Genomic DNA, 144,179 nt, shown 5'->3' on the forward strand with positions numbered 1-144,179 from the left:
CGGAGACTAAGGAATGAAAGGCAGAGAGAAAAAGAAAATTGTCCTCTCCCATAACAATTTTGTTGTATGATTGGATTTGGACACCCTGAATAAAAGTGGTTTTTTTTTGTTGTTGTTGTTCCATAAACCCTCATAAGAACTTACTAAAACCTAAGCTGGTAAGTTTGACAGTGTTCTGAGAAATAACAGATAATTAAAAATCCTTTAACCCACTGTTTTAGGTCCTTTGAAATTTAAATTAGTGATGCTTTACTATATCGGGGCTTGTAAACTACATGGCTAACTATGAAATATGTGTCCATGGATTAGTTTTGTATGTTCCCCTCCTCCCTGGGAACTTCACAGTATGCCAGGATTGTTGGAGCTGGAGAGGGGAACCAGGGCTGGCCGGAGCAGGAAGCAGGAAACGTAAAGGAATTGGAGTCAGATAACTGAGAACTTCTTTAAACAGTAAACTAGAGGAGCTCCATATCTCACAGATGGCACTGAAAAAGCACCATAAGACATAACTTCATGGAACACAGAAAAAGCATGGCTTAAAAGACTCGGGGGATAAATTTGACCTCTGGTACTTACTAACTTACTAGCCATGGAAAAGCATAGTAACATTTGCCCATGTTTATTGAGTACTGACTATATACCAGGCTCTGTGCTACATGTTTATAAAGAAGTGAATGTCTGTGGACCTCCAAATTTTATCTGTTGAAATTCTAACCCCATGCGATAGTACTGGGAGGTGGGGCCTTTGAGGGGTGATTGGGTCATGAGGCTGTGGTCCTTGTGAATGGGATTCATTCCCTTGTAAAAGAAAAGAGTCCCAGAAAGCTCTCTGGCTCCCTGTCTCTCCACTGTGCGGGTACAGTAAGTTGGCAGTCTGCACTCTGGAAAATGAAGAGTGCTTTCCTCAGAACTCTGACCGTGTTGGCAAGCTGATAACAGAATTCCAGCTTCCAGAATGGTGAGAAATAAATGTATTGTTTAACCCACTTGGTCTACAGTAGTTTGTTATAGTAGCCCAAACTGATAAAAGCCGGATTTTACATGTGATAACAGTGACATCGCACAACAACCCACTGAGCTAGATTCTATTATTTTCTCTACTATATAGATGAGGAAACTTAACCTCAGATAAGTTCAAGGTCACATAACCTAACATTTGTCCTAGCAGGGATTTGAATAAGTTTAAGCAAACTCTATTGCCCAGATTTAATCACCATGATATTCCAGATATTTAAGTCTGTTAGGCCCTAGTTCCCTCACTTAAAAAGACATACTGGGCTAGACAGTGTTAGACCTCTTTCCAGCTTTAAACATTATGACTCTAGCCAGGTGCGGTGGCACATGCCTGTAATCCCAGTACTTGGGAGGCGGAGACAGGAGGATCGCAAGTTTGAAATCAGTCTCAGCAACTTAGTGAGACTCTCTGCCTCTTAATGAGACCCTTATTCCAAATAAGAAATAAAATAGGCTGGGGGTATAGCCTGGAGGTAGAAGACCCCTGGGTTCCATGCTTAGTACCACAAAAAAAGCTAAATACGATTCTAATTATATGAATTATGGCTATAGTTTACATAGTATATTTACAGTTAATTTGTGTTGATGCGTAGGTCAAATTTCTGAAATATGACCGAGTTTCCTAGCCTTTGTGTTTCAGTCAAGGTGAGCTATATTATTTATGATTTCATTAATAATGCCCTTCCTTGATTGATCTCCATCTTCTCAAATTCTATCCTTCAAAAGCCAGCCAAAATGCTACCTCCTCCAATGAGCAATTGTCATTCTTTGGAGACTCTGAATGTAGATATATTAAACCATTGGAGATTAAGATTTGGGGGAAGAATCTGTGCCAATGAAGGAGAAAGAGGATAGGAAGAAAGTGTGGAGGGAAACAAGAACATGAACAGTAAGAGAATTGTCAGCGATGTTGTTGGTGACCTGCACAAAACCTTCTTTGTGACAGGCAATAACAAAGCCCCAAATTACAGTCATGGTGTCTGGCTAGTAGACAAGATGAAGACTCAATGTGAAAACATGTGCAAAAATCTAACAGTGTCTTATTTAAAGGGCAACAACATGGAAGTTCCTAATCTCATTGTCTTAATAGGAATCCTGCCCAGAGAGAGGTATGACAAGAAGAGGTAAGAAGAGACTCGGTGGGGGAGAGAGAAAGCCTGGAGGAGATAGAAGGGAACACAAAGAGAAGGTTGGGAGCCAGAGAGAGAGAAGAGAGAGAAAGGAAATGTAAGGTATTCATAGCAGGAGGAAAGGAGATAAACACAAGAAGTCAAAGAGAAAGAGAGGGAAATCTGGGGCTTGGGAAGGAAAGGTTTGGCTGTACTGAAGAGTCTGATCTGGAAGAGGTGTCTCAGGGGCAACCAGGTTCTGTGCTCCAGGTGAGAGGCCATCACATCACTCTGCTCTCAGGTCCATCCTCCTCCCCTGCTCTGGCCTGTACGCAGGGGCAAAGCCAGCTGCACTGTCACCTTGCCCATTGGCCTCTCTCTTTTCTGCCCCTGGGTGGCCTGCAGGGTGGGAGGAAGGGGGAGCCAAGGAATTTCTCCTATGGCTGCTTTGGAGGGGTCTCCAGCAGTAGCTTCACTTTCTGACTTCAGTTCCTCCTGGACACGCCTTTCATGGTTCTGGAAGCCTGTTCTCTTTGTCTCTCATGCGCCGGGGAAGGAGAGGCTTCCAGGAGTTGCTAATCTCAAGACTGCCTCACTCTGTCCTGGATGCACTACAGTTCTTTCAACGCCTTTGTAACTGATAGATTGCATTAAGTTATCACTATTGCATCACCAGGGAAGGAACACTTTACTTTCACTTGGATCCACCTGAAGTTCAAAGATGCTTTCCAAAATGGGACCATAAGCAGCACATCTGGAGAGAGAAATCCAGCCCTCCCTGGAGTAGGGGTGCGGGGTCCACCCAGAGGATGGATTAGAAGCCGTGTTTGATCAGCGACAAATCTGCAAGAGCTATTAGGACTGGAGACTCCTAGCCTAAAGAAGTATCTATTCCTTTATGATTACTCACTTTGATCACAGTGAGCCTTGGCTTAAGAAACATCTCTGTAGCATTCAGTTTTATTCTTCCAAGGGTTAAAATGCCCAGTATTGGATAGAGTGACACAGGCGGGGTGGGGAGTAGATACAGGCACGGGAAAATGGAGGGCGTGCTCAGTTTGGGGAAGTGTTTGCTTTTGGCCAGACAGCTCGGGGTTTATCAGGAGACCCCCCCCCCTTTTTTTTTCTTTGGTGGTGGTAATGGGGATGGAACCCAGGGGCCTCCTACCTCCGGGCTACACTCTCAGACCTATTTCCTATTTTATTTGTAAACAGGGTCTCTTAAGCCAGCTGAGGCTGGCTTCGAACCTGTGCGATCCTCCTGTCTCAGCCTCCCAAGCGCGGGGATTACAAGCGTGCGCCACCACGCCCGGCTCAGGAGACCCTCTTAATAGAGGCTATGGGATTTTTCCAATCCCAGCAGAGCTATAGACAGTGAGAGACAATACAGCATCACCCTCACGGCTTTCATTTCTCCGGGTTCTTCAATTAAATGGAGCCCGGTTTAAACCCGGCTCTTTTTAAGGAGTCCACAGATTATTGGGGTACAGGGTATACACACAACTGGCCTCCATGTCAGACTGAAGCCACAAGGGGAGATTCTGTTCCAGGATGCACTGAGGCGAGAGAGAAGTTGAATCTAGGGGAATTTGACAGGTGAATGGACATGTGGGGGTTTCAGGCAGAGGACAGAGCCGCATCCCAATAGAGAGCGGGAAAGGACAGAGGCCTGTGAGATGCTGTCTGTGGACAGGAGCTGCAGGGCGCTGTGGGCAGTGGAGTAAGGCGAAGTCCGGCTGCGGGGGACTCAGGCACCAGGGCGTGGGAGCTCGGGGGCGTGGGGAGTCATCGGATGTGCGCACCGGGGCGGCAAGGTCACTTCTGGGAGGGCAACCGTGGGTGCTGAGCAGAGGAAGCGAGAAGCCAGCGGCAGGGGAAGGAACTGCGAGCTCCCGCGGGCAGCGGATACAGGAAGCCTCGGCTCGGCCGTGGCCCGGTGGGGTGCGTTCACACTGGAGCCGCCGCTCCATCTCTTCCAGGGCGAGCCTCCTCCGTGGGCGTGCGCGGTGGTGGGACGGGGTGGGGGCCGGGCTGTCCCTTCTGCTGCTGGCTGCTACGAAGTCCCCAGCTGGGAAGTTTCCAGCATCTGCTGGCCGAGGTCGGGCCACTACAGGTGGGCGCCTGCACGCCGCGGGCGGCCGCGGCTCCGCGCGGTCGGGGGCCTGGGCACCACAGCGGCCGCGCGGGGCGGCGCTGGGGAGCTGCGCGGCGGCGGCCGGGGGGGGGGGGCGGCGGCGGCGGGAGGCTGTGCCCCAGTTTGCGTCCAATCAGGGCGTGCGGGCTGTGCCCCAGCCGGGCAGCAATGCGTAAACAAACCCGCGGCGAGCCCTCCGCCCCCTCGCCGCCGCCGCCGCGGGCTCCGCGGTCCCCGCACGCGCCCGGCCGGCTGCGCACCCCCGCGCCCCCCGCCCGGATCGCGGCCTCGGGCAGCGAGGTAAGGGACCCCCGCCCGCCCGCCCGCCCGCCCGGCGGCCCGGGAAGTTTCTGGGGGCGGCCGCTGCTCCTCTGGGCTCCGGGGAGGCCCCCGGACGGGCTGCAGGCGCTGCGCCCGGGTCCCAAGTTGCCGGAGCTGCCGGGGACGCGGGCCGGGGGTCCCGGGAACTTTCCCCCGCCCCCGGGGGGCGCCCGCCAGCCCCGCGGCGGCTCCGGGCTGGAGGGAGACGGTGCCCGGGTTTGCAGGAGCTGGCGCGGTGGAGACTCGCGGCTCCCGGGGGCGCGGGCGGGGGGCGTCAGCGCGGGGCCGGGGCGGGGGGGGCGGCTGCGCGCGGCGCTCGCGCCTGGATGAGCTCGGGTTATTATGTAAGATGTCACGGCGAGGAGCGGGGCGAGCGGAGGCCGGGGCGGGACCCACCTGTGCGCCGGGCGAGCGCGGAGCGGGGCCTCGGGCCGCGGCCCGGAGGTGCCATTTCCTTCCCGCCCCCTCTCCTGGGTCCACATGTTTCTGGCTCCAGGCGTTTGTACTTTGAAACATTTGTTTAATATTAAGGAAGCTGCGTGCGCGGCCGTCATAGTACGCCCCAAACGCGTGGCCCGGAGCTCCGGGGCGGAGAATGAGTCACCCGGCCCCGGCCCGGCGCGGATGATTCATGCGGGGTACAGGGCGCGCACTCGCCGTGCGCCGCGGCCCCCAGCCCCGGGCCCTCGGCCCCACGGCGCCGGGAGGGGCGGGAGAGCTAGGGGCGCGGGTGGCCTTTTGATTTCTGCCTTCCGTAATAACTCGGGGGTGTCAGGTTGCCCGCCCCGCCCTTCCCCAGCCGGGCTTGTTTCGCTGTGTTTTGGAAAGGTGACAAGATTCCACCTGGCTGCTTAAATGTCGGTGGAGAAGCGCGGATTCGCGGCAAGAGCGGGTACTGGCTCATTCAGAATTTGGCTGGCGTCAAGTGAACGAGGTATGGGACTCCGAAGGAATCTTTCTAGTAATTGCATCTACTTAAATAGCTATCAAGTGATTAGCAACATTTAAAAAGTATGCCTAGCTTAATAGAAAAATAAGTAGCACCTTAAGTACAGGGTTTTAAAGATTTGTTTTGTTGTTTTTTATAAGGGCCAAACTCCAAAGGGAGCCTCCTTAGGCCATTCATGAATACAAAATTTATCCCACTCTGATCATCCTTAACCCGTTAAGTCCCATGGCCCCAGATATGGGGCACCCATAAAAACAGAGCTGAGCAAAAACTATAGTCACTTATGGTAACTTTTTTTTTTTTTTGTACTGAGGTTTGAATCCAGACACATTCTACCACCAAGCTACACTCTCAGCCCTAGTTTATTTTGAAATGGTGTCTCCCTAAGTTGCTGAGGCTAGTCTTGAACCTGTGATTCTCCTGTCTCAGCCTCCCAAGTACTGGGATCGATTATAGGTATGTACCAGCACATCCAGCCTAATGGTACTATTTGAAATAAATGTTATGTTTTCAGAATTCTGTTCTGAAAAAAAGTAATATGTGCAAGATAAGAGTTTTGATTATATCTTATGTGTATGATTATGATTTCCAACGTATTTAATGCACCTGCGTCAATTTTGGTGAAGTATTCATAGAATTGAAAATTTGAGAGTTAATGTGTAAAACAGCAACTTGATGCCTTCCCACCCTACCCCACATTTGTAGGACTGAGCATAAAGTTTTCTTATCATTTGGGGCTTACCTCAAAGGACATTAACCCATCCAAGGCCCTCAGCTGACCAACCTCTTGAGCCCTCCTGAAACTGCCCTATGTAGCCCTTTTGATTTTCTTCATAGCATTTCATTGCTGTTTGAAAGTGTTTTATTTAGGTATTCTTTCTGTCTCATCTCTTTCTACAAGAATGTTGAGCTCCACAGGGCCGGGGTGTGGCCTCTTAGCTCCTGCTATAACCCTACCTAGCACCTAGAACAGTGCCTAGGATACATCAGGAAATCAGTATTTGTTGATCGGAGAATGAACGCACTCTCTCGTTCTGATTTCTTGGTGGCACTATCTCTGACAGCTGAAATTCAATGTTTTTGGTGGGCAAGTCGCCAAGGTGGCACTATTCTATTTTTCTTTTTAATTCTGGCTGATTTGTTTTCTCCTTTGTGCTGTAAACTTCCAGCACAAGATGAGCTTAAGCATCTGATCCGAAAATGCTCGGTATGAAGAAAGACAAGGCACCTGGAGCCTTGTCAAGATAAAGTGTGTTACTGTGTAAGTTAGCAGGTAATTAAAAACAGCATTTGTGCTACTTGAAAAAAGAGTGCAAATATTGAAGTGCAATCGGCAAATCAAAATTCTCATGATCCTGTATGTTTTCAAAGTACTGATAATTCCGTATGCCTCTCTCCCTATTTCCTGTAGAGTAGCCTCAAATTTAGCTGCAGTATGGGGAGGTCCATAGTGGGCAGCACTTAATGTGAAGTATTAGTTTAGCTCTACCAAAGAGTAGAAAGAAGGAATTGTTTAAAGACACACACACACACACACACACACACACACACACACACACACATTTGAGGAGGTTACTGAGGATTGAACCCAGGGCATTCTACCTCTAGCTACACTTTCAGCCTATTTTTTATTCATTTTTTGGAAACAAGGTCTCATTAAGTTGCAAAGAGCCTCAAAAAGTAGCTGAGGGTGGCAGAGAACCTGTGATTCTCTTGTCTCAGCCTCCCAAGTACCACACCCAGCTTAAAGTTATATTTTAAACATCTTAGCTGGGCGTGGTGGCACACACCTGTAATCCCAGCATATGGGAAGCCAAGACAGGAGGATCGAGGTTCAGGGATAGCCTCAGCTACTTAGTAAGGCTCTTTGCCACTCAGTGAGACCCTATTTCAAAATAAAGAATAAAAAATAGTGCAGAAGTGTGTAGCTTGGAGGTAGAATACCCCTGAATTTAATCCCCAGCACCACACACACACACAAAAAAATCTTAAATGAATTAGGAAAAAAGTGATATGCCAGTAATATAATGGAATAAGGATTTGAACATGGTGTTTACTACTCCTTAGGATGATTAACTTTGATAAACTTTATTATAAGTAATAAACTTTGGAGGCACATTAATCAGCTTCAATCTTGTAAGAGTGCTTTCAGAACTTACAAGAGTGGGCACCTTCCAGTTTCCTTTCCTTAGTAGAAGCTGTGATCACGCTCAGAAGCATAATCGTACTTAAGCTTAGTAAGCTCAGAGAAGATAGAATTTTAGAGCTAAAAGAGACGTTGAAACAATTTGGCATAATTCTTTCCTTTTTACCAATCCTTTTACTCTGGAACCCAAGGCTCAGCTCGATGACTTGACTGAGATTCGGGTCTGGGACTAGAACCGAGTCCTCACTTTCACTGGGGCTCATATTGTTGGAAGACCCTGAGTTGGGCAGAGTTTATAGGTGGGGAAAGTGTGTTCTACCATTAGTACATTGCATCTTGCTTGTGAACGCTCAGTAAAATTGTATTTCTTCAGCTTTGTACCCTCCCACCATTCCCTTGGACATCTAGGGACTCAACAGATACTTGTTGAGTGTGGTTGGGCAACTGAATTTCAAGTTTCAATTTAAGAAAGGAAAACCTCTCTCTTCTCCAGATTGAAGTTTCCTTACAAGTAGAATTAAAATGTGTGCAGTCAATAACCTTAGAACCAGAGAAGCTACTGTTTTTATGCTTCCAAGATTAAAAAAAAAATCTCTCAAAACCTTAAGTATGCATATTCACTTAGTTGACATAATTATTTACCGGAGAAATGTAGAATACAGGAGTCAGGACATCAGGTAGGTCTGTGTCTGTCACCAGTGTTTAGTATAAAAGACTTCTTGACAGCCTCCAATTCTTTACAGATTTGGAGCTGAAACTTAGCTTTGCCCCTAACAAGCAGTACTCCTCACAGCAAACTGCTTAACTTTTTGGGAAATTCAACCCTCTCTAAAGTATGCGTTTCTGCATGTGCTGGGGGAAGACTACCTTGAAGGATTGTGAAACTGACATAATGTGTTAAGGGCTTGACATATATAATATGCTCTTAATAAATATGTGCTATTGTTACTACTGTTTATTTATGTGAAAATGGGGGGGTCAGTTTAATGTCTCAAAGCTTCAGTTTTTTCAACTATAGACTTGGAGGTTGGTATGGGGGAAGGGGAATTAAATTATCTCTAAGGTTTTATCCAACACTGTATGGTTTGGGGAACCAATTAAGAATGTACAATTCTGTAATTTTAGTTTAAATAAAATGATTCCTATTTCCTTGATCTAAGAAGAGGAAGTGCAAAAAATGGTTAATTTCCAGGCCTTCCTAAGAATTTACTTTAACTTTGATTCTACTAAGTACACTTTACTTATTTTGTATGTTATACAATAGATACCAAGTTAAATTGAATATTCTCTCATTCAGCTTACTATATGTAAAGCAATATAAGGAGTATATGGGTTAATCAGACATAGACATCTTTTCTTTGGGAGGCTTAAAAGTCATATAAAAAGGGTAGGACAAATAACCAAAGGCTGTAGCAATAGAAGAAATTTTGCAGAAGCATAAATAAAATACTTTTTTAATTCAGAGAAGGAAAACAAATCTATTACCAGAAATGTGTAAAAGAATTAGGGAATTTTGAGCAAAGCCTTAAAGAATTGGTAGGACTTCAACCTACCAATTCAGAGATTTGGGAATCAGCCTGTACTAAGACTTGGAAAGAATGTTAAGAGCACATCCAGGAATGGTGAAGAATGTGATTGAAGCTGGAGGTTGAGGGATCTGAAGGCAGTTTAATGGGAGAGAAGAAAGAATGCATGGGAATATTAGGACCATATTGTGAAGCATCTTAAACATGAAGCTTAAGGAGCCTGTTAAGTAGGCTAAAGTTCTGAAAGTACTGCTACAAGATTGAAGCTGATATGAAGCAGATACCATCAAAGATATGCTAAGTGGAAGAAGGATATGTTAAGATTAATCTGCATCAGGATTCTTGGGTAGTTCCAGTTAGGAAACTATTAAAGTAGTCGCCAGAGGAGAAGTGATGAAAACCTAAATTAGGGCGGGGGCAGATGGATTGGGTGAGACACATTTAGAAGTAAATTCAAAAGAATTTGTTGGCTATGGGTATATCATTACAATGCACCAATAAAATTATAACAAAACACACCCCTCATACACAGTTTGTTAGCTAACTGGATGCAGGAGTTAGGGAGAAGTCGCAGACAGAAGTTGAATAAACCAGCATGGGATTGGAAGGAATCAAAGTAGGACAGTCAGGAAGGGCTGCTAGTAAGGCACCTGCAAATAGAATTTGATCAGTAAATATTTATCTAATTAATGGAGATGGTGATATATTAGGATTTATATGTTAAATATTTTGTGCCTATGAACTATCCATATGGATGTGAACTACTAAAAATAGAGAAAATAGCCAGACATGGTGGCACACACCTGTGATTTCAGTATTTGAGAGGCTGAAACAGGAAGATCACAGATTGGAGGCCAGCCTCAATAAACTAATGAGACTCTTAGTAATTTAGCAAAACTCTGCTCCAAAATTGAAAGGGCTCTGGGCCTGTTGGCCCACTCTTGTAATCCTAGCATTTGGGAGGCTTGGAGGTTGGTATAGCTTGGAGGTACAATGCCCCTGGGTTCAATCTGTAGTACCACGCACACAGAAAAAATGATTTACTACCATTTTTCTTCCTACTGAACCCACCAACAACCCTACAACTCTACTCCTCCCTTCCATGAATATGGAACTTGCAGTCAGTTTTTTAATGCCTTGCTTTTAAATACAAATAAATAGGCAATGAATAAGTGACATTTGAAGAAATCCTTCAACAACAAAAGTCAGAAATTGAAACAAATAAGAAAAAAGTCAAAATAAGAGAGAAATGCAGAAAAGAAAATGAAAATAATTAAAGCCAACATAACTATAATTAAAATGTAAAGAGGTAAGAAAATATTGTTTCCATAAGATAACACATTGTGAAAAATTTATAATAAAAAGGAAATCTTAGAAATTAAAAATAAACTGCCAAAAGTTTTTATTGAACAGGACCAGAAAATAAAATAGAAATAAAAAAGTAAGTCAATAAAAATAGAAAAGCAGAAATAGAATTAAAGGATTAGTTCATCAGATCTAATGAGAATTCTAGAGATACTACAGAGGAAAGCAAAGGGGGTAGGTGAAGTTACCAAAGAAATAACACAAGAAATTTTATAAGAACTGGATGACATTCTTTTGAGGATTAGGATTGAAAAAAAATTAAACCTCACAGAACACCAAATGTACAATACATATCATGGTCAAATTTCAATATACTAAAGAAAATTAAATTATCCTAAATTCTACAAGGAAAATAAAAACAGGTTGCATGCAAAAAAGATTGGAAAGTGGGATGGCACAAGATGTCTTAAGAGCAACACGGGATTCTTAGGAACAATGGATTTATTGCTTCAGAATTCACAGATAGTTATTTTCAATACATAATTTTAAACACAATTACACTATCAAGTAGGAGATAGAATAAAGACATTTTGAGAGCATGAAAGATCTGAGAAAAATTATTCTCCATGCATCATTTTACAGGAAGATACTGGGTTTTTGTTTGTTTGTTTGTTTTGTTTGTTTGTTTTGTTTTTTGCAGGTCTGGGGATGGAACCCAGGGGAATTCAACCTCCGAGCTACACCCCCTGCCCTATTTTATTTTTATTCTTTATTTTGAAACCGGGTCTCACTGAGTTGCAAAGGGCCTCACTAAGTAGCTGAGGCTGTCCACAAACCACGATCCTCCTATCTCAGCCTCCCGAATGCAGGGATTACAAGCATGCGCCACCATGCCTGACTGGATGGTATTTTTAAAATAAAAATGTGGGCATAGCCGGGCATGGTGGTGCACGTTTGTAATCCCTTTGCTTGGGAGGCTGAGACAGGAGGATCGTGCAGGTTCGAAGCCAGCCTCAGCTGGCTTAAGAGACCCTGTTTCCAAATAAAATATAAAATAGGTCTGAGAGTGTAGCCTGGGGGTAGAAGGCCCCTGGCTTCCATCCCCAGTACCACCACAAAAAAGAAAAAAAAAGTGGGCATAAACCAAGAAAGAATAATGCATGAAATTCCAGAAAATGGTAGTCAAACATGGTGGGTGGGTATAAAATGACAGTTTTTAAAAAAGCAAAAAACTAAACAGCAAACAAAATTAAAACAAACAAAAACAGTTGTGTAACGGCCCGCAAGAAAAGCCAGTCCAGATCAGAAAGTAGAACAGGAGGCAAGATGACTCCAGAAAAGATGAAAAGATGATTTACAGACTTTCCCTAGTAAAAACAAAACTGGTAGATGGTCTAATACATCAGACTGAGTGTAAAATATCCTTCAGAAGGATATTTTCTTATAGAACATTTGGGATGAATTATCAATTTTTTAAAAAACTTATAAATGACAGGGAGGGAATTCTGAACTTTAGAAAAATAAATGCTTGTAGAGGAAAAGAAACAGTGAAAATGGCTCAGCAGGTAACATTTACATAGGTCAGAATCTCTAGTGTGCTAGAGTGTAAGACCCCACTACTATAATAGAGACTCTCTGATTGTGACTTGAAGAACATTTATTTTTATGTCCTTCAACAGTTTAAGGTGAGCTTTTCAGGTAGGTTGATGTGTCTGCTTCACAAGGTCAGTCCATCTTGTTCCCCTGGAATCCATTGCCCTAATCTGTGTGGTCAAAACCTATCCAGTCAATGTCTAAGTTCTCACTCATGAGTGAGGGGTAAAGGGTTAAGGCTCGCCCGGGAAGTGGCACACATCACGTTTGCTTACATTCTATCACCAGCAATTTAAACTCTCAGCTACACCTAGGGGCAGTGTTCAGAATATCTAACACCTCCTAGACCAGCCACTGACAAGTCAGAACACAGGTCCGCTGCTGGGGGCAGGTCCTCAAGGCTCCCTCTGGATCAGAAGTTAATTCTTTGTTTTATAGATTGTAAGAAATGGTAGGTGAGTGGTATCCCAAAGAGGGATTGGAAGACACTTGCATAGCAGCTACTTATCAGTTTTTGTAGATGTATTTTAATGACAATTAAAATAACAAAACAATAAATTAATTAAACAATTAACATAACAATCCTAAAGCATACAGAATAAATATTTACCCTGGCTATACCAGACTGTAAGGGAGGCTGAGAAAGAAATGTTGTCATGACTCTTTGAGGTGAATGGAAGAGGATTATCCTGGGATGGTAATGGGATATCTGATACTAATTAACAAATGTCTAAAATGAATAAATCAAGAAGCATCAGAATATACATTTATTTAGGAATATGAAACTAAATACCAGAATAAAAATCTTCCTGAGACTGAGTGGAGAGGTAAAGCAGGACACTATGTTTTATTTGAAGCTTGATCGTATACTTTTGAGTTTTTAAATAATTTTCATAGAGTACTTGGATAAAAATTAAATTGTAAAAAAAAAAGTAATACAGTGGTATTAAGTGAATTATTTACCCGTATCCAGAGCTTTAAAATATGTTTATTAAGAGTGAACAAGCATCATTACTTTCAAGTTAGCATTCTCCCTCACAACCGATTCCAATACCCTCTCTGGCTCAGAATCTTTTGGGGGAGCTATTAGAAACTTCAGATGGCTCCTTGTCCCAAGAGTCTGACATATTGGGCTTTGAGTGGGCCCCAGAAAATCATTCATTTTGAAAACTCAACTGCTTTTTGATATATAGCAGGGCTAACTCCTCTGGCCCAGTACTTTCAACATCTTTGCTCCTGCTCTGTAAACATATTTTATATTCTCCCCATCCTAACCTCTCTCACTGCCTCTGTTTCAAGTAAGATCTCTGCACCTCAGATCTGAACTGGTATGGTCTCCTTCAGGTCAGAGTAGGAGGCAAGAAAGGGAGAGTTTTGAGAAAGGTCATTCAGATGACCTGTGAGTAGGGGAAATGGGTGTCAGAGAGCCAGTATTTGTTTCTTTTTGTTTTGCAGAAACTACTTAAAATGATGACCTTATATTGAATTGCCTACCGAGTGGTTTTAGGGCTCAAGTAAATTTGAACTTAAAAGCATTTCATTATAGCTTTACCTTTAGTGCTAACTCTTGGGGCTATATCAGTGGTATTCTCAGGTTGCTCTCCAATTCTTTCATCTCCCCTGGGTTTTGCCCCTGAATCTCCCAGCTGTGGTGGGCCAGGCCTTCACCAGGAGCAGCGTTTCCACTTCACAACCAGGTCACCAGCTGCTTTCATAGCTCACTAGTTTCTATGAAGAAATTCTTAGAAAGGTGATTAGCAAGCAAAAGTTGAAGGAAGAAGGAATACAAGGACTGTATGGTTTCCTAAGGTTAGAGATCTTTGCATTAGACTTTAGACTAAAGAGATTTTGTATACCTAATAGAGGAAATGCTTGTTGTATAGATATAAGTATTCTAGTTATCAGAGGAACCCCTCCCAAGGTGCTGGGGATCTAATCTCTGTAAATGCTAGGCAAGTACTCTAACCACTCTGAGCCCCTTCCCCAGCCCCAAATTTTTATTTTATATAAAAATTCTAAGTTGATTTTTTAAAAAAATCAAGTTACAAGCCAGGTGTGGTGGCACACGCTTATAATCCCAGCATTTGGGAGGCTGAGACAGGAGGATTGCGGCTAGCAGACAGCCTCAGCTACTTAGGCCCATTGCAAGTCAGTGAGACTCTGTTTCAAAATAAAGAATAAAAAATAGGGCTGTAGGTATAGCTTGGAGGTAGAATGCTTTTGGGATCTATCTCCAATACCCACCCCCCAAATCAAGTTACAGAGCTGGGTGTGGTGGCCCATATTTGTAATCCCAGTACTTAAGAGGCTGAGACATGAGGATCTGGGTCATAGCTGGCCTCAACTACTTAGTGAGGCCCTTTGCAACTTAGTGAGACCCTGTTTCAAAATAAAGAATAAAAAAGAGGGCTGGGGGTGTAGCTCAGAGGTAGAATGTCTCTGGGTTTAGTCCCAGCAAAACACACACACACACACACACACACACACACACACACATCGAGTTACAATTTACAGATAATGTTTTCTTCATACCTTTCTCCAGATCTATTGTCTGCCTCCCTAGAATCATGGATCAGGTGTGTAAATGATCTACTTGTAGCTGGTTCACATCAAGCCCAGTGCCCTGCTCTATATAGTGCTAAGACTTGCCTCTAGCATTCTGTCCATGTATAGGAGCTCTGCTAGCTGGTTTCTGGAGGATTGCTTTGCATTATATACATTTCTACAACTGGGCCAGAGCATGACCTTTAAGGTAAGGAATTGAGCCATCTCAGATCTTAGTGTTTGCTCACTTGATACAAGATTCTTCTTGCCGGTGCTTCTCACACTAGACTCTACACACAAATTGCTGGGAATGGCTTTACATCAGATTCTGATTCAGTTCTTAGGTAGGGCTTGGGAGTACGTATTTCTAACAGGTTCTCAGAGGGGGCTCTTGCTGGTCTGGTACCACAGTTAGAGAAGCAAGGTTCTGATTAGTGATTGGTTTTCAACCCAATTTGCATATTAGAATCATCTAAGAGCTTTTAAGAATTGGGACTCACTTGTAGTGATTCTGATTTAGTTGGTGTAGGGTAGAGCCTGGGCAAGATGTACAGAGAGGACCCACTGACCTATGTAGAGTTATCAGATTTCACACTAACATGGAAATAAGCTTGAGGGGCACTGTTACAAGCTTAGCACACTTTTGCTGTGACTCATAGGTAAAGACCTTCATATATAGATCTTGTAACAATCTGTGAAGCACCTTAGATAAGCCTTAGGATATGAATATAGTGACTTTGTAGATACAGTGTCCCTGGAGAAGGGATTCCTCTTGATTATCAGGTTTCTGGAGATTATATGGAGGTGGCTGTCAGGGGAACACACCTAGGAAGAGAAAAATGGTCATTTCATAAAGAACCCAAGGCAAGGAAAACAATTCTGACATAGGAAGGAGAGTTAAAGTGACGAATGAATGGAAATTTTGTGTCTCTTCATTCATGGGATCCTTCTGTTTTCTGTGTCCTTTTAGTAAGTATGGGGAAAGTATGTTATAAATAAAACTTTGATGCTTTATGTTTACTTCAGAAAAATCTATACATTTGCTTCTTTGTTAACCTATAAATATATGTACCCAAAGTTTCTGCATAGCTAGAATTATTTTCCTTGCCAATCATTTAGAAAATTTTAGAGTATTTTCCACACATGTCCTAAAAAGACAGAGCGACTTAACATCCCTATCAAAGGACTTTTGTGATTCTCAGGAGATTCTATTGCTGATGGCAGATTTTTTTTTTTTTTTGTGTGTGTGTGTGTGTGTGTGTGTGGTACTGGGGGTGGAACCCAGGGGCTTTTCTACCTCCAAGCTACACCCCCAGACCTATTTTATACTTTATTTGGAAACAGGGTCCCATTAAGTTGCTGAGGCTGTCTTTGAACCTGTGCAATCCTCTTGTCTCAGCCTCCCAAGCGCTAGCATTACAAGTGTGCACCACCATTCCTGGCTCTAATGGCAGATAATTTTATTTGCTCAAAAATCATAGATCTTAGTTCAAATGTCAGTTGTTTTATTATTATTACAAAGATTATTCTAGAAGAGGAGGAAACAATACTATGCATGATAAAATTTAGCAAGTTTGCTGGGTGCAGTGGCGTATGCTTGCAATCCCAGCGCCTGGGAGGCTAAGACAGGAGGATCACAGTTCACAGACAGCCTCAGCTACTTAGTGAGGCCCTTTGCAACTTAGTGAGACCCTGTTTCAAAATAAAGAATAAAAAATAGGGTTAGGGATGTAGCTCAGAGGTAAAATTCCCCTAGGCTCCATCCCCAGTACCCCCCCAAAAAAAATTAGCAACTTCTTGGAGGCAATAAGCTTTAAAATCAGTAGATTAAAAGGAAATATAATTGTGCTGCTAAGAAATTGGAATTCTCTCATCTACTCATTCTACCAGCAGCCTCTCTTATGGCACTATGTCTGTGGCCCCTCCTTGTCTGAGAATATGGTACAAATTACAGAGTGGCATACAGAGCCTTCTGACCTGGCCCGACTTCTCCCTGGCATTCCCGAGGTAGCAGCTCATTCATCTCTTAGCTGGGACCAAAGGTTGGGGAAGAAATATTGGAAGCTTGAAGAGAAAGGTAAAGAGGCATGAAGGAGTGATTTAGGAAAGTGGGAGAGGAGGTGGCAGTAGGGAGTGTGGTCGCTGGGCAGCAGCAGAGGTCTGCTGAGGTGGCTGGTCATGGATTTATTTATTTATTTATTTATTTATTTATTTATTTATTTATTTTTGCGGTACTGGGGTTCCTGGAAGCCCTTCTATCTCCGGGCTACACTCCCAGACCTATTATATATTTTTTTTTATTTGGAAACAGGGTCTCTTAAGCCAGGGAGGCTGGCTCCGAACCAGCGTGATCCTCCTGTCTCCGCCTCCCAAGTGCGGGGATTACAAGCGTGAGCCACCACGCCCGGCCTGGTCCTGGATTTAGCGTGTGGCTGGTCATGGATTTAGCGTGTGGCTGCAAGGGTGCAGGTGTGGAGGAGGTGGATCTTTGTGCTGGGCCAACTCCTGCCTAAGCTGCTTCGCTGCTCTTCTCTGCCTTTGCACAGGCTGGGACTCCACCTGAAATACTCGCCTTACCTTCTTTTGCCTGGCAGATCCTTCTCTTCTTTTAAGACTGGGATTGACAATTTTGGCCTCTTCTCAGATATTCTTTCTTCACCCTCATGATGTTTGGTCTTCTCCTTCTGTTCTGTCCCTACTGTTGTTTTTTTTTTTTTTAAAGCAGCTGCTTAATTCCCTGTTTATAACATGGAGTGTGGCATAGAGGAGACACGTGGATTAAATGTTGGATAAATGAATAAAAGCTTCCTCTATTAAGTGTTGAGAGTGTGCACTTCTTGGTTTGGATATTTAAAATGAATTTCACTTAGTAATATGTGACATAAAAATGATATTGCTTTAGTTTTTATTCTGATTTACCCCCGCCAAATACTAAGTTAATAAGATCTCTCAAAATATCCACATATATGCACATCCAGATAAAGGCCCTACATAAAATGGGATGGAAGTTTAAAAAATGTAAGTGTATTCATAAGTATTAAATGTCTGAGATAAGAAACTTTCTAGAGGCCTATATAATGTACATGGCTTATCTGTTATCTTTAAAATGGGCTTCTTTGGCTAGTAGGAAACCAGTTAATGCCCTGAGAAACATAAGAAGCACCATATCACATCTTTATTTTCAAGTTGCATTGAATTTATGAGTATAAAGAGCTAGTTTGAAAGGTTTTCTTTAATCATGTGGAAATATGGAGGTTTTTAACTGCTGAAACAATTTCATATGGTTTACAAATAAAAGCCAAACAGAAATTAATGTGTACCATTTTTCCTGGGGTAATGCCTTAGTCCATTTGGAATGCTGTAATAAAATGCCATAAGCTAGGTGACTTATAAATGACAAAAGTTTATTTCTCGTTTTTCTAGAAGCTGGGAAGTCCAAGGTGAAGGCAGGGGAAAACTGGTGCCTGGTGAGGGCCCGCTTCCTTGTTAGAAACATGGCAAGAAAGGGACTCTCTGGGCTTTCTCTTAGGAAGGTACCAATCTCAATGGTGCTCTCATGAGCCCTTAGACTTCCAAAACCTTTGGGGATTGGATTTCAGTGTGTAAACTCCAGAGGGGCAGAAACATTCGAACCACAACAGGTCACAGTTTCACATTATTTCTTAGGAACAAGGAGGCTTGAGTCCTGGTTGTGAAATGTTACTAATGTGGCACCAAGCAGTCTTCCCTTCCTCTCTCAGCATTAGCTTTGCCATGTATAAAACATGAGACTTGGTCTAAATTACTACCAAGGTCATTTTGAATCATCTGTGATTCTGGAAAGTTATGAAACACAGCCGGTAACCATGGTGAGGAAAGTTGATTGGTGGCTCCAAAAATAGACTTATTTTCTCCGTCTGTGTAGCATGATGCTCTCCCATTGAGGAAGTCACTCTGTGTATATAGCCTTAATAAACCAATTTTTTTATTTCTTTTATGCCAGCTGCTCAGAAGTGAATGGAAGACTGTCTTAAGAAATACCAGACAAATGAGCTCTTGTCTCTTGTTTTAAATATAGATCTGAATTATTGTGCTGTTTTTTTTATTTCTGTTGTAGGTATTCAAAAAGCAGAAGGTGGTGATTTGGTAAATTTAGAAACTTATTTCACATCAGTTCCTGTTGTCTTTTGTGTTTGTGTGAGAACCCCATTCAAAAATGCCTTATTTATTCTTTTCTTAAAATATGCTTTTCTGGCCGGGCGTGGTGGCACACGCTTGTAATCCCCGCACTTGGGAGGCAGAGACAGGAGGATCGCGCAGGTTCGAAGCCAGCCGCGCGCGCTGGCTTGTGAGACCCTGTTTCCAAATAAAAATGTAAAAAAAAATAGGTCTGGGAGTGTAGCCCAGAGGTAGAAGGGCTTCCAGGAACCCCAGTACCACCAGAAAAAATAATAATAATAAAAAATAAAAAAATAAAAAAATATGCTTTTCTTCATTTTTGCTTTTCTGCTGGCAACAAGTCCCTATCTGTGAATACTTACAGATTTTGTCCAGGTCCTTGTGTTGATAGTTATTGTTCTCTATTAACATCTAGGTAATTTAGTTAGCCACCATCATGTTTTACTGCTTAATCCCTTTCATTTCTCTGTGTGTCGAATCACAAGCTTGCCCTCTGTACATTGATGTGCTAGGTGGCCCTCTGAGAATCACTCAGGTTGCAAGGTCTGTGGCCATGCTCCTTGGGGACTGGCCCCTGTCCAGAAACCCTCTACCTGAAATGAGACATCTTGACTTGGTTGGAACACGTACAAGGCTGTGGGAAAAGTCTTGTCGTGAACATTCATGCTGAAACCAGCCCTTTGAAGCAGAGAATCAGTTCATTACGTGAACATTTCAAATGCCTAAAGAAATAGGAGAAATTTAATTTTTACTTCTTTATTCTATAATAATTTATATTCAAAGTGTCACATCCCTGACCAGCTATGTAAGATTAGACAAATTGGTTACCTTCTCTAAGCCTCAGACTCCTCCATAAAGTTTGGATTTTATGTCTAAAATGCCTCTGACTCCCTTTCTATTTTTCCTCTGTTCTTCTTCTTCTTCTTTTTTTTTTTTTTAATAGATTTGTCCTCTTATCTCTGGCCTTAACCCGGCTGGGCTTCTGTATACTCAGAGACCAGATTTTAACTCAGTGACTCCATTTTTTTTTTTTTTTTTTTTTTTTTTTTTTTTTGCTTTTATACCTGGATAGTCAAAAAATAAAAGAAATAGTGTGTGGGGGGGAGCATCCTTATTAATATTTATAATAATGTTATTAAACATTTTTTTCTCAGAAAGCCTTGATGAGAGTCTTTATTAATGAGAAGTAACTGAGTAGATAGTACTGACCACAGCTATTGGGAAATTCTAAGAGAGCAGTTCTTTGACTTTCCCTATTGTCTTCATTATCAATCAAGAATTTTTTTTTTTTTTTTTTTTTTTTTTTTTGCGGGTTTGGGTTTGGGGATGGAACCCAGGGGCATTTGACCTCCAAGCTATACCCCTGCCCTATTTTTTTATTCTTTATTTTGAAACAGGGTCTCACTAAGTTGTAGAGGGGCTCACTAAGTAGCTGAGGCTGTCCTTGAACCGTGATCCTCCAGTCTCAGCCTCCCAGGTGCTGGGATTACACCAACCTGGCTTTCTAAGTGGCATTTTCAAACTGCTGAAATTTAAGAGAAAAAAAAAAAAAACCCTATGGAAATGGAGTTAGAAAATGTTCTAAGATTAGTCATTTGCTCGTTCGAGAGTTACCTATTGAGTTGTCTACCAGGGAATCTTTGGGATATCAATGCACAAAACAAAGATCCTTGACATAATGGAATTTATTTTCTACTGGAAAAAGAAAGACAATAATCAATAAACGTAACAAGTATTTGTTATATGGCTTGTTGCAAGGTGATAAGAGCTACAGAAAAATGAAAAATAAGCTGTCATGGTATCATATGTTTCCTAGTACTTGGGAGGCTGAGACAGGAGGAACACAGGTTTGAGGCCAGCACACAGCAACTTAGCGAAACCTTGTTTCAAAAGAAAAATAAAAGGCAGGGATATAGCTCAAAGATGGAATTCCTGGGCTCATTCCCCAATACCACAAAAAAGTAAAAAAATAATAAACCAGGAGAGGCAGAATCCAAGGTGGGTGAGGTGTGTGGAACTGAGTTGCAGTATAAATACCATGGCCAGGAAAGAGGCTATGGTGGGAGGAATGACCCCCAAAGACATCCATGCCCCAATCCTTGAAACCTAAAATAGGTTAAGTTGCAGGGCTAAAGGGACTTCTTATCTTTAATTAAAGTTGCATATCTTAAAGAGATTTTGCTGGATTATTCAAGTGGCTCAATCTAATAAATGAACCTTTGAAAGTAGAGAAGTCACACTGGCCAGACTCTGAGATAGTGGCAGGAGTTGCAGTGATTCAAAACACAAGCGGGACTCCCCCTGCCAGGGCCCAGGGCACCATGTGCAAAACATAAGAAAGAAGGGGGACAGCCTTGAACAGCAATGACCAGCCTCCCACTGATGGCCAGTAGGGAACTCAGGCCTCAGTCCTACACACAGGAAAAGCTGAATCCAGCCAACAATTGGAAAGGGATTGATCCCCAGAGCTCCAAAAAGGAACTCATCCCTGCTGACACCTTGATTTTGGGCCTCTGAGACTCTAAGGACCCGGACCTCTGACCCACAGAATTGTGAGATAATGAGTGTTGTTTGGAGCTGTTTTATTGTGGTGATTTGTCATGGCAGCAGTAAAAAACTAATACAAATGGCTAGTGGCCACGCTGATGCTGAGGACAAGGTGTTCCAGACACAGAGAACAACAGTAAGACCAAGTCCTAAAGTGTGGCACAGCTGGGTGTTAGAGGTGCAGCGAGGTGGAGTGGTCAGTGTGGCTGGAGTGCAGAGAGCAAAGAGATGAGGAGATGAGGTTAGAAGGTGGAGAGTGGAGGCCATGAAGGGCTTCGGCTTTTATTCCAAGTGAACTTAGGGAGCCATTGTACATTTTGATCAGAGAAGCAATATAACTTACTTAATTTTAGAAAGGATCACATTAGGTGCTCTGTAAATAATCCTAAGGGAGATGGGGAGAAGCAGGAAGACAAAGTCAAAATAACAACAGGAATTCTGACACAAGATGGAAGTGGCTCGGACCAGTAAGAGTGGAGATGGTGAGAAGAATTCAGTCTGGATGTATTTTGAAGATAAAAGCTTATATCTTGGGGAATTAGATGTGGAAATGTGTATTTGAGAGAGAAACTAAAGATGATTCTACAGGTTCAGGCCTAAATAGCTGGGAGGATGGAATTGCTGTGAGCCAAGATGCAGAGCTGCAGGTGGAAAAACCTGTTGTGGATGGAGAATAGTAGGTGTTTGGACATAGACAGTAGGAGATCCCTGTTAGAGATCCCATTGGAAATAGAGTGTGGTAGGCAGAACAATGGCTCCCAAAGATATCCACATTCCATAACCTGGAAATATGCCATTTTAGATGGCAAGAGGAACTTTAAAGATATGATTAAGTTAACCTTGAGATGTCAGAATTATCCTGGGTTACCTGGTTGGACCCAGATTATTCACAAGAGTCCTTGGAAATAGAGAATCCTTCTCGTGGTGGCGAGAGACCAATGTGACAATGGAAGAATAGTCAGGGGAACATGGAGAAAGGAGGCCATGGGCCAAGGAATGTAGGTGGTCCCCAGAAGGTAGAAATGGCAAGCAAATAAATTCTTCCCTAAAATCTCAAGAAAGAAATGTAGCCCTGTCAACATCTTGATTTTTAGCGCAGGGAGACTCATATCTGACCTCTAGAACTATAAGAGAATAAGTTTATGTTGTCGTAAGCCACTAAGTCTTTGATAATTTTTTATGGCAGCCATAGAAAAGAAATATACAGTGCAAGGAGTTGGCTATTAGTCTGGGGATAAGAAGAGAGTTCTGGGATTTGAGAATATGGAGATGGTATTTAAGGCCACAGACTGAAAGAGATCACCAACTGCATTAGTAGAGATCGAACAGAGGCTGATCAAGGAATACCTGGTGATCAACAACAAAAAACTGAAGGAAAGGAGGAAACAGTACGGCACACCAAAATGACTAACCAGGGGGTAGGGGAGGTAAAAAGAGTGTGCTGTCCTGGGAAGCACGTGAGGAAAGCTTATCAAGGGAGTGAGGGTGATCACCTGTGAGGATGTTGCTGATAGCTCAGGTAAGATGGAAGAGTGAGGTGATGCTAAGGAAAAGCTTTGCTGCCAATAGGAGCAAAGGAAAATGGGAAGGTCAGGTTAAGAGAACTTTTATTGTTTTTATTTCCTAAGATAGAATTAAGGGTGTGCTTATATGCTGATTGGGCCTTCCCACTTGGGAGTGATGGATATATGAGAAAGGGAAGAATGTCTGGAGAAATATCCTCAAGTAAGGCAAAAGGGCTGTAGAGCAGATGTGGGGGTCACCCACTGGGAGAGGAAAAGGGACTACTGATTATGATGCCCACTGAGAAAGCAGAAAGTAAAGGGTGGGTAGCTGGAAAATGGGATGTTGGGGGTCTCTTCTGACATTTCCATTTTCTCAGGGGAATAGGAAACAGCTAAGAGTAAGAATGGGGAAAGTGGTTTGGGGAATGTTTAAAGGGAGAAAAAATAAGAAAAATCAGGGGAAATTGTTAGGCTAAAAGACTAGGGACAGCCGGGTGTGGTGGCCCACGCTTGTAATACCAGCGTTTGGGAGGCAGAGACAGGAGGATCGCACAGGTTTGAAGCCAGCATTGGCTACTTAGAAGGCTCTCAGCAACTTAGTGAGACCCTGTTTCCAAATAAATTATAAAATAGGTCTGGGGGTGTAGTCCGGAGGTAGAATGCCTCTGGGTTCCATCCCCAGATCCACAAAAACAATAATAAATAAATAATAAATAAATAAATAAATAAATAAATAATAAAAGACTAGGGAAACATGTTGTATTTCTTCATTATTTCAGAGAATGACAAATGTGCTTTATTCATGTATTCATGTGCGTATTGTCTTTTATCTTTCCACCACTGCATACCTACCTACCTAACCCCCTCCCCACTTCATAAGGGCAACTTGATGGTAGTATCCTCAGCACCAAGGGAAGAAGCCACATCTATACTTGTTCACAACATGGTTTTCATACTTCATCTTCTTTAGAAGTTTGGTTTTTCAGAGCCAGGTATGATAGCACATGCTTGTAATCCCAGCATTTGGGAGGCTGAGACAGGAGGATCCAGGTTCATGGCCAGCCTCAGCTACTTAGTGAGGCCCTTTGCAACTCAGTGAGGCCCTGTTTCAAAATAAATAATAAAAAATAAGGCTGAGGGTGTCACTCAGAGGTAGAATGCCCCTGGGTTCCATCCCCAGTACCGCCAAAAAAAAAAAAAAAAATCAGTTTTCCCCCTGCTGACTGGTTTTTGTCCCACCTAGCGAAGTCACTTACTGAATAAAGAAATTCTGAGGCACTCCAAGTCATGGGAAGGTAAAATATGATCCCACCCCTCGAGCCTCACAGTCTGACAGGGCGCTCACAGGTTCTTTTTATCCTCTGCATGATGGGGTATCAATTCTTTTTTACTTTTATTTATTTTTTGTGGTACTGGGGATTGAACACAAGGGTATTGTACATTGATCTATACCTCCCGCCTTTTCAAAGTTTGAATCCAGATCTCACTAAGTTACTGCCCTCAAGCCTGCCATCCTCCCATCTCAACCTCCCAGGTACTAGGATCACAGGTGTGTGACACTGTGTTCAGTTTCACATCTCTTTTAAAAACAAGAGAATAGCATGATATGGCTTCTGTATTCAGGAGCAGGAGTCCATGGTAATGTGCTGGTTATCTGAAGTGGAATGACAAAGCACCCAAAACCTGATGTTTCAACACAACCATAATAATTTCTTTTTTTTTTTCATAATAAATTCTTATCTCCTACAGTTTCCTACATCAGGAGTCAGGATCCAGTTGGCTGGCCTGTCTCTCTTCCCTGTTGCATGTGCAGTGGGGGCTCCATGGCTCGGGTTTGGGATCACTGGGGCTCCTTGGGAAAGTCGCTCTCTCTCTGTGTGACCCTCTCCATGATGCATTCTTTTCCAAGGATGGCCGCACCACCCTGTATCTGTGGAAAATGAAATCTGCAGGCAGAGTAATCATCACAATGAATGCTGATGATTGCTGCAGGCTTACTGTGGTCCAGGCGTTGTGCTGAGCTGTAGACTTGTATTCTAGTATTTAACCCCTTACAAATCCATGAGGTAGCCCCCATTTTTACAATGAAGCAACAGTCGCTCAGTGAGGTAAAATGACTGGTGTGAGCTCACAGAGAACTGGATTTAGCGGTGAGATGGTGAATGAGGGAGAGTGGGTGGGAGCCTTACTTCCAGAGAGGCAGCAGAATCAGGGGTCCTTTACTGTCTCTGTCAGCACCCCTCCCCACACACATTGCCTCCTTTTTTATTTTAGTATCAATGTATCTTCATTTGTATTTTTTTATTTTTATTTTTATTTTTGGTGGTACTGCAGTTCCTGGAAACTCTTCTGCCTCCGGGCTACACTCCCAGACCTATATTTTTTTATATTTTTATTTGGAAACAGGATCTCTTAAGCCAGCACGGCTGGCTTTGAACCTGTGCGATCCTCCTCTCTCTGCCTCCCAAGTGCGGGGATTACAAGCGTGCGCCACCACGCCCGGCTTGTATCTTCATTTTTAAAAAAATTATAGTTCAATGTTTTTCCTACTCTTTTCTTCTCCATTGGAAAAAATATTTATTCAGCCAGACGTGGTGGTGCACACTTGTAATCCCAGTACTTGGGAGGCTGAGACAGAAGGATCATAGGTTTACTGCCAGCCTTAACAAGTTGTGAGGCCTTCTACAACTTAGTTAGACTCTGTTTCCAAATAAAGAAGAAAAAATAGAGATGGGGGTGTAGCTCAGAGGTAGAATGCCTCTGGGTTTAATCCCCAGTACTGCAGAGAGAGAGAGAGAGAGAGAGAGAGAGAGAGAGAGAGAGAGAGAGGAAGAATAAAAAAGAGAGAGAGAACAAAAGTTAATACAAATAATTCTAGTTATGTTTTGAGTCTGAGCATTGATCTAGAAAGTGTCATAAAAAGGCAACCAAACCGATATGTGTGGGGGCGTGTAGTACTTAGGATTAAACCTAAGGGCATTCTACCTCCAAGCTACCCCCCAGCCCTATTTTATTTTATATTTGGAAACAGGGTTCAATAAGTTCCTGAAAGGTCTCGCTAAGTTGCTCAGTCTGGCCTTGAACCTGCAGTCCTCCTAACTCGGCCTCGCAAGTACTGGTGTTACACCAGGCCCAACCAAACTGATTTTTTTTAGAGGGGAGGGACAATAAACTATTGTTATGTTGAAATTTTTTTGGTAGGGAAAGGACTTATTTCCTTTTATCAGCAAGTCCCCAATTGTTTGGAACCCAAGGCACCCTTGAGATTCACCTGATGATTTTCAGAAGAAAGTGATCAACTTGATAAGGAGAGGCCAGCACAATTTGCGATTGCCCTCCCCATGGCTTTCCTTCTGCCTGAGAATGACCAGCCAATCCCACCAGAAAGGCAGTAGCTCAGAAATCTTGTCCATTTTCTTCTTCTTTTTTTTTTTTTTTTTTTTTTTGGTGGTACTGGGGTTCCTGGAAGCCCTTCTACCTCTGGGATACACTCCCACGGGCTACACTCCCAGACCTATTTTTTCTTTAACTTTTTTTTATGTAGAAACAGGGTCTCTTAAGCCAGGGAGGCAGGCTCCGAACCAGCGCGATCTTCCCGTCTCCGCCTCCCAAGCGCGGGGATTACAAGCGTGCGCCACCACACCCGGCTGATCTTGTCCATTTTCAATCTCAGTGTTGAGTCTCCTGTAAATACTGTTGTTCAATGTGTTCAATGAATGGAATCCATCAACTAGAAGCCTTCCAAACTGCTGATGCTTCTGTGGTTTTCACCAGAACCTTGCCATCCAGTTTTTAGAAATTAGAAACATATTTGGGTTTATGATGTGACTGAAAGAGACAGTAAGTATTAGTTGTTTTATCCTCCCAGCAGTGATTTAAACACAGACCTGCCAAGGATTCAGAATTATGATTCTCTGTCTGGATTCATATTGCCATTTAGGAAAGAGTTCACATTCTCAAGATGGTCAGTTGATTCATTCAGTAAATGTCAGTGATCTGCTAAGTGCCAGACACTGGGGTAATGAATCCACACCAGGGAACACAGTAGACCAAAAATATCTGCCCACACAAAGCTTGAATTCTAGTTGAGATAGTCCATAAATATATAGCATGTATAATTTACCAGATGATGAGAAATACTTTGGAGAAAAATGAATCTCACGGAGGGGAATGTGAGTGTCAGATATGTCCTTCTACACAGTTATGCTCCTCTGACTTTCTCTCTTCTCCAGGCGGAACCTCAGAGAGACCTGCGTGCTCCAGCCCCATCTCCCGGGCCTTAGTCCCCACTGCTTATTCTCAGCTACCTTGGCCTCGCTGCTGGAACCTTGGGCATCAGCATTGTCCCTGCTCATGACATTCCTTTTCTCTCTACAGAGCCACTCCTCCTTCAGAGGACTCTGAGTAACTTCCTCACCTCTTTTTGATCTTTTCTCAGATTCATCTAGCTCCAGGATGCCTTTGTAGACCAATGTATTTTCAGATTCGGTCACCCTCCTTGGGGTAACCTTCAGCTCTCTGGAGATCATAGCCCAGCAGGGGAGGCGACCAGATGCCACCACTCTTCAAGGTTGGAGAACCTGCACCCAGTCCATTTTTGTCTTTCATTACTGCTGGGGAAGTTCTCAGTGAAGACCCTGCGAAGTTGGAATCTCCCTGGTCTCTGCAGTCACATTGATTCAACCCCGAGCTTACTTAGTGGGGATTCCCAGCATAACATTTGTCCTTGTTATACCACGGGCCCATATGCTCACAGATTGGATGTAGTTTCCTGAAGCTGAGGGCCCTCCTTTAGAAGGATGATTCTACCCCATGCCTTGATCTGGGTCTGTTCAGCCCGATAGTCCGCACTCCCTCCTCAGCAAGGCCGTTCCTGTCCTCTGCTGAGATGCTTTTGTCATCACCTCTGTGGCCACCTCCTCTGTGTTCTCAGCTTTCAGTTTCACCGGCTGTGCTGACCTTTGATGTATTTCTTGTTTTGTTCAGAAACTGAAACTGCATCTCATACATAACTAGGCAGCATCTGTCTCATTCCCACTTTATTAAACCCTCAGCCTCTTTTCTCTTATCTCTCTCACTTCTTGGTCTTGTAGGATTAAAAGGAATGCTCCTGATATCACAGACAGAGTTACACAATGTGTGATTTTTGTGGCATTAATAAACAACATTTAAAATGTGCTTGTCATGGGCTCGGTTCCCAGAGGAGCAGAGTCTGTGTTCAAGAGGTTGGGGGCAGAGGCTAAGGGGCAGAGAAGTTGGGCTGTGGTGTCAGCCCAATGGGAAGCTCTAGAGCTGCAGTGGCTCTTCAGAATTGTTTTGACTTTCACTATGATGGCCAGGACTTTCTACCCAGCTTTCCTCAGTCATTATGTGTTGGCCACCTTGGGAAAAGAGCCTCTCTGCTGCTGAGGCCGCTCCTGTGGTGGCCAGCAGCACCCCTGGCCAGAGCAGCAAGAAGGCCTTACTGAAGGGGGGGCCGGGCTGTGTGTACCAGCATCTTCCACATTAACGCAGCTGAAATTCTGCTTGGGCTCCAAACATAATGTAACCGTTTCGTTGAGAAGTAGCAACTGAGGTTAGTTTCAGCTTGAGTTTGAAATTTGGTAGATTTCATTAAAACTGTGGGATGTTAGAGCCAAAGAGGCCATAGATCCTCTATGCAGCCCTCTGTTTAACAGAAGGAAAAGTGGGTGGGTGATAAAGGAGGGGGAGAAAGTCTGTGTGCTTCCCCAAGGTACAGAGCCCAAGACAAAAAAAAAAAAAATTAAGTGGTTTATTTGAGAGTTTCTCCCCCAAACTGTCAGCAGGTTAGTAGGGAAGGGTGAAGGAAAGAGAAAGAAGTCAATCAAGGGAGAATCACTTCTGAGGGCAACTGGAACTAAGTCCTTTTTAGGAACTCCAGGAACTAGTCAACACTTCAGAGTTATCCTACCCAAAGGCAGGGAATCAGGAACTTTTGCCCCAGCCACCTATACCTCCTTGACTGAGAGCTGTTTCCCAGCAACATTACCTTCCCTGAACTTTCACCTCACTCTGAGCGGCCCAGCCTGCTCCCAGAGCCAGAATAAAAATCACAGGTGTTCAAGAAAGCTTTCTTCATCATGTGGAAGTGAGCCACGGAGGAAACAGGGAAGGGGTGTGGTGGCGGCAGCATTTGCTTCAGAGGATGGACCAAAACTAGAACTCCAGCATCCTGACTACTGGCCAGGGCTCTTCACTCTGATTAGTGAACATCTCCCAACTTTGTGCTCGAACAATTCTAAGTAAAGAGGGAGAAGGTCATAGAAGAAGCAAGGATGTAGCCCGTTTTTGAGGAGTAGTGCACACCCATGTCTAGAAGAGAATCTTGGATGAGTATTTGCAGCAGCACCAGTGGATGATACTGTGTTGAAAGCTATGGGTTGCATTTTTCAGTGATGAGGCACTACTATAGAGATGTTTCTTGTTTTTTCTTTGCTTGTCCATTTACTTGTTCAAGACTAAAGAATCTGAGTCTTGAACAGAGTCTCAGTGGGAAGTTGAACATGACAGATAGGGGTGAGGGGCAGAATAGCAGATTGGTGAAGAGTTGCCTTTGAAATAGGTTGACTAGTTTTATCTCCATCACCTAGCAGTCATTGAGCAGTGGCCAAATTAAACATGAGTTTGCTCCTCTGTTGAAGGGGCCAATAACAGAGCCTAATTTACTGGGGTATTGAGAGCACTGTATGAATTAGTTAATGTAAAGAAACTTGACCTAGAGCTTGCCATGTAGGAGTTTAAGAAGCTTCAGCAGTGGTGGTGACTAGAGCTGACAGAAGGGAGTGGTAAGGGCCTGGTGAGAGAAGGACCTGCTATTCAAGAAGTTAAAGGAGAAATGATGTGAAGCTCAACTCCTGAAATGCTGGAGAAGTGAAGGGGAAGGCTTAAGAAAGCTGAGAAGGGATGCTCACTTAGGCCAGATTCTCATGGGAGATTAGCTCTCATCAAAGCAAAGCCTTATGGGGAAACCCAATATGTAAAATACTCATTTAAAAGTGGAATGGGGAACTAGGGTCCTATCTTCCCCCCTCCTCCTCCAACCTCCCACAGCCCCTGAGTGAATTCTGAGAAACCTAGGGCTGTAAGAACACAAACCATTTCTAAAGAAAAACTTAAAAAAAAACTTACCGTAGCACCTCATTTGTTCTGAATGGATTCATTTTATAGACATACATTTTTAAAAGAAACTCTTTTTGAATGAAATTTTCTTAGGAGTATTATTTTCTTTTACCTGCTTAACAAGGCTGAATGAAAACCTCTTACTCTGTTCTTGATGGTTTTTTATTGTGCTAATGAGCAGTTAGTTAGGGTTCTGAGTATTCACATCGTGCTTTCCACCCTCGGAGGTGCTGAAGAGTTAGGACAGTTGGCTTGTCCCATGAAGCTGGAATAGTTGCAGGCAGCAGAATGGTATTGGGTGAAAGTTCACGGTTTGGGAGTCGGGCTGTCCAGGCTGTGTCCAGCCCTGCCTCTGACTAGCACTGTGACCTTAGGCAAGTACACAACCTCTCTCTGCCTCTATTTCTTCTTCTGTAAATTGGGAATAGTAATCATATTTATCCAATAGGGTTATGGTAAAAATAAATAAGTTGCTGTTGTTGTTGTTGTTGTTGTTGTTGTTGTTGTTGTTGTTGTTTGGTGGTACTGGGGTTCCTGCAAACCCTTCTACCCTCTGGGCTACACTCCCAGACCTATTTTATGTTTTTATTTGGAAACAGGGTCTCTTAAGCCAGCGAGGCTGGCTTCAAACCAGCGCGATCCTCCTGTCTCCACCTCCTAAGTGTGGGGATTACAAGCGTGCGCCACCACGCCCAGCCTAATAAATAAGTTTTTGATATACTAATTACTGAAAACAACCCTGCATGCATATACAAAGTGTTTCCTGTTATTGTTGTTGTTGATGATGATGATGATTGACATATATGTTTTCCATAGCCTCCCTGCCTTCTCCATAGTAGCTAAGCCTATGAGTTTTGAAGCTAAATTACCTGGATTTGAATCCCAGCCACCACTGTGATTTTGGAAAAGTTCATTTAATTCTCTATGATTCAGTTTACTCATTTGAAAAATGAGGTTAATAATATAAACTAGTTCATAGGATTTGGGGGAAGATTAAATAGGATAAAATTCACAAAGCCCTTATTAGCACAGTGTCTGGCAAAAAAACTGATCATTGTCTAGTAGCTATCATTTGTATTAATTAGTAAGAGTCTAAGTGCAATGGGTAATACAGAGCCATGAGTTTTTATTGTATGTGACTCCTTAGAAGACTTTGAAAATTTTTCTTTTTTGTTATTTAATTTTTTCAGCTAATAGAGGTTGTTGACTTACTGACCTTAATAAGTGTTTTCAGTGTGTTTCTTAATATTGGGACATTGGGTAGGTGGGAAGAGAGAGTAACCATTTATGCTATAAGATTCAATGCTTATTATCAAACTGTGACTCAAAACTTTTAGATGTATTTATGTTGAAGGATTTAGATCATTCTTTACTGAAAAGGTCGACATGATTAGTTCATACAAGGGGATATTTTTCAAAGGAAGAAAAACAATAAGGAATGAGTTGGTGGAAATGACTAGAAGCAACCCAGGGTAGGCAGCAGATTTTCAGATACAGTAGAATAAATGCCAAATATGTGATTAAAAAATAGCAAAGAAGTAAGCAACTACCACCACCAACAATCAAAAAAGGTGACTTTGCAGCCATGTTGGAGTTAGTAAGGATGCTCTATCTACCACTGTAACCTTAGGGCAGAGCATTTGAAGGGCTAATTTAGGGCTCTAGAGCATGCAGTTATCAAGATGAGCTCATTTATGAGGGTTTTGTGGAATCATTTAAGCTTTGGGAATGAGGCATGAGGACGATTACAAGTCCTTTTTCAGTGTTGTGCTGGACTTTCAGACATACCTAGGCAAGGATTCCATAATTCTCTAGGGAAATATACTTTTGTTTAACTTACTATTGACTATTTAATTAGAACCCAGATTCTGTGAAGTTAGATATAAATTTGTAGATTGATAACTTGCAAATGATTTCTGTCTGATAGAGAAGATACACCCACACAGAGGTTATAGTTTTATTGCCCTCTGGGACAATAACTGGTTTTATGACTGGATCGGCAATCTTATTTTAGCATCCTGTCTCTCCTTGACTGTATATATTTCACAATTTCCTATACCCTATTGAACCAGATGTACCATATGCTGGCTTTCTCATTAATTAAATAAATGTTGACATATGCTCAGTATACATTGTATACAAGTCATGTTTTAAATTTCCTGAGTACTACAACCTAACAGAATAACTACCAATTGTTAGGAATTTTTTCTCAGTGCTTTCTACTTTGTCTGACACTTTTGTTTGCTTTCCATTATAATTTTTAAATTGAAATAAAACAGGTTTTTTTTTTTAAATGGAGGCATTGTGTGAACAACAAATCTAGGTAGTTAACTTTTTTACTTGATTGTTTTAGGCTGTTTTATTTTTTGTGAACCCAATGATTTCACTAAGACCCACATTTCTGACATGAGAGTTATGTCAGTGTAAGCTAACGTGGCATTTGTATGAAGTTTTAAAAATGCACTTATATAACTAGTTGTCCGTTTATTGTTGTTGACTGAGTTTGTGAAGCATGACACCACAAAACAGTAAAAACATTTCCATTCATGTAAACAGGACTACAGATGAGGTAGTGATGAAAATTAGAGTACATGCTTTTGAATATTTATTTACTTTTATAAAGATGCAACATTTTTAGAATTATTGTTGTTAAACTTAATTTGTATACATTTTATCTATTCTTTACTCTGCATAAGATATCCCTAAAAACATTGCAATAGGGAAGAGGGCCAGCTGTTAAGGACATCCTAGAAAGGACATTCTAGCATTGAATAATAAACTTAGGAGCTTTAAGGCAGTCTAGATTGTTGAAGATTTTCATGAAAACTTTATATTAGTGTCACCTCCTTTGTGAGAAGTGTGTGCTCCACTAATCATTTTAGATACTTATAACTAATGATTACCTAGCAGATTTTCTTTTATTATTTAGTTCTTCTAGGATGTAATCTCTTAGAGGACAGGACCATGTTCATCGATTCATCATGCTATCCTGGCACTGGGCATATAGCTCCTGGTAGATGGTAGGTATTCAGCAAAATAGTTCTGGGATGATTGAATGACTGTACACCACTTTTTATCCCTTTACAAAATAAAGGATGCATTTAGAACCTGATAATAGATTATTACAAATGCTGAGTGTGATTGGATCCAGGGTTTGACCAAGTTTTCAGATCACAGAGACACAGTATATACTGTAAATTCTATTATTAGTCATCTATATCAAAGTCTGTAATTCTCTACAGAATTAAATAAAAAACCTTAGCCTGTTTGTAAACTCCCAAAATAGGGAATAAGTAGATCTGAGATGATGAAGCCGTTTCTATCTTGACAACCTTTGGTTCTCAAGAGTCTTGAAAGATGAGAAACAGGATCACCCAGAAAATACAGAGAGAGGTAGTTCAGCGACAAGAAGTTATTTCTACATAGCAAAAGTCTCCCCACTGCCAATTTATTGCTGCCATGTCCTTTTTCTCTCTCCTGCTGAGTCCTTTCTACTTTTAACTACCTCAGTTTCTTTCCTGAAAATGAGTAGGTATTGATTTGATACTTTATGGATCACCAAGTTCAGGAAATGTAATAAATCCCTTTATCTGGACAGTGTTGAAAGGTTTTCTTGGTGTTCAGATTTTAGCTTTTTTTTTCTCATAAAAAACGCCTCCCCCAAATAGAGATGTTCTTAAAATTCAGAATATGTAAGCTATATTTAAATTGAAAAAATATAAACTACCCAATAAATTTGCTATCTTTATCTACATAAACAACTTTTTACAATTTGTGTGGGTAAACTATATGTAATGCAGGTTTACAGGTCTATAGTGCAATGCGATTAGATGTATAAACCACTATTTTAGTATACTTTTATTGGTGGATTGTAGTTATACATCTTAGTGCAGTTCAGTATGATACACGCATACATGCACACAGCCCTTAGTGTGATTTCCTCCAGATCCCACAACCTCCTAGTAGAAGAACTTGAAGGGAAATGGGTTTAATTAGAGAAGTAGGTACAGAGGGAACATCCAGAAAGGTGGTTGCTTCTGAGAAAACAAGCACTAGATATAAATTTAGCTCATAAGTTTATCAGCATGAGAGGAAACTTTTCTTTTATATAACTTCAAAACCACAGAGAACATTTTTAAGACCTTTAAATGAAGCTCAAAAGAGTGTGTTGAGGAGAAAGGAGTTTAGGTGTGTGTGTGTGTGTGTGTGTGTGTGTGTGTGTGTGTGTGTGTGTTTTAAAAGCATCACCTGAGATGATAGTGGAATACCAGAAGGGGATCCTGCACAGAGCCTCACTCACGGAGGGGAGCAAACTCAGCTGCATTTCTCCAAGTGTTCCCTTTTGATGAGATTGCTTAGTTAGCTTCTGGAGCCAGTGGGATGCTGGGTAGGCGGGAGGTAGCAATCAACTTGTGTGAAGAATGAGGAATTCTCAGTAATGGCCTCTAACCTCATCTGTGCTCACGCCTGTACCCTCTCTGCTTCAGCCTTTCTGCTCCAATTCTGTTTGGGGGCCTTTCTTTGTACACATGATGTCCTCTGCTGGCATGCCCTTCCCCCAGTTACCTGCATAGTTGGTCCCTCACCTCATTCAGGTCTTTGTTCAATGTCAGCTGACTACAGTCCTTCTCTAACCTCCCTGTTTTAAACAAGACTGCCCTGGATTTCCTCTTAGCTTTGTTTTCATTTATACTATTGATTACTACCTGACCTTTCATATCTGTCTATTATCTGTTTCCTCCTACTAGAATGTAAGCTCCATGGGAGCCAGAACTCTGTTAGGCTCCCTGCTCTATTTACTGTGCTGGGAACATGGCCTGGCATGTTCACCGTGAAAGAAATTAGGACGTACATTTTCAGAGAAGGGTCTTTTAGCTAGAAAGTGCTTTTTTTATTTAAACATTTTTTTTATCAAGGGGGATATTTTTAGCCTGTCATTTACTTGTATTCAGTCTCAATACCACTCTGATGTGAGAGGGATGATAGGATTCTTCTACTAGGAGGTTGTGGGATGAGGGCCATTTGTTGTTGTCTTGCTGTTCTGTCTTTCATGCCCCCCCCCCACTTCTAGCTTTTTATGTTGACAAATTCAAAGCCTACAGAAAATTTGCCAGTTTCTCAATGAAAATCCATGTATCTTTCTATAGATTCACCATTTGTTAATATGTTGCCACTTTTATGTTGTCTCTGCTCTGTCTATATACATTGTTATAATAATCACAGAGCCATTTAAGAGTTAGTTACAAATAATATTCTTTTTGCCTCTAACATTTCAGTTTGTATCACCTGAGAAAGAAGATACAATTGCCATATTCAGGAAATGTAACATTGACACTATAGTATTTATATTAAAAGCACATCTGTCTCAATGAAGTCCATCCTTTATTACAGTGGTGACAACAATGAAGTACTGATCAAGGAAATCGTCCAGGATAACACATTACATTTAGTTATCATGTTTCTTTAATCTTTCTCAATTTGTCTTTCATTATGCTAGCATTTTTGAAATGTATAGGTCATTTGTTTTGTTAAAATAGTCCTCAATGTAGCGCCGGGCATGGTGGCGCACACTTGCAATCCCCACGCTTGGGAGGCAGAGACAGGAGGATCGCCCAGGTTTGAAGCCAGCCTCGCTGGCTTAAGAGACCCTGTTTCCAAATAAAATATAAAATAGGTCTGGGAGTGTAGCCCGGAGGTAGAAGGGTTTCCAGGAACCCCAATACCACCAAAAAATAAATAAATAAATAAATAAATAAATAAATAAATAAATAAATAAATAAAAAAATAGAGAATTCTCAATGTGGGCTTGTTTTATGTTTTGTCATGAGTGGAGTTGGGTTAGACATTTTTGGCAGAGATATTATATGGGCAATATATCTTCCTGAATTCATCACTTCAATGTTGCATAATGTCAGATTGTCTCATTATTAGTGTTATTAAATTTTACCATTTGGTTTAAGTAGTGTCAGTCAGATCTCTGCACTGTAAAGGTACCTTTTCCCTTTGTAGTTAATAAGTTTATAATATGAATTACAATAAATATACAATAAATATGATAAATGAAGATACTCTTCAGTAATACCATAACCCCTGTAAATATCCTGTTTCCCATTCATCTGGTGGTTTTAGAAATCCTGGAAATTCCTGCCTGCATCAATAAATAACATGGTTGCAAAATGGCTATTTTTACAACTCTTTCACTTATTCTAGATTTATAAATTGGTAATCTGTTGTAAAGAAGAAACTCCTCTCTCCCTATTTGTTTATTGGCTTACTTGGTATAAATATGAACTTATAGATTATTTTTTCAGTGTACTAAAATCCATTTCTTTCCCTCATTTTGATGTTCAGATTATCTTAGAGTTGGCTTGTCTAATTTCATTGATCTGTAGCATCTAAGAAGAGAAATATCGAAGTATTCTCAGTTCATGTATAATACTTCCAATTTGAATTGCATCCAAATCACCCTGAGCCCCAGATTCTAACAAGTTCCCTGCTAATGTTGATGGTCCTAGGACTGCAGTTGAAGTAGCAGAGATATATGAATCTGTAGACTGATCTAGAAGCGCTAAAAACACATATTGCTCTCCTTATATTATGAGGGAAAATTTGCCTCATTATCATGGACGAGAATAACCTTTTCAAGCATGTACGAGGTCTAGAAGACATAGAATTAAGAGGTGCATCTCTCCTAATGGATTTTCAGGAATTATGATAATGAGGAATGCTATATTCCCCACATTCAAGCTTGCTTTTGTATTTCTCTGGTAATTCTGACCTTTCAGGGAAGTGGTTTGGTCCTGTTTCCTGGGATCTGAGAAAATTGTGACAATCTCAGCAGTGAAGGTATCTGTACTAACATTCTCCAATAGCCTGAATTTTATTGATTTGAAGGGAAGTTAGGTGATTTGAGTTTTCCTCACCTAAAAATAAATATTTGTTTTTCTTGGTTTGTGGAAGTATGAGATTTCTGTCATTGACAGATTTCAGGGGGTTTTGGTCAAATTCCCTCTTCACTTTAGAAATCATTTCTAGACAGATTGCTGTTAGCATTGTAGCCATTTGCAGTTGGTTTGTTACCATTAAATTCATTAAAATTTTCACATATAGTCTACTAACAGGAAGATTTCAACCAACAGAAGCAGAATATATCAGTCCTGCTGACACTGATCTCTTATCACCCAGAAAACAGGCATTCTGACAAAAGAAAGAAGCCAATGTCAATTTGAACAGAGCACAGAGAATTGAAAGGCAGCAGAAAGAAAGAAGGTAGATAAGAGATAAGAAAAGTACCATGCTCACTTCCATGCACTGGGGCTGCAGGTACCCTGGCAGAGCCATCTTGCCTCTCCATGCCAGGACTGCCAGAGACCCCCAGCAAAAAAGCCAATGACTTGAAATGAAATAAGCAGCCGCAGCTTATTAGAATTGTAAGCGGTCAGCTCCTCCTGCATGGACCCCGGCTATGACTTGCAGCACTGATGGATGAACTCATGGTGCCCTCCAGAGATTGAGAGCGGCACTCAACAACACTGTAAGTGAACCAGCCATCCCTGCAGGACTTCAACACATAGGCACGGGTAAAAACTTTCTCAACAAGACCCCAAAGGCACAAGAAACGAAAAGGTGGATCAATGTATGGGATTGCATTCAACTGAAGAGCTTCTGTACAGCAAAGAAACTATCAAGAACCTCAACAGAGAGCTGACGGAATGGGAGAACTTTTTGCCAACTATTTTTCTGAGAGAGGATTAATATCTAGAATATACAGAGAACTCAAGAAACTTAATAAAACAAGTAACCCAAATCAATAAATGGGCAAGTGAACTAAGACACTTCACAAAAGAAGTTCAAATAGTCAATAAGTGTATGAAAAAAATTTCAACATCATTAGCAATCAGAGAGATGTGAATCAACATTACCCTGAGATTTCACCTAACTTTAATTAGAACGGTAATCTCAAAATGCAAACAACAACAAATGATGACTTAGTGCAACCACTTTAGAAAACAGCGTGGAGGATCCTCAGAAGAATGGGAATGAACTTACCATATGATCTAGCAATACCACTTCTGGGTATCTACCCAAAAGAATGGAAACCAAATCTGTGTTCATAGCCATACAATTCATAATTGCCAAACTGTGGAACCAGCAACAGATGAATGGATTACAAAACTATGGGATATGTACACAATGGAATTTTACTGAGCCATAAAGAAGAACTAAATTATCCCATTTACAGGAAAATGGATGAAACTAGAAAACATTATGCTAAGTGAGATTAGTCAGTCACAAAAAGTAAAAAAAAAAAAAGATGTTCTCCCTAATACGCAGAAGCTAGAGAGAAAAAGGGTCATAGAAGGAACTCTAGATGAAGGAGAAACCATAGATGAGCAAATAAGATGACCTAAGTGAAGGGGATGGGAGATGGGAAGAGGGAAATGTCCTAATGTACATGATGTGCATTCGCAAACATATCAAAGTCAATCACTAAGCCAAACATGAGAAGGAGGGAGGAGGGACTGGGGTGGGAATTGGGTCAGTGCTAAATGAGTGATGTGTGCATGTATGTCTCTACTGTCTTGTACTCCACTAATATGTATGACTACAATGCACCAATAAAAATTTAAAAAGTAAAAAAATAAACAGCTACAGAATTTTCCAAATATACATGGTACTTTGTATCGTTTATTAACCATGTTTAATTTTTCATTTTTATTATAAGCCCTTTATTTCTTAATACAACTTTATTCACCCATCGGTCATCTCATTTTCCCTTGACTTCATTCCATTAAGAATGCATGGGCTTTTCCTTGTAGAAGAAGAGAACTTTATGAGTGAGGAGCTGCCTCTGTGGAAGTCTGAGAGGCTGCGTGAGAAGCCAGTGGACACTTGCTGATAGAACTTCTGAGTCTCCTAGTTTAGCAGCTCCGGTTGAGCACTGGGGAATTAGTGCATGCAGAGCAGATGTGTTTGCGTCGATTCAACAGGATCTGGAAGATTTCCAAGATGAAAGTTTGTGTTTATTTGTTTGTTTAATGTCTACAATTTGTGTCTTCTGCTGTTTCTGGCATTTAGATAGTTAGCTGACAATGGCATTAGACTTCTATGATGCTTGGTAAATTTTGACATACATGTGATTCAAATCTCTCTCTCTCTCTCTCTCTCTCTCTCTCTCTCTCTGTGTGTGTGTGTGTGTGTGTGTGTCTCTGTGTGTGTGTGTGTGTGTGTGTGTGTCATTCCTTGATACAGATTGAACCCAGAAGCATTTTACCCCTGAGCTACATACCCAGATCTATTTTATTTGTTACTTTGAACCGGATCTCCCTGAGTTGCTGAAGGCCTCACTAAGTTGCTGAGGCTGGCCTTGAATCTGAAATCCTCCTATCTCAGCCTCCCAAGTACTGTGGTTACAGGTGTGTGGCACCGTGCCTGGCTAATGATTCACATCTTCTCCCACTGCTCTCTGTTAGCTCCCCTTTCTTCACAGAAGGCCGGCCCTAAGGAAGGATGTTAGACATCCTTCCCTTTATTGCAAAAAAAATCTACCTGCTACTAGAGCCCCAGCCAGAATGTGCTACAGCTCTTGTAATCTGTTCCCTGGTCACAGCACGTTCTTACATGCTCATGGAGTAATGTGACATTAAGAGGAATTTTATTCTTCCTTTCTCAATAAATTACAGAAGGGTGTAGCCATACTGTGAAAACATTATCTATGAAAGCTAATCTGAAAATCTTCTAATAAGATGCCTAAGCAAGTAGGTACCTTTTTAAGTCTTCTTGGTTGGAGGATGCCACCTGAACATTCCTAGTATCCATATGTATAATTGGCGTAGTCTGACAAGAGATCATTGTCCCACTGAGGTTCAGTGGTTGCTATAGCAGCGTGAGGCCACAAACCTTGTGGTCTGTGCAGGCTACTAACACAGCATTGGGGGGCTCGGTCAGGGCTGGGTGCCAAACCCTGTGGAAGGCAGAAAGGCTATTTCAGTGCCTCTGGTGCTAGACACCTGGTACCAATTAGATCACACCTGCTTTCTGCTATTTGAGCTATACTTTTAAAAAAATCACTGAAAATCAGCAATGTTTCAGATGCTCACCCAGATCTTTATCTTTATAACCACTCAGAAGTGTGTATAACTTCTAGGAATAGTAGTAAGCAAGAAAGTATCACCTGTTCTCTCTTTCAAATGTAGAATTCCTCTTTTTTTTTTTTTTTTTGATGGTACTGGGGTTCCTGAAAACCCTTCTACCTCTGGGATACACTCCCAGACCCATTTTTACATTTTTTGTATTTGGAAACAGGGTCTCTTAAGCCAGGGAGGCTGGCTTCGAACCTGCGCGATCCTCCTGTCTCTGCCTCCCAAGAGCGGGAATTACAAGCATGTGCCACCACGCCTGGCTGAATTTCTCATTCTTTTTGACACTGGAAAAATTTCAGAGTAGCTGCTGCACACACACACACACACACACACACACACACACACACACACACACACTCAATGACTATAGCAACATTCTTCACAGTGCCCAAGACAGTGTATAACGTGCATTGGGTACTACTAGGAATACTAGGAAGTATTTGTGAAACAAATTATCCAAAGAAAAAAGCAAGGGCAACTGCATACAGTTCATTTTTGTTTCCCATCTTATCAGCTTTTTCCAATTATTATTTTGGTTCCAGAAAACTTAAATTCCTCATATTTTTAATGTTGTGTTTGAACATTCCTTGAATATTAGCCCCTAAATATGCACGCATATATATATGCCCATCCTGACATGCCATATTCAACACCAAAATCTGTACGTAGTTGTCTGATTAGCTAGGTGAAATTGGTCAACAGGTTGAAGAAAACCCTAAAAGGTTAGGTGGTTTCTTTAATTTAACCCAAAGATCTTAAGATTATTTCTTAAAGTGTCACTCCAGGACAGTGGACTGTATTAACTTTACTTACTATATTGCTAGGTTACTGTCAATTCAGCCAGCATTTATTGAGTACCTGCTAGATGTAAAGAACTACCTCTCCTTACATGCAGGTTATTTACCACAGGACCTAATCCACATAGTCACAAAAAAATCAATATTTATACAGAATTAAAATATCAGGTGCATGGGTGTCCATCAGTTCTCAGAATAGATAGATTCCTATGAGATGGAAAGGCTGAATAAAGGAACAGTTTGGGAAGACGTAGGATTGCAGCTAGTCTTAATGGATGATGGTCTTAATCGTAGGTATAGAACATCCCAAGGTAATGGTGCAGGGCATAAACAAAGGTAAGTGGGTGTTTATACCATTTGAAGGACAGTGAGAAGCTCTATCTAGTATTTGAAGTAAAGGTTTTGTGTTTCAGAGAGTGAAGTCAAATCATAAATCTCTGGCCCCAAAGAAGTACTCTGCAGCTTCAGAGAAAAGTGGTATGAAAGGTAGTCAGGCAGTACCAGGGTGGTTCTGGAGGTGCACCACCGAGGTTCATTCCTACCTTCATCCAGCAGCAGCTGTGTGATCCTAGTCACCAGGCAAAACTCAGTGCCACTGTTTCCTCATTTATAAAGTGATGAGAATGATTTTATTTATCTCACAGGAGTTTATAAAGAAATAATAGTCCTATGAAATGCTAAGCTCCCATCCTAGAGCTCATTCCATTACTAGCTCTTAGGCAAGGGAGAGGAGTGGTGTTTGCTTATTTGCTAAGTCTCTATAATGTGTGTATTTTGCTGTTTTTGGCATTTAGATAAATAGCTGATATCTTAGGTTGGTTGAAGCTCTGTGGAGTCACCTTTCACCTTGATGGAGCAAAAGACAGATTTTTTTGTGGTACTGGGGCTGGAACCCAGGGGCTTTTCTGCCTCTGGACTATACTCCCATACCTAATTTTTTATACTTTTTTTAGAAACAGGGTCTCACTAAGTTGCTGAGAGCCTCACTAAGTAGCTACGGCTGGCTTTGAACCTGTGGGATCTTCCTGTTTCAGCCTCCCAAGCACTGGGATTACAAAGCTGACTTTGATTGGTAGAATAGGTTGGTTGAAGCTCTATGGAGTCACCTTTCACCTGCATGGAGCGAAAGACAGGGTTTTAAAGGTGTCGCCATGATTTCTAGTTTCTAAGCACAAGAAGTCACAAGAGTGTACATGGGGGGTGATGTGTTGATCAACATCATTCTGCATTGTTTCAATTATATCTCCAGATCACAGATTTGAAGAATATTGGGCTTAAAAACCATTCAGAAATTATTTGGTCACAGTCAAATAATTTCTGGCGTGTCCTTTAATAGCCACAGAAAACGCTAATGCTGGTCAGCTGGAGTTAGTGGATTATTTGACCAGAAGTATAGAAGTTTTATTTATTTATTCTTAGCTAGTACTTTATATTGTATACCCAAAGCTACTGTGCTGATTAGGAGGAGGTAAAGAATTGAATCTGAATAAATCCAAGTGGAAAATAAATATGAATATTCCTAGAAGAATTGTGCATGAATTTAATAACTCATGCATGCTAATTCTGTTTGTTGTGTTCCCAGGTGGGGTAGATAAGAACATAGAATTCAACTCTCTCTATAAAAACAATAGTTCTGTTTAACTATGGTGCTTTTCTTTCTATAACTATTTTTTATTTGAAAGTAAGTTTCTTTCACCTAGTAAGAAATCTGACTTTTTTTTTACTCAGCTTGATGTGTCCTGTGTATGTGTGTGTGTGTGTCCATATATATGGAATAAGTTGCATGTCAGGCCCATCTTTTTATATATTTTTATTGGCTCAATGTAATTATACATTATAGTAGGATTTGAAGTGCTACAAACATACATGCACACATCTCTTGGTATATTTCCCACATCCCACCCTACCTGGGTACTCTCTTTTTCCCTCCATGTATATGTTAGGTTGTTTGTAGTAATGCCTTCTTATATAAACATACTTATTTGAACTGTTTCCTTCTTCAATCCTGCTTTTCCCCTCTCTCTACCTCTCTCCTATCCCTTACACTATTCTACTTGTCTCTCTCATTTATCTGAACTCTCTTTTTTCTCCCTAGCTTCTGTGGTATGCATGCCTATAATCCCAATATTTGGGAGACTGAGACAGGAGGATTGCAGACTGGAGGCCAGTTCACAGTAACTTAGATAATGTTTCTAAAAAATAGGGTTAGAGATGTAGCTTAGGAGGTGGAAGGCCTTTTTTCAATCTTCAGGACCACAAGAATTTACTAGTTCATTATAATTATGCATTATATTTATACATAATAGTGGGATAGTGGGATTCATCATTGTATACTCATATGTGCACTAATATAATTTGGTCGTTTTCATCCCCCAGTACAACCCTTTCCCTCCTCTCCCGCCCCCCTGGCTCTCTTCCTCTTCTGGACCTGGGGAAAACAGATCTTGTTTCCCTCCTATTTTCATGAGCTCCCCACCCCTTTTTTCTTTTTTCTCTCTAGCTTCCATATATGAGAGAAAACATTCAACCTTTGGCTTTCTGAGTGTGGCTTATTTCACTTAATGTAATTCTCTCAAGTTCCATCTATTTTTCCAGGTCTCTCTTCATGTCAGAAACTATGAACAATTTTATGGCATGTACATTTTGCTACATGAAGAAACAGCATCTTGCCGTGCGTGGTGGCGCACGCTTGTGATTCCCACGCTTTGGAGGTGGAGACAGGAGGATCGTGCAGGTTTGAAGCCAGCCACGCTGGCTTAGGAGACCCTGTTTCCAAATTTTTTTTTTTTTAGTTTTATTTTATTGGTGCACTGTATTCATACATCATAGTGGGATACAAACTTTTGTAGACATACATGCACACATCGCCCAGTCAGCCCCCACCCGATCCCCACCCCATTCTCTCCCCATCCCTCCTTCCCATGCTTGGCTTAGTGGTTGATATCTAGTATTATAGCAATTTATCCAAAATTAAAAATGATAATCTCACATAACAGTTTCATTTGTCTGATACCAAGTGTTTGATGATTTAAAGATAGCATTTCAATATTTCTTTTTGCTTTCTTTCTTACTAGAGCATATTTTTTTCTGTTTTTTTTAGGTGAAACTATCATATATTTATATATTTATTTTTCAGAAAAAAATCTATCCTAATATGGAATATGAATTCTAGATACCCAAAACGATCTTGAAAAAGAACAAAGCTAGCAGATATATATTTTCTGATTTCAAACCATATAAAGCTACAATAATTGAAACAGTGTAGTACTGTTCTAAAGGCAGATATATAGACCATTGGAGTTAAATACAAGCCTAGAGCTAAATTCTTCCCTATATTGTCAAGTTATTTTTGACAAGGTTTCCACGAACATTTGGTGGTGGAAATAATAATCTTTTAACTAAATATTGTTGAAAAATAATAATTACATGGAAAAGAATAAAATTAGACCTTTACCTAATCCCATATACAAGTATTAACTCAAAATAGATAAAAGACCTAAATATAAATCTTAAGACTATAAACTTTTAGGAGAAAATCTGGGTCATAAAACCTCACAACATTGAAATTGGCAGTGATTTCTTGGATATGATTTCAATGGCACAGGCAACAGAAGAATATACAAACTCCCTAAAAAATAAAAGAAAATATTGTATATCCAAAGACAATGTAAACAGAGTTAAAAGTTACTAATAGAATTGGATAAAATATTTCCAAATGCTATATCTGAAGGTATATTAATATTCCAACTAGAAATCCTAAAAATTAACAACAATAAAGGCAAACAATACAACTTAGAGATAGGTAAAAGACTAACATAAATAATGAATCTCCACAGATAACCAATCTTAGTTGACTGTTGGATGGAAAATCTTGTTTCTCTGGTTCTGGTGAGTGTTACCTATTTCTTCTTTGTAGTTAATCTCTTTGAGTATTTTCTCTAGCGCTGGTTTTGAAGACATAAATTCCTTCAGTTTCTGTTTGTCATGGAAGCTTCTTATTTCTCCATCTAATTTGATAGAAAGTTTTGCTGGATAGGAAATTTTTGGCTGGAAGTTGTTTTCTTTCAGAGTTTGGAATATGTTACTCCAAGCCCTTCTGGCTCTCATGACTTGGTTTGGGAAGTCTGGAGTGATTCTAATTGGTTTGCCTCTGAATGTCACTTGGCCCTTTGTTTTTGTTGCCTTTAAGATTCTCTGCTTGGCTTCCACATTGGTCATTTTGACAATTATATGGCGTGGGGATCCTCTTCTCCGATCCTGTCTAAAGGGAGTTCTATAAGTTTCCTGGATCTGTGTATCAACCTCTTGCTCTATAATTGGAAAATTTTCTGCTATTACTTCCTTGAAGAGATTGTTGATCCCTTTGGTATCACTTTCTTTTCCCTCCTCTATTCCAATTATTCTTAGGTTAGCTCTCTTAAGATGGGCCCATATTTCTTCAATGTCAGATTCCTGCTGTTGGATATTTTTTTCTAGATTAGAAACTATGCATTCATTTTTGGATTGCTCATCTTCTAAGAGCGAGATTCTGTTCCCCATGTGGTCTAATCGGTTGTTTGTGCTTTGAATTGAGGCCTTTACTTCATTAATTGCATCCTTTATCTCTTTTTGGCTCTCTCTGAGTTCTTTTCGAAGCACCTCTATTATTTCTACAGTTATTTTCCTGATTTGATCTTCTAGAAATCTCTGATTTTCTGTTTTATCAGGTTCTGATGTTGTGGGGTTGTGCACATTCATTACTCCAGTGTTATTCCTCTTTCCCATGATTTCGGAGGTTTGTGCCTTCTCTGGGTTCTTCCCTTGGGTCACTATGGCTTCACTTAAGGTGCTCTGGATCTCGAGTCTGTATTATCTCAGACCCCACTACTCCTTTACTGGGTTGTATCACAGAGTCTCCGACCCAGGGAGTCGATAGAGGCTGCTTTAAACTATGGGGGGTGCCAGGTTGCACGTTCTCCTATGGTGTGATATCTCTGCCACCACCACTCCCTCACTGGGTCAAGTCCCAGGAGGCCCAATACTGCGATTTCTCCTCTGTGGCCCGCAATTTGACTCACTGTTCTTGAGTACGCAGATGTAGCTGTACTGGACTTGGTGAATTCACTGCTGCTGCCGCCGCCGGTGGCAATATGGCGCCTCTGCCACGCCCTCGGCCATGAGGCTGGCGTATTTTTTCTTCTCTGGTTTTGATTTCCACTCTGAATCCCTGCAGCGTGTGCTGAGCTCAGCCACTGGGAGCTTTAAATGCTGTCTGCGCCGAAAGATCCCGCCTGGCTGTTCCGCAGCGGCTCACCTGGCTTGCTGTAGCCGTCTGTTGAGTTCGCCGCTGCCCTGGCAGTATGGCACTGCTGCCGCGTCCTCGGGCGCGTGTGTCTCCTCTGTGGCCCTGAGCTCTGTTCTCAGTCCGCTTTCTCTCTGGAGCCTGGTGGTTTTTTTTGTTTTTCTGGTGATGGTGTTTTCTGGCTATGAAAGGCGCTCTTTTTGTGGTAATGGAGATTGGTTGTTAGCGGGACTCTTAAGCCCCGCTTTTCTCGGTCGCCATCTTCCCGCCCAAATTTTAAAAAATATAAAAAATAGGTCTGGAAGTGTAGCCTAGAGGTAGAAGGGTTTCCAGGAACCCTACTACCACCAAAAAAGAAAGAAAGAAAGAAAGAGAGAGAGAAAGAAAGAAAGAAAGAAAGAAAGAAAGAAAGAAAGAAGAAAGAAAGAGAGAGAGAAAGAAAGAAAGAGAGGGAGGGAGGAAAGAAGGAAGGGCATATTAAGGAATAGTATTGTACCCACTTCTTTATCACTGCCATTTTTACTTCTTAGGTGCTACTTATTTATATTTTGATTCTGAATATTATAGATGTCTCCTCATTTGGTATAGAGAGTATCCTTACATGCAATTTAAGTGTTTTTAACAGTTTAGACCTAGAAATGCTAATAGTGAGTTTGTTATGGCATCCCAAATATGCTGATTCCTGTAGTTGTTACTGATACCAATATTTGTTTATCTGGTTTGATATTTGCACCTTTATTTGTAAAAGATAAATTTGTTAAAAGTGTTGTCATAGTATTTGAAGAAATACATCTCTGTATTTCTTTATCTGCGCAGTCTTAACAATATACTCTAGATATGTGTAGATAGATGTATGTATGCATGTATGTATCAAGTATTCTCAGTAATTATTTGTAGCACAAATTAGTTCTATGTCAGATATTATAACTATTACTATATATGAGGTTCCTTTGAACTGATCCAAAAAGAATAGAGTTAAGTACAGCATAAATTTATTTTAAAATAACAATATTCTGGTTATACGCTAGGAATTACACCAATATGAACAGCTATTAACTACTCTTTAGAAAGTATTTTTATTCTTTTTTTAGAATTTTATTGGTGCAAGCCGGGCGTGGTGGCGCATGCTTGTAATCCCCGCACTTGGGAGGCGGAGACAGGAGGATCACACAGGTTCAAAGCCAGCCACGCTGGCGTAAGAGACCCTGTTTCAAAAATATAAAATAGGTCTGGGAGTGTACACCGGAGGTAGAAGGGCTTCCAGGAACCCCAGTACCACCCAAAAAAAAAATTGAAAAAAAAAGAATTTTATTGGTGCAACACGACTACACATTGCAGTGAGATTCCAAGTGATATACTCATATCTGCACACACCATCTCTTGGTGTGGTTTCCTCCTAGCCCCATCCTGCTAACCCTGTAATCCTTGCCTGTACATGCCAATGAAGTTATTAATGCCATCATATATGGACAGAATATTATTTGGTCTCTTTTCTTCCTCAAACCTCATTTCCCCCTTCCCCTTCTACGTCCCTCTATCCTCATCCACTATTTTTCTGATCTTAATTCTTATTTTACTACAAAGTTCCTTTTCTTTCCTGTTTTCTTTCTAGCTCCCACATATGAGAGAAAACATAGAACCTGTGACTTTCTGAGACTGGCTTATTTCACTTAGCATAATATTCTCTAGTTCCATCCATTTTCCTGCAAATGACATAGTTTTGTTCCTTTTTATGGCTGAGTAACATTCAACTCAAAATGGATTAAAGGCCTAGAAACTGGATCAGAAACTTTGCAAATTCTACAAGAAAGCTTAGAACCAACTCTCCAACATATAGGCACGGACAGAGACTTCCTTAATAAGACACCTAAAGCTCAGAAAATGAAATTAAGAATCAATAAATGAAAGAGCATCAAATTAAATAGCTTCTGCACAGCAAAGGAAGTAGTCAAAAGCATGAAGGGAGAGTATACAGAATAAGAGAAAATCTTTGCCAGCTACTCTTCTGATAGAGGACTAATATCTAGACTGTATTAAGGACCAAAAAACCCTCAATATAAAAAGAGTAACCCAGTAAAAAATGGGCAATTGAACTAAAGAGAAACTTCTTAAGAAAAGAAAAAAGCCCATTCAACAAATGGTGTTGGAAAAACTGGTTAACCATATGCAGAAAAATGGAAATAAATCCTACTTTTTCACCCTGCACAAGAGTCTATTCAAAATGTATCAAAGGTTTGGAAATTAGACCAGAGACCTTCAAGCTCTTTGATGAGGGCATAGGTCCAACACTGTAACACATAGGCACAGATAAAAACTTTCTCAACAAGACCCCAAAGACACAACAAACTAAAACGTGGATCAATATGTGGGACTGCAGTACACTGGAGAGCTTCTGTACAACAAAGGAAACTATCAAGGACCTCAACTGAGAGCCAGCAGAATGGGAGAAATTTTTGCCAACTACTTCTCTGACAGAGGACTAATATCTAGAATATACAGAGAACTCGAGAAACTCAGCACTAAGAAAACAAATAACCCAAACAAAAAATGGGCAAGTGAATTAAATAGACATTTCATGAAGGAAGAAATTCAAATGGCCAATAAAATGCATGAAAAAATGTTCAACATCATTAGCAATCAGAGAGATGTAAATCAAAACAATCCTGAGATTCCACCTAACTCCATCTAGAATGGCAATCATTCAAAACACAAACAACAGATGCTGGCGAGGATGTGGAGAAGTGGAAACTCTATAAGAAACATTGTTGGTGGGATTGCAACCACTTTGGAAAACAGTATGGAGGATCTTCAGAAGAATGGGATGAACTTACCATATGATCCAGCAATATCACTTCTGAGTATCTACTCAAAAGAAAGAAAAACAAACTACCAAACTAATGCTTGCATATCTGTGTTTATAGCTGTACAATTCACCATTGCTAAACTATGGGACCAGCCAAGATGAATGGATTACAAAATTATGGGATGCTTACACAGTAGAATTTTACTCAGCCATAAAGATAAACACAATTACATCATTTACAGGGAAATGGATGGACCTGGAGGACATTAAGTGAGATTACTCAGTCACAAAAAATAAGAAATTGGATGCTCTTTCTAATATGTGAAAGCTAGGGAGAAAATGGATTATAGGATGAACTCTAGACAAAGAAGTAGATAGTATAGATGAGCAAATAAGGTGACCTAACTGAAGGGATGGGAGGTTGAAAGAGGGAAATTCTCTAATGCACACGATGTACTTTAACAAACATATCAATGTACTAAGCCAAACATGAGAAAGAGGGAGGGGGGTGGAATGGGGTGGGAATTGGGTAAGGGCTTAATGGGTGATGCATGCATGTATGTCTCCACCATCTAGTATCCCTTTAAGTTGTATAAATACAATGCACCAATAAAAAATAAAAAATACCCAGGGAAAAAAATTAAAAAAAAAAAGAAATATAGCCGGGTGTGGTGGTACGCTTATAATCTCAGCGTTCGGGAGGCTGAGACAGGAGAATCGCAGTTCGCAGAAAGCGTCAGCTACTTAGGTCCTTTTCAACTCAGTGAGACCCTGTTTCAAATTAAAGAATAAAAAATAGGTTTGGGGGTGAAGCTAGGAGGTAGAATGCCCCTGGGTTCAACCCCCAGTACCACAAAAAAAAAGAAAAGAAAAAGTACAAGTGGACATCAAATACATGAAAAAAATGCTCATCATCATCATCACCAGAAATCAGGGAAATGAAAATCCTTTCCATTTATCTCAGCAAGCCCCTCTCTGGATCAATTTCTGTCTTTGTCTCCTCCAGAACCAGTGCAGTCATCGTTAATTTTCTCCCTTTTCTTACACTAAACTTCATCTGCATTTAGCCTCTAGCCAGTCCATCCATCCATTTGTGCTTCTCCTTTTCCCATGTGGTAGTCTAAATCACTACTTCTAGAAAGTATGCTGTCAAATTCAGTTGTGTTTGCAGTGTTACACTTTGTTTTTAAATTCCTTCTCTATAAGCTGGGACAAATTCTCATTTCCCATAGCCATGACCCTAAATTTGGTAAGTTTACTTAAACTTTCTAACTCCAAGGTAGTTGGGTACCATCCCTTCTCCAGCATCTCTCCAAGGAGGTTTCCCTCCCCTACATCCTGCAGTTGTGATGCTGCCCGGCCAGTCTCTGCCTCTGTTGTCATGTGGCCATATTCTCTGTGTGCATCTATGTCTTCACATGGTGTTCTTGTTTATCTTCTGTTTGTAAACAAAATACTAGCCTTATCTAATTGAGGGGAGTGCTCAGTGGATGCTGTGTGCGTGTGTCCCTTTATCACCTTGAACTTCATCCAGATGTATGATTAACATGTACCCATAAAATAAAATTTCAAGAATAATAAGGAAAAAACCAACTGGAGTTAGAAATTTTAACTCCAGTATGATTTCATCTTAACTTGATTATACCTTCAGAGATCCTATTTCCACATAAAATCTCTTTCACGGGCATTACACCTTGGGATTTCAGCATTCCTCTATGGGGAATACAATCTAATCCATAACAGGCATTTAGAATCAATTTGTGTAATACTTAACATATAATACTTAACAGTGAATGTGGCACATTGAAGTAATGACGTTAAGGGCAAAGCATAGAGACATGAAACATTTGTATGATTGCCAAGTATAGGTATTATAAAGAGCAACTTTCAAAAGCTAAATGTATTTCTTTTCTTTTAAAGGCTAGTTTTTTATTGGTCACTTCTAAAGTAAACTGTTTTAAATTAACTGACATAAGCTGGGCGTGGTGGCACACGCTTGTAATTCCAGTACTTGGAAGGCTGAAACAGGAGGATCCCACAGGTTCAAAGCCAGACTCAGCTACTTAGTGAGGCTCTCAGAAATTTAGTGAGACCCTGTTTCCAAATCAAAAATAAATAATAAGGCCGGGAGTGGTGGCACACGCTTGTAATCCCCATGCTTGGGAGGCTGAGACAGGATCACGCAGGTTCGAAGCCAGCCTCAGCTACTTAGTGAGACCCTGTTTCCAAATAAAATATAAAAAGGGTCTGGGAGTATAGCCCGGAGGTAGAAAGCTTCTGGGTTCCACCCCTAGTACCACCAAAAATAATAATAAATAAATAAATAAATAATAGGTCTGGGAGTATAGCCCAGAGGTAGTAAGCCCCTGGGTTCCATCCCTAGTACCACGAAAAAAATTAATTAGTTAACTGACATAAAGACTGTATACAAGTGCACATGCCCATGCTTAAATGTTCAGCTTTTTATTGCAAAAGACTTTCCCTTTCTAGTAGAAATGAGTTTTCCACCTAAAACTTCAGACTTCACAGGTAAATAGTCGATAAAATACTGTAAGGAAAATGATGATTTACTAATTCATCACCATCAAGTTCCAGTTCATTTCTTTGGCAGTACTTGTGGCAAGCATCATCTTCCCAACGATTTTAGGAAGTGAAATATCATTTAAAGTTCAAATCAAGAACAACAGTTCTTGACTAACTTGCTTCTTAAAATCATAAATGAATAGAGTATGTATGCTTTCTTCTTTGAACTTTGACTATTTTCTTAATTTAGTAAATTTAAATGGCAGTATTTAAATGATCCAATATCAAAATCAGTTCTCGTGTAATCCAATAACAATCTAGGATTAAAAAATGGACCTCAGTCTTGGTGACTTGTATGCAGTGTACTTTGAAGCCCTTTCCCCTTGTTTACAGATTTTTCTTGATTTGCATATTATAGTCACCCAAAAATACTATAGAGAGACTAACATCCACAGCTTGAAATTCCTTGTTCAGGCTCATAGAAACAAAAGGGTTTCTCCTCAGGCTAATCAAGCCCAATCTGGTTCCCACAGCTGCAGTGTCCGTATTTTCAAATGTGCCCTCTCGGCGCAGCTGCTGTCCTTCAGGGGCGATGGGATGGTGGGTTCTCACCACCCTGTCCTTCAGGGCCTCCTCTCAGACAAGGACTCAGGCTGCTGAGGCTGGCCATGGTGAGGCTGGAGTGGACAGCACACTCCATCACAGCTTCCTGAGCCCAGGCCAGCTTGCAGCCCTCTGTAAGTAGGTAAGCAGATAGCTTACACCCCTCAAAGTCCTGTTTTCTCTTAGCTCTTAGGTCAGCACCCTGGAATCCCAGATAGAACAGGAAAATATATTATCTTTAAATATCACTAGGAGCCAGGCGTGGTGGTGCATGCTTGTAATCCCAGTATTCAGGAGGCTGAAACCAGAGGATCGCGATTGTGGACAGCCTCAGCTGCTTAGTGAGGCCCTCCCCAACTTAGTGAGACCCTGTTCAAAATAAAGAATAAAAAATAGGGCAGAGGGTGTAGCTTGGAGGTTGAATGCCCCTGGGTTCCATCCCCAGACCCACCACCCACAACAACAACAGCAACAACAAATATATATATCTCACTAGGACATTGTGATGTTTTGAAGTCAAAGTGTGAGGCAGGAGTAATTTTGTTTAAAATTCCTTTTCTCTTTATCCTTGGAAACACTTTCTCTATTGTAACTTAGGGAAAAGATCAAATTATTGCAAATCTTCGCAAAGCAGAATAAAAAGACAGTGTCTGACTGTCTGACCCCCTGAGCTTTTTAATGATGATGACGATGCTATCATTACTTGGTAGTTAAGCTACTACATTCTATTCATTGCCTAGAAATAAGAAATTATATAAGTCAATGAAGACATTTTAGCAAAATGTCTGATTTTAAACTGCCATCAAGAGATTAAAATTTGTCAACCCTGGAACACAGGAAACTTTCTATTACTACCATCTGTATATGTTCACAAACGATTTCTCTAGATACGGAGTTCAGCAGCTATAGCCCAGGAGTCAAATTTGAATTGCTGCCTGTTTTTTAAAATACAATTTTATTGAAACACAGCTATACTCATTTGTTTACATATTATTTGGAGCAAATTTTGCCCCACTTGGAGTTGTAACAAAAACCAGATGTCTCTCAAAGTCTAAAATATTTATTATTTGTCTCTTTACAGATAAAATTTGCCAACCTGTGCTATAAGTAATGTTTCCAAGTCACACAACTATATAATTAAAGATCTGTAAGGATCCTTAAAGACTATACAGCCAAAATCAAAGGCAGTTTTATACATGAGGGAAAATTAAGGCTTATGAATGACTTGTCAGGGATCTATTGGATGAGTGATTTTCAACATTTTAAAATAAATTTTTCTTTGTAGTAGAATAATCACAAAATATTAATTTTGTAGGTTAGGGCATTTGGTTCCAATACTTGAGTACAAGGAAAGGAAAATTAATGCTCAACAATAATTTTGTAGGCAATGGAATCAAAGCTGAAGGTAGAGGATAATAATTTTAGCCTAGCCGGGCGTGGTGGCGCACGCTTGTAATTCCTGCGCTTGGGAGGCAGAGGCAGGAGGATCGAGGCCAGCCGCGCTGGTTTAAGAGACCCTGTTTCAAAAATACAGAAAATAGGTCTGGGAGTGTAGCCCAGAGGTAGAAGGGCTTCCAGGAACCCCAGTACCACCAAAAAAAAAAAATAATAATAATAATAATTTTAGCCTAATGAAATGATCCTGGGTAGGCAATAAAACACGCCTCTCTAGTGACTATTTCTGTGTGTACCAGACTTGTCCCAAGCAGTGCTCGCTGCACACCTATGCACTGCCAAAGTCTCGCCCATCGCACTTTCCATTTTTGTGCTTCTTGTTGATTACTGTTTTTCTGTTTACATAAGCTTTTTTTCCAGACAGGATTTACTAAATCTCTATCACATTTCAGCGAGTCCTGCCTCCCTAAGACTATACCAGGTCACTCAATTGGAGTTTTGAAGATTTGTAAAACTCTTAAGATTTCTGTATATATCCCATATCTTAATTCTACTTTAAGCCATGGATTGTATATTTTATGCATTCACCTCCTGGAGAGTAACCTTATTTTCAAATTCTTGTGTGGGAGAAGGGGCACCTGAAAGAGGAATTGGGCACTTAAATGTTGCTTCTGTATATATCCTAGTATTGTATTGATAATGTACTGATTTGTACTATACCAAATTGTTTTAATGTATTGTGTGTGCCCCTCCCTCCCTATACCCTCCCCCATCTATCTCTCTATCTCTAACCCTCCTTCTTTCCCAGTTTTCATTCATATCCGTAGCTTTGGGGATTATGCCTTGACTCCATAACAGGCAGAATAGGCACAAAGGACTTAGTTCTTGATCACCCATAGGAATCCTACTGGATTGCTACTGGAGTCCTTTTCAGCTGATCATGTTCCATTTAGTACTTCATTAACAAATTTGTTATATTGCTGTATAATTGTTTCTTATAGATACGTTTCTACTCCCTGGTGTGATTTTAATTAAGAGTCCTAGAGGGGCAGGGGTTATTCCTTTAGACATCCTTTGTAAAGATCCCTCCAAGAGGAATCCCAAGAAAGAATACACAAGATCTGTCTCAAAATGTGTACGATTATTCAGTTTTCAGTTAATATTTGAATGGTTACTATTTGCTGTCCACTCTCCCAGGGATTCACAGTTAAGTGGAGGGTCCACCAGGCTTACACTCTAGTGGGGAGGTTCAGAACAGTGAGTCAGATGATCCAAGACTGAGTGGTATGGGGTTTGAGAGAATACATTGGTATGCATGTATATGGTCTGTGTCTATAGAGAACTATCTCTACAGACACAATACCTTGGAGGCGTCTAGGAAGGTGGCTTTTGAAATCAGTGGTTATCTAAGGGATGAATAAGACTTGACTGGGCTTAGCAGGGGTGGGAGAGGGTGAGGGATTAGATCAGCATGCTGATTTTGGAGAAAGACCTATCTCTCCAGCAGGAGAGTGAAGAGCTTCATTACAGCTGGCCATGAAGTTTAAGTGAGGAATTGGAGAAGTGACAGGGATGGAGAATGACCTTATTAAATGTTTGGGCTTTAGAAACAAAGGGTCATTTAAAGTTAGGGAGAAGCAAATGTGTATTTAGAAGAAGGCCATGCTGTGGAGGATGGTTTGGCAGAGAAGAGCTGTAGGGAACTTTTTTTTTGGGGGGGGGGGGTCTGGGAATGGAACCCAGAGGCATTTGATCTCCGAGCTACACCCCCTGCCCAATTTTTTTATTCTTTATTTTGAAGCAGGGTCTCGCTGAGTTGCAGAGGGCCTCACTAAGTAACTGAGGCTGTCTGTGAATCGCGATCCTCCGGTCTCAGCCTCCCAAATGCTGGGATTCCAAGCGTGCGCCACCACGCCCGGCTTGTAGGGAACTTTTGGTAGTCACTGAGTAATAGAAGGTAGAGATGATAGGGATGATCTGAACAGGGCAAGTTAAGTGAAGGGATTCAAGAGACTTTTAACTGAGAGAGTCCTTGAGAATTACTAGATTGTGGGAGAGAGGTATATAGAAAGAGAAAAAGGACATGTTTAGGGACAATTAGAAATCCTTCAGGTCTTTGTTCCTCCACTCTCTTTCCTTCATCATTGATTTTAGGCTATCACTGATTTTTAGCTATAATATTTATGGTTATAACAAATACACTTGGGCCTGTAGGCTATTATATTAAATTTTAATACTAAATAGAAAGGCTTTCATGTTATATGCTAAAGATAATCTATTTTAAAAGAGTAAACATGCTATTTAGATATGTAAAATAATTTAAGATAATGGAAAAATAGTATGTTAGTAAAAAGATATATATAATATATAATATATATATATATATATATATATATATATATATTTTTTTTTTTTTTTTTGGTGGTACTGGGGTTCCTGGAAGCCTTTCTTCCTCCGGGCTACACTCCCAGACCTATTTTTATATTTTTGAAACAGGGTCTCTTACGCCAGCACGGCTGGCTTTGAACCTGCGCGATCCTCCTGTCTCCGCCTCCCAAGCGCGGGGATTACAAGCGTGCGCCACCACGCCCGGCGTTAAAAAGATATATTATGATGATGAAAAGTCACCTTATTTAATATTTCAGGGAAATACAAATATGTAATCATACTTTTTGAAATAAGTTATGCCATTTAAAATCAGCTGATGATATGTTTATTAAGCAATAAAGAATATTAACTTTTTTATATAAAACCGCACATCCATTGCTTTGCCTCAGTGGAGATAAAATATAGACATAAAACAAAAAGTAATGAAGATATTTTTTAGATATACCTATAACTCTGAGTAGTTCCAAGGGCTATCAAGAATCAATTATGGCTCCCCGGAGTCTGGGTCAAGAATCAGAAGAACCAAGTTATCCCTTAGGGGTTATGCTTCTTTGATAAGAACCAGTGACTAGTTTACTCTTCAGTGGCATGTCTATAGATTCCCAAAGTCAGTGATCTGTTCTGGAAGCAGAGGAGGCTGGGATGATCCAGGGGTGAACTAGGAGCCTTAGGTGCAATTGGGAGGTACTGAATAAAAGTAAGGGGCCAAAGGAAGCACCCAAGGGACTGGTAAGCCAATAGACTTGGGAATCTATGAATTCTAGGCAGTTATTTTCCTCCCTCCCCTCATCTATTCTTTCCTCTTTCCCTCTCCCCCCTCTCCTCTTTCTGTCCCTTCTTCCTTTCCCTTCCCTCTACTTCTCTTCTCTGGTTTTTGTCTAAGTTAATATGTTTTTTCCCCCTCAGACCTCCTTTAAATTCTTGTACTTGAAAAGTTCTCCTGGGAGATTTAAAAAACTGATCTGAAACTTTTGCTTTGGTCTTGGCTCTATCAAAATCAGCTCTGTGATTATGAATTTGCCACTTCTTGGAATTTTTATTTCTACTTTTGTAAAATGAGGAAGCCAACATAGATTATTGATAAGGGTGTAGCCAGCTATGACTCTTTTTCCTGCCCTTTCTTTTTCTTTGTCTTGTTTGTCCAGTTGTACCAGGCCTTTCTTTGGTTGGTGCTTGAGATGAGTTTTAAGAGCCACCCCTCATCTTGAATCTTCATCTTGAGTTTATACCATGCCCTCACTGGCAGAAACAAGGGACAATAAATAGTCACTGGGCAGCAGCCCACAGCAGAGGGAGAGGCAGCCCAGCAGCTGAGTGTTCCATGATTAAACACTTAAAATCTACCAAGTTGCCCTTCTGTAACTCTCTCTCACCATAAATTTACCAAGTTGCCCTTCTGTAACTCTCTCTCACCATAAATTTGTTTGTTTTTGTGTTGTTTGTTTTTGTGTTGTGTATGGTACTGGGGATTGAACTCAAGGCTCTGAGTCATTGAACTCTGATCTACACCCGGCAGCCCTATTTTTTTTTTTTTTTGGTAGTGGTACTGGGGTTCCTGGAAGCCCTTCTACTTCCGGGCTACACTCCCAGACTTATTTTTACAATTTTATTTGGAAACAGGGTCTCCTAAGGCAGTGCGCACGGCTGGCTTCGAACCTGCGCGATCCTCCTGTCTCTACCTCCCAAGCGCAGGGATTACAAGCCTACGCCACCATGCCTGGCTTGTTTTTGTTTTTGAAACAGGGTTTTGCTAGGTTACTAAGGTGTCTCAGCTTTGCTGAGGCTGCCCTGGAACCTGCAATCCTCCTGTCTCAAGCTTCCAAGTACTGATATTATAGGCATGTGCCACCTTACATCAAAAAATATGCTCTATAACAAATGCATTTGTGACTCCTTCCTCCATTGCTAGTGTATGCCCTAATATTTACTCCCGAGTTCGTTTCCTCTGAGAATGTTGATTAACCCCATTTATTGTTGATCACCAATCACATTCATGCCCCTTGGACTTCATTAACTATTATTCTCTAAAAATACATTTTAAATAGGTTCAGACACAAAATAGAAAAAGAGCAAGTCATTTCCTGTATATATTATAGTAAATGCTATAATATCTCCCATTGCACATTTTAAATATACTAGAAATTGGGTACTGTGTATATATTGATCTGTTCAGTATCTAGATGGAAAAGATGAAGAGTAATCCTTCTGCTCTAAAGTCATTTGGCCTGACTTGTTTTCTTTTACTTACTGTGTCCTACAGAAGTTGATCCCAGCTTGAAAATTGGCATATGTAGTTTTTGCCAATTAAAAGAGGTATAAAAATGTAATCATCTAGAGCTGTTTGAAAAATTTATTGCATATATACTTTACATAAATTACAAAATGAATAGTTTAGCATTGCCTTTGTCTGTTTTTTTTTTTTTTTTTTGAAATGCCCCCTTGAACACCTGCTGGAGTACAGGACCAGTGGTTGTTGGGTTTGTTGGTTTGGTACTGGAGTCCTCTCCTCAATCCATCACTCTAGCAAAAAGTTGACTTCTGTCAATAGGAGATAAAGCAGACACTTTGCATTAACTGTCAACTCTAGCCATCCCTCTCTGACTTCTGCAAAAGAGATGACATATTTGTAATACCTTTCCCTCTTTCTGATACCAAAGATTGAAAGTTGCTTTATGCAGCTTTCCTTTTGGAATATCCTTTAAACTTTTGTTTCCTCAATGAAGACTACATTGATTCACCTCTTATCCTAAGATTACTGGATTGCAGTCTTCTAAGGTCCAATTTATATTTAGCAACCTTGTGGTTGTAGTAGAAATTCATGACTGAGTGGAATGTAGAATAGGATTGAATGATTAAGGAGTCCTTTAATGGAAGCTTCTGAACGAATGTTTCTGCAATGAATGGCCACTTGTAAATCTCAAAGTCCACTAGAACGAGTAATGGGGTTTCTGGTTTGTTCTGAATCTTGCATACAATAATAATTGTTTACCTCTTATCCCCTCTCACCCCCTACTACATTCCAGTTAACTTTAGAGGTGCGGATGATCATGATCACTGGACCCACTCTACAAATTCGTTAGTGATTTTTAAATAAAGCGCAAATTAAGGGATGCATGTCCGCCCGGCCTCCCAGGTGGGACCGACGACACAGCCGAGGGGACAGTTCTGCAGGGTGACTCAGTTTCAATCTTGACCGTTGCTTTTAAACCCGCCAGGAAAAATATACCAGTCATTGTTATGATGAAAACTGCCGGGAGGGGGAGGTGGTGGCAGCGAGGATAAGAAGAATCGAGATAAAATGTGGCTAAAGCTACCCGTCTTACAGGAGCGGCGGCGGCGGCGGGGCGGGCAAGGCAGCCACTGCACCTGCGGGGAGCTGGGCCGGGGGCGTGGCCTGCAGTGGGCGTGGCCGGCGCGGGCGTGGCCTCTGGGCGTGGCCGGCGGTGGGCGTGGCGGGCGGCGCCGGCGGTTGGAGGGGCGGAGTTGCCCTTGGAGGCGGCCCGGCGCTGAGCCCCGAGGCCCGCCGCGCCCTATCGGGCCCGAGCCGAGTGGCCCCGCGGAGCCGCGCGCTCCCGCCGGCAGGGGGAGGGCGGACGGGGCGCAGGGACCGGCCAGGCCGCGGCGGGCGCTGTTTCTCTTTCACTTTCCTGCGTTCTGAGGCGGGCGCGGAGCGGCGGCGGCGGCGGGGTAGGTACGGGCGGGCTCGGGAGGGCCGGGCGCCGCGGGCCGAGCGCTCCCCGCCCAAGTTTGCGCGGGCGGGCGCCGCGCCTTCGACACCTGCCGCGGCCCGCCCGCCCGGCGCGGGACCCGGCGGCCGCCAGGGCCGGCGCCCCGGCCGAGCCGCCCCGAGCGGCGCTGGGCCCGGGCCGCGCACCTGCCGCCGGCGGACTCGAGCCGACCGCGAGCGCGCGGAAAAGTTCCCGCCCGCGCCGCGAGGCTCGCCGCCGGGTGCCGGGCGGGCGCCGGGACCGCGGGCCCGGGGCGGGACCTGGCGTTTCCTCGCTCGGGCGCTTGCCCGCACTTGGGGGCTTCGCGGTAAGCGCGTGCGGAGGCGGGCGGGGCGCCCGGCGCAGAGGGGCGTCGCTGAGCCCCAGCGCGGTGGTAAACCTGCGCTGAAGGTCACCGAGGGCCCAGGGCCAGAGCCTGAGAGCCCCGTTCATTACACTTTCTTTCCGTCACACCCTCAGCATGATTTCTCGAGCGGATAGGATGGTTACACGCAGAATTTATTCCCTGCGCGTTTGCAATGGGTATGTGTCGATGGGATGATGTCTTTTACTTTTCGGGTTACTTTTATACTTGACTAGGAGTTAACTGCTAAGATAAGAGAGAAGTTTCTCCTTTACGGAATGGACCTAAGAAAAGCAGCACCTTCGTTCTTGTGTTTTCTGAGGGTACTTTCCCTGTAAAAAACTACAAACTTTTTTTTTTTTTTTTTTTTTTTTTTTTTTTTGCGGCTCTGGGAATGGAACCCAGGGGCATTCGACCTCCAAGCTACACCCCCTGCCCTGTTTTTTATTCTTTATTCTGAAACAGGGTCTCACTAAGTTATGGAGGGCCTCACTAAGTAACTGGGGCTGTCCACGAACCATGATCCTCTCGTCTCAGCCTCCCGTGTGCGCCACCACGCCCAGCTGAAACTACACACTTTTATATTTTTATTTGGAAACAGGGTCTCTTAAGCCAGCAAGACTGGCTGCAAATCTGCGCGATCCTATTGTCCCCGCCTCCCAAGAGTGGGGATTACAAGCGTGCACCACCACGGTGCCTGGCTACTACAAACTTTTAGAGACCAATCTGATATAGCTGGATGCAGTCAGTGGTGGGCGTCTGTAATCACAGTCCTTGGGAGGCTGAGATAGGAAGATGGAAGGTTTGAGGCTAGGCTCAGCAACTTAGCAAGACCCTAGCAATTTAACGAAACCCTATTTCAAAATAATAAGTTTTTTTAATTATTGCGAGTGTAGCTTGGAAGTAGAATGTCCTTGGGTTCATTCCCCAGTATCAAAAGAAAATAAAAATAAAAACTCATGTACAAGCCAACTATGCAAACGTTATGAAAAAAATAATGACAGTTATTCAATTTTTCCTGTGTGGCACCTCTGAGTATAATGTCCCATTTAATCCTTACCACTGTAGGAGACTGACACTCTTATTTTTATTTTACAGTTAAGCTGAGACTGAGGAAAGTAACGTTGCCTAGGCCATGTATCTACTAAATTTGACCGGTTTCTATTGAGGATTATTCAGTCTACTAGAAAAGATAAAGACAAAACTAAATCAAAATAAAAGGAAAATGTAATCGAGAAGGGCTAAAGGGGAAAGATTACACTGAGGATAGCAGCAGAGAAGGATAGGATGCAGAGAGAAGACAGCCTGTGGTGTGGATTGTCAGAGGGGAGTGATCCCTTCAGTTTGCCTGAAGAAAAGTGTTAAAAGATAAGTTAAAGTCAACCAGTGTGTGTGGGGAGGGTCATTTTATGTGATAGGCTGAGAAAGTTAAAGGTTTTCTGTTTGTAAGAAGGATGAACGTACTGATATTCTTTTTGAGAAAAACCCAAATATAGTATAGAATAAATCTGATTACAGACTGTAAGATGGACTGGAGGTAGAGAAGTAATGTGCTGTGCATGGACTGGAAAAGGACATTAACTCAATTTGACTATTGACTGGATGCAGGGTACAAATATGAAAATAGGGACATCCTAATAGGAAGAATAGTGAGTTTAGTTTTGAATCTTTTAACTTGTATTGGCAGGAACTACTAATAGAGCGGTCAGATAGTTAAAATGTATTGCTGCAGAGGAAGATAGCAAAATGGAGTTAATAGCTTTGGGTGTCATTAGTATGGAGGTGATAATTGAAACTCCAGGATAGGATGAATTTATTATTCTCAAAGCAAAACAGATTTACAAGTTAACTGTATAGTAAAGAATATGTTATATTCACCTTTTCAACTCAATTCAAACCATGTAAAATTTGTCGTTAATATAATGATATTAAGACAGTATGAGGAATTTGACACCCTTTTTCTCATCTTTTAAAATGATTTTGGAAACAGATATGGGAAAGAACTCCCCAAAGGAGTGATGATCAGCGATCTCATGATAAATCTGGATGTTAGTTCTCATGCCTCAGGACATCTTATTGGGAACAACACACCAGCTCCTGGGATCAACTTAGTCCTCCTCTTCGCCTAAACTGCTAAAGCCAATTAACCACGAATGGCTACCCAAAGGAAACATTTAGTGAAAGATTTTAATCCTTACATTACCTGCTATATCTGTAAAGGGTACCTGATCAAGCCAACTACAGTGACGGAATGTCTCCATACCTGTAAGTATTCTTTTATGTCATCCACTCATCAAAAATTATATACCTAAATTTATTCCTTTAAAACTTCTACCACATTTTGTTTGTATCTAGCTTTTGACTTTTGAAGAGTATATTAAGAATATATTCTAAAAAATATTCTAAAAACTATCTTGTCTTTGAATTAATTTTTTAAATATTTGTCATTGAGATACCAGTGGAATGAAATTTTTCTGTTACTTGAATCTCAGTACATACTTGATTTTAAAAAATCATAGGCATGTGCTGGGTGTGGTGGCGCATGCTTGTAATCCCCGTGCTTGGGAGGCTAAAACAGGAGGATCGCACAGGTTCAAAGCCAGCCTCAGCTACTTAGTGAGGCTCTCAGCAACTTAGACCCTGTTTCCAAATAAAAATATAAAATAGGTCTAGGAGTATAGCCCAGAGGTAGAAAGCCTCTTGGTTCCACCCCCAGTACCACCACCACCCCCCAAAAAATCAGAGGCATGTTATTGGTTGTAGCTTTTTTAAAAGTAAACCAGTTCAGGTTTCTTATTTTAAAAAGTTATACTGAAGAAATTAGTCTGCACAGAGGTTTTGTTAGAATATGCATATCTTGCCGGGCGTGGTGGCGCACGCTTGTAATCCCCGCGCTTGGGAGGCAGAGACAGGAGGATCGCGCAGGTTCGAAGCCAGCCGCACGTGCTGGCTTAGGAGACCCTGTTTCCAAATAAAAATGTAAAAATAGGTCTGGGAGTGTAGTCCGGAGATAGAAGGGCTTCCAGGAACCCCAGTACCACCAAAAAAAAAAAAAAAAAAAAAAAGAATATGCATATCTTAACTTACTGGTTTTCACACTGTGTGACTCTTAGACCAGCAACATCAGTATCTGCATACCCTAGTATCTTGTCAAAATGCAGATTATTGTAATCCTAGCGCTTGGGAAGCTGAGACAGGAGGATCACAGGTTTGAAGCCAGCCTCAGCTACTTAGTGAGGCTCTCAGCAACTTAGTGAGACCCTCCTTCCAAATAAAGTATAAAATAGGTCTGGTAGTATAGCCCAGAGGTAGAAAAGCCCCTGGGTTCCACCCCTCCATATCTCCCCCCAAAAATACAGATTATCAGTCCCACTCTTGGCTTTCTGTGTAAGAAACTCTGGGAATGGACCCAACAATCGTGTTTTAAAGAGCCCATCAAGTGATTTTGAAGTATGCTCAAGTTTGAGAATCACTGTTCTAGTATTATCATATCTGAGTAACTCCTCACAAATTTTGTTCTCTCCTGTCCTATCGGAAGAGGAAGAGACATTTTTATAGCCACTTATGTCAAGATTATACATACTGCTTGTGTTTTTTATGTTTCTATGAAAGTAATTCCAGTAGTCTCAAGTTTAATATCTATTAAGTGCTCCAAAGTAGATACTCTGTTGATTTCATTTTAAAGGTTTTTCTTTTGGTAAGGAAGATATACTGGCATTATTTTATATAATGTACTGACATATTTTTCTTTTGTCACATTTAAAGATTACTTTATTTCATTTTGCTTTATAATAACCTTGAAGCAGTTTGAAGAGGATCTAGGGAGACAGGCCCTATACAAACTATCTTCATTTTATTGGTATGAAATTAAGAGTTAATTAACTTCCCTGGTCACAAAGCCACTGAATGATAGACCTTAATTCAACTCCAAAGTTTATGCTCTTTCTAAAGTAGCATGGTGCTTTTTTTTTTTTTTCCAAACCTTCTCTTTCAGCTATCCTCCCTTTGCTGAATTGACATATTTTACCAGTAGTTTTACCAGTAAGGATACAAAATAGAATCACTTGGAAGTGGTAAAACTGGCAGGTTTTGTGTTATATGTATTTATACACACACACACACACACACACACACACACACACACACACACACTCTCTCTGGAGAGTTATTCAAATATACACGGGCTTAGGACCCTACCTCAGGAGTTAAAGCAGATTTTGTAGTAGGGCCTAGGTATGTGTATTCTGGAAAAGCTCACTCAGTGATGCTGATGTATTACTGCCTCATGTTGTTCAATTAGCAGTTAGCAGTTATGTTGTTACTTTGCCATCACCTTGTATCATTATTTAACTTTCCAGACTATAATTAATAATCATTGAAGACATTTGATTATCTACGATGTGTCAGGCACTTTTTTAGACATAGTAGTGCTCAAGATAGTAAAAATTCTCTGCTTGAAAAATTTAAATTCTAGTAGGGGAAACTAGTAGTAAACTCATGCCATGTTAGTGATAAATGCTATGAGGTGAACACAATAAAACTGTAGATAGGAGATACGGAGTTATATAGTGTCTCAGTGTCAGCTTCTCTGATATGATGGTATTTGAAGAGAAACCTGAAGGGATTGAGCTCTGAGAATATATGGGAAGAGCATTTTAGGCAGAGGGAAAAGCAAGAACACAGGTTTTGAGGTGAGAATATGTTTGGCCGGTTCAAGGAACAGCAAATCAGAAAGGCTATTACTCTCAGCTGAAATACTAAAGATGGTAAGATATAAGATGGAGATGGTGAAGAGTGGTTGGATTATGGATGTTACTGAGGAAGATACAATAAGATGTGGCTACTCCAGAGTGGGGACTTTAGCCAATCACCTATGCTTCCCATTGTACCAAGCACGGTACGTTTATGGTCCACAGTCTGTTTTGTTTTGCTTCTTCTAATATTTATGCATTGTTTTTACATTTGATCTCTTTAGCAAAAACTGCCAACTCTGGAAGATGAGATGAAAGCACAAATTCACCAGTTTCTGTCTATGTACTACACATTTTATGTATGTCCTTTTAAAAGAATATTTTGAAATGAAACCACAATTTAAATATCACTTTTGGGGAGTAACAACAAAAGATTCAATAAATATATACACTTAGTTTGTAAGCAGAGATTATTTTAACATTCTCAATAGCAATGCAAAGCCTAAAGAAGTACATGATCATTTAACTGCACAAGTCATTCTGACATAAAAGATTCTTTGGCTGTCATCAAGCCCCTTTATTGAGAGAATTAACATGGCAGAGTTGTGATTAAAATTCAGTGATAAATCACAAAGATGGCCTTTGTCATCAACAGATAACCCAGAATAGTAGAGTAATTGAAGGAGATTGGTACTCAATCCAATACCTGAGATCTGAAGAGTCTGTATCACTAAGCTTTATGTACTCTTGAATTCTTGGAGTTCTGTGTACTTTTTGTTTGAATTTATATTGAGGCTCATAGGCACAAATTATTCCACTTGCCAAGCATTTCCTTTTTTCTATTCATAACAAAAATAATGCCATAAAACAGTGTTGTTCAACCTTTTGTTGAGTTTTTGATATATGGTAATACTCTGGGTTCTGTCTGTTTCGCTAGGTTTATACATAGTGTAGGACAGAATGCTAGTGTGACTTAGAATGGGTATAAATAAATTGCCAATGAGAAAAGTAGGAAGTAAACATTAAGTGACATTGTACACCCTATAATATTTTTAAATCTTTTATTAAAAAGCATATCTCATTAAAAAAAACTTCTTACAACATCTATAATTGTATGGTACTATTAGGTTAAAGAATGAGTAAACACATTTTTATTGGTTTTTTTTTTAGTGTTAGAATAGCAGTCATCAAGAATACAAATAAATCCTGGAGTGGATATGGGGAAATAGGAACCCTTATAAACTGTTGGTGGGATTACAAGTTAATACAACAGCTGTGGAGATCAGTGTGGAAGTTCCTCAGAAGACTGAGAATGGACCCACCTATATCAGTCCTGGGTATCTTTCCAAAGGAATTGAAATCAGAGTATTATAGTGATACATGCATATTCATGTTTCTAGCAGCAAAATTCACAATAGCCAAATCAAGGAACCAGCTTAGGTGTCCATCAACAGATGAATGGATTACAAAACTGTGGTATATATACAATAGAATTTTATTCAGCCATAAAAAAGAACAAAATTATGTTATCTGTAGGAAAATGGATGTAACTAGAGAATATTATGCTTAATGAGATTAGCCAGTCTCAGAAAGTAAAAGTGTATATGTTTTCTTTCATATGTAGAAGCTAGAGAGAAATTGGAAAACAAAAGGGATTTCAGGTAAAGGAGGAGAAGCTCCAGTGGAGTAAAGGAGGGGTTTCTAGGAGGGGGGGGGTGGAGGAAATTTGATGAAAGAAACAGTTTAAATAATATTGTGTACAAATATAAAGTTATCGGTGCCAACCTCAATAACGTGTACAGGGAAGGGGAGGGAGTGGGGTGGAAACACACCAAATGCTATGTACATGTATGTCCCTATCAATGAACCATATTATGATGTATAATTACAATGCATCAATAAATACTTTTTAAAAAAGAATGAGTAAACACTAGTTGTTCTTATGAAAGCTTCTAAGAAAAATAAATATTTTGGTCTTACAAACAGGAATACCTAAGTAAAACTTTATTGTTCTTGAGCAAAACCAGACATAGAGTCTGTGCTCCAGACTATGTAGCCAAGTGAAGAAAGATTAATTGCATTAAGAAATTTATGAAATAAATTCAGATGCTGATAAATGCAATGAAAATAGTGAAACAAGGTTATATAATAGCAGGTATATGTCATGATATTAGAGGAGAGTGGAATACAAAGGATGAAATTAGAATGTCTCTGAAATTCCTAAAGCCACAGATGCTAGGCCTACTCAGGCATGGTCAGATGCCTGTGGACCTGGCATCCATAGAGGTGTAGAGGATTGTGTTGCACTGGAAAGCAGGAATTGTTCCTGCTCTAATATGGATAAAGTTACTTCAGTCTTCTTTAGAATTATTATGCCAACACATTTCAACTCCTTCTCCCCCTCCAACCACATAAGATTGCTGCTTCTCCATTCCTTTATAGTAAATTCTGGAGCTAACACTGCCTTATGCTCTGTGGCTGTAGAATGGAGAACCCCAAAAGAGGACAGGATGGCTTCCTAGAGCACTCCATTATAGAGAAAAGAGAAAGGGCCAAACCAAGCTTGTCAGAAAGGAGGAGGAGAGTGAGATGGCGGGAACCTATGTCCAATCTACTCAGAGAGAGATGCAATAAAGCATGAAAGCCACACTCTTAACTAGTCTCAGACTCTACCTACTAATACCACTTCCCTTTCATAGACCATGACGTTTAATACATAGATAAAATTTTAAAAAACTTTTAACAAATGAGTTTTAGCTTTAATTGTTTAATGTTAGATGAACTAAATCCATATTAAGCATGCTGAGATAATTTTAATAACCTGACCTAAGGGGAAAAAAACTTAAATAATTTTTGAATTATCAAAATAAACAGTTATATCTCAGGCACTTTTGTAGTCACTGGAGGTGGAGTGCTAAATAAGACAAAATTGGAACATACTCTCCGTACACTTCTCATAATCTGAGAAATTGTAGTACATTTAATATTTGGACATATCTTTCTTTTCTATGTAAATTCATCTACTCTAAGACTTCAACTACCATTGCTAATTTCTCCTAAATCTTTATTTCTGTCTTAGACCTTTCTTCTTGACTTCAAAGTCCTACTTAGGATGTCCTAACCCCCCTGGAACTTAATGTATCTAAAAATGATCCAATGGGACACCAACATTCAGTTGTCCAAGCTAGAAATGTGGTACATGCTTGATTCTTGTTATTCTCAATAACAAAATGAACAAAACTGTGATGTCCTTTCTGGTCTCTTTCCTCCATATTTCTTAAGTCTGCCCTTTCAGTTCCACTCCACATTACTGTTCTCTTTCATACCCTTCTCACCAGAACCACTGCAGCACATTCTTGACCTGTGTGTCAGACTGGCAGTGCTTAAAAACAGCTTATTGCCTCTAGTACTGTTGCTCTTCAGCTTACCCAAAAACTTTCTAGTGGTACTTTGTTGCCCTTAGAATAAATTGGAGCCACTTATCTGTGATTAGATTTTGTCTACGTCTTCCTCTCTCACTACTTAACACATACATATGCAGATACTTCGTTCGGCCGCTTACTCTGCTTGGCATGAACTACTTTTCTTCTGTGCCCAATTAGCAGTTATCCATCATTTAAAAACATCCTCTTCAAGATGTGCAACCCACCTGCTCCCACAGACAGATTTGGGTTAAATGTCTTCATAGTATCTGATACTAGAATGTTCAATAAAAGTTTAAGTGAATGGCTAAGAAGTTGATTGTATTTTTCCTTTCAAAGATTCAAGTTCAGTGGTAGTTAACTTGAGAGGTATGTAGAAAATATTGGTTAGCAATTAGGAATTTAGAACAGTAGTCTTCTAGAATCTACATAGGCATCTGATATGCCTTAGGTAGGTAGAAGGATAGACTCTAGACTGGGGACTAGAGATTGGTAGTCCTAGATTACTATGCTATCTCTTGCACCAGGATCCTGAGATATTTTCTGAAGCTTCAGAGAATACTTGCTGGTAGTTGTATAGGTTGTTGACTTAAAATGAAAGACTTTTCACTTAAACTAAGAACAAAGGAGCTTTGTTCCAGCAGCTCAACTGTGATAAATGCTGTGCATTGGTTCTTAACCCTTTTTTGGATAGAGGCTCCTTTAGGAAACTGATGATTTTTACTCATAAAGAAAAAAAAGACAAGCCGGGCATGGTGGCGCACGCTTGTAATCCCCGCGCTTGGGAGGCAGAGACAGGAGGATTGCGCTGGTTCGGAGCCAGCCATGCTGGCTTAAGAGACCCTGTTTCCAAATAAAAAAATATATATAATGGGTCTGGGAGTGTAGCCCGGAGGTAGAAGGGCTTCCAGAAACCCCAGTACCACCAAAAAAAAAGACAAGAAATTCTGTAATACAGGAAAGGAAAGCTTTCTGCCCTTTCAGAGATTATGGCAGTAATCCCCTACCTAAGAATGGATTTTGAAAAAACACATTGTTGCATTTTTTAATTATTTAAAGAAGAGTTCATTGATAAATGTAGTTGATATTACAGTTTAGGAGATTTAATAATTTTATGTGATAATATTTAAGAGTTAAGGAATGACTTAATATGGCAAAATTTAAGTACTACTAATCATTTATTGTTTCTGAACAAGTGTCATAAGTACACAAAATACACCTAATTAAGGTACAGAAAAGTGATGTTTTTTATATTTAATGTTTAAAAATCTTATTCTACATACACTTCCTACTCACAGTACAGTCTCTAGACTAGCAGCATCCACCCACAACAATATGACCTGGGCACATATTAGAAGTGCAGATTTGTGGGCTTTACCAAAGATCTACTGGATTGGAATCTCTTGGGAGAAGGCCAAATATTTGTAATAACAAGCCCTCCAAATGATTCTATGGTACACTAAAATTAAAGAAGCACTGTTGTGGACCAGACATTAATAATATTCGCATTGCTGGAACTAGGGCCTTTGTACTTTAAATCATATAGTAATAAAAGTGTTAATAAAATAAATGTTAATAAAAGCTTAAAATAGTAGCTACTATTTATTGAATGTTTCTCATGAGAATAAATAATATATGGTTCAGAATAAGTTAGTACTGATAACAATGTTAGATTGAGAAAAAGTATGTTACCTAAAGTACAAGAGTATTCAAATAATCATGATGAGTATTTAGGGATGTTTAAGAGTCTAGCTGAAAGGTTGAATGTAAGCATTATTAAGTAAAGTTTATCTTTGTAGAAAAAGATAATTTTCTTTTGAATACTTTGAAAACTTCACAACTACTGATTTATGTACTGTTTTTTAACAGGTTTTTAAGTATTGTGCCCAAAATTTTAAAACCAGTGAGCAAAATTTCTTTTTCAGAATACTCAACTGCTGACATTCCTTTACTGAATTAATATAATTAAGTTATCAATGTTAGATACTAGTTAATATTGACTTGACTAATCTTAACTGTCAAAAAATACCACTAGTAAACTCAGAATTTTTTCTCTTGCTTTACTTGGAAATGTAGGCTTCTTTCTGACTTGACTATGATAGTATGCTTGTAGGCCCTATGATCTTGGCTCTCTAACCCTTATCTTATCATTTATTCCATAAATTTACTGATACTTCCTCTCCCAGGTCCTATTCTGGGTAATTGGGGTATATTAGGCATCATAGTAGACAATAAGTAAATAACAGTATATATTTGAAAATGGTAGAGGCTATAGAGAAAAGGAAGTCAAACTAGACAAGGGAATTATGTAGTCAGTGAGAGACTACAGTTTAAGCCTGTGCTCAGGGTAGGCCTCATTAAGTGACATTTGAACAAACACTTGAGTCAAAGGAGTTAGCTAATCATATGGATATCTAAGGGAAGAGTGTTTTGTGTAGAGGGAATAGTAGGATTGATGATTCTAAGACAGGAGTGTGCCTGGCATGTTGAGAAATGGCCAGGAGGCCAGCAGTGGTAAAGGAGAGTTCAGAGAAGTGATGGGGATGGCCATGGGCCACAGCATAGTGCAAAGATCTTTTGTGGGCATTTTAAGGATTTTGGCTTTTATTCTAAGAAAAGGGCCTATTTCATAAGGATTTTTGGCTTTTATTCTAAGAAAAGGGCCTATTTCATAAGGATTTTTGGCTTTTATTCTAAGAAAAGGGCCTATTTCAAGTAAGATTTTGCCATCTAGTTTATGTTTAAAAGGATCACTCAGACTATTCTGTTAAAAAAAAATAGATGTTAGGCTATTGTAATAATCTAGACAAAAGAAGGTGATGGCTGGCACCAAGATGATGGTAGCAGTTTTAGTAGAAAGTTGTTAGATTCTAAATATATATTTGAAGGTAAATACATATTTGCCAGTTAAGTGTACGGGAATCATGAAAAGAGAAAGGAGTCAAGAATGGCCTCAAGACTTTTGATCTGAGAGAAAACAGAAGGATAAATAAAGATGTCATTAAGTGACATGGAAAAGCCTGAGGATGAGAGATCTGGAGGTTATTTTTTAGAAATTGAATGTACACTCTGAGATTCACAGATAGAAATATGCAGTTGGGATATGGCTTACCAGTCTGAAGATCATTAGCATGTAGGCCATATTTAAACAATGAGAGCATAAAGGGAGTGATAGAGAATAGAAGAGCACCAAGGACTGAACTTTGGGATCCTGCAGCTTAAACCCACCAGAAAGAAAAGAAGTAGTCAATGATGCAGGAGGGAAATGGAAAGAGTAGAGTCCTGGGAAGAATCCACTGTGTCATATGTGTGAGTAAGATAGTACTGAGACCACTGGATTTGGCAGTGCATAGTCTTGTCAAGAGCAATTTCAGTGGAGTAGGAGGAGTGAAAGTTTGGGTAGATGTGAAACGGCAAATTTTTAAATTTCTGGTTTTGACCATTGTGCTGTGAATATGTACGTATTTAATAAAGGTAGAGAAAGGGTAGGAAAACAGGAAAAAGAAACTAGAAAAAATAAGTGCAGGTATCTCAAAGAGTTATACTGCAAAAGAGAACCAAGAAATGGAGTGATAGCTGACATAACAGAGAGTCATCAGAAGTGCTTATTTTACACAGAGAAAGTATGTTTCCATGTTAATGAGAATCTTCAGTAGATTCCTAGGTCATGATGAGGGGGGTCTAGTGCATAGGGCAGATATTGGCTTTAGATAGGTATATGAAAGTTCTGGAAACAGGCAAGAGCACAAAGTAGAGATGATAGTAGCTGAGTATGTATGTGGTGCAAGTTTTGTTCTCTTTGATGTAGTTATTTTTTCTTTTTTCCTTTTGTTTTCAGTATAATAGAAAGTGAGGTCTTCAGTGGAATGTGAGGATGGAGGAGGATATGATGGGAGTTTGAGGAGAGAGAGAGAGAGAGAGAGAGAGAGAGAGAGAGAGAGAGAGAGAGAGAAAGTACTTACTGGCAAGGAGCATAATGGACTTGGGGCATTGAGTATAACTGCCTGGCAGATGAAAAACCTACTTCGTGAGGTTCATGGTCATGAATTTAAGGTGAGAGACCAATCAGCATGGTTGCATGTTTTTCTCCTATGACATCCAGCTATAATAATATATATACATATATATACATGTATATATTATATATATTATATATTGAGATTTGGATTTAGCCAAGATTCTAGTTTAATTGAGCAAGTGTGACCAAAGAAAAGAATATGTTTTAGTTGGGGTTTTGTTTCTATAATGAAATACCTGATACATGATACTTATGAAGAAAAGGGTTTGTTTAGCTCACAGTTTTAAAGGTTTAAAGTTCAAGATTGGGTAACCCCATTGATTTGGCCTCTGATGAGGGCTATAGATGGTATCATATTATGGCCAAAGCATAATTAGAAACAAATGGTCACATACCCTAAACCAGAAAGTAGAGAGAGAAGAGCCAGACTGCTCCTTTCATAACAGTTTTTTGTTAAAATTGTCAGGGAGTCTCTGAAGAACTTTCTTGATACCTTTCAGGGGCATTGTTCCCAGTGACCTAAGGACTTCACACTAGGCACCACCTCTTAAGAGGTCTACCACCTCCTGCATCCCATGGACCTTGGGGACAAACCATATCCTGCATAGCAGAGGGACAGGGGAGTCAAAATAGAGAAAAACAGTTAAGGGTATGTATGAAAAAGTGATTAGTATAATTAGTCATAGTATTTATCTTAGTAAGGAGACTGAGACCGTCCAATTACTCACTGAGATCTACCTGACTGGACCCAGGCCTGAGAGTCTCACCTACTTCCATAAGATAGCCTATGAAATTTGGCAGTCTTTCCTGCCGCCTTACACCTGTCAGAGTCTCCTAGGCTGTTCAGTCTACAATTCCCCAGACCATGCTTAAATCCTAGACTCTGCCCTCACCCTTGTCAAAAACCTCTACTTCAATGCCTATTTCTTTGTCCTAGGGGAAAAAAGAGGAAATGGCATTTACTCAGAAAAGAATGCTGTTCTTAGTATTCTCCATGAAATTGCAACTTGTGTAGGCTTTTGAAAGAGATATCCCATATATAACAACATAAGATAAAAATGTTCATGAGTTCCATAAATAAGTGAAAAAAGAAGATACTGTTTTATGGAATAAACTTTGAGAAATTTCTAAAAAATTAGTGTTAGTTTCACACGTAGGAAAACATAAGAGAAACAAAACTAATACCTCTTCTCTTTGCATATTACCACAGCTTTCTTATAAACTGTTAGCAGATAGTTTTCAAGGCAAAAATTATATAAAATGAATGTTATCAAGAATGGTACATAAGGGTTGGGGATATAGTTCCATCCTGTGTACTGCCTAGTGGGCAGGAGGCTCTGCATTCAATCCCTAGCACATCAACAAAATGAAACAAAAATGGCACCTAAAGACAATAAATTTCTTAAGAAAGGAAGAAGAAACATGCATCTGAGTTGACAGGTAAAACCAGCACAACCCAATGATTTTAACAGGAGATCAGCCATTGGTCATTTGTAATAAACAGCATTACTAGTGAATGACAACACCAAGATCTGAGAGAAAAGACTATTATTATTTTATTATAAGATATCAGAATTAATGCTCAGTTCTGGGGTGCTTGTTCAGTGTGATATGTAAGAAATGTGAGTGAGCCATACATCTAAGACAGCACAAATGACCTTGTACCCGTTGTGGAAATGTCCCCAAGAATTTTAAAATAGGGTGTGTGTGTGTGTGTGTGTGTGTGTGTGTGTGTGTGTGTAACTGGGGCTTGTACCCAAAGGCCTTCTATCTCTGAGCTGCATCCCCATCCCAATTTTATTTTTTGAATAATTAGAGAATTAGACATTTCATGTTCTATTAGCAAGAGTATCTGTTAAGATGCATATCAAACTAATCTATCTGATGCTTGCTATTCAGTCCTTTACATTGATTTTCCTCGTTATGACTTTCTGCTCACCAAGCAATCTAATTTGTAGTGATAGTTCATATTTATTAAGTACTTACAAGCTACTAGGCACTATAAACCAGTAAACACTGTGTGTATTATCTCATTTAATTCCCATAAGAACTCTCTTGTGCACAGAGGCACAAAATAAGTAATTTTCCTAATGACAAAAGTGGGTTTCAGATATGGGCAGTCTGCCTGAGGATTATTTGGAACAGTACTATCATTGCTTTTCATGTAAATCTTCACTGTAGGTAAATTAATCACATATTCTTAGATTATATGTTGTCCTGTGACAGTGATTTCCTAGTGGTAACAATGAAATAGCTTCTGGTTATAGTTTAGCAGAGGGTCAGATCCTGGAATAGAACAACCTTAACAAAGGAACTAGTCAGGAAAATGTTTTTATGACTAGCTCCTGGCCTCCTCTTGGCTAGTACTTCCCAGTTTTCATTTGGCTGCATACATGAGAGGGCTTTGCAGAGTTAGAGTCCTGGTATTAATCTCCAAGATATTCCAATTTCATTGGTCTAATAGAGCTTATAAATCTGTTCTTTAAAAAAGTATCATTGGTGATGGTGATGACCATCAACCTGAGAAAAACAGCTTTAACAAAGGGTACTTTTCTATAACTTATAAAAAGCCATCTTCAAATCTAAGAAATGGTAAAGTAGGGAATTGACATAGCTTTTAGAGTAGTTTAATGATATTTGTGATGAGCTAAATATAAAGATCAATTAAAGATATTAAATCTTGATGCTAGACATGAAATGTTATTCATTCTGAGATATATTGCATAATGGTTTGGATTTTAAGCCTGGAGCTTACAATCCTGGGAATAGGTGCAGTCTCTGAACATAGTGGGCATCTGTGGACAGCCTACTCAGGCTGTCCTGTACTGCATTTATGTTCCCCATTTGCCAAAGAGGGATAGTAACAGTTCATCCTATAATCCATAGAAAGCTCTGAGCCCAGAGCTTGATATTTGGTTAGTGTTCAGTAAATGTTAGCACATGTTGTTATTTAAGTGTTTTTACAACTGGGGATATCTTTGGTGAACCTAATTCCATTTCTGACTCATGTGTTTCATGTAGCTATTGACAGGTTGGTAAAAATGGAGGCTCTAGTTGTCTCCATACATAGTGTCAACCTAGACTAGGATCTTTTCAGCATCATTCTAGGACCAGCTGAATTAACCAGTTCAGCAGTTGAGCATTTAGAGAGCTTGGGATTAAATCTTTATGATATTTTTAAAACGTGTTTAACCACTAGTATAGGTTTTAAATTATAAACTAAGACTCAAAGGTCAGTTTCCAAGTGATAAGATTTTTAAGCATCTAAAAGAAACCAAATCTTTATTTTACTGTTTTCAGTTTAATTGAACTTCTCTCCTATAACTCCTCTGGTTCTAATTTACATAAGATTGTGCTCTATGTAGCAACTTCTAAAAGCCAAGTAGAAGATGTATTTTCTAGATTCTTTTAAAAAGTAACAAATAGTAAACTAATTTAAAGAAATACTTTGGTAAAATATACTAACAAAAGAGCCAGTTATACAAGTTGACTTCTATAAGGATCCCAAGTTAATGGACAAAGCATTCTTATTCTATATATTATAGGTATGTAGAAATAAAATTAGAAGCAAATTATTATACAGACATGCATTGGTTAAGAAAATGGACTGTAGATTCAAATGCTGGCTTTCATCAATTTTTGGCTTTGTGATTTTTAGATAACTTTCTGATATTCTCTGCTCATCTCATTTTTTTCATCTGTAAGAGGCCTAATGATGCTAATCATGTTATAGTGATGAAAAAATTATTAAATTGTATTGAACTAAATCTATGTTGACTAAGATTTATATACATATATGTAGAATATAGATAGTCTGGTACCTATCCCTTTTATGTATTGATGATGATGACAGCCACCACCAGACCATCTAAACAAAAAACAAAAGAGTAAAAATATTATGCTATTCAACATCTTAAATGTTTCTTTTAAAAATCTTATCTGAAAAAATTTAATGAAAACTAGTTTTGGCTTTAGCCTCTGAAAAAATATTTTTAAAGTCATATCATAAAACCTCAGTTTAAGTCTTTGTGCTGCCATTCACCTGTGTAGGCAGATGACCTAGCCTAAGGAAACATCTCCTTTTCCATCTACAAAAGTGGAATCTCCGGTGTTGGTATGAAAAATAAACTGACTATTAATGGGAATTTCTTTTCCATCTAACATAGCACTCTTCCGTAGAAATAAAATGTGAGCCACATGCATAATTAAAGTTTTTCTAGTAGCCACATTAAAAAAATAAGTGAAGTTGATTTTAATAATACATAATACATGTCTAAAATATTCTCATTTTAAAGTCACTAATATTAAAAAGATACTGAGTTTTTTAAATTAAGTATTTAAGTCTCATGTGCGTTTTATAATTATAGCACATCTCAACTTTAACCACATTTTCATTTCTCAGTAGCCATTGTGGCTGGCAGCTGCTATATTGAAGTCTATACCTAGAATGTAGATTCATATGTCCTATCACATTCTTGGGTACTGATGCTGATTTGGCCTGAAGCAATTAGCATGACCGTATTCTTTAAAATTGTGTGTACTTTTAGATGCTTGAGGCATATATCTCTTTCATCAGGAATCTATATAGTATTTTTGCCCCTGGGAGGATAGAGTCCTACCCTTACTTAGCCTTTTGGCTGACTTAAGTAGAGATTGCTCTGGGCACTACATACACTTTTCTATTTGATTGGAGGCTCAGAGGCTACTAGGAATTGCTGAATCCATTGAGTGTGATAAACCTTTGAACCAGAAGGTTCAGAGCTCCAGGTCAGGATCAGGCTTTATGAAACCCCTCCACTCCTGTTTCTTATCTTTTTTTTTTTTAACTCTTTCCCAAAGTTCAGAGGCTTATCTAGTGTCCCTGAGAAAAGAGCAAATACCAGCAGTCTCTAAAGGAATTTAACTTCTATGTCTTCCACTTCAACTTGGCTTAAGAAGACAGGCTTCTCTTAGAAACTATTTTGAGTTACGTTTAGAACCCCTTTTGGGGCCAAGAAATTTGGGGAGCAGGTACGGTACATGATACAGTAGGCTAAAATTGTACATGATAACACTAGGCTAACTTTTTGTATCTAAGCTTTTATTTTTTGCAGTACTGGGGATAGAACCCAGGGGTATTCTACCTCCAAGCTACACCCCCTGCCGTATTTTTTATTCTTTATTTTTGAAACAGGGTCTCACTAAGTTAGCTGAGGCTGTCCATGAAATATGATCCTCCAGTCGGGATTACAAGTGTGTGCCACCACGCCCAATGTTGTATCTAAACTTTTTTAAAATGTTTTTTTCTGATATTGTCTTATACCCAAATATGGGAGAATTATAGTAAAGGTAGTATTATCCTAAATAGCTATATGGAATGTAGAGAAGTAAAGAGTACAGATTTCAAGGGTACTCATACAACAAAAATCTGCCAAATTTACCTTCTTAGAAAGGTCTACCCTGATCATTCTATCTGAATACCTGACAGCCACTAGTACCCTGTCTCTACCTTTTATGGGGAGGAGGAAGGGATACTACTATCACTTATCACTAAAATTGTTTGCTTGCCTTCGAAAATAGAATACAAATTCCACAAGCATGTATATTTTGTTTTACCTCTGCACTCCTAACTCCTAGTATAATGCCATATAGCACCCAATGACCTCTCATTGAGTCAATTAATAAGCAAGTAAAAGAAATGCTAGGATGTTAACTTCTACATGCACTAAATGATTTTTAAAACTAAATACTTGATACAGTTCTTCCCTGACCATTGTTACTTTGGCCAATATATGTCACCCGTTTCCATTTTCACACCTAATATCAGTGAGGAATCCTAGAGTTTGCTCTTGACCAATCATTTAGATAAACTTTTACTTCTTTTAGGTAATGTGGAACATGAAGAGAGGAAGGGGAAGAGTAGTTTAGAATGCAGTTGTTAAAGTGGGGTGGGTAGCCAATCTATACCCAGTGAAAATTTCATGTTGTACAGGATAATAACATGGAGGAGGGGTATCAGGATAGGAAATTCAATTGAAGTTTTATAGTTCAGGTACTATAATGTATTTAAAGTTTTTGTGCAAGACAGTTGGCATAATGGATAATAGAAGCTTAGGTAAAAGATGAGAAATTTAAACTAGAGAGATTAGTATTATCAGAGGAAAATGGAGTTTTATAGGTTTATTGCCCAAACTTTACAAATCATAATTCTGTTTTCTTTGTTTAGAAACTTTACTTAAAATTTTAATTATCCCGCTTAGTTTCTCAGTCATTCTTCCAGTTTACCTCATGTGCCTTTGTACCAGCCTGTTACCACTATCCATAACTTGTGTTCCATGGAATAATGTACCTAAGAGCACAAACTCAACATATTCTGCAAGGAACAGACATTCCATTGTAACTCTCAGATTGTCCCAGAAGCACCCTAACAATAAAAATAGTACATGTTGAAAATTCAGGTTTCATTAAGAACTATATGTGTTATAGTTAGATACATTTTTAGCAAAAGTAGTAAAGGCAAACATAATATTTTTTACTTTTCCCTGTCCTTTAACTGAGATAAACCTCTTTTGTTAAATGCACTCACCAACTTTTTTTAACAGAGTATGCATAGAGTAATATTTGATTTGTAAGTATTTTTAATAAACTAGGTAAAATAGTATAGAGTTTTTATTAGTGTTATAATTTTAAAGTTTATAAAGTTTTATTAAATAATAGTATTCTACCTATAGTAACTAATTTTAAGGACTATTTTTAATTACACGGAGTTTAAATTTAAGTGATAATTCAAATGATGTATTTTATCCTGATACCTTCTTTCTTTTTAGTCTGTAAGACTTGTATTGTCCAGCATTTTGAAGATAGCAATGATTGTCCAAGGTGTGGCAACCAAGTTCATGAGACAAATCCATTAGAAATGCTGAGGTAAGGAGATGTATTTACAGTTCATCTAGTTTAAATGAATTTATAAGCTCTTAATTTCAATTATATAACAGTATGTCTTGATATCTTGAGTCAATATGTCTTAAGAATTTAGCCTCTTTCAAAGAGTTTTATCTATATTACGAAGAATTAAAATAAGACTATATTCTTTAAAAAATTAGGAAATACATTTCTAAATTAAAATAACTTTCTCTTAAGCTCTTTAGTGACTTTAGATGCTATAGGTAGAAAAAGAGCATAATGTATAACATTCTATAGAAGTTTTACACTGCTTCAGTATTTTTCATTGAAAAGAAAGTATTTTCAGCCAACAGGAAGGATAGGGAAAGGGAGAAATAGAGGGATAAGAGATGTTGTCCAAGAGAGAAGAAATGGGCAGGGGAAGTATGGTATGATTACTTTGGGCCTTAAAGACATATTTAGGTTGCTACTGTAAATCTGACAGAGTGATTGTTTTCTTGTCTATCCATGGATACACGTGAAAAATTGGTGGAAAGGTGAATTTAACTAGAACTGTGGTTGTACCAAAAAGTTTTGAGCAAGTGAGAAAGGGATAAGATAATGAGTAGTTTATGTAAGGGAGTGATTATAATGACTGGCTGTGGATCAGGTTAGTTTTTTTTTTTTTTTTTAATGGGTCTGGGGATGGAACCCAGGGGCATTCGACCTCCAAGCTATACCCATTGCCCTATTTTTTTATTCTTTATTTTGAAACTAGGTCTTACTGAGTTGCAGAGGACCTCACTAAGTAGCTGAGGCTGTCCGCGAACCGCAATCCTCTGGTCTCAGCCTCCCGAATGCTGGGATTACAAGCATGCATCACCACGCCCGGCTCAGATCAGTTTTATTTTATTTTTATTTATTTATTTATTTATTTTTGGTGGTACTGGGGTTCCTGGAAGCCCTTCTACTTCCGGGCTACACTCCCAGACCTATTTTTACATTTTCATTTTGGAAACAGGGTCTCCTAAGCCAGCGTGAGCGGCTGGCTTCGAACCTGCGCAATCCTCCTGTCTCCGCCTCCCAAGCGTGGGGATTACAAGCGTGAGCCACCACGCCCAGCTTCAGATCAGTTTTAAACAGTATTAAAACAATAAGGAATGTCTCAGAGGAACTAGAAATGAAACCTACCGATTCCCAGTCTGTGCATAGTCAAAGAGATTGTTTTTAAGAATTTGGGAGTAGGACCTAGAAAATAAAAAGGAAGCAGTTACTTTTCAAAAGCTGACTAAGGTGCATATATAATCAAAGTACAGTGTAAATATTTATTGATCTACTTATTTATTTAATTTTTCTTTTGGTGCTGGGATTAAACCCAGGGCCTCACACATGCCAATGAGCATGTGCTCTACCACTGGTGTACAACCCAACACCATGGTTATTTAATAATAACCATGTAAACACAATTATTAAAATAAACTATATTGGGTAAATATATTGGAAATAAAATTATATTAGCAGAATGGGAGACAGTTTATAATAGGAGGAAAGGGAATAACAGGATGATATAAACCTTTATCTTTCATAAAAGAAAGTCAGAAAAAACTAGAAAGCAGCAAAAGAGCATGGCTTTTAAAAAAATAGAAACATAGCTGGGCATGATGGCGCACGCTTGTAATCCCCATGCTTGGGAGGCAGAGACAGGAGGATCGCGCAGGTTCGAAGCCAGCCTCGCTGGCTCAAGATGCCCTGTTTCCAAATAAAAATATAAAAATAGGTCTGGGAGTGTAGCCCGGAGGTTGAAGGGCTTCCAAGAACCCCAGTACCACCACCAAAAAATAAATAAATAAAATAAAACTGAAACATAAAAGTAAATACTAAAAGAAAGAGATTGAATTTTAAAGTGTTTCCTCTGGGTTTGTAGAAATCAGGAACAAGGAAGATAGAATGTTACATTTTAATATAAACTTTTAAAGAAGTTTGTTCTTGAGTTAAGTGCATGTCTTTTATTTAAAGACATTAAATTAAGAGGAAAAGAGATAAAGCCAGGCATGGTGATGCATACCTATAATCCCAGTACTTGGGAGGAGGATCATAGGTTTGAGGACAGCCTTAACAGTAGTGAGACTCTTATCAACCTAGCAAGACCTTGTTTCTAAATAAAGAATAAAATATAGGGCTGAGATGTAGCTTGGAGGTAGAAGGCCCCTGGGTTCAATCCCAAGTAACACGTGCGCATGTTCATGAGCGCGCGCGCACGCGCGCACACACACACACACACACACACACACACACACACACACACGCATTTTTACCGGGTATTATAAGTAGTCTAGAGATGATGTGAGGTATATGGGGTGATGTGCATAGGTTATATGTAACTACCACATCATTTTATACCAGGAACTTGACCATCCAAACATTTTGGTATCTGTCAGGGGTGCTGGAGTTCCTGGACCAATCCCCTACCCACAATGAGGGAAAACTCCAATTGGAAAAAGAAAAGTATTTAGGAACAAAGAAAGAACAGACAGGAAAGAAAAGAAAACAGGAAAGAAAGTTTCCAGGGGGCAATGTTAAACAGCAAATGCTGTCAAAAGTGTTGCAGAAAAATATAGGAGAAATTTTTTTAATTAAGAATTTTTTAGCTTTAATTAAAAAATTAAGCCTATTTAGTAATGGATGATTTTGAGAGTTCAAGGGGGTAAAAGAAACAAAAGATAGATATGTAACAGAAATAACCTAGATTGTGCTTCCAGATTTTTTCTAGTTAGGAAAAAGATTGAAAAACAGAAAAGATAGTGAGTTAAGCAAGTACTAACAGAAAAATAAAACAAGAAAAATTTCAAGATAAATATTTGAATTTTTATCTAGGAAGATAGGACTAACTTGTATAAATTTCTCAGAAAAGAGGAATGGAAGTCATTTCTTTTATGAGAAAGAGAGTTGTGATAGAGATTTCAAGAGTGGGCATATCAGGAGAACATGGCTCTCCTCTATACAGGGTCTTATCCTCCAGGCTTATTATCATACGAGGAGGATTCTAAGAGAAAAGACAAGCAAAAACTTGTGGTGCCTCTTGAGGCTTAGACTCAGAACTAAGCCAAGTGTCATTGTGCTACATCCTCTTGATCTAAGCAAGTTTAAAGACCAACCCATATTCTCAGGGCTGGGAAATAGACACTACCCCTTCAAGAGAAAAGGTATAGATATAAGAAGATCTGGGGTCTGGGACCATTTTTTAAATCAATCTACCACTGAGGAAGGCTAAAAATGGGTATGCTTTGGGTGCAATATAAAAGGTATGCTAAAATCACCTATGTTCTGTATTCTGTAATACATATATAAATGTCAAACTGTTCACATTTTGGCTTCAGTCTCTTCATTGTTAATGTATTCTTCCCCCTCTCCCTTTGAAGGTTGGATAACACATTGGAGGAGATTATATTTAAGCTGGTACCTGGATTACGAGAACGTAAGTTGCTCTCTAGGTTCTTGAGACTTTGTGTTTTATGAAATCAGCATTTCTAGTAAAATTTCATGATTGATTTTATGGTTTTTATACTCTTCTTTTAAATTAGAAGAACTTGAGCGTGAATCTGAATTTTGGAAGAAAAATAAGCCTCAAGAAAATGGACAAGGTAATTTTTTTTTAACATCTGTATCTAACAGCATCTTTCAAATTGGTCCACTTTTTGTTGCTTTGGTAAACCAGTATTTCTTTCGAATTCAAATTTCTCTTGAATGAAATTTGTGTACCACTATATTTGCATTATTAACTCTTTTCTTCATTATATTCTAAATAAATTTATGCAAATATGGAGTACTCCAGTTGAGGGTCATTGAAAATAGAGGAAATTGGACTTTGGGACAAAAAAAGGGAGATAAAAGAAAAAACTGGATAGATGACTGGCTACTTCTCCAATAATTTCTGGAGAGAAAGAGAAAACTGAAGTAAGAAATCACAATAACTTGCAGCTAAATAGTGAGGAGATTTTTGGTTTTATTTATTTTACAAGTTTATTTTAGTAGGAGAGGGGAACTGAGATATGGCTGAGAGCCAGATCAGATTTTGTCCTGTTCTGATATTCTGGAATGAAGTTTTTATAGGTAGATTCTGTGTCTTGGAGATTTATATGCTTACTAGAACTCATCCCAACACCTATATCAGTTGTCTACCATGGTATCTTTCTTTTCTTAGCTATAAAGGGTGTCTTTTTTCTTAGGTTATAATCTGGGATTGATTAGGAGGCTGAGACAGGAGGCTTTCAAGTTTAAGGCCAACCTTAGGGACTTAGTAAAACCCTCAGCAATTAGTGAGATCCTGTTTCAAAATAAGAAAGGAAAGGAGTGGAGCTCAGAGGTGGACCCTTCTGGGTTTAATCCCCATTACGTAACGTACGTACATATACGCACGCACACACACACACACACACAAACATACACACACACACTTCTAGTTTTGACTACTGTTAGAAGCAGTCAATCTCGGAGCTATATCCCCAGCCCTAATTCATTTTTACTTGATAACAGGGTCTCACCAGGTTGATGAGAGTCTCACTGCTTGCAAGACTATCCTCAAATCTGCGATCCTCCTGTCTCAGCCTCCCAAGTACTAGATTAATAGGGTGTGCCTCCACGTTTGGCTCACATAGTTCATTTTGCCTCTCTCTTCATTTGTTTATATATGTATTTTTACTTCATCCTTGACCCTGACCACTAGGAGGGTGGAGATGATGACCCTATAGTTCCATTATTATTCCATGAGGCCTACCTAGCACAGTGTACATCTAAACACATTTTTAAAGGTATACAAAAAAATGAATGTATCAGTAAATACAATTTCATTACTTATAGGCTACAGGTATATAGTATGTTTATTATACTTGGTATAAAGTATGCCACTTATTTTTTTTTTACTTTTTTTTTTTTTTTTGGTGGTACTGGGGTTCCTGGAAGCCCTTCTACCTCCAGGCTACACTCCCAGACCTATTTTTACATTTTTATTTGGAGACAGGGTCTCCTAAGCCAGCGCGCGTGGCTGGCTTCGAACCTGCGCGATCCTCCTGTCTTTGCCTCCCAAGTGCGGGGATTACAAGCGTGCGCCACCACGCCCAGCGCCACTTATATTTTTAATGGAGTTAAACATATTACATAGTACATACATGTTAAAAACTTATTCATTTTCCACTATCTGCTTATTTACTCTTTGCATATGTAATAATTTTAAATTTTGAGAACTTAAAGATATTTTATATTGAAAAGAAAGTACTTAATTTTTAATCTAAAGCACACAAATATATTTAATTTGAAAGTAGTTTTATGTCTTATCTGCTTCCTAACTGGTCTAATCACTTATTGCAATCATTTTTGTAACCAAATATAACTATTCCAGAACCTGTCACTTGGATATTCCAAAATGAGTCTAAAGATCATAGCCTCTTAAGTCTTGGATGGTTTTTAAAAAGTGTTTTTATTCTTTAGAAAACTTAGTATATGTTTTTAAGGTTGACTTTTGTTTTGATGAGTAATGTATTATTGCTTAACTTTAAACTTTCAGTTATATCTTAGTTTGATTTAAATTATATAGATGACACATCAAAAGTTGACAAACCTAAAGCAGATGAAGAAGGTGATGAAAATCAAGATGATAAAGACTATCATAGAAGTGACCCACAAATTGCTATTTGCCTAGATTGTTTACGAAATAATGGACAATCAGGGGATAATGTAGTAAAGGTGAGTAGACAAGTACAGTATTATTGTTTAATGATCAATAATAAACCGTTGTTAATTTGTTGAAAATTTTTCTAATGCTTCCAAATATTTGCTTTACAAGTTTTGTGAGAATAACTTAATAGAATGCCATTCTTTGACAACCTACGGACAGATGGTCAAGCAATTACTTAACACCAGGCACCTATTTTTTTTTAGCCCACAACTGTCTTGGGCCTGTACCACCATCTAGTGGTTAATTCTGAGAATCACACCCCTATTTCTCTACTTCATTTTATGCTTTCATTGAAAATTCATGTGCATCATTTCCCCCCTTTTTAAAATGTGGTAACCAATTAAAACTCGGGTTATTTTATGTCAGACAGTGACTCTAACCCTTTTACTTATCATCTTTCACGTTTTACTTTTTTGTTTTTATTTGCAACTCAATAAACTTTCTGTGTCATGTCTAATATATGTTAGGAATAATATTATGATTGGTTTAGAAGTGAAATTTGATGTTTTACCATGCTATAAAATTTTAAGTCTTTGAAGGCTATCCATTGACTTTTAGAGAGTCTCCATTTCTAATTTTGTTTCCCCTCTATATCTGCTAATTGAACCTTAAAGGATTTTTTTGTTTTTCGTTTTTTTGGTGGTACTGGAGTTCCTGGAAACCCTTCTACCTCCGGGCTTCACTCCCAGACCTATTATATTTATATTTTTGGAAACAGGGTCTCATAAGCCAACGAGGCTGGCTTCAAACCTATATAATCCTCTTGTCTCCGCCTCCCACCCATGGAATTACAAGCGTGTGCCACCACACCCGGCTATGAACCTTAAAGTATCTTAAAAACACCCTACTCTTTCTAATTCTCTTTGGTTTTTAAATGATATTACTTGAATGATATTTTCTGACTTTTTTGCTATAATCAACTAATTTTCACTATAAATGTTCCATACTTTAGCTCTTAAATAGATTTTTGTCACTTTGTCCTAGCACATTTGAGCCATTGAGAATGTTGTTTTCTCTATGTTTGTGTTTTATTCAAATGCTTATATTTATTGATTATTTTCTCTAATTTCCTTTTACTTTCTCTGAAATATTAAGGTCTGTGGGTATAATTTTTAAGTAATATATTTAATAGTCTTTTCCTACTAGGAAATGAAAAACAATTTTAACACATATTAAGTTTTCTCAGCATCTAGCAAATATATATATGGCAATTCAGTGACTATTTGTTAGGAGACATGAAAAGGCCCTAAGCTTGCACCTGTAGTTAACCTTGAAACTCTGCAGAAGCAAGAAATGAAGGTGGAGTCGTCAACAACCTGCTTGATGTGGGATGTGTGCCCCAAACACTAAGTCCCTTGGCAAATACTGGGGGACTTACTGGCTCCATATGTGTAAAGAAGTCTCTGTTCAGTTGTTAGCTGACCTCTAGACACAAATGCCTATGACCACATATTTTAGTATTCTCACTGCTATGACCCATACATCTGAAACACAAGACTTAGAGGAAGAGTAAGTTTATTTGCTCACAGTTCTGGATATTTCAGGTCTTTAGGGAATCCCAGCAGGAAGCAGAGAGGAGAGGTGAGAGCTTGTCATCAGCTGGGGAGAGAGGGAAGAGAAGGTGCAGCCAGCCAAATTGGGAAAACACTGTCCCTGACCACACCACTAGGGACCCTTCCCAGGCAGGCAGGTCCCACATCTGAACATAGCTGCATAGCTTAATACATGACCTTTGGGAGGCATTTTAAATCCAAACCATGATGCCACATATGGTAAAAAATATAGACATTACAGAATTCATTTAGGAAAGTTATTAAATAACAAAAACAATGATCAAACAATAACAAACACTGAGGGTGTTATGACATTATACTACTTAAAATGCCCATTATGGCTCATTCACATGGGAAGAGGCAATCAATAGAAACTGTCCCTGAGGTTGCTCAGACATTATACTTTCTAAGCAGAATTTTAAGTCAACTATTGAGAACTAAAATTATGTTTTAAGCCAACTATTAGGAACTAAAATTATGTTTACACACCTAACTGAAAGTAAAAAATGGTTTTACCAAATATAGACTATCAATAAATAGATATTTTTAATTTTTTAATTTTTTTTATTGGTGCACTGTATTCATACATCATAATGGGATAAAAAACTTGTGTATACATACATGCACATATCACCCAGTTAGCCCCTACCCAAACCACACACCATTCCCTCCCCATCGCTCCTTCCCATGCTTGGCTTAGTGGTTGACATCTAATATTATAGCAATTTATCTAAAATTAACAATGGTAATCTCACATAACAGATTCATTTGTCTGATATCAAGCTTTTGATGACTTAGAGATAACATTTCAGTATTTCTTTTTGTTTTCTTTCTTACCAAAGGATATTTTTTTCTTTAAGGAGAAACTATCATACATCTATTTATTTATTTTTCAGAAAAAATCTTTCCTAATGTGCAATATGAACTCTAAATACCCAAAACAATCTCGAGAAAGAACAAAGTTAGAAGATGTACATTTTCTGACTTCAAACCTCATAAAGCTACAATAATTGAAACAGTGTAGTACTGCTATAAAGGCAGATATATAAACCAGTGGAGTAAAATAAAAAGCCTAGAAATAAATTCTTACATATATGTTCAAGTTATTTTTGACAAGGTTTCCAAGAATATTTGGTGAAGGAAATAATAATCCTTTCACTAAATATTGTTGAAAAATAATAATTACATGAAAAAGAATAAAATTGGACCCTTACCTAACCCCATATACAAATATTAACTCAAAATACATAAAAGACCTAAATGTAAATCTTAAGACCATAAACTTTTAGAAGAAAACCTGGGTCGTAAAACTTCACAACATTGAAATTGGCAGTGATTTCTTGGATATGATTTGAAAGGCACAGGCAACAACAGAATAAAACAAACTTCCTAAAAAATAAAAAAATTGCATATCCAAATACAATGTAAACAGAGTTAAAAGTTACTGATAAAATGGGATAAAATATTTCCAAATTCTATATCTGAAGGTATATTAATATTCCAGATGGAAATCCTAAAAATTAGCAACAATAAAAGCAAACAATACAATTTAGAAATAGGTAAAAGACTAAAATAAATAATGACTCTCCAAAGATAACCAATCTTAGTTGTCTGCTGGATGGAAAATCTAGTTTCTCTGGTTCTGGTGTGTATTACCTATTTCTTCTTTGTAGTTAATCTCTGAGTATTTTCTCTAGCGCTGGTTTTGAAGACATAAATTCCTTCAGTTTTTGTTTGTCATGGAAACTTCTTATTTCCCCATCTAATTTGATAGATAGTTTTGCTGGGTAGAAAATTTTTGGCTGGAAGTTGTTTTCTTTCAGAGTTTGGAATATGTTACTCCCCACCCTTCTGGCTTTCATGACTTGGTTTGAGAAGTCTGGAGTGATTCTAATTGGTTTGCCTCTGAATGTCACTTGGTCTTTTGTTTTTGTTGCCTTTAAGATTCTCTGCTTGGCTTCCACATTGGTCATTTTGACAATTATATGGCGTGGGGAACCTCTTCTCTGATCCTGCCTAAAGTTCTATACGTTCCCTGGACCTGTGTATCGACCTCTTGCTCTATGTAAATTTTTCTGCTATTATTTCTTTGAAAAGATTATTGATCCCTTTGGTTTCACCTTCTTTTCCTTCCTCTATTCCGATTATTCTTAGGTTAGCTCTCTTAAAATGGTCCCATATTTCTTCAATGTCAGATTCCTGCTGTCTGATTTTTTTTTCTACGTTATAAATAATGTGTTCGTTTTTTGAGTGATCTTCTTCTAGGAGCAAGATTCTATTCTCTATGTGGTCTAATCGATTGTTTATACTTTGAATTGAGGCCTTTACCTCAATGATTGCATCCTTTATCTCTTTTAGACTCTCTAAATTCTTTTCGAAGGTCCTGTATTATTTCTACAGTTATATTCCTGATTTGATCTTCTGGACATCTTTTGTGTTATCAGGTTCTGATAATATGGGATTGTGGGCATTCATTGCTCTATTGTTGTTCCTCATTCCCATGATTTCAGAATGTTGTGCCTTCCCTGGGTCACTACGACTTCACTTAGAGTGTTCTGGATCTCGAGTCTGTGGTAATCTCAGCCGCCACTACTTCTTTACTGGGTTGTATGGCAAAGTCTCAGACCCAGGGAGTTAATTGTGGCTGCGCAAGACCTTAGGGGTGCCGGGCTGGGTGTTTTCCCACAGGGAGCTGCGACTAGGTTGTAGTCTCTCTGCCACCACTACTCCTTCACTGGATTGGACTGCAAAATCTCAGACCCAAGGAGATTATCAAAGCTGCACAAGTCCCTGGGAGTGCAGTATAGGGATTTCTCCTTTAGGGGCCGCAATTTCACTCACGATTATTATAGGTGCTGATCAGGAGCTGTTGGAGGGCGTGGTGAACTTGCTGTCACTGCTGGCAATATGGCTCCAGGGCCACGCCCTCAGCCATGAGGCTGGCGCTGCTGGCAATATGGCGCCGCTGTCACGCCCTCGGCCGTGAGGCAGGCATATTTTTTTTCTGGTTTTGAGTCCCTGGAAGGCGTGATGAGCTTGGCCATTGGAAGTTTTAGACGTTCTTTGCACTGAAAGAACTGCTGAATTACACCCGAATGATCCGCAGCTGCTCACTTCAGCTCCTTGTTTACCTTTCCTCTCTGGAGCCTGGTGCTGTGAGGGAAGATGGTGCCAGTTCAGCTCTGCTGCTGCATTGCGAGCTTCATTTCTTTTCTGGTCTCTGGTTGTTCTAGTCTTTTTTTCTCTATCCCTTGTGTTTACATTTTTTTTATTTCTCTGTTGCTAGTGTTTTCTGGCTATGAAAAGCACTTATTTTGTGGCAACAGAGATCGAGTTTTAGCAGGACTCGTAAATGCTGCTTTTCTCGGTCTCCATCTTCCCAGAAGTCCACAATAAATAGATATTATTTTTAAAATATTCTGGAGTTGAAAAAAAAACCAAACTGAAGGTATAAGAGTTAGACATATATGAAGTTCAACTCCCTGTATGATAAATATAAATAAATTAATATCTAGACACATACTCAAACTTGAAAGACAAAGAAAATCTGGAAAGTAATAGGATAGGTTTGAGTCATTATGATAAGGGATCCTCAATAAGATTAATAACTGATTTTTCATCAGAAGCTATGAAAACTAGAAGGCAATAAGGTGATAATATGTACAGATCAAAATCACATTAGATCCCATTTCACACTTACAGCTGTAATTTAAAAAAGAAAAGAATAGCCAGGCACAGGGTGCATGCCTGTAATCCCATTCCTTGGGAGGCTGAAATAGGAGGATCATAGGTTTGAAACTAGCCTCAGCAATTCAGTGAGGCTTGCATCGACTTAGCAAGACACTATTTCCAAATTTAAAAAAAATAGGTCTGGGAATATAGCTCAGAAATGTATAATACCCCTGGATTCAATCCCTACCACCACAAATATAATAATAATGATGATGATGAAAATAATAATAATAAATGATAGGAAGAAGACTATGATGAAACTGGAAGCCAGAAGTGGTGGTGTACACTTGTAATCCCAGTACTTGGCAAGAGGATTTCAGGTTCACGGCCAGCTGCAGCAACTTAGACCCTCTGCAACTTAGACCCTGTTTCAAAATAAAGAATAAAATAGGGCTGGGTGTGTAACTCAGAGATAGATTGCTTCTGGGTCCAATTCCCAGTGCCACAAAAAATAATTGGAGCCCTCATATATTGGTGAAATGAATCAGCCACAGTAGAAAACAATTTAGCAGTTCCTCAAAAAGTTAAGTATACCAAGTGTTGTGTGCATCTATGTTTCTATCACTCTGAACCTCATTATGATGGATTTTTTTTTTTTTTCTGTACTGGCAATTGAACCCAGAGGCATTCTACTTCCCAGGTACACCTGCAGCCCTATTTTTTATTCTTTATTTTGAAACAGGATTTCAGTAAATTGTGGAGGGCCTCACTAAGTAATTGAGACTGGCCAAGAACCCAGATTTTCCTATCTCAGCCTCTGAAGTACTGGGATTACAAGCACACACCACCATACCCGGCTATGATGGATAATTTTAACATACCAACAAAGGTGTATTAAAAATAATAGATTTACTGTGTGACCTAACAATTCTACTCCTAAGTATATCATCGTATATGACAATTTAACATATATTATACAAAATCTGTGTGTATAAAATGTGCATTCACTACAGTATTATACATAAGAGCCAGAAAACATTCAAGTGATCAATGGATGACATCATACGGGATGAACCAATATTGTTGAGCTGTAAATTAGAATGCAATATCCATAAATGATGCTACAAACATAACTGAACCTTGAAAATATGTGCTAAGTGAAAGAAAGCCAGACATAAAAAGACACATACTGTTTTAAGTATATTTATTTGAAATACCTGGACTCAGCAACTTTGTAGAGACAGAAAGCAGACACTTAAGGAGGAAGAGGAATGGGGAGTGACTGCTTATGGATAAAAGGTTTCTTTTGGGGATGAATAAAATGTTTTAGAATTAAAAAGTAATGGTTGCACAAATTCTTGAATATCATAAAGACTACTAAACTGTATACTTTAAATGATGACTTTATGGTATTTGGATTATATTTTAACTTTTTTTTTTTGGGGGGGGGTGTGGTACTGAGGTTCCTGGAAACCCTTCTACCTCTGGGCTACACTCCCAGACACCTATTTTTTATATTTTTATTTGGAAACAGGGTCTCTTGGGCCAGTGCGGCTGGCTTCGAACCTTAGTGATCCTCCTGTCTCCTCCCAAGCACGGGGATTACAAGCATGCACCACCATTCCCGGCTATATTTTAATTTTTAACTTTTTTTTGGGGGGGGGTTTCCTAGAAGCCCTTCTACCTCCGGGCTACACTCCCAGACCTATTTTTACATTTTTATTTGGAAACAGGGTCTCCTAAGCCAGCGCACGCGGCTGGCTTCGAACCTGCGCGATCCTCCTGTCTCTGCCTCCCAAGCGCGGGGATTACAAGCGTGCGCCACCACACCTGACTAACTTTTATTTTTTAAGGATATTTTTATTGGGGCATTATAGCCTCATGTCATATGTAGTTCAGAGTGATAGGGACACACATGCACACAGCACTTGGTGAGCTTCCCCCTGGCTCTTTCCCCACTCATGCCCCTCTCCATATATGATACTGAGATTGGCATTGGTAATTTTACATATGTGCCTAACATCAGTGGAAGTGTTCCTTCATTCTCTCTCCCCACCACCCTCTGCTAGTCCACCTCTATCAATCCACAGGGGTTTTTCCTCCATAATCTAAAGTCCTTCTTGTATCCCAGTTATTTCATATGAGGCTTCCACATATTGAAGAAAATATTGACCCTTTACTTTCTGTGACTGACTAATCTCACTTAACTTAATGTTATCCAGGTTTTCCTGCAAATTACCTAATTTTGTTCTTCTGTATTGATGAGTACAGTTCCACTGTGTGTATATCTCATGCATATGTATGTTTGTAGCAGCAGAATTCACAATAGATAAAATGTGGAGCCGGGCGTGGTGGCGCACGCTTGTAATCCCTGCGCTTGGGAGGCAGAGACAGGAGGATCGCGCAGGTTCGAAGCCAGCTGCGCGCACTGGCTTAGGAGACCCTGTTTCCAAAATGAAAATGTAAAAATAGGTCTGGGAGTGTAGCCCAGAGGTAGAAGGGCTTCCAGGAACCCCAGTACCACCACCAAAAAAAAAAAAAAAAATGTGGAACCAACCTAGTTTTCATCAACAGAAGATTGGATTATATTTCTTTTTTTCTTTTTTTTTTTTTTTTTTTTTTGGTGGTACTGGGGTCCCTGGAAATCCTTCTACCTTCAGGCTACACTCCTAGACCTATTTTTATACTTTTTTTATTTGGAAACAGGGTCTCTAAAGCCAGCATGGCTGGCTTCAAACCTAAGTGATCCTCCTGTCTCTGCCTCCTAAGCACGGGGATTACAAGCATGTGCCACCACGCCCGTTTATTTTGAGCTTGTACATTGGCTGGTAGAGATACAGACCATAACATTCTGAAATTTTAAGAAAAACATCAAAAGGGGTCTAAAACACAGAAACTCAAGGATTATTATTATAAATACTTAGAATTTGTTGAATTTGCTCCTAAAAGAACTGGAAGCCCATCTAACTTGCACTAAAGACTACTATCTAATTTCAGATTTAGTCTTTTAACTCTTAAAAAAACAAAAGGATAAATGGTTTAAAAATTAAAAGCTTCTAGGACAACCAATTTAGAAGCAGAAAGGAGACTTGTTTGTTTGTTTGTTTGTTGTGGGTCTGGGGATGGAACCCAGGGGCATTCAACCTCCGAGCTATACCCCCTGCCCTATTTTTTATTCTTTATTTTGAAACCGGGTCTCACTGAGTTGCAAAGGGCCTCACTAAGTAGCTAAGGCTCTCCGTGAACCCCGATCCTCCGGTCTCAGCCTCCCAAATGCTGGGATTACAAGCGTGTGCCACCATGCCCAGCTAGAAAGGAGATGTTTTTTAATTCTTTATTTTCTAACTTGAGTTGGAAGGAATAGAATAGAAGGCAAGGATGTTGTACCATGGAAAAGGAAGGTTACATTGTTGGAACACAGAACAGTCTTTTTCCACTTTATATTTCTTAAAATATGCAATTGTTCCTAATGTTAATCACCTCTGGACACTTGAGCAGGGCTAAGATAAGCATATACCACTCCCATAACAATCTCTCTTCAACTCCAGTGGGTAGCACAAATGTTTTCGTTTTCCGTCTGTGATATAAAACAAAAATGATGGGGAAGAAGCACGGCTCTAAGTGTTTCTGGAGAGAGAAAGTGCTTAACCATTATATTTTTGTTATTTAGATACTTATACATCAACTTTTAAATAACCCAGGTTGGAATTTTGTTAGATTTATGTAAATTTATTGAATTATAATTTTTTTTTTTTTTTTGGTGGTACTGGGGTTCCTGGAAGCCCTTCTTCCTCCGGGCTACACTCCCAGACCTATTTTATATTTTTGAAACAGGGTCTCTTACGCCAGCGCCGCTGGCTTCGAACCTGCGCGATCCTCCTGTCTCCGCCTCCCAAGCGCGGGGATTACAAGCGTGCGCCACCACGCCCGGCTGAATTATAAATTTTATAAGCAAGCTTTTTCCATGTTTTAAAAATATTGCCTTAACTCTTCTGCTAGCTCTATAGTTATTAATGATTTCTGCAAGATTGATTAGTGATGTCAAAGTCATTTCTAGAGGTTCTTCTGCAGATTAAATTACATTCGAAGGGTCTGCCAGTTCCTTCATATTCTCTGACTTTACTGGGATGTGTAAAAGTGTACTAATTATTCTTTAGAAGCTGTTTAAAATGGAAAGAAAATAGACCAGAAAGCTTAGGAAAGTTGAGATGATATGAACAGATGAGAGAGAGGATGGACTTAGATTTCATCCCTTTTCTTCATGCTATCTAGAATATTAGTCTTCCCATTTGAAATAGGTAGAATACGTTTTGCTTTAGATATAACTTTTGACTTCTGGGGGTTTTTTTCTTATGTATACTTCACCATTTGAATTGTGAACAAGTGTCATTTGCCGGTTTCTTTCTGTTTTCCCCAGGAAACATATTTTGCTAGGAAATTTACATTAACTGTGAATAGTCCTACTTTTGATTTAGTGAACTTAACATTAAGATATTGTTCCAGATGTTGTCTCAATTTGCTGTACATACAAGTAGGAGTAACATATCTTTAATATTTAATTATTGTTTTTGTTTCAGTATTCAGATAGCTTTTCATATTGTGGAATTCAGTTTTATTTTATATATTGGTTCATATGTTTATCATGTTTACAACCTCATTTTGTTTCATTTTTAGTTTGTGTCCATTCTAGGTTATTCTTGTATGTTAGAGATGCTCAAGCTTAAAGAGTGGATTAGTACCACTCTCCAGATTTACAAATGAGACACATCAAGGCATACTCAACATTACTTTTCCAGTAAAGTACCACTATAGCCCATCAGAGAGGCACGGTTTTCTGCAACCCAAAATCTATACTCTGCAGCTTTTGGTTGTTGAAGCATGTTGTATCCTAACTGACTTCTCTCTGTTGTACTGTACTGATCCTCAGAGCTCCATTTGAAATCACTGCTATATCTGAAACTAAAGTTATGACATCATGCTTAGAAAATGCCCCAAATGCCCTCAGAATTGATATTGTATAAATATATTTACATGCCTTTTTTGACCTTTTTTGTTATCTTTACCTAACTCATAATGTTTTTTGTCTAAAATGCCTTAGAGATAAGCATATTATCTATTTGGCAGAATTTTGTTAGTAATGTAATGCATTCTTGAAGAATGTCATGTAAGTATACAAAAGTTAGAAACATTTTACTTGTAAGTACTAAAGAGGTATAAGGTGAAATATTCTCACAATACATTTTTCACATACTCAAATTGATAGCAAAAATGTACCTATAGTTTCATTAAAAGTAAAGTAGAATGCTTTAATTAGCTATTTTTATTTCCAGGGTCTAATGAAGAAATTCATTCGATGTTCTACACGTGTAACTGTAGGAACTATTAAAAAATTTCTTAGTTTAAAACTAAAACTTCCAAGTTCTTATGAGGTAAGTTAAATAATATCTAACCTTGCTTGGTTTGAAAATTCTAATCTGAATCAAAATTCTAAGAAAAGAACTGAAAATTAAGAATATATTCAGATTTATTTGTGTGGAAATTTCAGTTTTCATATAAAATTATTTTTAGAATATAGTATTCTGTTTATGTAATCTATATCTTATTACTTAACATATCCTGAATAATTTGCAAAACTAATGTTTTGTAATTAGAGGAGATAGTTGAAGAACTTAACATTAAGGACTCCCAAAATTAATATCCTAGCTAAATGAATTATTTTTCTTTTGACAACACACTTTAAGAATTTTATTTATCTGAGACCTTTGAAATCTATCATTACAAATTCTCTATGAACTTCTTCAGAATGTAAAATATTTTCTTTTTATCAAAGAGGATTTCACAAATAATGTTCATATAATTCCATGTATGCAGAAATCATATTGTTTAATACTAGGTAAAACCAACATAATGCATCTGCACAAATGTAATTTACCAGTTTGTTTATAAGAGAGGCAAATTGTCCTCCTCTTGATCACAGCTAGCTTATAATGTGTTCAATGTTCTATTAATTTCCTCTCTCCCTTTCTTGGATTCTAACAGTAGCAACTAAAAACGTAAAGAACAGGACTATTTTCCTGTATAAATGAACACATCAATGGAACCGTATCTTTTCTGGCTTATCTGCAATAATATTAATATCATAAAGAATCAAAAAGGGAAACACTTCAGTGTACATGATATATGTACATAAATTTATCAGCACCAATCACAAGTGTCCTGGGGAAGGGTGTACCAAGTAGTGCTGTGTGCATGTATGTCTCTAGTACTCTGAACTTCATCATGATGTATAATTACAATACACCAATGAAAAACTTTTTTTAAAAAAATGTCATCATAAGAGAAACAAATTGTGACAGGATTTTAACACAAGCATCGATAGCTATGAATTCTATATTTTGAAGAAGCCTCTGATTCTTAATTGAAAGTTTCTCTCAGAGGACTAATTAGTCGGGGTTAAATATTTTGTTATGGTTTAGTTCAATAAATATAAAAAGAAAAATTCCAGAGACATCAACCTTCATATTAGAAAAAATCATGAAAGTATCTAAGCTCAATATATTTGGTAAAGGTAAAAGATAACAATTTATAGATACAACTACAGTGGAAAACAATGAGATTGTTTTTATGATTTGGATTTTGTAATTTTTTTGCATATTAACATTTACAGGTTTATTTCCTTTTAAGTCTGATTCATTATATTTCTCTGTAGAAAAGGATAGAAGAAGAGACTCAATCCACTGATAGCTCCTTATATATTCCAATCAATGGACTTTGCCTATTGTCTTTTGGGAATATGGAATGGTCTCCCATTATTTTGGTCTCCCTATCCCAACATGTAGGGAGATAATTTAATGAAATACCTGACAGCAAAAGTTTCTATAACACATTGCTAATTGTGGCAGGATAGTTTAGTTGTTTAATGGTAACAAAGACAGTATACTTGATTAGTTATAGCATCCTATGTAAGTCTCTTAACTGTAGTACTTACGATTTTATAGGCAAGATAAAGAAAAGGAGACTACTTTGTTCTTTTAAGAGATAATAAAATGTCTAAAAATTTTTGAAGTTTATATGTCACCATAAATCATCAGATTATCAATAATTTAGTTTCATATGTCTAATATAATCAGGATTCATTTTAGACTTAAAATCCAAAACTGTAATCTCTGTCTAGCCAGACAGAATTTTTAAAAACTTATTCTTTTTCTTCCTATCCACGCTTCAAATGAAATCTTAGCAGTTCTTTCAACAGCTAGAAAACTGAGATGTTATTTTGGTTAAGGGGATCTATGATAAACATTTGTTTATGTTTTGTCAGTTGAGTGAACCATAGCTAGAGTACCTATGGATTTGCAGAGGTTCCGAAGACCTATGGCAAAAGTGAGCATTTATAATTAAAACTCTTTTTTAATATTTTACACCTGGTAAGAAGAAGATCCTATAAGCACTGGGCAAGTTACCAACCAAATAAACCAGAGATCCCTGGAGTACATAGACCTGTGCGATAGCCCCCAATGTTATATCAACGAGTTATAAGTGATTACTAGAAATTTTCAAATATCTCAAAGGCGCCATAAATAATCATATCTACATTTCTTGCCTTTTTTGAGCCTGAACTAATGAGAAGAAAATAACCCCCTTGAATCTTGGGATGTTCTCAGAGATGAATTCAGAAGCCAAAGGAGCTATGAGGGAGGATCTGTGATAGCGAGCAATACTAGAAATATGTCTAAAAGCCTCTAAGGTTACTCAGAGACTAAGAAAGTTTACATCACTCTAAAAATTTTGTGTAGGAACTTGTGATATAGGTATGTGAGATAAGAATAAATAGTTCTTTGTGTTACTACATTTATAACTGAATCTTGGAATTTTAAAAATGTATAAAATACTTATTAATTCAAAATTATTTGTTAACATATCTAATTATTCTTTTTAAAGCTGGATGTGCTGTGCAATGGTGAAATTATGGGGAAGGATCATACTATGGAATTCATCTATATGACAAGATGGCGACTAAGAGGAGAAAACGTAAATTGCTTTTATATTTACCTATGTGTATATTTAGCTATGTACACTATTATGTTATTCAACTTTAACATTACTTAGGAATTTTTTAAAATGTCTTGGGAAGGACAAGAAACTGGTTCCTCTTGTTTCTCCTAGCACTCTGAAAATTGGTTCAAGTCTTTGTTAAATGTGATTTCAGTTTTTAAGGTGAGTTTAAAATTCCATTTTACTATGCTCAGGATTCTGCTAAGCTCAAGACAGAGAAGATGGCATATATTTTTTAAAGTTTAGTAACTAATAGGAACTTCTAAGTATACAGAGTGGGAGTGGAGAAGACTTAAATTCTACCCCTACTAGTACAAAATGGCCAATAAGAGAATTTATTTTGTGTTGTGGTAGAAGGGACATATGGAGCAGAATCCAAACAATCTTTTTTCAGGTACCTCCTTTACATTCAAAGTATGAAATCAGGCCTAAGGGTAAGTGAGTTTACGATTGTTTCTGAAACCAGAATTAGATTATTGTGTATTAGGCCTTGGGCAAAATGTGAGAAATTATTCAAAGGAGAAATCCTAAGAAAACCCAAACAGAGAATTTGTATTTTGAACTGTGTCTTTGATTAGACTTAATTCTATGTTTGAGTACACTTGGGTTATAAGAAACATGAGCTATTAGGGAAATTTGAGGCACTAAGGAATATAAGGCCAATATATGGGCGTGTAGGATACTGCTGTAATGCTACCAGAAATACTCTTCATGCTTTGAGTGTATGAATAAACCTTATTTATGACTGATTAGAAAGTTGGATCAGGTAACTTCCAAGGTTGCCTTTCAGACACTTAGATTCAGTGGTGGTCATATGTACTGTAAAATTAATATGTCATACTTTTCATCTTTGAATAATATTTCTATTCTGTAAACTAGGTTTTTATTATTTTTTATAATAATGTAAATTTATTATGAAATATAACACAAACTTTAAAATGTTAAATCACCCAAGATAGGTAATGTAGAACCCAGATATATTTAGAATCAGATATAATATCATGTTTCAATAGTTAAAAAGCATACTCACAGCTGGGCATGGTGGTGCACATTTGTAACCCCAGTACTTGGGAGGCTAAATCAGGAGGATTGCAAATTCGAACCCAGCCTCATCTCTACTTAGTGAGGCGCTCTGCAACTCAGTGAGACCCTGTTTCAAAGTGAAGAATAAAAAGTAGGGCTGGAGATGTAGCTCAGAGGTAGAACGCCCCTGGGTTTCATCTCCAGTACCACAAAAATAAATGAGTAAATAAATAAATAGCATACTTACATTGAATGAAAACATCTTTGGAACTTTTATAAAAATAAACTTCAAAAATTCATTTTCAGTGCTATTCAGTGTATAAGATACTTGGCTATTTTTTCAGAAGAAATATCTTGATATGATACAATAATAAAGCATCTAGCTTTTTAAATCAGATTTTTTTTTTCTATTTGAGTTCCACATGCTATAAAGCCTTTTTTTTTTTTTTTTTTTTTTTTTTTATGAGACTGTTCTAGCCACTAGCAAAGAGTTCAAGACCAGGAAGAAAAAATTACATTTTTTTCACTAATATAAGTCACTAGCTAGTAGTGTGACTTTAAAGAACTCATCAAGCTGGGCGTGGTGGCGCACGCTTGTAATCCCCACACTTGGGAGGCAGAGACAGGAGGATCGCACAGGTTCGAAGCCAGCCGCCCTGGCTTAAGAGATCCTGTTTCCAAATAAAAATATAAAATAGGTCTGGGAGTGTAGCCTGGAGGTAGAAGGGCTTCCAGGAACCCTTGTACCACCAAAAAAATTTTAAAAATAAAAAAGTAAAGAACTCATCAAACCTCTTTAGAGTTTTTTTTTTTTCCATTTAATTGCTGTTTTATTTGGTAAACAATACTTGCCTTTCTGTGACATCTTACAGGATCTTTAAAAGGTTGTATATACATTTCTCTTATTTAATATTTACAACCCAGATGTTTTAGGTACCAGGTACAGATTGAAGAGAGAGTAAATTCTCTTAGCCAGTATTGTTGGAAAGTGAATATTATGATAGTCACTTGATATTACACATAATATTAATGTTGTATTGGATGTAATTTAAGCTCTCCTTGGTAGTTCAGTGGGCATCTCGGTGTGTTAGTGCTGATATTCATCATTACATATAGATTTGACTGAATATTAAAAGCTTTGTTAAGTGGGTATCACTATGAAACCTGTGCAAGTGCTCACCTGTCCTTCACAAGATTCCTGCCAAAAGTCACCTACACTGCCAGTTATTTTAGTGCCAAAGCATGAAAGAGCTAACTCATGGAAATTTCTTATTAATAGACTATCATTTAAATCAGTCTCTACTATAATGACATTTCTGATTACACATTTCTAAATAGCTTACATTCTTGGGCTGTTTGTGGCATGTTTTAATAAAATTCTAAAAAGTGGTTCAGTACCATGATTTATCTAAATAAAAATTCACTGCCTTTTACATTTAGTGCAACAGTAATATAATTAGCCCATTTCACATTTTTTGGCATGACAAATCCTGGGTTTTTTGTTTTGTTTTGTTTTTTGTTTTTTTTTGTTTTTTGTTGTTGTTATTCTCCTCTAAACCTGTGTCTCCCTCAGTCTTCATAACCTCTGTAGTTTTTCTGGCTCACAGTGCTACAGCCTCACGGACTCTGTGCCTGCTTGTATTGCCTTCTCACACACATGTCCATCCTACTTGCCCCTTCACACACATACACCCTCTCACTTTACTCACCTCTGACCTTCCTCAGAATGACAACCCCCCTCTTCTGTATCATTCCTAATTCCTTTACATGCCTTACCATTCTCTATAGCATTTTGTATCCAGCAGCATTTTTACAGCCATAATCTAAAGATCTGACCACATAACTTAAAGGAAAGAAAATTTATTTTCTTAGGGTTTGGGGCTCAGTCCATGTGAAGCTGGGGGACCACAGTTCTCAGAGCATGGGAAGGAGCCTGAGGGCTGTGATCTTTACATCACAGAGGATGGGAGGGGGGGAGGGAGAGAGAGAGGGAGAGGGAGAGAAGGAAGGAGGGAGAGAGAGAGAGAGTGTACGTGTACATGCAGGGACCCGTGCACACACAGAGCAAGCAAGAGAGGAGGTAGAGGAGAAACCCTTTATATAATCCCCAGGGACACACTTTCAGCCACATCCTACTGGCCAACCAGATACCACCCAGGTAAATTCATTACAATGGATTTATACACTTCTGGGATTACAACCTTCATAATGCAATTACATCAGCTCCAAACATTAAGTGAGCTCTTTAGGGGACATTTTATATATAACTATAACACATTTTATACCACCTGATCTATTGTGCCTCTTATTCATGTGATTATTACTTGTCCCCCTAGTACTTTTTTATATTAAACATTTTAGTCCATTTGGGATGGATTTATTTTCACACGCACATATTCACGACAAGGTTTCAATCTAATTTATTCTGAAGTTTTCTTAATCAGAAATACAATTTATTGAATAATATATACCTTACCTCATTATTTTTAGATGCCATCAGGTATCTGCACCTTGTGTATGTATGTGTGTGAGTATACAAGTGGGGATGTGGGGATGCGAGGAGGTATTCCTAGACATTCTTTTATTTTGAGCAGGTTTTATTCTGAACCAGCATTACACATTATATAGCTTATAAAACTCTAATCACAAAGTACCTGTCTAAACCCGTTTTAGAAAATCACTCATGTTCTTTGGGATAAATTTGGTTAGAGTTAAAACTAATATGTGTTATAAAACAATAGTTGGGCCTTCTAGATTGCTTTATGATATATATTAGTACCTTTTAGAGCAAAAGACCATGTTATTTTTTAAGTGTGTTGGCTAGTTTTACTCATTTATTCTTCCACATGAGCCTTTGAGTGGCATTGTGATTGGCATTGAGTTATATTTCTAGATTGCTTTGGCTGCACTTGGCATCTTTGTAGTTTTTTCATTCTGTTCAGTGCTGTGAGGTATCTTCTTACATTCTCTACTCTTCATCTGTGTGTCCGAGAAAATCTGTAGTTTTCTTTCCTCTTTATATAGAATACTATCTTCTAAGTCTCTTGCCTTAGTCAAGGCTACTCCATATTTAGATCACCTTTTACTTTGCCTTCTTAGCCTCCTAGAATCCCAACAAAATTAATTTTGCCTCTAGTTCTTGAGCTTCCTAGAAACCTTGGGCCCTGACCCAGACCTACTGAGTCAGAATCTATAGTTTACCTCATGTTCCTGTATCGTATAACTTCTGGGACACTGTTTTCTTTTATCCTGGAGTAGTTCTACCTCAGGCTTAGCCCCTTTTCTTTGGTCTCTGCCTTTTCTGGACTCTTATTTCTGTAGTGATGTGTTTTTGAAAATTTTTTTTTTACCTTTAGAAATCAAACATTTGCTGAAACTTAGCTAGCCTTAGAAATTTTTCAGTTCATAGCAATATTGCCACTTCAAGATGTACTCAAGGTGGTATTGATCTTCTGTTTCGTAGTGGGAAAAGTTTTTCCTTAAAAAAATAAGTAGTGCCTCTCAAGATTTAATGAAAATACAAATCATCTGGGTATCTGGGTAAATTATACATTCTGACTCAGTTGGTCTGGGTCAGGGCCCAAGGTTTCCAGGAAGCTCCCAAGAGATATCAGTACATCTGATCTTTGGAACATCCTGTGAGTAATAGAGTTTTAGGGTACAAGATCTGAAACTACTGGCCTGGCCTGTGGTTTCCACATTTATAAATTGAGGGCATGGAATTATAGTCATATTATAGTTTGGAAGGAACTCAGTCATCTAATGTCATTTTTAGTCTGATACTTGCATCCTTTTCATCAATATCCATGCCAGTTGTCATCACCATTTTTTTGAAACATGAATCATATGTATTGCTTGCAAATTCTTTTTCTCAGACAATATATCTTCTGGAAAGCAGTAAACCTTTAAATAATTATTTTTAATGTGCTGATAAAATTCATTTTGTGTGGCTGTAGCATAATTAACACAATATTTTGGTGGACATTAAGATTTATTTTCAAGCTTTTTACATTTCAAGCAATGTTATGTATATGTTCTAGCAAATTTATTTTTACATATGTTCAAGCATATACATTGTCATGATTCCTAGAAGTAGATTTACAACAAGATATATATATATATATATATATATATATATATATATATATGTTTTCAGTTGTGTATGAGAAATAATGGAAAACTCTCCTCTAAAATGGTTTGCAATTATACCGGCAATATATGAGAGTACCCATTTTTCAACATCCTCACCAACACTGCATGTTATCAAATTTTTATTTCTTCTGTGAATTTTTATATTCATTGCCTTGCTTTTTTTATCATTATTTTTGTCTTTTTCTTGTTGACTTCTAGGAACTCTGTGTATTCTATATATGAATTTTTTGTTATATATCTTGCTTCCTAGTTTTCCTTGGCTTTTTATTCTTAAAACTGAGGTAGCAATGCCTGTATTGAAAAGTTTAGTAAGAATTAATGAAATATAATACACTAAAATACTTATTAGCAAAGTACTTAAGTACCTGACTTAATAACAGTTATTCAGTAATAGTTTATATATGTCAGCTTTCATTGTGAGTGTAGTTCTTTCTTCCTTCACTTGGTTCCACCTCTGAGAACTTATTGTCAGTTTCTTTCTGTTCAGCCTCAGCCTTCTTTGTGTGCTTGTGTTCTCCCTACTCATCATTTCTTGAGTACCTGCTCTCACATCCTTATAGCCTCCTTTTCTCAGGTGCTTCTGGTTAATTTCATCTTCTCCAGCAATCTCTGCCAGTTTAGAGCCAAGTGCTATACTATACTTCCTTTACTTTATTCATGATTTTAGGAAAAGCAAACATTCCCATTTTGACTGCTATCAAAAACATAAAAGGAAAAAGAAGAACTAGTGAAATTGTCTCTTTCCACCTTAATTCTCTATTCTTGTTGAATGTTTTTGGAGGCTTACATAGTTCAGCATAATCTGATAGGCTAGAGCCTGGGAACATTGTAGAAAAGAGGTCACCAAACAATGGCACTGCTGGGCACATTTTGCAACATGTTGATGAGCACTGTATACAAAGTCAGAGACTAACTTCCAAAGAGAATAATTGATAAAATATTTTGGGGAAATAAAAAAATTCTAATCTCTCAAAGAATGTCTTTTTAAATCAATTCTGGGAAGTTAGAATTATCTTGGTTAATTTACAACTCACATTTTTCTATGTACTTAATTTTTTTCCATTTTGAAGAGTATACAGTGTTGATGTCATGTATACATAATTTTAAGTATACATGTTATATTTTTAGTCCTGTTACAGTTATATTTGTTTTTAGTAAGTATTTAGCATAATAGTTAAGAAAGTTAAGATTGGTATTGATTTCTTTAAATATAAGTGGCTAAATGTTAAAAGGTAGGGGGCTTACAAAATAATTTATTCAGTAGTTCTAAAATTTGTTAACTCATTGATTTACTCATAAAACATTTATTGAGTATTTTCTGTGTTACCAGTATTGCCCTTATCTATTAAGACTACAAATAGGAATATGAGTAGATTCAAGGAATTGAAAATCTAATGCATTAAAACAGATATGGAGACTAAGAATATAATTAGATATAAAAAATCTAATGTAAAACAAAATGAATTACTTATAGGTTGAGCAAAGTTCCCTGCTCTACTCAGAGTTGTTTCAGAGGTAGTTGAAGAGGAAACCTAGAGAGACTGATCACAGGAAGAGATGGAAGAAAGTAGGTGCCCTCATGTACCAAGAGGTGAGGGCTTTCTCAGGATTAGTATCTCAAAAGGATATAGAAAGGGAGAATAGGATTCCACATTGGTATTTTCAGAATATTAATCAAACTCAGAGCTAAATGCTAAAATTACTTCAAGCTAAATTTTACCAATTACTAGGTTATTAAATCTAATTTTTTCAAAACCAACTATCATTTTCTTAGAAAATGTTTTTAAATTCATTATGTTGACTCTTGTATTTGACGTTAAAATATTTTAAGTAATCAGTTTTAAATATGTATCCAGTTGTGGATGCCTCTTATCTGATGAGTTCATCTCCTTCGCAGTTTCGGTGTCTGAACTGCTCAGCTTCGCAAGTCTGCTCTCAGGATGGCCCTTTGTATCAGGTAAGAGGCACTCACGACGGTACATAGACCATCACGATGCCGTGGCAGTGATCTCTTTCTTCCCAAATTTGAGTTCCTGAGACACGTCACTTTGTATAACTCATGGGTTTTTGATCTTTTCAAAATTTAAATACCCAAAGCTTACTATTTTAGTTCTCCTGAATTAACCATCTAATTTTACTGAACTAAACATGAAATTATAAATGTTAAGACCATTATTTATGAGAAATTTTTTTCAGTACTGGGGATGGAACCCAGGGACATTCTACCTCTGAGCTATACCCCCAGCCCTATTGTTTATTCTTTATTTTGAAACAGGGTCTCACTGAGTTGCAAAGGGCCTCACTAGCTGAGGCTGTCCTTGAACTATGATCCTCCTGTCTCAGCTTCCCAAATGCTGAGATTACAAGCATGCAACCACCATGCCAGGCTAGAAATTTTTAATAATTACTAATTTCAGCCCTTGGGAAATCTCTGGGCCATATTGAATTGGGATGTTACCTTCTTTGTCATAACCTTTTTTTTTTTTTTTTTTTTTTTTGCTTTTTGCTTTGTGTGTGTGTGTGTGTGCGTGCGTGCGTGCGTGCGTGTGTGTGTGTGTCTGGTGCTGGGTTTGAGCCCAAGTCCTAGCACACACTAAGCAAGCACATACTCATCCCAAAGTATTTTTTTAAATGAACCTTTCATCCATAAATGAAAAATGAAATGCCAAAGTAGGTGACTCTAAAGAGCAGTAAGAGTTGAATCTAATTGTATGCTTGCTTACTGAGCCCTGCCTACTCTGAGTAGTTTTCTTGGGTTACTTCTTTTAATAATGAAATGATAGTAAGTTAATTTAGTAATGCACTGAGGAATCTTGAATATATATCTGAGGAAAGTTTATCTAATAAAAGTACATTTTTAAAATTTTGGAAAATAGAAGAGTCTATGTATAAGATAGTAAGGATCATTATTAGGCACAGAGGTGATCTATAGTCAACCTTAATCTTGTGGACTAGACATAGAATTTCACTAAAATATCTATTATTCCTTATCCCAGAAATTAGGATAGTCTTCATCCTATTTCCTTAGAGCCAAGAAAGGATAATTATTTAACAATGTAACTAGTAAGCTTCAGTGTTGCAGTGTTGATTTTGGGACAAGTGATTGTACATTGAGTATTAAAAGAACACTTCAAATCACTAATCAAAAAAATTTTAATTAGCAGTTTATCTAGAATTTCCTTTAGTCCTGTGGTCAGTTCACTGGCAGGGGAATGCCAATACTTTCATTAAAATGTGTGCTTTTGATACATACTGTAAGTTTCATAGCTGATTTGAGGATGATCTATTATAATGATATATCTGGTCCATACTATAACCCAAACATATATTACTTTTTTATTTTATTCCTGGTATCCATGTATCTTTCCTTGGAAATAAAGATGTTCTTAAACCTGCTCCTAAATATTAGAGAACAACTAGAATAAGATGAAATTCTTATCAATACAAATTTCTTTTTCTGTCTTCAATACTGCATTACAGATACTAGTTTTGTCACAAAACTAAATTTGTAGTTAATAGGATATACAATCAGACAAAAACATACAATGTCTAGGAAAATCTTTATCATTTTTATTACAAAAATGCATTATGTATGCTTTATACTATTAAATTTTTAATTTTGTGAAAATGTCCTGAAATAGACAGTTTTCTAGGAAAATATTAGTAGATCAACATTTACCAAGAGACATTAAATCACTAATTTATGAAAGACATAAAAATTAAAGAATCAACTTACCTAAGTGGTTTTATATTCCTGTTCTCCAAATTTTCGAGAAGTAGATCATTCTCATGCTCTGTAGGTTTAAGTCATTGAAAAAGATCAAAATCTTCCAAATTCATTTCACAAATGTAAAATAATCATGATAGCAAAACTGACAAAAACCCACAATTAAAAAACTAGTACCAAATCTCTTTGTTAATATAAATGAAAACATGGTAAGTAATATATTTAAATATACTAAATAATATGCTAAAATATACTAAAAGAGTAACCATCCAAGACCTAGTAGAATTTCAGAAATGCTAGAATAGTTTAATATTGTGGAGGAGATAAATATATAATACCTAGATTTACCAGGTAATATTTCATCACATTTGCTGCCTCCTCTCCCCTCTCATCTTCCCATCTCCTTTTAGTGCTGCTCTCTTTATATATCTATTGTGTTTTTGCAGAACTATTTGAAAGTAAATAAGATGTTAGGACAGTTGACCATTAAAATCAACATATATTTTCTAAGAACAAAGGTCTCTTCATATCTACTTAAAATTTCATTTCACACCTGAGAAATTTTAAGTAGTATATTAAAGATTATAGTTATCATTTATTCTCATGATTATGAAATTAAAACTAATTCCAAACAGACCTTTTCCAGATTCTTGTTTAACTTTACAAAACTGGTCATCCTAACATCAGGAAATACAAACAGATGCTTCAGTCAGTTGCATTTTTAACATGAACAATGAGGGGACAAGTTAATTGCCACATACAGAAACATAGTATCAAGCTGAAATAATTAAAAGCAATTACTAGCTTAAACATAAACATAAAAATAATGTCTCAGGGATAGACTCTATGAGTCTCTAAAGACAGTATTTCAAACTAATGGAGAAAAAAAGATTCATTTAATAAATACCTATTGAGTAGTTAGAAGTAAAAATGGACTCTCTTTTGTAACTTACACTCCAATGAATGTAACAGATAAAAAAACTAGGAGAAAGAAGGCTGAGGTTAATTAATGGAAAAGCTACATTTGAATATGTATATACATGTAAATATAACATTGTTAACCTGGACATTCAGTATTGGGTGGGAAGAAAAAGGTGAAGGGGGAGCACCAAGTACTGTGTGAATATATGCCATTGTCAACATGATCCACATTATGATGTGAGACTAAAGTGTACCAATAAAATAAAAAGAAAAACTAGTAAATTTTAATGTTAGAAGAAAATTTAAAGTAGATTAGTAGAATATTTTTATAAGATAGCCAATGGAAGGCCTCTTTGACATGGTAGGTTTTGATCAAAAGAAAGTAAAAGCAGTAGTCATAGTCATGTGACTCTCTGGTATAGAGCACTCAAGTATCTGAGCGCAGGGCCTGAGCAGTGGGTGTGTGTGGTTGTTTGAGAACTACGAGGAATCTGTTGGTGCTAGAGCAGACAGCACAGAAGAGAGGGTGGTTGGCAATTGTGCATGCAGAGATGCAGTAGTGAATGCTGGGTGCAAATCTAGTAGGACTTGTTTTCATGAATTGTACTGAGACCATGGTGGGGGAATTAGACCCATACTTTATACATCAGTGTAAGTGTCTGATCAAAGTGGTAAATGTTAAAACTAAGAAATATTACAGATAAGGAAATAGAGTTGAGTAACTGATCTCTGAGTGAGAATGGTCTTGCACATTGTACTTGTAAAAAGAAAAAAGACAAATCAAGTTAATAGTTAATATAAAAAAGTACATGGTGGAAATTTCATAAATAAGTGTATATTTTATGACAGAAGAAGTTTTAATGCCCTTAATGCAAAAAGAATTAACATAAATCTATAAGAAAAAGCCTAACTCTTCATAGAAAATGAACAAAGAATATAATCAGGCAAGTTACAGAAAAAAGGAAGTACAATTCACTAATAAGCATATGTAAATTATTAACTTATTTAGAAGTCAAGAAATGAAAAAAGAAATAAAATACAATTTTATGTTTATTAAATTGTCGAGAGAGGTAAAGGATAGTACTCATTATTGACAAGGATCTGGAGGAATGAACTTTTTAAAAGACCAGTGTAATAGTATTTGTAAAGGCACCTTTTAAAATGTGTATGCTGTTTAAGCTAGTAGTTCTACTTCTAGAAATCTATTCTGGGGGAAGCATATAAATAACTGAGTCAAGATTCATTTATAATGGTAAAAAATATAATATCAAATATGAAGCAAAAGGAGGTATACATAACTTATGATTCATTTCTTTTATAGCAAAGTAGGCAGCCATTAAAATGATCATGTAGGAATATATTAATTGTATAGAAATATATATGGAATTTTAATAAAATTATTTACCAGACAATGAATTTATCAAGATTCCAGTTTAGGAAAAAATATAGATAAGATTAAGAGGATATACGCTAAAATTATTATGGTGATTATCTTTAGATGATTAGGATTTGAATAATTTTTCTTTTTTTTTTCTTGGTTCTTTTCTGTTTTCCAAATTTACAGTAAAAACAAGTTAGTTTTATGATTTAAAAAATAATTTATTCTTTAAAGGAAAAAACATCAACCAAAGACAGTCTTATCATTTTCTAAAATTATTACACTTAAAATGTACTCGTTTAAAGTTCATTATTTTTTGTATTACATAAGACTTGAAACATAGGGTCAGTGTAATCACTTAAACACTTAGAGATAATATATGCCATATTTCACTATAGTAAATGCAGTACCATTTAACTTCAGAAAGCAAACTTAAACCCAGACTGAACTTAAAGTATATTTGAAGAATTTTCAGTGTCCTGATACATTTCAGTAAAATTATTAAACTTTCTATATGTTCATTGAACACACACAAACAATTTCTTGGAGGGAAAAACAAAACTGTCTTCAGCCAAAAAGTGAGAAAATTCCAACCACTAACAATCAGATCATGTTACTTCCCTTTCTACTTTCATCTTTAGTAGAGTTATGTATGGATACTTCTAAACATGATGATTGTGTTCTAAAACAAGTAATTTAATGATACAGATTCAACAATTAAGATATAAAACAAAGCCTGAAAGAGTATTATAGTGAATGGTAAGCTAGAGGTTCGAGTGAGAAAGAATGGGAATTGTAAAGTTAAGATAGGATGTCTATATTAATGACTCAAAAATCTGGTCAAAGCCAGGCATGGTGGCTCACGCTGTAATCCTAGCATTCCGAAGGCTGAGACCAGAGGATCTCAGTTCTAAGTAGGTCGAACCTACTTAGTGAGGCCCTTAGCAACTCAGTGAGACTCTGTTTCAAAAATAAAAAAGACCAAAAAAAAAAAAAATAGGGCTGGGAGTATAGTTTGGAGGTAGAGTGTCCCTGGGTTCCATCCCAGTACCACAAAAAAAAAAAAAGAAAAAGAAAAGAAAATCTGTCTGAGCTTCAGAAACATCTGGAGAGTTTTATAAAAATGTAAATTTCTGTGCCCTACTTCTAGATAATCTTATCCTTCAGGAGCAGAATAAGGTTTAAAACAAAAACAACTAAACACAGTTAAAACCAAAACTCTTAAGATCATTGAGAGACTTAGACTTTAGCCCTTGGAAAGCTTAGTAGTGGCATCTTTCTTCTTCAGCTGAGGGGGCAAAACCCTAGGGCATTTATTCTTCCCTCCTTTCCTATCCTGAACAGAAAGGTAAAAGACACCCCAGCATTGAGTCTTCTCAGTATGTGGTAGAGCTGTTGGTGCTGAAATGGTCATTTTCAGGATTATAGAATTCTCCATGCTGTGTTTGCATTCACCTACACTAAGATGAAGAAACATTAGTTAGTCGTCTTGTCTTAGAAGCTATTTCTTGATTCCATAAAAGTAGCTCCTCAATTTTCTTTTTTTTTTTTTTTTTTTTTTTTTTGGTGGTACTGGGGATGGAACCCAGGGGCCTTCTACCTCCAGGCTACACTCCCAGACCTATTTTATATTTTATTTGGAAACAGAGTCTTGCTAAGTTGCTGAGAGCCTCACTAAGTAGCTGAGGCTGGCTTTGAACCTGTGCGATCCTCCTGTCTCAGCCTCCCAAGCGCGGGAATTACAAGCGTGTGCCACCATGCCCAGAAAATTTCATTTTTTTTTTAAAGGAAAACCTGAAGCTTTAAAGAAAGAAGAGTCAGTGGTTCTACAGACCTTTTCTGATTTTGTGATGTTTTAGATGTTTTAGTTCTATTTGATATTGGGAAAGTAAAGATAAAAACAGATACAGAAGTGGCTTGCCATATGCTTGAATCCAGAAGCTCCTTCCTCTATAGTACACTCATAGTACTCTATGGTAGCTATATTATGATAACTTTTCTACATAGAACCACACCAAGACAATATGAACCTTTTAATTATATAATAGTCAGATCTGAACATGTAATTGTACCAACTGACTTATTGAAAGGAGGCAATGAACTAAATATTTCATGTAACAATTAGTACTTGTTTTTTAATATTTTGAAGATAATTAAAATACAAATTCTTTCAACTACCTTTATTTTTTATTTCTTTTTCAGATACATACTTTTAAACAGGGATATGTTTCATTATTCATACATTCAGGCAGTGTTGGCTTCATTAGTGTTGACAGAAACGAAACATTAAAAGTGCAAAACATCATAGGCTTAACCTGAACATACCTATATTACCTATTACTGACCAGTTTGTGTTGCCAAAAGACTTATTCCTTGACATCAAAGTGGAGCACTTAAAAATATTGCTAAAAAGCAATGTCTTTGCCACTGGTCTTTGCAGCAAATAAGGATATTTATGATTTTTAAATATTTTAAGTCCATAATTGGATTAATATCTGCACCTTCTTATGTATAAGGAGTTCATATCATTTTTGAAGATAATTAAAATAAAATGTAAATTCTAAAAGAAAAAAGTATCAAACTCGTAAAAAAAAAAAAAATGGACTTTGTGAAAACTACTCCAGGTTTCTAGATTCACAGCTGGTTCTTACTAATGATGACTCAGTGGGTTCTCGCCAGTCAGAACTCTGGGAGGATACAACCTGCAGGTTACTAATGGGATGCCTGCAAATAGGGCCTATAGTTTGTAATCCTCCATAGGCTTTACATCCCCCTAAGTAGTGCACTGGAACTGGTCACATATCTAACCCCCATCTGACATCTGTAGCCTTTGAGCCTGACCTGTGCTGCATTATTAGTAAAAACTTGACTGGTTCAAGAAAAATGATGGCAATCAAAAGAAATAGAGTTCTAATGGTAGTAGCTTACATGGCAACTTAAATATTAATTGATGTAATCAATTAAGCACTGGGAAATATTGTAAATTATGACCCCAAATTCTTAAAAATCTATATATGTTATATTGCTTTTATGTAAACACATTCTTATTCATCATCTGTTTTTATTTTATAGTCATACCCAATGGTATTGCAGTATCGACCAAGAATTGATTTCGGTTAGACCAAGGGGCCTAGATTTCACTGAAATGAATCCTGCACTATTTGTTTACTCGTCGACAGATTGCACAATGAATGGTGTGTGGACTAGAGGGACACAATCAGATTTTCAGCATGCAAATAAGGCCATTGTCTGTCTCTAAATTGTCAGTTAGTTTCATCCTGTTTCTCTTAAGAGCAAACCAAGTGCCATTTTGCTACTGAACCATCTGCATAAGGTATTTGTGCTGTCTCTCTGTGCAAGTCATGGCTGGAATCAGTTAGGTGTGCAGCCATGATTCGACCTTCTGAATATTTTGCTTGCCTGTTCCAAGATTGTTCTAATGTTTAATTATTACACTAGTAAAATGGCTCAATATTTGTGGTGTTGCAGTTTTCACATACTTACCTATTTTATTCTTGTTTAAATAGAGTACTGTACAAGAATCTAATAATTATATCTTCAAATTATTTTGTATGGAAATATATTTAGAAAAGTGGTTTCTAAGCCACTGTCCTATTCTTGGTAAGCTTTTTATGTAAAAAAAAAAAAAACTTCATTATTGAGTGTGTAAGTTCTTTCATGAAGAATTCCAATTATTCTTTAGCATTGGAGCACATCAAATTGTAGACATTCTAAGCATCTGTTTATGTAGTCTACCAGTTGCACAAAGAAGGCATGTTAGCCCTCCAGATTGAAGATATATGTGACTGCTTGGACAAGTAAAGTTAGATTCATTTGAGATGTTGGCAGCTGATCACACTCACTTCTAATAAAATTAATGTGTAAGGTAGGTTAGTCTTTCATAATGCCTTATGAAAAGTGGGTGCTGCTTCATGAAACGTCATTTTATAGCCCATTTTATGTATGTATATCATTACATTGTCGCTGTCATTTAATGAATACTTTTTTTTTAATTTGGCCTTAAGTGTGTGTCATTGTGGCATGCAGAGGGTTACACATGATGATTTTTAACTATTAGGATTTTTAGAGAAGATAACATTAGCTATTTTATGGATATAAAAAAATCTCAAAAACAGTTGTGGATTAAAACCTTTAGCTACCTATCACATTTCCAAACCATATGCATAAAATAGAATTAATGCAGTGTAGTGGATAAATAGGTTAGCCAAAATTAATGGCTTGAGGGTACTTTATTTTAGATACCGTAGTAATCAGGGGAAATGGGATTATTGTTTTATACATAGTTCATTAGAGGTCAGAACTGTGACAATGTCCTTGATTTTGCAGTTTTGTTGGGTCTTCCATTCATTTTTGGAGTAGTCTGAAAGTCAAAGTATTATTTTTTAAATTATATGAAAAATTTTATTGTAAACCTTTTAAAGTTCAGAGTTGTTTTCAAAGCACTTCTTTGGAAATTGTTTCATCAATTGCTTTGAAACAAATCAACCTTTGAAACTTGAGGGGAAAATCTTGGAAATTAGGAAAAATTACTTGTTTTAGAAATCTGACATGAGCACAATCTATGTGTTACACACGTAGTTTTTATACTGTATACATGGTAGTTGTGCTACATTTTTTCAGTAAAATGTATCACAATGCCTTCTGAACTTCAAAATTCTTGATAAAAATAAAATGTTATACAAATCTAAGAAATACACAAGATGCAGTTCAATCTTGAAGCATTTTACAATGTGAAAGGCTAAAAGTTCTTAATTATCTTTAATTTTTTCAAGTCAAAAAATACATATTAAATTTTTCTGTTGTTTTGACTTTTGTGTAGAAGGTTGCAGCAATACTTTCTTAATTGAATTTTGTGAGAGTATGTTTGTTTGTGGAAAAGTTCACAAGCAGAATTTTAAAGGTAATTTTATGAACTTTTGAAATGCTTAGAAAAGACCAAATTGTTTTGTTGTACTGTGAAACCCAGTTTCTAGATAACCTAAAGAAAGTTTTAAATTATTATAAATTTGTCACATTTAGATCAGTGATTAAAAAACATGTTTTACATATAGAAATTAATTTAACTTATCGCAAAAAAATGGAGTGCATTTTGAAAACCACATACAGGATTTAAATGTTTTGGCTTTCCAGCCAAAACTTATGGCCATAAATTAGTTTTTATATTCAAGTTCCCTTTAATTTTGGTCCTTGCCTAATCACATGTAATTTTGCTATTTTCCAAGAAAATATATAGGAAACAATTATGAAGGTGAGAATAGTTTTATATAAAATTATTTTATTTCATATTAATGCATTGACATTTTTATTGAAATGCAATGGAATATGTGCCAAAATATGTACTAACCTTATATAAAGAGGGACATCAATTGTTATTTGGGGAAAGGCACACATTTCACTGATAGTCCTGAGTCATACGGCACTGCTAGACCCACAGACTCCAGCTGACCTCTTTTAGTGTGTCAACTTTTGGAGCTCCTGAGTATGGGATACTCTCATGACTAGTAAAACACTAAATTCCCAGTTAATTATCCATTATATCAGGTTATAGAATTTGTGAGCAACCAGGTATAGAAAAATGCACAAGCACCTTTTGTAGTTAGCTTTATGAAATAAGGTGATAATAAAATAAGCTATTTATATTAATAACCTATAGGAATAATCACCTGAATCTGTAAAAATCAGAGAATCAATCTAAATTAAATTATTATTCAATGTGTTGTTTCTTAAGCAATAAACTGAAAGAACTTTACTTCCATTAAAAAATGTTACCTGTTTTATCTGCCTTAAAAATCAGATATAAAAAGGTCAAGGAATCTTAAATATAAAGAATGCCCTATGGTTTATAAATGCCATTTTAATTAAAGTAATCTCATCAGTTCATAGAGAAATCAAAATAAGACCTTTTCTCTCAAGACAGTTTTAAGAACTATGAAAAATAAACTAAAAGACTCACTGATAAGGTCATATATTCAATCTGGGATTTGGGTATGTTGGGTCCAATGTCTTTTAAGTACTATTAGAAAGTATCTTGTTTCTTTATTCATTGAATATCTATCCCGAGCTAATATGCCACATTTTATAAGTGTAGTGAGTTTGCTTAACTATATTACACACTCAAATGTTATCTAAATTTAAACTGATTCTTTAAGAAAAAAATGAGTGTTATCGAACATTGTGAACTGTTTAGCTTCACTGAATATGTAAGAGAAAGTGCCTCATTGCTAAAGTGCATTTCTGTTTTAGATTTATTGCATAAACTTTGAATTATCTGTACCTGTCTCTTATGAATGGTTTCATATTTAAATAGGCACTTGCAAGTTGATCTCTTTTTAAAGATTTTCATAAGAATATAGATATCACCAAAGATATTTTACTGTTAATTAATAACCACACTGGAGAGACAGTTTTTAACAGTTAGGAGGTTGAAAATTTTTTAGATTGCAACTTAATTTTATATAGTTAGGCAATAACCTTGATTAAATGCTAAAATGTCACCAAAGAAAGGCTTTGGTTTTGTTGGTGAGATCAGTCAAACGCAGGTCTTTCTTGCAATAATCACAGCACACTTTCTTTCAGTGTTCATTGTTTTCAGCACCATCTGACAGTCCTTAGGAAATCCTTAAAGGTGAGAAAGAAACGAACACAATTAGTATCCTCCCTTGGAATGAAAAAATGAAAGAAACACAGACTTTTAAAAGAAGATTAAATTTGATATTTTAAACTATAATTTTAGAAGCTTTTTATTCCATGGAGTCATATAAAATAAATTATACTCATTTAGCACTCAGATCCTTAGTAGTATGAGAAATGTGATTAAAAGACAGACTGGTAAAAGTGCTCACACTTAATAGTATGGAACATAGTACATTCTACTAGATTTACATAAGTGCTTTTTGTATAGTCAAAAGCAAAATTTTCATAAGGGCCTGATTTTTTTTTTTCTTCTTGTTTCTCAGTGGTTACTTTGTTGTAATTAGAATTTATCCACACAGCCAAATTCAGTAAAAATGTGTCACTGAACAGGAACATTAATGTCCATCAAGAGAGATGTACCATTATGCCATTTTTCCTTGGGAGTTCGTGCTATGCACCACCTTTAAGGCAAAATGCATGAGGTCAGTCAGATAGGTCACTGGGTTAACCATCTCAGATAGGATAAAAATGGATGTATACTCTATTACATACTCTGGTCTATTGTCAGGAATTTTCCAGCAAGCTAAGCCTTATACCAGTAAGATATTGGTTGGTTGTACTAATTTCAAAAACAAGTGCGCTTGCCATAACTTTTCTGTATTAGAAACACATACCCTTCAAATTCTAGTGTAATTATTTTAAGATACATATCACTATAGTTTGGAAAGCAATAAGGAGCATAATATGTCTGCTAGAACTGGTTGTTGAAAAATATAAAATACACTAAAGACTCAGAAGCCCTTTTTTTCAAACTAGGGATCAAACCTAGAGTGCTGCACCTGCAACGCAGAGGCTTTACCACTCTCTACACCCGGGCCCCTCAGAAGCCCTTTCAAAGCACAAAGTAACCAACTGTTTCTGGATTCACTTGAGATACTGAGTCTAATAGTATTTTGGTGGAGACCATGAGATTGAAAGTTCACTAAAATGTACTTAAATAGGATAGTTTTCATAGTTTTTTTTTTTTAAAGCAATGGTATTTTTCCAATTATTTAAAAGTGATTCTCTTCCTGTAATAATTTTCACAAATAGTGTGTTTACTTGCTGACCTTATATTTTCAAATAGAATTAAAATGCTTGAGCACTTCCTTTTCAAAAGGTTATAAAGTTAGACTTAAGAATAATTTAATTATTTTAAATGCTCATGTAAATGTGTCTGTATACTTATTATGCCCCTTTTTCTATTATTCAAAACTAAGACCTACTCTTCAGAAATGCTTTTTAATTTAATTATTTTAAAATATAGAATCAAATGAAACAGATTTATGTTAAATACTGAGTCTAGTTTTCTTCCATCTTATAGAACTTCATGGAATAAGAAACTAATGCACATGAAGAGCAAGTATTTCTGGGTATTGTAGAGATAGTAAGCAGATTAATTTATTTATCCATATACTTCACATCAGTCCACTGGAGCAGGAGTTCTACACATTAAAATATAATGGGATCAGCCTAGCCTTGTTTGGGTCAGTTTTCTTTTGCTATACTTTTTAGGTGGGGGCGGGGCCTAAGTGTCCTTATAAAGCTGTGGTCCAGGACAAGAGCCTGGGGAGAGGACCAATGTGCCGCTGCTTTCCTGCATCTGGCAACACAACAGCGATCATCAGTTTTTATTAGAGCAGCCCTCACAATAAATAAAGCTATCATAGGATATATTGTAAAGTTATGTTGCTAATTTTACTTTGAAATATGAAATATTTTAAGCTTTTTGTCAAAAGTGGTAACATCTTAATACAAATAAAACCTTTTTGTGGTTGTAAGACTTAGCTTATAAATCATTCAAATTGAAGTGAAAGAATTACCAGGTCATTGTTAATGACTTAGTCTATTAAGAATATATGTATTTTTGTAAAGAAAAAGCACTTGTAGATATTTAATCAGTACAAGATATATGTCTGTTTTGCAGAAATGCTGCTTAGAGATTCTCTTTAAATATTTTTTATTTTTGTGCTCAAATGTATTTTCTGTTGATCGATGGAATGTCCTGTACAAAGCTGTATGATTGTACTGTTGGGCTAGATACATTTTTTTAATCCAGATTTAGTCAAGTATATTTGACCATGTTAAAAAATAGTATCTTTGTTATTAAAATTTTGATTGCATAATTTATTGTTTGTCATTTATTTAATATTATTAACTATAGCTCATAACCTCTATTTAAATGTCTCCTTTAAGTAGTACTATAGCAAATATTACTGAAATCTGTTGAGTATTCAAGATTCTAAACATTTTCTAAAGAACCTTCAGCTGTTTAGTTCTAAAATAGACTTCCCTCAACCAATATTTCAGGTGTACACACACACACACACACACACACACACACAAATAATTTTTGTTTTGTTAGATTTATTCAAACTCAAAGAATCTTTAGGAAGTAACTAGAGATCATTAAAGAAAGGCTCATGTGAGTTCATGTGTGTCCTTCATTAGAGAACTCAGCCTTCTTTGTTTAGTTTGCTCCATACACTTACCTCAGGAATTCTGGGGCTGAAGGAGGTCAGTCCAGAAAGGTGGTTGTGACTCTGCCCCACTGTCAGCAGTGAGAGAGAAGGTGGCGGGAAGCCCTGGTCTTGGGTGAGGCCGGGAGAGCTCCCCGTGGAGCAGGGCTGGCTCCTTCACCTCTGCTGCACTCTGGCCAGGGCTGCCGCAGGTTAGGAGAGATGGTGCCTGGAAAGTGCTCAGAAAGGCAGCGCACGTTCCTCTCCTGTCTTGGCCAGCACAGAGTGTAGCTGTGAGGAGGGCCAGGGGACTGAGTGAAGCCATGTCCTAAACAGAAAGACAGCGGGTTTGTCACCTGCTAATCACTCTCCCACACCTCCACCCAAGAAAAGGGGTCCCAGTTACCCAGGTCTTAGAAGTGCTCTTGTCAGCACAGGCTCCCCTCTGGTCTCCACTGTGACAAAGACAGGGAGGGTCTTGCACTCAGGCTAGGCCTTAGGTGTTCAGCTTTTTACATGGCTGGGGAATTTACATGAAGTACACGAAAAATCAAGTGGAGAATCAGCCCAGAAAGGATTAATAATCAGTAACACTACCCACTGAAACACCCTGCTCCTTACTAAAAGCTCTGCTCTCGTCACAAAGCCCTACCACTCCTAGCATTCCCTGGTCTTCCTAGAAATCCCTGTTCATTTCCATAAATCCCTGCTCTTTAAAAACCCACAGTCTTCCTTACAAATCCCACTCCTCCTCTTACAAAGCCTTGCTCCTTCTCTAAACCCTATTCCTCCTACCAGGCCTGACTCCTTCCTGCAAAGCCTTTCAAAGTACAACACCTCAAACAATACGCTGTGCCTCTTACAAAAACCTCTTCTCCCTCTCTTAACCTCAGACCTTCAGTACAAAGGCCCTCTCCTCCTACAAAGCTCCATTCCACCTTTGAAGCCCTGCCAATGACAATATGGCCTTGCTACTCCTACAAAGCTACCCCTTACCAAGCCCTGTACCTCTGCCCAAAGCCACAATCCTTTGAAAACCCCACTCCACCTAAGGAAACCCAATACTTACAAAATCCTGCTCATCTTACAATACCCCTAGACTCCTTAAAAGCCCCACTCCTCCAAGCCCCCACTGGTTGTGACAGGGCCCAGCTATTCTACAGTGTCCTGCTCTGCCCTGCTCTCCCTACAAAGGAGACTACTTAAAAAGCCTAATTACTCCTCCAAAGCCTTGACCCTCCTGCAAACACCACTTCCTTGAAAAGACCTGGTTCTCTGAGGAAGCCTACAAAACCCTACACCTTAGGCCTGCCCTCCTGAGTCGTGCTCCTTCCACAGCTTTCTTCAAACAATGGCCCCTCCATCCTATAGCCCAGCTTTTCTTCTAAGCACTGCTCCTCCTTATAAAGCTCTACCCCACGGAGGAAACAGGACTCCCCTGGGAAACCCTGCTCCTAAAGAGCGGGGCACCTCCTAAAAGCCACGATGCCTTGCTTCTCGATTACAGACCCGCAGAAGTATAAAGACCTCTACAAAATCCTGCTCCTCCTGGCAGAGCCGTGTGCTATAAAGCCCTTCTCCTCATACAGCCCTGCTCCTACACCTCCCTTACTACTAACCGTTGCGGTTTGGGGGACGATGTTACAGTTTGGGGAAACTGTCCCCGAGGACCCCTATGAGGCTCCGGACACAATTTCCCTCAAACCACAAAAAAAGATAAAAAGCGTGGGTTCTTATCCTGAGCTAAGGATAAATGCCCATTAGCCCAGACTCTTGCTGAAGATTTTTAAAAGTTTATTAGAAAAGATAGAAATACAGAAAACTGTTACAGCCCCATGCATTCAAGAATGGCATGGGGGGAGGGGTGATTCGAACAAATTCACCGAAATACAAAGCACGGAACAAACTTTATACATGATGTCCTCCATCTTGTTCACATAATTCTGACATAGTGAAACGCCCCTGTAATGTATTTCCCCTTACCCTGTAAGGTGCCTCCCCTTACTTTCCCACCAAGGTGTACTTTCCCACCTAGGTCTCTTTTAAGGAAGGTCGTGGTCAAAGGTCGACCCACTCCTCCCATCCTAGCTAGATTATCCAATTATTATGTAAACCTGTCTTTAGAATGAGGATGAGGAAGTCCTAGTTCCCCTCTCCTATGGACTTGCTAATTACCTTTAGCTAGGTTAATTTACATTGGAATAGTTGCCTCCTTTTTTTTTTTGCAGAAACCAAGTCCTTTCACCAATTTTTGAAATATAATAATCAGAGCTATCTCAAATCTTCCTAGACCATTCCCAATACTGATACACTAACAACTTCTGCTTCCCTGACAGTCCTTCTCCTTAAAAAGTGCTCCTGCCACCAGGCGTGGTGGCACACTTATGTCATTCTAGCATTTGGGAGGCTGAGACCTGGAGGATCACGGTTCATGGACAGCCTCAGCTACTTAGTGAGGCCCTCTGCAACTCAGTGAGACTCGGCTTCAAAATAAAAAGAATAAAAAATAGGGCAGGGGGTGTAGCTCGGAGATCAAATGCTCCTGGGTTCCTTCCCCAGACCCGCAAAAAAAAAAAAAAAAAAAAAAAAAGTGCTCCTGTACTTCCCAACTACTATAGACAGCTATGCAGGAGGCTAAATTAAGAGGACTACTTGAGCCCAGGAATTTTAAGGCCAGCCCGGACAATGCAGTGAGATCTGTGTTAAGCAAGCAAACAACAAAATTAAAATGCCTGCACCTCACAAAGCCTTTCCTTAAAAAGCTCCGCTCTCCACCCAGGGGTGGTGGCGCAAGCTTATAATCCCCGCGCTTGGGAGGCTGAGACAGGAGGATTGCACAGGTTCGAAGCCAGCCTCAGCTACTTAGTGAGGCTCTCAGCAATTTAGTGAGACCCTGTTTCTAAATAAAGTATAAAATAGGTCTCGGAGTATAGCCCGGAGGTAGAAAGCCCCTGGGTTCCACCTCCAGTACCACACACACACACACACACACACACACACACAAACACCCCGCTCTCCCTACACAGCCCGATCCTGCTTAGAGAGCCCGGCTCCTCCTCCAGGGCCCAGTTCACAGCCTCTCCTCAGGCAGGTTGGCCCACGCTTTCTCCTCTCCCCCAACTCAGCACTTTGATCACAGCCAGTGTCACCCATGTCTCCTCAGTGGATCTGAGCTCCGACAGGGTGCTGACCTTGTCGTGCCGTACCCTCCAACTCACAAGCACACTTGCATAGTAACCGGCACCAATCAACGATAGTGGGTGGAAGCGGATTTCAGAAAGGGGCGCTGTCCAGGGGAGCCCTGTGCGCCTTCCACGGCAGGCTGCTTACCCGGCACCATCTTCATCTCCTGCCTCAGAACTTCCATACGGTCAGCAGGGAAGCTGCAAAGGTGCCAGGCACACATGTCTCCAGTTTATAAATAAACTCTCGGTTCCCTTTACGTGAGTTTCCTGTGAGGCTGTGAGGACACCATGCAGCCTCCTGTTCCCATCAGTCTCCGGGATTATCTCACACCAGAAAACACCGGATGAACACAAGGCACACCCGGCCTCGGCTGGCTCAGGATGATCTGGCCCTGGTTGGTGCTTATGGTATCATAACATCCCCACAGTCTCTTTCCCTCTCTCCTTCCCTTTTCTTCTTCTCCAGAAATTAGGTCAGTCAAGTCTTTGGTGCTGCTAGTAGTGAAGTTTGTGTGCTGTGCTGGACAGCTCCTTTTCTCCTCTGTCTGGCACTTCTTCCTCCTCTTCCCTCATCCTAGTCTCTCCATCTTACCTTCTCATTTCCTCCTCCCCCCACCCCAGCTTTTATTCAGGCCCCTCTTTTCTCTTCATTTTTGTTCCTAATTCCTTGCTGTCTTTTTCTGTGCTCCTTTAATATGACCTCCTCTTTCTCCTTTCCCTTCTCTTTCTCTTGCCGGCCTAATTCTTCTTTCCTTCTGCTCTTCAGCCTTACCCCAGGAATCCTTCCACCTTTCCCTCCCAGCCATTCAAGAATGGTTTGCTACTAGAGGACCAGCACTTGCACACCAGTGCTTGCTCGGGAAGACGCACCGTGTGTGCCACGCGGGTGGTCAACTTGTCTGTGCACCCACAACCCCAGGCCTACACCAGGCGCCGGGGATATGATGACAAGCCAAACATATTCCACCTGTACACTAACGCAGCAAACAGGATGGCAGGAGGTGGGAGACAGGAAAGGACAGACACAAACAGTGAAAACATGACTGGTTAAAAATATATATAAAAAGGCCGGGCGTGGTCGCACACGCTTATAATCCCAGCATTTGGGAGGCTGAGACTGGAGGATCACGGTTTGCAGACAGCCTCAGCTACTAAGTGAGGCCTTTTGCAACTCAGTGAGACCCAGTTTCAAAATAAAGCATAAAAAATAGGACTGGGGATGTAGCTCAGAGGTAGAATGTTTCAATACCACACACACACCAAAAAAAAAAAAAAAAAAGAGCAGAGAATATTCTGAAGCAGGTATGGGGGTCCAGACCTTTCCAAGAATGTGACCCTTGAGCTGAGGCTTGAAGGAGTAGCTGGAGCAAGCCAAGAAAAGAGCAGGGGAAGAGTTTTTCTGAGAAAAGGGGACCGCAATAAGGGATGTTCCGCAGCGCAACAACCTGCGGAAAGCCAGTGCGCCAGAGGGGAGTGGCAGGGAGGACGGCCATGGCCACGGGAGAAGATTTTAGGGAAGAAAGCAAAGTTGGGTCATGCAGGAACCTTCAAGCCAAGTTTCTTTTTTTCCTTGATGGTGCTGGGGATTGAATCCAGGGGCATTCTACCTCCTGGCTTCACCCTCATCTCTATTTTATTTTTATGTTGAAACAGGATCTCACTAGGTTGATGAGAGTCTCACTACTTGCAGAGGCTGCCCTCAAACCTGCAATCTTCCTGTCTCAGCCTCCCAATACTGGGATTACAAGCATGTGCCACCATGCCTGCTCTTTCAGGCCAAATTTAAAAGCTTGCATTTTATTTCGGGCACCATCAGACAATTTTAATCTGCAGAGTGATGTCATTTATATTTTAAAATTCTCACCCAAGAAGCTTGGTGGGGAATATACCGTTAAGAGGGGGGAGATGAGCACAGGTTGCAGACCTCATGCAGTAATCCAGGCCGGGAAACATCAAAAGGGCCCCAGGGCCACTTCCTTGGGACTCAGGTGAAGTAGGTGCAAAGGGAGAGGCGGGTCTCTGCACATCCCACCCCAGCCAGTGTGTGGCGCTGTCGTCGAGGTGACCAGGTCGCGATGGCGCTTTAGATAGAGGGCTTCTTGGCAAGGACAATTCAGATCTAGAGTGGGAAGAAAGCTGGGACTGAGGAGCAGTCACAGCCAAGCTCCCACCGCTGCCTCGGGAAACCTGGATGGGGCAGGTGGGGGCTGAGCTGGGCTCAGGTTGGAGAGCACTGGAGAAATGGATCCAGAAAACCTGGGCCAGCCAGTGCCCGGGGCTGCCAAGCACCTCGCCTTGCCCAGCCCAGAGGCTCCTTCCCAGGCGGGTCCCAGCACCTGCCCCTCTGCTCCACTCACTCCCCTTCCTTTTTGCCCTCCCAGCAGCTGTGCTGTGTCTCAGGACATCTCACACACACACTCCAACAATCTAAGTGATGTATGTAACTATTTGTTTATTATGTGTCTCATCTCACTGGAATGTAAACTATATGTAAACAAGGCCTTTATCTTTTTTTTTTCACTGTCATAGCCACCGTGATTAGAACAATGCCTGGCCCATAATAAGTGTTCTGTGTATGTGTGTATGTGTGTGTATATATATATATATATATATATATATATATATATATATATTTTTTTTTTTTTTTTTTGGTGGTACTGGGGTTCCTGGAAGCCCTTCTACCTCCGGGCTACACTCCCAGACCTATTTTTGCATTTTTTTTTTTTTTTTGGAAACAGGGTCTCCTAAGCCAGCGCGCGGGGCTAGCTTCGAACCTGCGCGATCCTCCTGTTTCTGCCTCCCAAGCGCGGGGATTACAAGCGTGCGCCACCACACCCGGCATCTGTGCATATTTTTTTAATGGGCGACAGATCTATTTTTTTAAAGAAAATTCTATTTTAACAGAATTTGACTTTCACATCCCTGTCTCCATCTCTGTATGTCCTTGTTGACGAGCTGATTGGCTTCTGAGGAATATGAAATGGTCAACCCTAAACCTTAACCCTAAATTAAGGTTGGCCTGTCCATACATTGTTGATTCTCCTGACAACTAACCTGAAAATCCACCTGGCCTCCCCACCCCCCTTTGAATGTAAGAAAAAGCCTGAAAAATTCAAAGTTATTAAGTGAGAAAGCTTTAGTCTTGATATTGATTTATAGTTAATCCATTTGAAATATAATCCTAGTACCTGAGAAATTTACAGGGGACATTGGTACTCCATCAGAAAACAAAATTTTAATTCCTGGAAGAGAAACTAGAGAAAGAAGGATTGTATTCTGTGGGAAGAGTGTTAAGATGGCAGTAAGAGGGGTGCTTAGAGAATTTTAAGCAATGTGTTGTTATAATAAAGAGGCCGCATGCAGAATAAACCAAACGTGTGATTTCAAGCCCAGACCATCATCGGAGACCAAATGTTTCTCTGCCATTGACTCTGGAGAAGTTCTCTGCTTCCTGGAGGCTGCTTCCTCATCAACTGGGTACAAGAAGTGTTGTTCGGAAGAGTCCACCTAACATGGCCAGTAAAAAAAGAGCCATCGCTTTTTAGCTTTTGTGAGCTGCCTGTGCTATGGAACGAGTGCAATAAGAAACTACAGAAAGCACACACAAATGAAAACATTTCACTATCTCTGGCCAAAATTCTGGTTTTCTTTTATGTTATTTAAGGAATGTGGTCAGTATGAACAATTCAAACACCGAATCAATACTAGTCCAGTATTGAATCTAAAGCAGTGTATTATATACACCATCCCAATGTCCACGTGAGCCCGGCTATATCCTCCAAATGTCTATGCTTTCTTCTTTCTCTCCTTGATCAGAGTTCTTCCATCCCTCCTGACTGAAATAAGGAGAAGGCTCAAAGGAGGGCTAAGCCCTCCAGACTCCCACCAGGCCATGAAAGTAGGGTGCTTGTCTGCCCAGGGTTTAATGGAATGTTCCAGTGTTAGCGCATTAAAATCCAGAAAATCCCCCAGTCCCATGCAAACTGGGTTGGGAATTGGCTCTTCCTGGGCACCTGGATATCTCTGTTGACTTCACTCCAATCCAGTGGCACTTTTCCCCTGTGGTAGAATTATTTTGCTAAAATTCCTGTGGGTCTTTTTAGATGTGATTGAAGTAAAATCTGGGCAATACGCATGGAATGGAAAGATGAATGTCTCATTACCCTCTCCCAGATCACTGGCCCAGCGTGGAGATGATTTAAGGCATTAAAGAGGTGTGTGTGTGTGTGCATGCCTCTGTGTGCTGTAGAGACATGTGCTCATATATGGGGGAGGGGGCACTACTGAAGAGACAGCAGGAAGGGAATTTGATCTAAGCAGGTGCCAATGGAGTGGAGCCATACAGTTCCTGACCCTGGCCTCCAGGGGGCGCCATTGGCTCTCAATAGTTCTGTTGCCTTGGGGGCACTGGGGAGGAAGCTGATCCATGTGCAGAAGATGAGGGGCAGGAGGAATCAATGCCTCTTCAGGTGTGGGGTATAAATGAATGAGGTTACATCTCAGATGAGAGCCAGGAAGTCTTTGTCAACCCTAGCTGAGATAAGTACCTTCACCTGTAAGATGAAAGCTCTTTTCACTTTGCTGGTCTCCTCCACTTTGGCAAGAATGAGAAACATCATCCCAGCAACCTCGAGGAGATCGGAGAACCCCGAGAGGCTGGTAAGAGCCGGGAATGAATGGTGAAGCCAGGCCTGCCTGGAACTGTGTGCTGTCCCTGTCACCCCGCTGCGTGCACAGGCTCCTGCTGCGTCTCGGTCACCTGCTTGAGTGAATAGGGAGCTGATTGCTGATTGCCACTCCATGCTCATTGATGCACATTTGTTCCATTTGAAATGTTCTGAGAAAAGAACTGTTTCTAAAAAGGAGAGCTTTGTGTGGGCACAAGGAACATTAAGGGCAAGATTCCAAAACTCCTGGGGGGTCAGCCCTCTTTCTCAGCAAGAGTGTCCCACAGAGAGGGGAAGTGGGGCTCCCAGCATCCTCTGGTAATCTAAGAACACCCGCAGGAATGCACCAACACTGCCCTTGTGTAAACCCCGCTGGTGGGAATCAAAGTGCACAGAAGCTGCCCTCAGGGCTGAGGCTTCCTGGCAAAACACAAAAGATCTGGAAATGGCAAATGGCGGAGCTGGGCTGGATGGGCCCGAGCTCCTCTCCATGTCTGGCACTTGATGAAGGCCACTAACTCACCACTGATCTAATGCTGTTTTTTAGGTATTTTGCTGTTGAGACCCCTTCACAACTCATAAAAGTACTGGGGACTCCAAGGGGCTTTCGTTTGCGTGGGCTACGGCTACCGATATTTATTGTATTAGAAGTTAAAGTCGAAAATTTGAAAACACAAGAATACTCAACTATATATTCTATTAGTTATCAGTACAGTGGTCTTAATCACACATCATGTATTGGTTGGGAAAGTCCATGGTGAGAATGAGAGTGAGCATGTAATAATATCTTGGACTTATTATGAAATAGTTTTTATTTCATAGAACTACTCTCCATAAAGGGTCTCAATGACCCCTGAAGTCCCCAAACACACCTTTGTGAGCCCTGCTGGTGTAAAAATGAACACAGCCTGAACACAGCTAATTGTCTGACAGTTGGCACCCAATCCAAGGGGGTCTATTGACCCCTTTACTTGGGAATGTTAGGGCTTGGCACTGAGCAGCCTCCCTCTAGGACTGAGGCTGGAAGTTACACACGCCCGGAGTTTGCTGGGCATGTTTCCAGTCACAGGAAGTGATCCAGTCTGCGAGGAAAAAGAAGCAACTGGAGACACCTGCACGGGGGCAGAGACGAAGGCGTGAGGCCTCGTGCACTTCGAGAGCCTGGCTGAGTTACTCCTGAGGCCCACCTGCATCCCTGCTCTTTTCTAGACTTGGTTTTTAATATTTCTTTAGAATTTGCGATCTGATCAATTCCCCTTTGAAATGGAGCTGCTGGGAGTTCCAGTTCCATCACTCATAACCATCACTCTAACCAATATGGTGTCTGAGCAGCTTCAAGTGCTCACATGAATACTAAGAAGTCAAGCAATAGCTCTGAGTTTTCACTCTCTCACTTCATGTCTTTCTTACATATTTTGGATTTTAGTAAGTGTCTTCTCTGAGTCAGTTTTGTCTTTTTTTTTTTTTTTTTTTCAGTTCTGGGGATGGAACCCAGGCGCATTCGACCTCTGAGTTACACCCCCTGCCCTATTTTTTATTCTTTATTTTGAAACTGGGTCTCACTGAGTTGCAGAGGGCTTCACTAAGTAGCTGAGGCTGTCTGTGAACTGCGATCCTCCGGTCTCAGCCTCCTGAATGCTGGGATTACAAGCGCGTGCCACCACGCCTGGCTCAGTTTTGTCTTTTTTTTTTTTTTTTTTTTTTTTGTATTTTTTATTTGGAAACAGAGTCTCTTAAGCCAGCAAGGCTGGCTTCGAATCTGTGCGATCCTCCTGTCTCCACCTCCCAAGCATGGGGATTACAAGCATGCGCCACCACACCTGGCTTCAGTTTTGTCATTTTTAAAGCAAACTTTCTATTAAATTAAAATCTACACATACACACACACTGCCCAATCATGGCTTTTTATAAAATGCACACACCTGTGTAATCAACACTGAGATCAAGAACCAGAACATGTCCAGCCACCTCCCAGTCAGTCTGCCTTCACCCCCAGTGGCCTGGCTCCCCACTTCTCACATTGGTGTGGCCTGGTTTTTATACAGAAGAAAACATATAGGATGTATGTTCTCTTCGATATATAGCTTCTTTTCCCTTGGTAAGATGCACTTGTGGTGTTGTGTGTGGTTACAATTCATTCTCATTGCTATGAAGTATCCTCAGCTTTGAACTTTAAATGATATTTTTACTTATGTAAAGTGGGCTGGGAATCAGTACTGGTGATATGGTAGAAGTAGCTATTTGTTTGCCTGCTAACACATAAACTGTGACAGTAAAAGAAAGACCTAATTCAGAGAAGCTGCCTGGACTCCTGCAGCAGATAGAAACTGGTCTTATGAAGTCAAAAGTCCTACTGAGATTATCTGTTGCTCAGCTCAAGTGAGGACACCGGCTGCTTCTGCCTCCTGATGGAGGAAAACAACAAATGGCTGCCTCTTATCCTTGCCCAGAATAGAGCTTCTGTTCTGGTTTGGATCTGGAAGGGCACCCAAAGCCTCCTGTCTTCAGGGGTGGTGTTTGGGGAAGTGATTGGATCATGAGGGCTCTGACCTCATCTGTGGATTAACCCATTGATAGCTGAAGAGAGGAGGTAGGAGCTGGTTAGAGGAAGTCAATCACTGGGGCGTGCCTTAGAAGGTTTATCTTTTCTCCGGCCCCATCCCCCTGTCCTGACTGTCATAAGCTGAGATGTCCTGCTTCACCACACCCTTCACCTCCACCTCAGGCCCAGTAATGAGGTCAACTGACTGTGGACTGACTCCTTTGAGGCTGTGAGCCAAAATAAACCTTTCCTCCTCTAAGTTGGTCTCATCAGGTATTTTGATCACAGCCATGCAAAGCTGACTAACCCAGCTCCTGAAAGGAATGCATGCCACAGCTCTCCTTAAAAGTGACCCTTGCAGAAAACCTAATCAGACTACATATTGTTTATTTCAGCAAATAGCATTCAGTGACTCTTTATAACCCCTTACTGTAATTTGTATCATAACTTCTGGAAGACACCACGGTTCTAATTTTTACCAGGCAAGCAAACAGTAATTTATCCACAGGGCTATTCTATCAGACTTTTCTTCCCCAGCCCTGAGATGGAGACTCTAAATATAATTTCCATCAATACCTGTGGCTTTTCTTCTTTATTATCCATGCAATTCCGAATGAAAATAACAAATCCAAATTCACTTGTTTAAACAATATTTCCCCCATACAAAGTAGGGTTATTTCTGTATTAAACTGTTCATAAGGGAAGGTGTGGGGAATCAGATTTACTTTTGTCCTGAGACCTGAGGAGATGGAGGCCATCCTAGGACTCACATCCAGAAATAACAACTTCCAGAAGCAAAAGGCCTTTCTCTTTCTCCTCTCTGGAAACCTTCTTTAGAATTGCATCAGGGTCTATTGGAAAAACCAACCAATAGCAGAGGGAATGGGATTATCATTTTGAACACAGATCTATAGTGTTTATGCCTCAAATGAAGAATAGAGTCTCACACCTGAGTCATTCTCCAACAAAGCAATGGCTCTAGCTGGGATATGCTTGAAAGCCCAGCACTTGGGAGGCTGAGACAGGAAAATGGAGAATCACAAGTTTAATGCCAGCCTTGGCAGTGTAGCAGGATCCTGTTTCAAAATAAAAAGGGCTGGGATTGTAGCTCAGGGGTAGAATGCTCCTGAGTTCAATCCCTAGTATGAAAACAAAACAAAACAGAAGGCTCTTGTGGCAAGGAAGAAAGAAAGATTACTGGGCTGACAACTACCCCACCATCACTTCCACTACCTGCTCCCTTGGCTTCCCATTGTCCATGTTCCATACACTGTTCAACAAGTGCTCATAATTCCATGAAATACACCTAGTATTCCACCAGTTTAAAACAACCTAAGTCTCATCAAGAAGAAACAAGATAATCCAGTTTTAGAACTCCCATTCAGAAAAGTGACTGCCCTAATTGGTCTACACCACATGTTGCTTCCTGCAGGATAGGGACAGCAAATACTATTCCCACAGTGCGAGAATGGCATGCATTTCTCTGCCAGCCCTCCAGCCATCCCCTGTTCTTTTACCCTGAATCTTTTCTTGCCCACTGTCCCCCATGGTTACTTCTGGGGTGAGCACTGGAGAAGACACTATCCTAGATGCTGCAGAGTTAGCAAACTGCTTCCTGCAGGGACAAATTCAATGGCCTCACCCACATCTCAGGATTTGAATGGTCCAGACTTTTGTCAGTTTTAATCTCACTTCTGGTTGATTCCAACAACCAGTAATGGCCAACACTTGTCTGACTGTGATCCCTGAGTCCCCAAATCCCTGTCTCTCCCCCATGTGCTCATGAACTTCTTATCTTCAAGGCTAAAGTTTAATGGCCTCCCTCTAAGGCAACTGATAGAAATAGCCACACGGTGGAGAGTAAAAGAAGCAGAGGAGCCCAGCCTTCTCAGGAGTGTTCTCAGCTAGATTGTATCTCTCATCTTATGAAAAAATGTTTGACAAGAGATAAAAAGGAGAGGGGTGTGGAATCAGATTTACTTTTGTCCAATCCTATTAATCTAATCTCTTCTTGCATTTCTTCCTTAACTTTTGGGGGTACGATTAATTTTCTATAAAACTGGAATTCTTAAGCTTGAAAATTTCCAAAGTATGGCCTTTTCGTCAATTTAAATGACCAGCTAAAAGACAGAAAGTATCAGTAAGATCCCATATTTTTCCCTTTCTGCGTTCCAGCATGCCACTTTTTATCCAAACCCGCCCCTTACACTGTCCCCTTCTGAAAGGCCATGAGAAATAACCAGCGTGTACCAATGTCCCCAGTCTTTCCTACCATTAATCCTACAGTCTCTGTGGGCACATGATTAAGACCTCAGGTTCCAACAGTTGACAGTTTGGCCAAACATCACAGTCTCAGAAATCTCAAGATATGGCTTTTGCTCTTGTAAAGTTGTAAGAGCTGCATGCAGGGAGAAATGAAGGAGATGACCAGCAGCAGCAGAGAGAACCATAATGCCTCAGTTCTTCTTTTATACACAGATCATTCCAGTTTTCACCTACCTGCCTCACCTTTCTAGAAATTGCTTTAGGATCTATAAAGAGGGACATTTCTTTGACTCACAAGTAAACACAGTTTCGAAACGGGATTGGAATATATATAGTTCTGAAAACATGGTGAGTCAAAGCAAACAATATATACATCTGAAAACAGATTAAGATGCATTTCTTAGAACATAATCTCTTTGGATATTGAGAGTTTTAACTTTCAGAAAATGCTACGTCCTATTCATTCTGGGCAGTCCTAGTTGCATTTTAAGGAAGAAAACTTGTCTTTAGAGTTCCATTGACAGCAACTGAAGTTCCAGCAGAGAACGTGGTAAGAAGTGCCCCTCCCCCAGCTTTTTGGGCTCTGCTGCAGGTGAAAGGTGCACTGCAGCCTCCCCTGCTGAGGGCCCAGGCCCTGGAGCTCCAAGGGCAGCTGTAGCCTGACCAAGCTGGACCCCTCGGTTGTTGGGTCTTCATACCCCACACTGTCACCAAGGTGAGCCCTCACTGGGCTCAAGGACTCCGCTTTCAATGACAGCAGGCCAGGTGAGGGTGGAGGAGAATGAAACACTGAGGCCTTGCAGGACTTCAAGGCCAAGAAGGCAGGTCTATGCAGAAATCTGGGCCACTGCAGTGGACAGTAAAGCCTGCAGAATTGGGTCCTGGGTGGCCATTGTGCCAGGCGGAGAAGGCCTCACCTTGTCCCACAAGGAGGAACAGAGACCCTAACATCCTGGAAGGTACAGGAGACCCCAGACCTGCAGACTGCACCAGATGGGAGGTGAGCAGCATGGTGAGGTTGGTCTTCCTTCTACCAAGAGAAAGAGTGGAGGAGGAACATTTGGCCAACTGGAAATGCCTGCCACCCTTTGGAAGATTCACTGGCCATTTGTGGGGAGCCAGATGAAACAGCAGCTCTCAACTTCCTCTACCCTTGGAAAGAGAACGTCTGCTACATCTGGACCTTCTAGATGTAAAGAAGTTGCTTAATAACGTGTTTTATAAATGCCCATTTTTGTTGTTGTTTTGTTTTTGTAGTACTGGGAATGGAACCCTTCTACCTCCAGGCTACACTCCCAGACCTATTTTATATTTTATTTGGAGACAGGGTCTCTTAGGCCAGCAAGGCTGGCTTCGAACCTTGCATGATCCTCCTGTCTCTGCCTCCCAAGCATGGGGATTATAAGCATGTGCCACAAGAAAGAAAGAAAGAGAAAGAAAGAAAGAAAGAAAGAAAGAAAGAAAGAAAGAAAGAAAGAGGAAAAGAAAAAAACTGGATAAATTCCTTTGTCAATACTGGACAAAGAAAAGAAAGAAGCACAGAAAACTGAGTATTTACGTGGACAAAACAGTGGGAGGTGAAAAATAATGTAATTCTCCACGGACTCAGCTATTTGGAAGAATGTGCATCACTAGTGAAAGTATTCCCATCAAGACACTGTGTCTTTTCTCCTTGAATCCAGGCCTAACTTAGTGACTCGGTTGTACCCATAGAATGCCTCAGAACCATGTGACACAACTTCAGAAGTAAAGTCAGAAAAGGCCTACAGCTTGCCCCTCCTCTTTGCTGCTCCTTCTAGGGAGCCTGCTCTGCCATGATGTGTGAGATCTAATAGCTGGTTACTGGTGGCTGGGACTGCTCTGCTGGGGAAGCCATGTGCATGGGCCTCTGGTCCACAATGCCTCTGAGTTACCAGTCAACCATGTTCACTCCAGCCATGCATGTGAGCCACCTTGGACACCCAGCTCATTCCAAAGCCTGGCCGCCACCTGACAGCCACTTCATAAAGCAGCGAGCATTGCCAAATTGTCTCTAAATCTGACTCTTAGAGTACAATAATTTTTTAAAGCCAGTAAATCTGAGGGAAATTTATTACACTTTAATTATAACTGGGCCAATGGTCCCTGGGGGTAACTACTGGAGAAAAATCCCTAAATTTTTCTTCTGTCTTCCTGAATTTTAATTAATTTTCTGACCAAGCATGTACAAGGACCTATGAGCACACCATTCCTCATTCCTCAGTGTCTTAGCCTATAAATATAAACACCATCCAGACACTGCACATGTAGAATCCATAAAAATGCAAATTAAAATCATAAAGAGCCTCCAGAATGAAGCAATCTCTGCTTAATTAAGAAATGCAAAACCTGTCTAAGACGAGCGTCATAAGAATAATTATTAGAAGCTTCCACAAAGTCATGTTTCTTAGTTACTGAACAAAGACTTGGTTACTAGAAAGGCTCAGAAATTATTCTTCCCTGAAAGAAAATGAGGGGTAAAAAAAAAATTCACAGAAACATCTTGTGATCGAAGCCTGCTCGGCCCCCACACAGAGGTACGATGCTGACTTCATCCCCTGCGACACCCTGTGACTAATTCCTGACAATTAGCCCAAACTTACAAATATTCTCTCCAGCCAAGGCAACAGTAGGAAACCTTCCCATATGGCCAATTCATTCCACAGTCAATATGGTTTGCAGGATTTGTAAATTAGACCTTTCACTTGCATAAAAGGAAAGAATCACACATGTGACCATTTGTTCTTCCCAGCCCTGCTCACCTCCCCACCAGAAACGTGCCGCAGCCACGTGTGGCTGTCCTCCAGCTGCCACAGCCCTCCCGAGCTGCCCCCTTGCTCGCAGACCCAGCCTTCTCCTACTGGAGCCCGGCACTCTCCAGGTCTGAGAAGGATTGGCCTGGCCTGAGGGGCAACTAGCTGAGCAGAGAGAGCTGAGCATCTTTGCCCACAGCCTGGCAGGCCAGGACCAGGGCAGCCCACAGCCAGAGCACACGAGACAGGAGTTTGGTTCTCAGCTACTGTGGTTAGCCCTGAGACTGAGAACAGAAATCCTGTTGCAAAGATCCCTTGGACATCTAGAGAGGCAGAGGTTTGTAAACTCAACTTGGGGACATATGGAGGGGTAACTACAGAGGATGAAGGGTGGCAGAACAAGATGAGTGGAACTCTGAGCCCCTCGCCCACACAACTAGGACATCTCATCTATTTCCTGGTTTGCACATCTGGCTTGAAATGGTTCATGTTTAGGGAAAAAAACTGCTTGCTCCTAAAAAAAATTGTTTGGACACCGCTATAGAATAGAAAGAAAGAGCTTTGGACTCAGAAGGCAGTGGACTTCTCCTTATCAACTCTCACTGGATGTCTCTGGTCCTGATTCTTCTGTGAAATGTCAATAACAATGCAAAATTTGATTGATCAGATGGCTTTGCATATAGTAGTTGCTCAATAAATGATGAGGGTTAGGGCTTTAAAAGGTCAATAATAAAACTCTTTTTTTTTCCTCTGCCCAAGTTCAAAATCAATCAAGAGAGACTCAGAAATAACACAGATAAAGCCCAAAGGGAGCAAGCTGTTTGGAAAATGAGGTTTAGCTCTGTGACAGCAGAGGGCTCTAATACTGCATCCTGTAATTAAACGTTCATGCTCAATCACAAGCAGAGATAAACATTTTTCAGGCCTCTAGCAGGGAAGGGAGTTTGCTTGTAAAATTTACAATATGAAGGATCCTTCTTATTGACCAATCCCAACTGGATAAGTAGCAGGAAGGGGATGAGCGATATATTTTCAGTTATTCACACTTACCTACAGATAAGTTACTCATGTGACTTAACAGCCACCCAGAGCCCTCCCGTACCATTGCACATGTTGACTACACAGTTATAAATGATGCTATTTTTATTGTGTATTTTTATTTTCCTTCAAACAAGCCAAGAGTTTCCACAGGTCACAGACAACGGCTCCGTTGGTTTTTTAAAATTCTGTAATATAGCAAGTGAAGGGCAAAAGATCAATTAGGAAAGTATCCAAAGAGGAAATTCCCCATATGTAGTCTTGCCCATATCTTTATATGGAATTCTCAAAGGGATAGATATGTATGAAATGGAAGATAGATAAATTTCATTATAGTCAAAACGGACAGCACGTCCCATTTCTGTGGAGCATAAATACATAAGAGTTACCGATTACTACTGTTTCTTCATTTGGGAAGCTGCCCCAGAACTTTACACACTTGACAGCATAGTCATGTGACACAGCCTGGTCATGCATTTATGTATAGCTTTGAGGGTAATTTTGCAGAGGTGCTTATTAGTTATTGTTAGTGATATTAGTTGGTGCATTTAACTTCTGTGGTCATACAAAGACTTATACTCTGCTTCCTGACTCAGAGTATTTCTATCCACACCAGGGTGTATCTTGCCTAGATTCTATACAGATAAAAAAAAATAGGCTTTTACAATAACTCCCCAGCCTCTTTGAACAAGAAGGCTAATCTTGGGAGAGTACCAACAGCTCACCCTAATGTCACAGTGCACAATGTACATAAGTCCTGCTGAGATGGAAATTTAACTCAGTGTGAAGACAAGCATTTGCTCATATCTCTCTGAATACACTCAGTTCAGCTAGTATTAACATTAGTTCCAAGTTGCCAAAATACTTGGAAAAGGGACAAAGGGTGTTTAGTTTCCTCATTTTTTTTTTTAAGTCTGGTTCTCTCTCAACCCCTCTTCTTAACTTTCTGCTGGAAGAGTTTTGCCATTCTTGGTTACAAGAAATGAAGAAAGAAATGGTCATAATCTGTGGGATACCAGTAATAGGAAACAACTGTAAATTATGTGGCAAAACAGCAGGGCCTTAACGGAAGTTTGAGTATTTCTGCAGGTAAAGATTTGAAAGATGTGGTGGTAGCGCTCTGCAACTGTGACATTTCTCCAAACTTTTGTGTGCAGAAACTCCATGAATAAGAAAAACAAACCAGATCCAGAGAAAATAATAACAGCTAACATTTGTCGAGCTTTTCCTGAGTGCCATGTGCTAAGTGCTTGACTTTCATTATTTCATTTAATCCTCGCCATGCCTCAGCGAAATCAGTATTATAGTCCCATTTTCTAGAGAAGGAAACAAAAGAGATTAAGTGACTCACCACAATTCACAAAGCTGATAAATACCAGAGATGTGCTCAGATTCGGGCCTCCTGGCTCCGGAGGTATGAGAATATATAGAAAGTATTGTTGCTTTTGAAAGGATTTTAACTTGTGTTGATAGGTTTTATCAGAATATATAGTTATTCTGAATATAGTTATATATAGTTATAGTTATATCAGAATATATAGTTATTCTGGGTTCAACTGGTATTAAGGGGGGAGATAGATAACAAGAAACTCTGGAAAATTCTCTTATTTATTACTAGAAGCAAAGTCCTCCCCAATTTATAGAATAAATCTCATTAGGTGGCCCTGGTCTATAATCCCAGTACTTGGGGGAGGCTGACAGCAGAATCACAGGTTCTAGGACAACCTCAACAATGAGACTCTCAGCAACCTAGTAAGACTCTGTTTCAAAACAAAAATTAAAAAGAGCTAAAACTGGGGGTGTAGCTTGGAGGTAGAATGCCTCTCTATTCAATTTCCAGTGCCCTCCTCCCAATAGAAGAAAGAATATCCAGGCAATGATCCCTATGGAAGAAAAATGTTCCTGCCTAGTGATTAGGGATCAGATAAGAACAACAGCAAAATAGACTCATTGCCGAACTGAAGATGGTCCATTCTTGGGCTTCTTCCTCAATTCTAAGCTGGGGAGATATTTTATACAACCAAGATAAACCTCTGCTCTCAATTTAAAAGGCCAAATACCCAAAGGCTGTGGCAATAGCCCATTTTCTAATAGTCATTTATACTGCTAGGATTGAAGGATCTGAGAATAGAAAAACAGAATAGAACCTTGGGTAGATTTGTATAAGAATAAACTCAAAATGAATAGTCTTCTTGAATATTTCAAGACAAAAATGTCTTAATGTATTTTTATTAGAAAAACACTTCTCTCCCAAAGAAACTGAGATGCCGTAGTGTGAAAAGTCTGTTGGAATCACTTTAAATTGCATTACATTGATTTTTCTGGTTATGTTTGAAAAGCAACAATGCCTTTTTTAAAAAATCAAATAAGATTTGGAACCACACAAGGGTTGCTAATCATCAGCTTTTTGGTTATCTGAACACAAGTCTTTCTAAATCAGCCTTAAGTATTTAGAAATTACTTTCAATTACTTCTATTACTTTACCAGATGCATAGGAGACTAAAATTGGAAATAATGTAGAAACATTTTATGGTCAGCTCAGACCCATGGTTCTTCCTCATGCCCCATAAGAATAACAATTCTAGGGCTAAAAGGAATTTGGAAAGAATTATCTGACTCAACTCTAATAAAGATTAAATGATCCAATGTATAGAAAATTCTATACATTATTCATCAATGACAGTCATCAATATTATCATTCAAAATTCTCTGAACTGTTAATCCCAATGCTAAGGAAAAAGGGTGTAAAGATGGACACATGGTTCCTACAACCAGGCACTCAAAGTAAAACTGAGGACCCAGAGCATATCCAAATACAAGAGAGATCATGATTCAAGCCAGATTTTGACAGTTGACATATAAATGGCACACACACAGAAAAAAAATACTTCAGTGGTTTACATAAAAGAAATCCTGGGGGCTTGGGAGGCAGCTAGTTTGGTAAGATAGGAAAGATGAGAGAAAAAATATCAAAGTCCAGATGCTCCATCCTGAATCTGGTCAAAGCTGTGGTAATCACTCAAGATTCATTTGTGAGATTTTATTGGGGTTTATAGCAATGATGTCTGTATTATATGCATATATACGTTATATTTTAACAAAACCTTTGAAGGAATATGTACTTGTAAAATAGTTTGATAGCATAGAAAATTTTAAAGTAGAAATCAGAAGATTCACAGATAATTCTGAACCCATCTTTGTCTCTGTTTCTCTTGATAGATACATAGAGATAGAACAAGATTAGACCATAAATAACATCATACATATATTTCAGTGCATATATTACATAGAAGGGATCAGAACTAGTTATTTTGTGTTAGCATGATACTTCTTTTCCTAAAAGAGAATGAAGATGGTGCTTTGGCTGTGGCTCATCATTAACTCATAATCATTTGATCTTTTCCAAAAATATAGAGTCCAAGGGCAGGCCTGATCATAGCAAAAGTCTGAGAAACAAAGGCAAAGAGGAGGTGAACTTCTGGGATTTTGGAGGATGTAGCTTTTCTAGCAAAGGGATCTCCCAGGAGAGATGTCCAAACTGGAGTTCTGTTTGAAATATGAATAGATTTCTCTGACACACAGGCTAAAGAATCAGACCTTCACCACACAGTCAGCTTGTCCTACTCCTTATGTCTATTGTAGGACTACAGAGGGGCAGGATGGTTCCTCAAAGTTAACTTCTTACAGAGCACAAAAGAACAGAGAGATTTCTTAATCATTCCTGTTTTCCTAAAGCCCAGATCTCACATAAAGTTCAATATTACCAGTTGAGAGATCCAGAAGGACAAAGTGGAAAGAATAGAGGGAATTTGGAGAAGAGATAATTTGAGAATTTTTCAGAGCTACTACATATATTTGCAGAATGATAAAGTACATTGGATCTCAAATAAGGCTAAGCAAAACAAAAGCCATACCTGCACAAAAGCTAGGCAGCAAAACTGAATATAAAGAATACTGTAAATATAAACAAATATTGTTAACTAGGAATATTTGCTTTGTTCTTTACTTTTTATGTTTCAGCTACTATTGGATTGATGTAGTTATGATTATACTTTTTTTTTTTTACTGGTTTCCTTCTTTTCTTTCTTCCTCTTTTTTTTTTTTTTCAGTACTGGGGATGGAATCCAGGGGCATTCTACCTCCAGGCTATACCCCCCAGCCCTATCTTTTATTCTTTATTTTTTGAAACACAGTCTAATTGAGTTGCAAAGGGCTGTAACTGATGCTATCTGCAAACTGCAGATTCTCCTGTCTCAGCATCCTGAATGCTGGGATTACAAGCATGCACCACAAGACCTAGCTACTGGTTTCTTTCTGAAATTGCAAATTTAAGCAAAATCATGATCAGTGATTAAAATAAGACTTGGAACACCCTGGACGAGCTCACTCATTGTCTGTCACAGGTCATTTCTCATCTAACTTTCCTATGTAGGACTCGCTTTGTTCTCCCCTCGAGTCTCTCCCTTTTTCGTGTATTTCCCCTTTTCTCAGTTCTGAGCCATTCACCTTCTTCTAGATTGTCCCTGAGAAACCCCACAATTTTTCTAATTATTTTGCAAAGGAATTTCAGCATTTTCTCCTTCTCTGTGTCTCTTTTTCTTCCTCCTTTCAGAGCAAGCTCATTTCCAGAAAGCCTTTCAATATATTTCCCTAAACAAAATAAAATATCTGATACAAATTATGTCAGTGCTTAGGTGTATGAAAGTTGCTGCTATATGTTTTCTTTCCATATGTATGTGCATATATATATATATATATATATATATATATATATATATATATAATTTTATATTTTTCTTTTTAGTTGACAGTTATTTTCCCCTTCATTACCAAGTTCTATATTTAATAGGTACCACTAATGTTTAATCTGTCTTTGACTTATTATTTTCTATGCTGGATGCAATAGTTTAGATGTGTCCCCCAAAAAGCATATGTAGGAAACTCAGTCCCCAATGCAATAGTGCTGGGAAGTGTGGCCTAATGAGACATGATTAAGTCTTGAAGGTAAAGTGAATTAATTAATGAACTTATTATGGGAGTAGGTTTATTATCACAGGGAGGGGTAGGTTTGTTATGAAAGGGGAATCGGACCCTCTTTTCCTCTCCTTTTCACTCTCTCTTTCTCTCTCTCTTGCCCTTATATCTTCTGCAACAAGGCCCTCCCCAAATGCAAGACACTTGAGCTTGGATTTCCCAGTTTCCAGAACTGTGAGAAATAAATTTATGTTCATGATAAATTACCCAATCTCAGGTGTTTTGTTATAGTATAACACAGAATAGACTAAGAAACTTGGAGGGAAAGAGAAACGGGTTAAGAATTCTTATATTAAAAATTCTTTGAAAACTTTAAAAAAGTCCAAAAGTTTAAATGATGTGTTATTTTTAGGGCATATGCAAATGAGCGAGCCAAAGTGGCTACATGAAAGCCATCTCATCAAAATATCATATGCATACAGAATATCAATATTCCTGCATCACGCATGAAGAAACTGCAGCTCTGGGCAATCAATTTATTTCTCCATGTTCATGGAGCTGAAAAGTGATTGAGCTGGGCCTTCAACCCATATTTCTGGTTCAAATTATCATTTTCTTTTAGTGATACCACAAGGCTTGTAGAGTTCTCTTTTCTATTTAGTAAGATTCATCTTAACCTAAAGGGGAAAAAAAATTGAAGGTTGTTATAACTACATAGATCTTATATTTCTCTCTAAATGTCATGGTTGAGTACAACAGGAGTTTAATTCCTCCTTACAATGGTATTTCCCAGAGGGTAAACAGGAAAAGAACATAGGCATTTGTTCAAGCAGAGCTTAGTTTTAGTCCCCCTACCCCCACCTTTATAAATCAACATGCAAAATAATTACTTAGCCTTGTTATGACTTTAACACTTACGGAAATCAAATTCGCTTCCTGCATAACAAATGAAGTGAGCATTTTGATGGCCTGTATTATTCCCTGTGCATCATTTCCAGCTAGATTGTCAGCCAACAGCACCACCCTATTAGGACTGAAGAGTGTCCTAAAAGCAGGACCCTAAAAGCTGCTGCTGGTAGACTTACCTTTCTCTCTCTCTCTCTCTCTCTCTCTCTCTCTCTCTCTCTCTCTCTCTCTCTCTCTCTCTCTCTCTTTGTGGTACTGGGGTTCCTGGAAGCCCTTCTACCTCCAGGCTACACTCCCAGAGCTATTTTTACATTTTTTTTATTTGGAAACAGGGTCTCCTAAGCTAGCCCGCGCAGCTGGCTTCGAACCTGCACGATCCTCCTGTCTCCACCTCCCAAGGGCAGGGATTACAAGCGTGCGCCACCATGCCCGGCCCTAGATTTACCTTTCTCCAAGTTGTGGCTTTCTAATGCACCCCGAGGACCTCAGGCAAAGGGACAAAGGAACATTGCTTTTTAGAATAGTTTAGTTGGGTATCAGAAGTTGTGTGGTGCTACTGAGTAGAGTCACTCATTGATGTATTCATCCAACAAATATGTGAGCACCTATCAGGTGCCCAGGTTGTGCTAGACACTGGGGATATGCTAACATGAGACACAATCCTTGAAATTTTTGTGGGGGGGATTTTCCATTTTGATTTTGTATTTTTTTTTGTACTTTCCCATTGTTTTTTACAGGGCTAAGGATCGAACCCAGAATTTTGCGTGCGCTAAGCAAGTGCTCTGCAACTGAGCTAAATCCCCAGCCCTCAAGAGACACAATTCCGATCATCATGTAGCACATAGATTAGGCAGAAAAACCAGTGTGAAACAAATACTGGGATACATAAGTAACTCAGATGTCACTCTCCCTACAAGTGGCCTCCCTTCATCCCCTGCTAACCTCGCTGCAATACACAGCACCTCTCCTTTCTGACAAATAAGTAGATAATCAGCTCAGCACCAAGAACATTAAGGGGCCACATAGATGATGACCAAAAATTTGTATAGGAAATTCCCATGCAAAATCTTACAGAATCTCTTGTAGAAATCTTATAGGAAACTCCTGTATAAAATCTCAGCAAAATGTCGCTCCTCAGCAAAACATACCCAGTTCTCTAAGGAAGTATCTGATCTCCAATCTGGATTCTTGTCTGTCCTAGACCTCATTCTAGACCTTGCAATCTGTCTCCTTTTTCCTGTCTCACCCTCCTGAACTTTCATTTTTCTATCTGCACTCCTACCCCACCCCCATCCTGATGAGAAACTCAACTTTGCTGAGTCTCCTGGAAGCCCTGGCTGGCAGTTATCTCAGGCTTCCGCAAAGACAGGCTCTCCAACATCAGCAACCCACTGCAAAGGGTTGGGGTGGAGTTTATATAAAATATGAAAACCGGTTTGCTGTACTCACTTAAATGGGTAGTAATTATAATTGTGATTATTTGCTAAAGGGAGCAGGAGAGCTGGGAGACTGAGTAAAAGGCCAGCCAGGCATGATGGCCAAGAACAGCCGGCTGAGCTTTGGCTCACCAGCCACGTCGTCAGGTTCTGGCCTCCTGAGTCAGACTGTGTCTAATTAGGAGCAGCTACAATCGCTGTCTGAATAATTCCCTGGGATAGAGTTTCTTCCTGAGTGACTCGATTCACACTGGATGAGGAACTGTCTCTCTCCACTAGGAAGTGGAATAAAACAACTGACTCACATCTCACACTGCTGTTTTTGCCAAGCATAGATGATAATGTCTCCGTTACTCAGATGTGGGCTAGAGCTGAATCTGCTTGTTAAAACTCACTGATTTGGATAGGAAGTGAAAATCCAGGTAGCAAGGAGGCGTACTATGTCAAGTTCCAGGTCCTAGACTCCATGTTAAGTAGTGGATGGGACTGTCCCTCTGTCTTGCAGTCTGATCTCACCTTAAACCAGGACCCAAGTAAGCCCTGTTGATTCAGAAGGACCATCCCACCAAACCTCATTCTCCCCAGAGATTTCTTGGAGGAGGCACAAATCCCAGATATCCTTTGAACATGAATGATGTCCTAGGCTGGAACACCAAGTCTGAGGCTTCAGAGACCATTCATGGATGCTGCTTTCAGAACTCAGAGGTGGAGAACATACAGAAAAGGCTAAGCTTAGGAATGAAGTGGGGAACCCACCTGAGCATCATGGCCAGAAGCAAGAGCTGTCTCCAGATCTGGAACACACTGGAGCAACCCAGTGTCAGTGGGCTGCGGTTCAACCCAGAGAAGGTGGAGATGGAGTCTGCTGTTGGACATAGCAGAGGCTCAGACAGACGCAGGCTCTGATCAGAGGAAAGTGGGGGGCAATACCTACACTTAACACTAGACCCAGTGAGTAGGATATCCGGGATCACCAGAGATCAACAACCATGGTGACTGGAGAGAAGTCAGACAAGCCCAGCCCTAGCAGTGGAGAGCAGAGATTCTTACGTTGAGTTTGGTCTCAGAGACATACACCACCCATGGAGGCAGAGAGAGACTGAGACTCCAAATCTGAGGAAAGTGTAGAGGGTGATCTGCACTTAACACTAGATCCAGCCCCATAGATACTGAGAAAGACTCAGAGAACAAGGATTACAGCAGGAAAGTGCTGGCGGCACTTGGTATCTACTCAGTGAGAGACTCCAGAGGCCCACTCTGCTAAATATTCATTTGTTTTTAGAGTTGCATTAATTTGTTGCTGGGGTTGTTTGGTGTTTTGTTCTTTTTTGTGCGTATGAGTGTATATGCCTGTTATTTTTTTCTTTGCCCTCATCCCAAACCCTCTCCCAGGCTTCTTCCCTTGTACATAACTACCCTCTCTTATCTCTATTCCTTTTCTTTCTTTTTTTTCTCTCTCTTCTTCTCTCTTCCTAGTCTTCTATTAAATCCACTTCATATCTCTATTCCAGAAACTCTACATTGGTTAGTAGAACACTAGTACATTTTACTATCTCTAATCTCTAGTATATACTACCTTACCAAACTCATACTCTCATTCTATTCTATCCTATCTGAGGCTTTACCCTATTCTTTCATTTTTGACTTTACTTCACTCCTCACTCAACCTACACTGTTGAATACAATACAACATGCCCTTGAATATACCATATGACACCTAGAGACTGAGAGAAATCTATCAAAAGCAACAGATACAAACTTCTGAAATCATGAGAAGGAGGAATAACAAGGGAGCAATGAGCTCCCACAACACCACAATAATAGAACCTGACAACACAAAATTGTAGAGATCTCCAGAAGGTCACATCAGGAATGTAGCTGTAGAATTAATACAGGACTTCTGGGAATAATTTATAGAGAGTCTAAAAGAAATAAAAGATGTAATCATTGAAGTGAAGGCATCAATTAAAAATATCAACAATCAATTAGACCACATGGAGAATAGAATCTCACTCCTAGAAGATGATCACTCCAAAAACGAACACAT

The 144,179-nt window shown here is 39.2% G+C and overlaps 1 protein-coding gene across 2 annotated transcripts; it reads left to right on the top strand.

Moving 5' to 3' along the window:
* Positions 1 to 62,147: 62,147 nt before the first annotated feature.
* Positions 62,148 to 112,315, top strand: PCGF5 (polycomb group ring finger 5; the record flags this gene model as incomplete). Of its 2 annotated transcripts, XM_080693683.1 has the most annotated exons (9): positions 62,148 to 62,259; positions 78,932 to 79,028; positions 82,406 to 82,461; positions 82,568 to 82,627; positions 84,577 to 84,725; positions 95,273 to 95,371; positions 97,881 to 97,970; positions 105,067 to 105,126; positions 112,268 to 112,315. In XM_080693683.1, 9 exons carry the CDS (start codon positions 62,148 to 62,150, stop codon positions 112,313 to 112,315), a joined length of 771 nt encoding a protein of 256 aa, XP_080549809.1. The 2 variants fall into 2 exon arrangements, with proteins under 2 accessions (XP_080549809.1, XP_080549810.1); XM_080693684.1 differs by lacking the exon at positions 105,067 to 105,126.
* Positions 112,316 to 144,179: the final 31,864 nt, after the last annotated feature.

Source organism: Muscardinus avellanarius (assembly GCF_963383645.1).
Source record: "Muscardinus avellanarius genome assembly, chromosome: 4".
Taxonomy (NCBI): Eukaryota; Metazoa; Chordata; class Mammalia; order Rodentia; family Gliridae; genus Muscardinus; species Muscardinus avellanarius.